This window comes from Frieseomelitta varia, unplaced genomic scaffold (assembly GCF_011392965.1).
Source record: "Frieseomelitta varia isolate USP_RPSP 00005682 unplaced genomic scaffold, Fvar_1.2 scaffold_340, whole genome shotgun sequence".
NCBI classification, from domain to species: domain Eukaryota; kingdom Metazoa; phylum Arthropoda; class Insecta; order Hymenoptera; family Apidae; genus Frieseomelitta; species Frieseomelitta varia.
The window spans coordinates 35,406-179,584 of NW_025110080.1; the positions used below are offsets into that span (position 1 = coordinate 35,406).

Genomic DNA, 144,179 nt, shown 5'->3' on the forward strand with positions numbered 1-144,179 from the left:
CCATTGAACAAAATCAGTCTCTTCTTCGTTTCTTCTTCGTGATAATTGCCACTCGTCAGTCAGGCTAGAATATCTCGCGAGCTGTCGAATCCCTGGTCGGTCGTTGCTATTGATTGGGGAGCGTTATATTTTGCTGAAATCGCTGTCTTTGAGAGCGCGTTTCGAGTTTTCGGCTGGCAACGGTGTCTCGGTTGCCAGTCCGATTTCGCCCTTCGTTTCGTCCATTCTCTCTCTGCATTTCGGGGAATGTTCGACTGCGGAACAGTTGAAAGCGACCGCCGCCGCTGCGATCTCCTCCCCCACCGCCGATCCAACCACCACCTTTCACCCCCTCGTAATTGTTTGATTACTCAGCACGGTGCTGAGCCACGGTTAAACTCAAACTAAAGCCTCCGCCAAGATTGTTCCGGCTGCACGAGCGATGGTTAACGTAAGGCTGGTGCGTCGAGCCGGCGTTATCGGGTATTACCGCCCTGAGGGAACGTTAATTAGCGATCATTAGTTAATTGATCGGCACCCGTCGGCGGTGCTCTTCCCGAACAGCTCAGCCGGAGTTACACCGGTCTCTCTCCTCTCTCTCTCTCTCTCTGCTCTCTTCCTATCTTCCTACCATCGAAGCTTCAACTGAATTCCCATGTGCGTTCATCCGTTAATTGTTAATTCTAGTAATGGACAGAGCTTGCTAATGATGTGTGCCGTGGACAACGACCGACTTGTTCGGACAATCTTCGAACAAATTGCTGATATTTCTGCGATGTATGGCAATGCAAATGATGTATGGCTGGATCAAAGGAGTTCATCGTGAGTTCGGTATCGGTGGAGTCTCTGGCTCGATCTCTTCAGAGTGAGGTTCGCCAAGAGTCGGGGCAGTGAGAGAGTCATTTTGCTACAGGAATTAAACGTTTGATCTACGATGGTTGATAATTTTTCTAAATTAATAGGTAGGTTTGATCCACGTGTCTGAAAAATACGACTATCGACCACAGGGGTGGGTGAAAATATTCGCACGCATTCGATGAAAAATTCAGTATGAAGACACTTTGAACAAGAGTAATTTTGTTCTCGAAAATTATGAAAATTCGAATGACTCTGAAAACATTAAAAAATTTTCTTCGCGACCAAGTTCACGATGATCTTGAAGCTCAAAGTCTTCTCTTTGCAACGACATCTCAAACCTTGCTGTACGATATTTTGTTGAATTTCGCCATTTCAATGAATTTTGAACATTAAAATTAAATGACAAAATGCTAGGATGTCTTTAAGTCTAATAAAGATTCTTTAAGATTCAATAAAAAAATCATACATACAAGTTTTAAAGGGAAGACTTCAATCTTCAAGATTATGCTACATCTAGTGGAAGAAAGTATTTCTTCATTGATCTTGTAGGCGTTTAAATTTTCGACAACCAAGGTATCCTTGCTTCTCTGTCGAAATATATTTGAAAACAATAACTGAACCAGAACGTTTCACATATTAAAATGACGTCAGTTGAATTTCGTTTGATTTCGTTTCATAAAGTTGAAACAATTTGTCGAAACATCGATAATTTTTCACCCAGTGTGCAAATACTTTTGTCCACTTCTATCGTGTCATTCCTTTGCATCTCACGTCGATTCGCTTCATTTTACAAAGTAAAAAGTTCCCATTCGAGTTCATTTTTCCAAATATATTTCACTCACGTTTCCGTGAAGCTTGGATCTCGAATACCAAAACGAAAAGGGAAAAGTGAAACGTATCGGACAGGTACTTCGACGCGAGTGAAGAAGTTCAATAACAGTCAGCGAAAGATTACGTTCCAAAAACACCAAACAAAACCCTGATATTTACTCGAAAGTTTCTCGAAGCGAGGTGAAAGAATATTCCCGATTACTCTGACATCTGAGTAAACGCACGAAATGGAACAAGGAGCAGAAATACCTGCGACAAAGGGGTCTTCAGAAAGTGTATCAATTCGAGATCGAATCCTCGAGAGTGGCTGATCTGCTCTTTCACGGGCGATTCAACCACAACCAAAGGATTGTTCTCCTCTCCTACGCATCGACGCATCGAGCTTGTTGCCTCGTCGAAACTCGTTGAACATTATTAAAATCAGCAGCCGATATCTCACGATCAGAAGGCGATTGCCCTCGTCGGATTTTCTTCTTCTCCGCTTCGTACGTTTGTACGTTTCAATTCTTACGGCGACGACAAACGGCTACTCATTGACAAACAGCTGCGATCAAACGCAACAATACGACCGAACGCGAGTATATGGCGAGTGGCCGGTAATTGTTAATGAATAAATATAAGTCCGGGACAATGGAGTCCGTAGAGAACCGGACGCGGCCGACAATGGCCCTCCGCCTCCTCGCGATCGTCATCGAGCGGCAGGTGATGTTTTGTTCCCTCGGGAGAGGGCCCGTTTCAAATGAACCAATTTCAAAGATTAACTCGTTTGCAGTTTGCCGTGTTCGAATTATCTTCCCTTCGTTTCGTCAACGCCTTTCGTCCGCCGTTGTCTGCAATTGAAAATAGACGTTCTACGTTTACGATCTCGCCAGTTTCTCAACTGAGAGTAACAGTTGTCGCGGAAACTGTTTTTGTAGACAAAAAAAAAAAAAAAAGATCTGAAGCTTCTTTAAATATTCAGCTTCAGAGTGTGAAGAATATCTTGTCAATCTCGTTGACGAAAGTATTTATCTTGGGGCAATGTTAATCTCTTCGTTTAACCTCTTGCGCTAGCAAACTGGTTCGCGGACCGTAACGAGTGGCCAAACCGTATACAACGGCTTCTTTTTTGAATTCGTCGACATATCACTGGATAGAAATTACTAAAGAGTAATAAATTTATTATTTGTTTTGCCTGGGTTGCATCTCGATATAGTTAAAACCGAGAAAATATTGCAATTTTGGGCCAAAATATTCTCGACGTGCGCAACGCAAGAGGTTAAGTCTCGTGCCCCTCAGAATTGTACATAAAATAATCTTCTATCTTCGAAGAAAGCATAGTAATCTATAAATTTCGAACAAAGGACATCCCCTCAGTCTTTCGTTCATTTCATTTCTCGATACGCGCACGAGTTACAAGCTCGCATCACCGTGGAAGATTACTCCACACAAGTTTCCACAAAGTCGTCCGTTTCACGCCACTGTGAAAAGTCGGTGAAGTGAATGCAGAGTGCAAGGCACTCGATGGAAAGATGCTTTCCGCTCGAAGGGGCCGAAATAAGTTTCGATTCTTTCTTTTCTTTTTTTTTTTTTTCTTTCTTTTTTCTTTTTCATCTCGGCACCTCATCTGGCCGAGATGGTGGAAGAAAACAGGTTCCATAGGTGTTACGCGTGGGAGACTCGGTTCCATCGGGGCGAATGCAGACCGATGAATGCCTCGACAAAATCATAACAAAGGAATCCATGCGTGCGACAAACGTTGGCTCGATAGGTCTCTCCTTTGATTTCGTAAGGGAAGACGTGCTCGCACACGCGTGGTTGGCCTGTCATTGTGACACGTTTCCAGATGGACTCTCAATACCTTCCAATTTGCAGTGCGAGCGTATAAATTTCCGAGTTGCGTTTCTTCTTGCAATCGTCGAACAACTAGTCCCGGCCAATCTGTAATTTTTCTCAGGATCTGGCCAATTTGTAATTTTTCAAAAACTGCTGCTGCTGCTTCGTAAATTTAAATTTTTTACTTGACTCGAACGAGGCAGAATCGAACGCGGGCTGATGGATTTGTTGACTTGGCGATCAACGGAACAGGATGCGCCGCGGTCACTGAACGCAACACCTCGAAAATCAGATTACCCAGAGACGATCGGATTGGTTGGCAATACGACTGCGTGCGGAAGTGACGTAACATCTGTTTAAAACCACTTACGCCGGCCCTGATGAAAAATACACAGTACTCGCGAACCGTAGAAAATGCAATTCACATTATTAATGATGAAAACGCCGGTGAACGATACGATTCTAGATATTTTACGGGACAATAATGAAAAAGAAATTAATTGCCCTTGCGAGCATTTTATTTCGTAGAATCGGAAATGAATAAGCGAGCGTAACTTCTTTTCTGAAACCCTTGCCAATTATCGTCGCGAACATCAACATTTCGAGATTTCTTACATTTCTATCATTATAAATTTCATCGTAAAAAAAGGTTCCTTAATACTAATTAAATCTCGTTTAACGTATGTAAAAAGAATTGGGCGGCTTGGAAGAAGTTTTTTCACAAATTTTCTTTTTATGAACATTTTTATCTTCCACATAACTGTCATACCTACTAAAAAAAAAAGAAGAACCTATGTTAAACACACGTAAGAAGAATTGAGTGCCTTAGAAAATTTGTAACGAGAAGGCTTCGATTTAATTAAATATAAATTAAAAAGTATATTAACTTAAAATTTATTTTTAAATACTAATATATTCAATATAAATATCCTGTCATTCATTCTAAAATTAACGTAAACAATATGATAAATATAAATAATAAAATTATACTAATTGTATAATAAAAATTTAAATATTTTAAATAAAAAAACTGCAAGAACCTTCGTTCAACCTGCGTCAACGTTTCTGATCATCATAGTTTTGCGCGCCAATCAACGAAACTCGAATTTTCACGACCTGATAGGAACCTTTCTAAAAAAAAACCGGCTACTCGATACGAGCGATTAATCGCACCGGTTGCAACAGAGGATAGACTAGACAGCCCGAAGCGGTGGGAGGATTTCTCAGACACGGATCGCAAGGACTAGAAGTAGGTCGTAATACTTTTGACGTGCCCTGATTAAACAATACTTCTTCGCCGCGCGAAACGACTTGTCCGGCGGACGGCGAAGAACGAATGGAAGAAGCGACGAAATTACGGACGAGTCGTGCCGATCTCCCCTGGAATTATTGCTTGTCCGCGCCCCGGCGGAAGCAGCTGCACCGTAAATCTGCATTTTCGACAGGTGTTGCGTTGATTGCGTTGCATCGACGATTTCAATGAAGGCGCGTCTCTTTCAGATCCCGACGTGGGAACGACAGAGCCTCTTTTTCTATCGAACACTTCCTACTCAACTGTCCTAAGAAACGATCAACCAACATCAATTTTCTAATAATTAACGCGTTAATCGCGGGGATTGACAGTGAACTTTCCGTTCAGGCGGCGTCAATCTCTAAGGATTGACAGTGAACTTTTCGTTCGATCGACGTCTGTCCGTGGGAATCCAGCAGAATCAAGATTAAAATAAAAATAATTTATTTTGGTGATCTTGTAATTTTAATGGAGTTTATTGAAACATTCTAAACAAAAATAAGGCTCGGCTTTACACATAACAGAAAGTAATATTTCGTGTTTTTATAGAACTGATTGTCTTTTGAAAATAGCCTTCTAACTTCACGTTTGGTCTATAATTTGTATACTTTTGCATTGGCTGCGCCATTCCTAAACAAACAGTGAAACAATGTCGCCGCCAGCGATATCTAGTCTGTTTACACCCTATATAATCTATCAAGAGGGACCAAGTTCCAAGTTAGTTCCTTTAAGATAGGAGAAATCAATCGAACCGAGGAACAGGTGTCGACAAGTAGAAAAAAAAAAAAAAAAAAAAAAATTGGAGATATAGAATAAATCCACGAGAGGAAATACAATCGCGACCACCGAGAGTTCTGGCCCGGTTTGAAGTTGAACGAATTTCGATCGGCCATCGAAGCGGCGGTGGCTCTTGGCACTGGCCGATGCATCCGTCCCGGAGCAAGCCTAATCGCAACATTTCTTTCTTGTTTCTCTCTTTCACGATTGCGATGGTCGATGGGTACGGGCGAGTGTAAGGGGTCGGTGATTGGTCGAGACGGGAGAAGGAGCCCCATACGGCCCTTGGGTCCCCATCCGAGATTGACCGTCCTACCGCCACGGGGATACCTTTGACGGGTCGGCAACAAGAACAAGTATGAAATCAGCCTACCCGACAGACAACGAACTCTATCAGATGGTAATTATGTGTACGGTTGATACAGCCAGATACGGCTCGATACACCTATATCCGAAATCTATACTGGGTGTTGGGCAAACGAATCAAATTCCAACAGTCCAAAATTCTGGGATTAATTGGTATAGTCAGTGGGACTGCTTGTGAATAGCCAGTCTGTTTTTGTCTATCTTTGAATGGTTCCTCATCTGTTGTTGTTCTGTCTGACCTCGAATAGTCTTAGAATTACTTGGAACTGCCTTGGAATAGTCAGTCTGTTCTTGTCTATCTTTGAATGGTTCCTCATCTCTTGTTGTTCTGTCTGACCTTGAATAGTCTTAGAATTACTTGGAACTGCCTTGGAATAGTCAGTCTGTTTTTGTCTATCTTTGAATGGTTCCTCATCTGTTGTTGTTCTGTCTGACCTCGAATAGTCTTAGAATTACTTGGAACTGCCTTGGAATAATCTATCTTTGATTCGTTGGTCCATCTTTCTCTATCTTCAACTCGTTGCAATGGTTCTTTATTTGTTGTTGTTTTGTCTGATTTCGAATAGTCTTGGAAATTACTTGGAACAGCTTGAAATAGTCAGTTGATCTTTGCCCATCTTTGGTTCTTTATTTGTTGTTATTCTGCCTGGCTTTGAATAATCTTAGAATTATTTGAAACAGTCCCGTCTTTGCTCATCTTTGATTCGTCGAATGGTTCTTTATTTATTGTTATTCTGTCTGAGCTGCTACTAGTCAAAAGGAAATTGCGTTTTGATCAGTTTTATTTGATGGATCGTTCAAGCTACAATTGTACCGCAATTGCTTTGTTTAAAAATTTTCATCCAAGAGAAAATTTCTTGTTGAATATTGATTATTTGACGCCTGACTCTGATAAACATTATTCAGTTCAATATATCCATCTTACAGAAAACTATTTAATTCTTCGAAAGAAAATTGCTTCTTAATCGTCGAGTGTTCATTAGTCGATTGTCTAAATGTACATATATATATATATCGATCGACAGTATGCAAATTTCACGACAGTATCCTCCTTCCGTATGCAAATTCCTCCGACCTTAACATTATCGTCACTTCCAAGTGACAGAAATGTTATTACGAGTAAACTTCGCTCCTTCTTGATCGACAAAATGATCGCGTCGAACGTGCAATTTGTTGAGAAATCGCTCACGCTGGCAATTATCTACACGCTCGTGTATTGTTTCTGTATGGTGGCGTCGTCGGTATGCTTTCATCAACAATGAACTATCGTATCTGTCTTTACGTTCGGTAACAATTTATTATTTATTATTATTGTTTTATTTAACAAATCGTGGTTGTTACGTTTTTTCAATAATCGCGCGAATACGTTAAGAACGTATGTGAGGAACGCGCATTATGTATCAAGAACACGTTGGCGGCGGACGGGCCATTCAAGGTTTTCGAGTTTCTATTTTCGGGACACCCGGTACGTGAAATACGTTCGAGACGGTACGTTAGCGACTGACATCGTGAGTGACGTACGATATGGAGGAAAGCATTGGGCAGTCTATAATATATAATAAAAATGCATCCGCACGCCTCGATGAGTTGATTGTCTGCTTGTCCGGATGCCAAAACGTCCGAACTCGTGCATTTCATATCGTGTTTCATGCATTTACGAAGCGATCTGCTGTTTGTACTCGGGTGGCCGAGTAATCGGCCCACGGCGCTTCTGCGTCATCCCAGCTTCCTCGGCCGCATCCTTCGTTCGATGACGATATGCTCGCCATTTTTCTCATAGGTTGCAGAACCGTATCTTAACCACGAGACCATCATTCATTTTCTTCCGAAGAAAATGTGTTTCTTTCGCGCGAGATGCGAAGACATGACGGACTGTGACGATTATGAAAAAAAAAGAAAAAAAAAATGGTTACTCACTTTGGAACGCACGTAGCTTCGATTCGAACTTTCAAAGATTCGTCGTTCATCGTGTTTCGTCGACGATTCCCCGAGGGGAGGGGGATCGTCGCGTTTAATATTCCGAAAAGTGAGAGAGAGAGAGAGAGAGAGAGAGAGAGAGAGAGAGAGCAAGACGCAAGCGGAGAGGATTGAGTGATTACAGTCGTCCTCTGATTTAACCGAAGAGTTTTGCTGAAACTCACGCTCCCGTAGCTTCGGTTGAAGTGCATGCTCAAGTGGATTTGCATACGAGTTCGTATCGCGGCGCGTTACCTGCTGTTGTAGGGAGTCCGGGCACATGTCACATTCCCATTGTCTGTGTTGTCGCAAACTAAGAGAGAGAGAGAGAGAGAGAGAGAGAGAGAGAGAGAGAGAGAGAGAGAGAGAGAGACGGGAGACTTCGAGAGAGGAGGGGGAGAGATGGATAGAGAGATAGAGAAAGGGTAAGTACTCGTACTAAGTGCTGTTTTATTTGTGTAAGAACAGCCACTTTACTACCGCCACCTTCTCTCTCTCTCTCTCTCTCTCTCTCACACACACACACTCTCTCTCTCTCTCACTCTCTCTATGCCCAGAAGATTGACTAGTCGCACACAAACAACTACGGTTTCCGGTAGTCACAATTCGCTCGCAAAATTCCGTAACTCGTTGACGGGAGAGAAAGAGAGAGAGAGTAAATATGGCTAAACGGTAAATCGGTAAATATGGCTAAACGAAGCCACTTCCGGTCGCATAATTCCGCGGGAAAACCGGGAACAACGAGCGAACTTTCCTCCCCCCTCCCCCCAGCGCGGGCTTTAGGCGGCACGCTTCGAAATCCTCGCGGCCGTTAATCCGATTTCACGCCTGTTGCGCCCGAGTCTCTTAGTTTTTATCGAATTACCCTTGGAAATTTCCACTGCGCTCCGCTGCGCCTCGCAAAGATTTCGTTATCGCGCTTCAGACGTGAGTTAGCCTTAGACTCTCCGTCCCGATCTGGACGCAGAGGGAGATCTCTCTCCCTCTCTCGCTTCGTCGTCTCTCTCGCAGATCTATGGAACAACTGGCCCTTCGCTTTGATCTTGATCAACAGAGAAATTTTAGTCCGAACGCCGAATCGTCGGTGCCGTCGAACGAACGATTATTTCGTTCCGACTTGCGAGACATCTCCGATGGTAAAAAGCCGGTTCGTCGTTTCGTGCGTTTCCGGAGGAGAGAGGTCGCGCGACGGCCCGTTGATCGACGCGGTATCTCCGCGACGGTGTCACGATTCGGGACAATAGAATCTCCAGGTGTAGTGGGCGAAGAGCAGCGGCGGTTGCTCACCGGTTGCAGACGCGGGCAAAAGGAAGAGCGACTAGACGAGCCCTGTGTGATATCCCCGGCGCTGTGATGTCCAAAGGTGCTGCCCTCACACTCGACGCGCTGGATCTGCCTTAGATGTAGCAAATTGTACAATAACAATCTTAGTAGCTGGCGCTGGTTGGCATCGTCGTTGGCCCCTGCCTCTTGCTCTCTGCCAAGTGTCTTCGTTACGGTGCCGGTGTTGTGTACATTAGCGGATGCTCTGAAGGCAAGACAAACGGAATATTACACAAATACCCATCTTCGTCGACCCTCCGCGGTTCCCTCCGCTACCCCTGGCCCGCTACACACTTTCCTCAACTACCGAACCTGCTAGAGGTTCTCTCTATCCTTTCTCGCTCTGCCGTCTCGTCTCTCATCCGTTCGTCTGTTTCTCTTTCGAAACCAGCCCTCCCCTCCCCCGCCGAAAGGACGCCATCTTAGCCCGCGGATGTTTCGTCTTCGGGAGAGACGGAAAGGGTACGGCTTTCGAGTCGAGGAGAGACAAACGCACCTTTAAGGGATTTCGCCTTTAAGGAGTTTCAAGAGATATTCCCGCCGGATATCAAGTGAGATTCGCCGCGCCACTCCAATTTCCATTCGACGATGAAACGTGTACCGAACATTTTCTGGATCGTCGTCGATGAGCGCGTGCATCGATCCAATCAGGAGAGGTGCAACGAAAAATACTGGAAGCGATAAAACGTCGAAGCGTTTCTCAAAAGCAAAGAGCAAAACAGAATCCGCCTGTCCCTGTATCAATTGAAGCCGCGTTAATTAATTAAAAGGCTGGGAAGAACACGTCGTGCATAACGTCGATATAAAACACGATACTGGGGAACACGGTGCTGGGAGCTCTGGCTCGCTGGCAGCGAGAGAAAACAGCAGTTGCAACGTTGAAGGTACATACGTGTATATATATGTGTGTGTATATATAAAAGAGAGATAGAGAGAGAGAGAGAGAGAGAGACAGTACATTCTACACACTTATACCGGCATTAACAACACGGCATCAGAGGAGTAGCAATGGCATACGCAACGAGCAACGGAAGAAGCAGGCAACATAGCAGGACAGCGAAGGCAGCTCCCGGCTGATTACGTATTAATACGTTTCTCTGAATCCCGCGCCGTCAGACAGACGAACGGACGAACGAACGGATGGACAGACGTACGGGGGGTGGCGGATGAGGAGGAGGAGGAGGGGGGGGGGGGTGACGAGCGTCCCACTGCCCAGGGCGTCCCGCGGGATACTCGAGCGCCCGTGCTCTGATGAGAAAAATTACCAGAAATAAAAGGAGGACCGGCAGTGCGATTATACAAAACGGATATTACAACGGACCGACGGCTCTGTCTCTTATTAAACCCTCCACCTACCGGGGGCTAGCCGGAGCTAGCCTTCAACGCGCTCGATTCAATGAGACACGCTCAGATATCTGAGGCAAAGTCTTTATGCCTCTCTCTTTCACTCTCTCTCTCTCTCTCTCTCTCTCTCTCTCTCTCTCTCTCTCTTTCTCTTTCTGGAATACCGATTCAATAGAAAACAAACGTCAAGCTTCTCTTTCTCCATCTCGATATTTTTACGCGCTCGTTCGGAACTCGCCCGAGGGACGCGAGCTCGTGAAGCACTTTTTTCTTTTTTTTTTTTTTTTTTTTTACTTTACTCTTTTCTACCCGTTGAATCGTTGTACACCACCCTCGCGCAACGTTCGAAAAATCTTCGGGCAGCACTTGTTTTATTTTCAACCCTCGAAACTGGGTCGTGGACCGGTCCTCGGTCCATAAAGAGATCTCGCTCGTGAATTTTTCTTTTTTTTTTTTTTTCTTTTTGAGGCAAATTTTCGTCCTTCCTCAGGAACGTTTCGAAGAAAAAAATTCTTTTTTTTTGTAGTTTAGACGAAATTAGTTTCTTTCCTTTATTGTGCCTCGGTGTTTATTGTGAATGATGAAGCTTTCATTCGTGCAAACGCGTCATTTCCAAACTAATAACGTTCGAAAATAATATTCAGGGTATCCCTGCTCAAAAATCTCAGCACGTTTCATATTTTAAATATTTGGTATTTACGATGGAATGCACGTAATGTAATTAACACTCGATTCTTTCTTGCGTATTATCTAATTATAGATAATCCTTCTTAAGTATCATCTAATTTAATAATTCTGACAAGTCTTCAATTTTGGAACAAATGGAGAATTCGTATTTTGCAAGAGCACAAGGAAACCTAATTTTAAAACAGTTTCCTTATTGTCAAATGCAACTTGTTTTTCCTTTGCTTCGCGAAATTTTTCACTAATTTAAGACTAAAGCTACCGGTGATTAAAACGTAAAACTTCCTTAACATCAGAAATGTTAAAGTAAAAAAAAAAAAAAAATAAAAAACTTTACGATACAACGAAGAACACAAGCTTTTATTCGGACATTTCACGAAAAGTCGTTTAAATCTCCAAAAATGCACTGTTTCATGTCTGTAAAATATCCAACAAAAATTACAAATTGGTCGTGTCGACCATCTTGGTAGCTCTAGCGTTAACAGTATCGATTTACACACGAATCGATATGTTAAAAAAGAAAAAAAGGAAAGAAACGCACCGTCCAACCTCCGAAGACCCAACAAAACAAAAACAGGACAAAGAGAGGGAAGACAAATGCGTATCGCTGTCACGATTCTCGATCTGCCGTGAACCTCCATTGGGTTACGCGATCGTTCGTATTATCTAACGATCGACCCATTTGAATACAGGAGGTCAGATCGGCAGGCCGATCTACGGTTCCACGGTGGTTCCACCTCCGTGGGCCGTGCATTATTTAAATATTAGCCTGCTACGAGAGAAGAAGGCCCCATTCACCGGTGGTCGCAGGTGCAGCCACGGCTTTTGCTTTCTCTGCAACCGGGAAACGTGCGTGTGCGGCGCGCACCCCATCCAGGCATCCCGATCCCACTGTTCCCCGGTACGTTGGGTGCCTCGGTCTCCCTCTGCCACCCCCTCGAGGAGCAACGGGGGCCTCGATAAACTCACGGACAATGCAATGCGCGCTGATCGAGCCGTCAAAGGGTTGCCTGCATGGGAATATCGCTCGAGACCCGCGGAGGGCCTTGAACCGCCACCGAATCTTCTTTCAAACGCCAAGACGAAGGTCGAGCCCTTCTCTTTCTTTCTCTCTCTCTCTCTCTCTCTCTCGATGATTATACCACAGCTGTATCGATTATTACGTTTCCCTGAATTTTTACTGCGCAGTATATACGCTTTTTTTTCTTAAATTGATTGTTGAATCTTCTTATTAGCTGTGACGAGTATATACTCGCGACGCGAGGAAAGTAATTACAGTTTGTTACTTATTAAAAATTAAATTTTTTCGTGCAAAGTAAAATGTGTTTGAGCAAATTTTAGACATTCCACATCATTTCTGAGTATCGATTATTGTCATTTAATATTAATTAATTGATATTAAGTTAAACGATGAGATTATTGATTTTTCAAAAAAAAAAGGCAGTGTTACTTCCTTGTAATTTAATTCAATTTTACAGCAGCTGCACATATCCTGTGTTTGACGCAATATAGATACACACTTTTTGAAGCTAAGGGGCACCACAGCCAAGAGGTTAGGGAATTTCCCGACACTTCAATGGTGGAAAATGGTCACGAACTCAGAGTGACGAAAAGAATTTCCAGTATTGTACACATTGCGAGAAATACTTTGCATTAAAATTTTTGACCATTTGATACGCTGGCGGTGAGGGGGAAGGAGGGGGGCGAGAAGTTAGTGAAATTGGAGTAACCGAGAAGCAATAATGCAATGAGCTAGGGGAAGTATTCATTTCACGTGAATTGCGGGATTGCATTGTGAATTTAATTAAACGGCGGGCAAGTCGAGGGAAAGAAGTGCAAGTTCATAAAATTGCAACCCTATATCAAAGACGAAACGGTATATTTTACGAAACGTTATCGACTACGTAAACGGTTGTTTCGTCGCTGTGCGTAATTTTATGCAACGGCGGAAGATGCAAGTAACGAATGAAACGCAGCCTTGACAAAGGATAGAGAGTTACGTGACACAGCCTTACGTTGTTGTTTAATCGATTGCAAACAATTACAGAAAAACGTATCCCTTTTTGCGAGGAATAGCGAGAAACGATGGCCAAGCTGTGTCGTTGACTCCTTGTCAACTCTCGAAATTTCTTGCGTCTGAAATCAGACAACTGATACGTTCAATGTATTAAGTTAATCAAAATTCGCCATTATTTTGCGATATTTATACATAAATCAATGAACGTCGAGAAAATTTCCTGCACGAAAGTTGTTGATATTTTTAATTATCGTAATTATCTTGCGATTTTCATACATGAATCAGCGAACATCGAGAAAGTTTTCAATCGTAACTAAATCTGCGCGAAAGTTGTTGTTATTTTTAATTATCGTAATTATTTTGCGATTTTTATACACGAATCAGCGAACGTTGAAAAAATTTCCAATCGTAACTAAATCTACGCGTGGAAGTTGTTGATATTTTTAATTGCCATCGGGCGACGTCTCGCCTCTTTTTTTATTTTTTTTGCGTGCGCGCGCGTTTCCGCAAATTTTCGTCCCGTTTCACGGGCCCTGTGTCCCTTCGCAAAGTTGGCGCCGCTTAAAATACACACAATCGCTTTAGCGAGCTTACCGCGCGGCGAGGTAACGAGCAGAGTGTCTTTCGAGTCAATCCACCGCCGCTCTGCCGCTTGAATATTGAAACGTCAATTTGTAAACTTTGATCGGATTTTAATTTGGTTGGGCGTCGTGTGTGCACGTCCTCGGTGTACTGTCACTCGTCGAGGGAACTTTCGCGAAATTGATGGCTGGATGCTGGTGAAACGGAAGTAGGATACGAAAAAAAAAAGAAAGAGAAAAACGGAGGGAATAAACGAAAAAAAGGAGAGAGAGAGAGAGAGAGGAAGAGTGAGGATACAGGTCGGAAAAGTGGATGCAGCTTCGATATGGAGCCCTAGACAGAAGCGAGTAATGAGATTTATCGAAGGTGGAGTTTAGAGGAGATAACTTTCGCAGCATCTGGCCAGAGTTAAATGAGCGCTCGCACGGACGCAACATCTATCGGAAATAACTCTGTTCGCCGGAGCGTGGAAAATGCGCGCCTTCAAAATTGAGAGTGAGGGAACGCCATTCTCGAATGTTATTATTCGGCATTTCCACACTTCGCTTGGGATTTCGCTGTTGCTTTCGCGAGAGTAACGTTAATAGACACGCAGACCTTCGATCGTTTCTCTCCCCATTTCGTCTTTCTTCTTTCTTCTTTCTGCTTTCTGGCATGTCGCGTATAGAACCGCGTGAAAGATAATATCGTGGCAACGTGGTCCGATATGCAGATGGAATTAGAGACTAATCTCTTGACTTGTCGTAGATGGAAGCAACGTTTCGAAATAAAGTACAGTAAAGAGTATAATTGTACCCATGATGATGAAAAATGGTCGATAATTTAATTTTGTGCAAAAGAAGATTGTTCGACCGTTCATTTTTTTTTTTAAATGACTTTACATTAGGTGATGAGAGTAAGGATATTTTTTCCTTGAAAGTTTTGAAACATTCAAAACGCGTGTCGGAGTATTAAAAAAATTTTTCACAATCAGAGCTATTTTATTTCAAAACTTGTACAATTTTTTTTTTTTTTTTGTTCGTCATTTTATTGAACGTTAAATATCAGGGTTAAACGACATTGAAAATCAACAAATTCTGACTGACTGGTTTCGTCATCCAACTCTAATGTTCAGTCTAATAAAATGGTGGAAATAAATCGTGCAGCGAATTTTGAGAGGTTGCTGTGAAGAAAATTCTCCTCACTTTCTCATCCTTTGCCACTTTGTGCTGTGTGATGTAAAATCAAAAAAAAAAAAAATTCCAAAAAGTCAACTCATGGCTGTCGAAGTTGGAATCTTTTCATGCCAAGCAGATCTTTTTCTCTTCTTCGCAAAATTATCGACAATCTTTCACTGTCATCGGCACAGTTACGTTTTTTTTCACCGTGCACGCTCCACTGAAAACTTTTCTCAAAAATATTCCATCCTGGCGAAGATAGAAATTGAAAGGCGTCTAATTTGTCGCCGAGTCGCCGGTGTAAATTTATTAACGTCTCATCAACGTTCAACCAGTTCGCTTCCCTCGTGGCAAATCGTTGCGGAGAGCGAGGTTTGAAATCGTCGTAGCACGCTCTCGAGACGAGCAACGCCGGGGAAAAATAAAAGTGAAAGGGAGAGAAAGAAAAGAAAGGAGAGCAACGAAGAACCGAGCAACGAGTTCTTATCGGTGATTATGGATACGTCAGAAGAGAGTGGAGTGTTTAACAAGGACCGTCCACCGACGGTCGAGTCACCGTCGCTAATGATTGTAAGCCATTTTCTTTCATTCCGGGTGACACATCGGAACTCGGTGTGGTCCTCGAATTGCCTTCCCCTCGAGCGACGCGTTGATCGGTGACAAAAAGATTGCGCCCATCTTTTCCAACTGCCATTCCGAGCCCACCCGTAACTCGTCTTCTTCTCCTCCGTTGCACGCTAGTTTTTAGCACTGTCGAACCATAAACCGTCGAAATATCCATTGAAAACACGAATATCGTTGGAGAAACAGAGGAGTGGAAGTTTTTTTTTTTCTTTTTCTCATTAACCTTCGACTGTTACTTTTACTGTTACTTTAGCTCCTTGACACTCTGAGTTATAATATCGAGCCTGTGGAACTGTAGTTGGAATTTTTAATTTTAATCCTTCGATAAATACAAATCGTGATAGAAACGGCCAGGGTATGAAGTCCACTGAAGTCGAAAAGAGGGAATAAAATTTTTTCATACGATGCTTTTTTTTCCTAGAAAATCGAGTTTTTAGGTATTTATCAAGGAAGCATAGTCGGTCTATTTTTTTTTTTTTTTTTAAATGAAACTGTAGATGAACAAATTTCATTCTACGTTTCTTACTTATTTTTGTTAATCATTAATTCCTGTCACGTCTGGAATTCAAGTATAACTCAGTATATAAATCTTTACAGCTGACCATGTAATATGTTATAACAACTAATATTAATTAGGAAGAAAATCGCAAGGCAAGTTAATAAGACATTAAAATACGTTTCTCAAAATTCGACTCCGAGCGGAATATACTTGCTCCAATCTCGATTGACAATCCAACGATAATCATCGATAAGAGACGCTGTTCGAATCGCTGAAATTCGAATTTGAAAAAAAGTTAAATCTTCCTGTAGCAGTGAGAAGAGCTAAAGAAGGAAAGGGTTGAGCAAAATCCAAGTGAAGCGCAAGCACGGGGAAAAAAAGAAGGAAGGGTCGCCTAATTCTCGTCTCGAGAAGCGAAGTGCTCCGGCGTAAAGAGAGAAAGAACAAAAAAAAAAAAAAAGAAAAAAAGAAAAGAAAAGGAGACCGTGTACGAATCTGCAGTACGAAAGGACATCGCGTTTTTATTTTAACGACCGAACACCGGGCGACATTGTAATTTCCAGCGTTGGGTGATTTTTCCCGCCTAACCGAGCATAACGGAATCGTAATGTAACGGTGCCGCGCGCGGGAGTCGCGAAAGCCGATGCACACGTTCTCCTGCCCCCTTTCCCCCCTCCCCCTCCTCTCCCCCTCCCCCTCCCCCGGGGCCCGATACCCGAAGAAGGAACCATTAAATTATCACGCTCAATTAACTGTATCCTTTAACCGCAAGAAATACAAGCACCGCGGCACGGTTACAGTTTCCGCGGCGATGATAATTCGCAACCTCGAACGCGGCAAAGAGGAATCGTAATTGTCGTCGCGAAATCGTTAAAACTCTTACATCCGAAAGGCAACCGGCGCGACGCAAAGGGTGCCCAGGTTCGGTCCTCTCTCTCTCTCACTCTCTCTCACTCTTGCATTCTTTCTCATTTTCTCTGTGTGTGTGTTTGGGCACATACGTGCTCTCAGCGACGAACGACAGCCGCTTGTCGAGCGCTCATTGTACGACATTTTTAATATCCAGGTGGATGCACCTCGAGTCTGTCGCGCTCGCCTACGCGACACTGCATGCGGGATTACGTCACGCGTGATAAATTCTTGTCGCGAGTTCGCAGCATGCACTTCGCCGGATGCACGCGTGCCGGGAAGTATGCACGTATCCGCGAGTAACACGTTGGCGAGATTGATCCCTACCGATTTCCGAAGTGTGTCATCTTGTACAGAGTGGAAAGATAGTCCGTGACTATCGTAGATGAATTCTTCGCCTTTAATTTGAATTTCAAGGTCAAATTTTTTTTTTCTGCGTGGTATTCTATTCATCATCCGTTTTCCACGGACCGTGAGGAACCTAACAGTTCGTTTGAAAAATGGCGAAAGATGTTTCTTAATCGGTTAACTTTGGGGGCGCGTTCTAACAGCGACTTTATGGTTACGTAGATGGATACGTAGATGTTTATTTTTAAGTAATTTTCGTACTAAGTGTCACTCATATTTGATTTATCATAGTTGTAGCATCAGTGTGAGTCTAAATAATGATAAAACTAACTGTTAACACTATTCGAAGTATAAATATTACAGCCACGCGTCGAGAATCATAAAGTCGCTGTTAGAACGCGTCCCCATTTTTTGCCACTTTTGTACTCTTGATGAAACATTTTTTGAATATTTAGAACCACATCCTGATAAAATTGCAAAACAATGCGAATAACAAATATGTAGTTTCTATAATATAATATACAATATAAACGCAGTGTCGTTAATAGAAGTAGAGCACTGATAAAATCATAATTAAATGTGTAATTATGATGAATGATTTTGATTATTTTCCTTAATCGGCGATTATTGACTATTTGATTCCACATTAATTACAATTGCAATTACAATCATTAATTAGATTACGCTTTGCTCAGCTCTCAATGAGAGCTAAAAACTTACGCTTAAATTTTCAATGTTCGGAAAATTGGCATTTAAATTATCGTTATAATTTCGCAACAAGAAATCAGACAGCGATGAATCTGAACACAGCTTTTAAAGCGTGGAGCTTTACTTTCATGATTCAGGATTCATTTTTTCACGAAAATGTTTTCATATCACGTGGTAAATGGGAAAATAAAAATACTGTTTTTACTCGAAAATTTTATAAATTCAAACACCTCTCTCGAAACACTGAAAAAATTTTTTTCGTTATTAAAACCATTGTTACATACCGCTGTATATTAATACTTTTCAGTTCCTTTTAACTAAGCTGGTGAAATGAAATTTTTCATAAACTTATGAGCAACTATGTTCAAATACCTTTCCAATTTATCAGTCTACATTTCTATATTGTATCTATATTTCCAATTTTTCAGTCTATATTTCTTTGACTGGCGGTCAAACATTTAAGGCCACTGTATGCCATATTAAGAAAGAAATTTTTATTTCTTGAACGTGACTTTGTTTAAGAAAATGTTTGCACAATATCCGCAGACATCGTTAACCACAAAAATTTAAAAAGGAGCGAGGACACGCAACAATCTTTAACGCATATTACTCATGAAACGTTAAATGTTTCTCATCAAAAAATTCAAAAAATACTGTTTTAGGCAATTTTTCAATTCCAGACTCGTCTGTCAAGCTCTTCTGTAACTCAAGTGACTTAAGACCAGGCAACTGGTCCAGTCAATTCGTGTTCATTAAAATTTTTTGATCTCAAATATCCTCTGCGCAACTTGAGGAAGAATGCTTATTGTTAGGATTATTGTCCCGTTGCACGATAAATTTAAACGAAGCAAAAGTAGTTGGCAGAAATATTCGCACAAATTCTGAATTAGCACAAGGCCGTGAACTTTCAATCAACAATCAAAGATCCTGAAACTGAAAAGTACTTCTAAAATGACGAAAGATCTTCATATCACAGAATGTATCACAAAGTATCCTTGGTATATCTTCGAGTTCTGTGGAAACCCTTCAGCGAATGAATAGGAACGCCTAGACGACGTGGCGACGTCGTCCGTTGCCTCGTTATCCTTTTTTTCCTTTTTTTCTTTCTTTTTTTTCGAGAGAGAGAGAGAGAGAGTTCGATTCTTCCAGTTCGCGGAGCATCGCTCGCGCGACCGACAAACAATAACCGATCGAAGAGAAGGGAATGAGCTACGAGTGTGTGTATGTATGTGTGTGTGTGTGGAAGGGCAGAAGACTGAGAAGATCCGGCAGCCCCGTATTTCACGGGGATTTGAACCGAAGACATTTTCACCCGATAAATAGATAGTAGGCCCGGCAGCGGCGTGTTATACACGACGGCCGATCCTTATTATAAACTCTAACTAGCTGGAGTCCCCCTTCCACCGCTGCCATCATACACTTTGCCACGGGGTAACGACGATACTTGATGGGATTCCTAGCCGATGGTGCGGACAATCCTATCTCGAATCCCCGCCGCTCTTCAAATCACGCGCCTTCCTTCGTCTTCCTTCGTCGTTTATTGTCCTCGACGTTCGCTCCTCGGCGTTCGTGTAACCAGCGTACGTGTCTTTCTCTTCTTGAGTCTTTCTCTCAACGTATTCTCGTTGGTGGATCATCAGGGCGAAGGGCGAGGTCGGAGAGCGGGTTCTACTCGGGGAACGTTCACATTTTTATTACTGTACTGTAGTCCCCAACAGAATCAATTCGAAACAGGTTCTAGAAAGTTTCCAACGAAAACGTATTTCTGGGGATTCATCCCAATTGAAGACTTTGATCGATTAATCCTTTGGTTGGTTACGCGGGTTATGGAAAAGTACGGGAGTTTCTGTAAATGAAAGTATTTCTGAGGCAAAACCGACAAAGTTGCGAGGTACTGACTAACAAGAACTTTGAAAATAAGGAACTTTTAATAATGCAAGAATTAAGATTCCATTTTATCTATAATTTGTGTTTGAGTATATAGTTTTCGTAAACAAATATCCAAGAAAATTCGCTAACATTTTTTAACTTGGAAAAACTTATAAAAAATACGGTTTTTTCAAACATATTGTTTAAACAAAAGATTTTTTACCAAATTAAATTCTTCGTTAAAACACTAATTTCATCGATGTACACAAAAATTGTATCTTTAATAATATCCGAAATATTCCGAGAAGTATGTTCCGCATCTCCAACTTTGAGGCTAGTTTTCACCCCGTCGACATCGACGATTGTTGATAAAAAGAAAAGATATTCTTTCGGGTCAAATATTTTTTTGAAAAATTACATTTATGTTAAATCGGTGATTCACGCTGTGTACCCTTCGAGAGGGTTAATTGCCGATTCCGGATGGACGAAACGAGACAACGAGGGCAACTGGATCAAAAATCCAGAACAGTTGGCGAAAGCTTCGCCGAGCAAAGTCGATCTGGCCACGAGAGTGACGTCCCTTTTCACTCTGTTTGATTCGTCCGCGGTCTGCCAGAGTCGAAGGACCATTTACCCGCGTGACACGTCGTTTCCTTCGCAAGTTGTCGCGCGACAACGGCGCACACGCTTCACCGGCGTGTCGGTGCTTCCCTCCTTCGTCGGGGTCAGGGCCACGCACGCACGCATACACACACATATAGACGCGCGAGCGCAACGATCTCGAAGACGATGGGCCCCACCGGCGAATATCTGCAGGAAGTTAAACAAAAAGAAATCCCCGGGGGCCCCTGAATATTCTGAATCGATTAAATAATCGAAGGCTGCCATCTAGTTTCCCTGCGCTCGCTCGCGCGCGTGCACGCATACACACGTTTATACGGTCACAGGAGCGCGCGAGTTCCTACCGGGAGAACCATTCACTCGGCTCCTTCTTTTCATATTCAAATGCCGCCATTGACGCTTCAATGAATAATACTCAATGATAAATTTGTGGGCGTATTCAGGATGGACCGCGGCGGGACCTTGAAATCCAACCGCGCCAAACGCGCGCGTATTTGAATACGTAACCGAAACGCGGAGGGACCCGGTGTGAGTGAAGGGTGAGGAGGAAGAGAGAGAGAGAGAGAGAGAGAGAGAGAAAGAGAGAGAGATAGGAAGGTGGTACGACGTACCAACGTCCTCTTTTCCTTTTTTCTATGAACCGAGCCGAGGTTCGTTCAACCTCGACATAATGTTCAGACTCCCTATTTCTATTGCCGCGACGCGTCCTCTTCGATTAATGGCAGTTGGTCGTGTTGCGCCCCCCCCCCGCCCCCCTCTTGTCTGAAAGGGATATCCGTGCAGCCTCTCTAATCCTTGCGAGATCTTTGTACGGGCTTCGACGACGATTTTTCGGGAAATACGCTCGTTCAAAAATTTGTCCGTATTTCGTATTTTATCACGTTGCAATTTGGTATAAAGAAAAAAGTTCAGTATAACAATCCAGTTAGTCTCGTTTCAAAGCGTTTCACAGCCTGTTTTCACGCGGTGCAGCAAGTGAGAAAGCAAGGATACTTCTGTTTCGTCGAAAATCGTCAAAATTTAAATGCCTCTGAGAAATTGTTAGATTAGTCACGATCTTGAAGGTCAGAGTCTCTTCTTTGCAACGGTCTCTTGAAACTTGCTCTACCATTTCCCTCCGCTGTTTCGTTGAATTTTGAACGTTAGGAAAAATGTTAGAATTTCTTGAATCACTGTCAAAGTTGAATAAAAAAACATTGTCCTCTAAGTAGTTCAAAGGATTAAATGAAAGACTTCAATCTTTAAAATCTAGCCTTTTGTCTTGTCTTTCAGTCGACAAAAGTCCTGTGCGATAAACACTTTTGGATAAAAAGGATTCAAGATTGATAAAGTAGAGCTTCGTATTTTAAAATAAGACTGCATTATCGTACGACTTTATACTACTTTGTTCCAAAGAAGTTCGACAACTTGTCGTCGAGCGTTTTTGTCCGTATTTTTGTTTTACTTACAGAGGTACTTTTGTCCATTTTGTCCATATTTTTGTTTTACTTCGACAACTTATCGTCGAGCATTTTTGTCCGTATTTTTGTTTTACATACAGAGATACTTTTGTCCATATTTGTCCATTTTGTCCATATTTTTGTTTTACTTACAGAGATACTTTTATCCATATTTGTCCATTTTGTCCATATTTTTGTTTTACCTACGTATCTTTACCTACAGACGTGAGACGTTGAAAGAAACATCTCAGTGAATTTTGTGACATTTTTGCGATCTGTTGGAGTTTAATTGAGAGTCGACAAACTACGAACGCACGTACATCTGTGGAAGAAAGAATACCGAGCGAGTTTCGATTATTGCCCGGCAAGCTGAAGGAATCGGTAATCGAGACGCGTAACGTACTTTTAACGAAGAAATATGTCTGCCTGATTTCCGTGCCTTTTTTGTTCGAGAGGTGGCATCAAACGTTCCTCTGTCAACGGGGCCGGGGCTTTTTTGTTTTCCACTTTGCATATCGAGTTTCTCGAAGCCAGATGCAGACGCTGACGGATTTCCTATTGTCGGGCCGCCGGAATTCACAGTTCAACCCCGCGTGTTGCCTCGTGACGTTTTCGTAACAGGCGTTCCGTGAATCGCGTGTCGACTCGGAAAATCTTTCGACTCGAGACCTCGCACGAGCAAACAGATCGTCTGTTACAATTAAACAACTTGTTATTTTCTTTTTTGTTTTTCAATTCGTCGAGAGAAAGAGTTGAGACAGAATTTTACAAATTTATGATAATTGTCATTTACATTTGTTCAGGATCGAAAATCGCGCGATTTATCAAAATAGGATTCATCGTCGGGATTACGAAGATCATTCGCAGGCTCGTTCTTCGTTCGACCAACAAACTAACAACTCGTTATCTCGGACAACGATTTCGAAATGATTAACTCCGGAGACGACGACGACGTCGCGTAAGTTTGTAATCTTCCCCTCGTCCGCTTCGCTTCTTCCTTTCTTTTTTTGCAAGTCAGTCGGCCGGCTGAATTTTAGAAAAGATATATGCGCACGCACTAAAAGGTAATTGGCCTTTGAACACTTTGCTAGGAGGAATAACACGTTTAACGAGCTGAAACATTGGTACCTCCTCATCGGTGCAATTATCTCCTCCTTGCTGGAAGAAAAATCGAGTTAATTATCCGAAGGTATAATGACTGTAGAGCACAGGGAGCGAGAGGCACTAAATTAACGGACGCCATATTTCTGTCCGGCCTTGTGTCCTTTTATTTCGCGTTCTCCCCGTTTAAAAATATGACAATTCCCGTCGCGATGCGGCGAGAGAGCCGATTTTATTTCTCGAGGCCCGCCAAGAATTTTCGTCAGCTCTCTGTGCGTAATAATTGCCGGCTTGTAGATCTGTCGAAAGTTTCAGAAAGATACGATTCGACGATTGATAATTAGACAATTTTCCGAGTGAAAGTCTTTAATTAATAACGTGTTGTTATTAGTGATAATTATCTACTCGCAGTGTAGTGTGGCGACCACAAATTTATTAAATCTTCAACGTTTGAATAATTTTTTAACGAACAATGAAACTTACTGGATCTTCAAAGTTTGAGAAATTTAATGATATTTAAATCGTTACAATTTTTTAACGAGCAATGAACCCGAGGTTTTTTTCAAGAAGCGTGAAGCTTCTATTTTTACAGTCATTATTGAATTCATGCTTCAGAAAAATATTTTCCACTTCGTTTTTCCTCGAAAATGCTATAAAATCAAACCCTCGCAACATTGAACAATTGTTCTCGATGATAAAATTCATCATGAACTTGAAGTCATTGTTATATAAGAAATTATTGAACTTTGAGTAATAGGCTTGAACGACAAAAGTTCAAGAAATTCTGAGACACTTTTAAAGTTCACTAACTCGAAGAAAAGAAATTATATAGCAAGTTTTAACGGGTTCGTTGAAAAGGAAAGTCTTTCGGTCTTCAAGAATTTGTCCTTTATTTTATAGCAACGTAAAATAAATATCCACGTATACGTGTGGAGCTTCCAAATATCCACATACATACATGTGTGCAGACTGAAGCTTTCTCTTTACGGTGACCATGAAACTTCCTATACAATTTCTTGTCTTCGAGTTATTGAACTTTGAAAGTGTCTCAGTTCAGAATTTCTTGAACTTTTGTCGTTCAAGCCTAATATTAACGCGAAAGAAATTGTGTGATACAACAATTTTTGTGATAAACGTATTGTGATAAACGGGAGGCTTCGAAATCGGAGGCAGATTTAATCGTGAATGAAATTTTTCAATATTTCCAAAGACATTTGAATGTCTCGAGGGAAACACCATCTTTCTCGATACGAAAACGAATTTTTGCAAAGGACAAATCCAGCGCTGCGAAAGTAAAAGTTTCACGCTCAAATTCACTGCTGTGTGACAGCAAATTGTAACAGTTTACACTAATGCTTCAACAGCTGTAGTAACGATAGTTATTAAAATGGAAAAGTTCTGGCTTGTCGATGTGCATAGTTGGAAATCTTGAATTATCGGGGAACAACGGGGACGAGGGGAGAGGATCAATTAGCGAATAGCGAGATTTGGCGAGGCGTGGCATGATTTAACTCTGAAAGTGAGAATTATGACGTCGCAGAGGCGGTCGATAGTAACTAATTGTTATTATAAACTTACAGTATAGGTTTAATCATAATAGCTTGAGGCTAATTGGATAGATAATTAAGGGTAAAGGTAATTACGGGCGTATACACTGCATATACCGAGCATATATTCGCGCTACATGCTGCTTAGTACTCGATATGGCTCTGGGCTACGTTGCGTTTATGAGCTACGTGATCTGCTAAAGGACATTCTGTTGGAAATTTCATCCGCCCTCCCCCTCGTATCGCTCCTACTTTCGTTCTTCTTCTTCTTCTTCGATCGATCGATTTCTTCAAAATGTCCATGATTAATTTTTAGTTTGGCGGTTATTCCTTCTTCACTGTCTACTATGACATAATTTCTTTTTTTTTTTTTTTTGTAAGAGTAACTGAGTTCTTCTTCGACTTGATTTCTTATTTCAAAATGAATTTCGGTATAATTCTTAAACAGCCAACACTGGGAAATTTACACCGCTAAACAAACAATTTTAAATACAATTATTTCAAAATTGCGATTATCATTAAATACAATGGTTTTTAAACATTAAAATTTTCTAATGTAAAAATCACCATCGTTATATCGGTGGTTTGTCTCTGTCAATTTTATCATTCGATCCAAAGATGATCCAGGATGAACGAGGCACGGTATCACCAAGTTGAAAACTAAAATTGAAACTGGAAGAAATTAATTTGTACATACGAACGTAGCACAAGTAGGATAATTTTATTCCGTAAGTGGAATAATTAAACACACGTATACATGGATATTGTATATATGAAACAAGACACAAATATTTATTTGACGTTACTGCGGTAAGTAAAGGACAAATTCTTTGCTCTACTTGATGCATCGAATCGCCAAACATTAATAACGTCACTTTTACAGAAGATAAAACAAGTAGAACAAATTGTACGAAGATGACAATGACTGCTTAAAGGCACAAGTGTAGATTGGCCAATTTGTTTCCTGGCGTTTCGATTTGCTTCCGAGTAGCCACCAGCGGGTAGGAACATTAATACGGATTTATATTCGCGATATTCGTGAGATCATCTTCGGAGCTGGGTCAATGTTAAATTCAAATTACACGTTCTGCCGAAACGGCGGGGGTCAATCTCCTCGATTTTGCGAGAGATCACACTTGCCTTCGGCTACTGTTTCCACTGTGGCGTATTGTACGCACGCTGCCAGTTTACAGCATCGATATGGACCACGGGTTTCGTCAAATTACCAATTAACGTAAACGCCAGTAACAATAGCTCAAAGCTGTGTTCCCTCTGGAACGATGTACCACGCGAACAAACAGACACCAACCGCATCGTGCACGGCTCATAAACTGCGGACAGGGTGATTCTGTCAATGGGAAAGAAATCCTTCGGTCATGCTTCTGCTAACATTCGTGTCCTCCTGCTCGTAAGTGGATCTGCACATTTAATATTGTAATAGCAATTAAAAGTATCTCGTTTCAAAGTTTCATCTTAAAATTCGTGATCATGAAATTTAACTTCATACAATGAAGTTCGAACGAGAATTTTGCGTAGCAAATTTTTCGTCTTTCAGTATCGTTGATCGTGCTTCTGGGAACGTGTTCTCGTTCAACGTGTTTGTTAGAATAGAAATTAAAAAGAAGTAACTTTTAGTAATTTGCATTATTAATACTTTGTATTTTGTATTATCTTTAGTACCTGATATCTCATGTTATTTTTAATATTTCGTTAATTTTTAATACTTCAAAAATTCGTGGCCGTATTGAGATGAAGTATGAACAAGAATTCCGCGTAGCAAAATTCAGCATCGTTGATCATCGCTTTTGGAAACGTGTCCTCGTTCGTAAATGTCTAATATTACAATAGAAATTAAAAGAAGTATCTTTTAGTAATTCGTATTTTTAATACCTCGTTATTTCGTATTATTTTTTACTACCTAACATTTATTATTTTGTTTCAAAAATTCATGGCCGTATTGAGATGAAATTCGAACGAGAATTCCTGCGTAGCAGATACTTTCTCGATCGTCTGTCAGCGCCTTCCGAAGGAACCGAGTGCTACGTACAAAACGATTTCACGAATAATAACAACAACAACAATGAAACACCGATTCGAGGGCGTCTAAAGATTAATCACCCTGTCGACGGGGCGATATCCGGCGAGGAAACGAAGTCGCTAATTAATACCCCTAAATTTCTGTTTACGAATTCTGCCGGTGTCATTGTGTCGTTCCCCGAACAGCCACGAGTGTTTGCAAAGCGCGGGGTTGCCCTCTCGAAACGCGATTGTCTCCTCCTTTCTTCGCGCCCCCCCGATCGAGACAACAAGGACGTTCCATTGAAGCGGGACACGCGGGGACCAGCGAGCTGGAGTCGTTATATCGCTGGGAAAAGAAAAAGAAAAAAAAAAAAAAAGAAAAAAAAAGAGACGAATCGAAACGACCAAAGGGGGCGGGGGATGGGGTGGTTCGGCGCCGAGTGCTGATGCTCGCAACTGGGGCTTGAAGAGGTGAAAGTGTCGACGGAAGAAGATGACTAGAACAGCGGAGACGGGTTGACGAAGGGGTTGACGGAGGGGGGGTGGGAGGGGGAGGGAGCGGTGCGCCGGTGACTCCTGATTATTTGTAATTTGCTCTCCGGGTTGGAGGCACTCGAGTGCGGCCGACGCTCAGTGACAATGCATCGTGCCGGCGCGCGGGCGCGGATAGTAACGAGCAACGCGCGAAAAAAATACAAACGAATATGCCACGAAGTGACACCTCTCAATGACACTCGTTTGTTTCCTGCGTGTTCACCGCGCGCTCTTGCGGCGTATTGATGCCAGGGCGCGAGCCGCAGCCCTTTGGCCCCGGTATCGCGCCCGCCCCAAAGGCGAACGCGCAACCGCCACTTCTACGATAATGACAAACGATGAATCCCTGTTGTTTTTAATGAGAAATAACGGTTCGTTCTCTATCATTATGCGGCTGGCGTTCTGCACCCTGCCCCCTGATCCCGGCCCCAGACGACGATGATTTTCGGTGCGCGATGAAAAAGAGCTACGCGCGGATATCTGATCCTCAGCCACTGGTGTAATTGGGAACCATTGAAACTGGTCTTTCAATTCCACTCGTCACTTTCACTGGGAAGTCTGCACCAACTTGTGTCGCAATTTCCCGGGACTTTTGCAGCTTTAGTTTATTCGAGTTGCCAAAATGTCCGGATTCCTCAGCTCGGTCGGCTTTGCGGGAACGGCGAAGAAGGGAGGACAATGGGCGGGATCGATTAATTCAAATCGAGGATGGGCCAGGTGACGGAGCGACGAGTGGAGGTCGGATTTGTTAACGAAGTTACAGATTCGCGTAATCAAGAGGTGGGGGAGGAGGTCCCGATGGTAGTCGCGGTCCTCGCAGATGTTCGATATATCTTGCGTATTAGCATCCGCAATATTATTCATGTATGCAGAAGCCCGATACATTTTCAGGTCGGTGTGTGTGTGTGTGTGTGTGTGTGTGTGTGTGTGTGTGTGTGTACCTTCCGATGTATACCTACGCGCGCGAGGGACGTGGAAGAAAACAGCGAACGGCGGAGTGTGAGAAAGAGGAACAAAGGGATGCGCTGGCGAGGAAATTTGAAAAGACCGGCAGCGGAGGGCGGTGAAGGCCGAATTATGCACGCCGTTCCCTCTACTCGTCGCAGTCGCTCGATTTCGAATTACGAATTTTTCCTCGTTCGGCCTCGAAAAAAAAAAAAAAAAAGAATTGGAAAATTGAGAAATCCAAGGAAATCCGTGTAACTTTTGACGTACATATAGATTTATTCGCGAACGCAAAGCAAAGCGTTCGCTTTTCTTACGAAAAATCGTTTCCAACGACTCTGACTCTCGACTGCAACAACGAAGCAGCAATCGCTTATCGCGATTCGACGTGCGTTCAAGGAGAGAGAGAGAGAGAGAGAGAGAGAGAGAGAGAGAGAGAGAGAGAGAGAGAGAGCATCGGTGAAATAAAAGAGAAGAAGAGTCCGGGAGAGAAATACGGTAACGGAGATTTGGCGAGCGAAAGGGAGGAAGGAGAAGGAGAGGGAAGACGAAGTTTCGAGATAATGGGTATTGGAAGAAATTCTCTGGGCAACCCCTGCAGGCAGACACTAAACACCGAACGGCGGGGGCGCAGTTTGTCTTGACCCATTAGGAGAAACGCTAGTTGGCTTGCTCCGCAGGGGTGGATAGAGCGATAGGGGGTGGAAAAGAGGAAGCGGTTGTTTTATGGCCCGGCATCTGTTCGACGATCGTCTCGTTCCGATACCACTTTATCCTCGGCGTTAGCTGTTTCCTAACTGTTTGCGAAACAAGCCCTGCCTTTCTTCCTTCGTCCCTTTTTCACTTGGCTGTTCTCGGAAACGCCGTGGCCAGAGAACGTGTCTACCCATTCGGCTCTCAACTCTTCTGTCTTTCTTCCTTTCTCTCTTCCTCGAGTCTCGGTGTCCTCGATTCGGAATTCCTCGCGTCGCTTCTCGTCTCCCCTTAGCCGAGAGTCCGTCGCATTCGTCGCGTAAATTTGAGATCGACGAGCCTTTGGAAACGTGTCGGGATGTGCGAAAGTTTTTCGAAAATTGTTTCTTTTTCGAAACGTTGTTACGAATTACGTGATACACGAGTCTTGAGGTGGCTTTAGCCAGGGACCAAGGCACGAATCGAGAAAAGGGTAATTCGTAACTTTTATTCTGGCGTAAATAGAGACTCACCGAAGCATGAGAAAAAGTTGTAATAAACATGGGTTTATTAGAAAATTTCATTTCATTTATTTAAAAGTTGATACTTGTTCATTTTTTTAATAATAACTCGTTAATTTATTTGATAGTTTTAATATATAATATAGTTTAATAATAAATACACTAAATGTCAATATATTTAACTAGAATGTAGGTTATGTTATAATAATAATAATAATTAAATTATTGTCAATAGATGGCAATGTTTCTTAAATTTGAAAAAAATTATTATATTAATTTTACATAAATATAAATATAAATATTTTATATTTTTTTTCATATTTTTATTTTACCTTAATATAAATATTTCGACCCATGTTTATTAGGACTTTTTTTCATGTTTCAGCGAATGTTATCTACCTCTAAAAGTTACGATTACCCCACTTCACCCTGCATAAGCGCGAAAGAAAGAATGTACAATTAATAACAGTATTACAGCCAATATCTCTACGTCAACAAGTCCCAAAATAAAAGTCTCGTCTTGTTCGAACAAATGTTCTGTAGCATAATTTTTTTAATTACACTGATTACGATCTCGCGTCGAACAGCGATCTTGCGAGAAGCTGGCGGACGTGGACGGGAAACGCGGAGGAATTGGGTGAGCTTCGGGAAAGATGGGAACATTAGCTCGGGCGGTGGAGAATAACCGGTGTTTTTCACCGCGAGATACCGGGTAGCAATAAATAAACGTACGGCGTAGAGGGAGTTGGCGATAATACGTGATCCCCTTGCGCTGAATACTTAATGCTAAGTACTCGGTGTATTTGCATGCACCCCTGCCCCGCCCCGTCCCTCGACTCCTCGGCGATTCCATCGTCGAGGGTATGATCCTCCCGCGCGTATGTGCAGCTCGTGTGCGCCATCATACGTTTCGGTATGTCCTCTTCCGCGCCAGAAGAGAACGAAAGAGAGGAACAGCGAGCGAGATGGCTGTCTCTCGTGTGCACGCGCGAGAGAAAAAGAGAGAGAGAGAGAGAGAGAAAGGAAAGCGTTACGTACAGCGGATAGGGCGGCAGGTGGGGCAGGAGGGAAGCTACTATTGAGTCGCAACACAATAAAATAACATGAAATACTTGGGATGGAGAAAAACCTGGGTGGAGGAAAAGGGAACGCGGCAAAACCCCGTTCTCCGCCAGGCCGCGGAGAATCCAGCCCCGCAGTAAATGGGGGAGGTTGCTTCTGCTGCCGGTGTGTATGCATTATGCACGAAGATAATGCTCTCGGATACTTCGTCTGTATGGGAATAACGCGGAAAGCTGCGAGCCCACCGGGCTTCGAAGCGCGAGAATAACTCTTTCCGCGAGGCGCCACCGGGGGGAATCGGGAGATCGCCGGATTCCCCGATTTATTCTCGGATCATAGTCAGAAATTTGTCAAATTCTGCACGCTGTGTGTGTGTGTGTGTGTGTGTGTGTGTGTGTGTGTGTGTGTGTGTGTGTGTGTGTGTGTGTGTGTGTGTGTGTGTGTACGGTGCGTGATAACTGGATATTTGCGCGTTTATATATGCCGTTTATATCTCGGTGTGCCGTAACTAACGTTCACGGTGAAGAAGAAAAAGAAAGGGAAAAAAATGCGGGGAAAATCTTGCGCGAGACGCATCGATCATACACGCTCACACGTGGACTGGTGGACATTTGTTGAAAATTCGAAATTTAGAGCGATTACGGAAGCATTTCGATTTCAACGGGACGCGGAAGCAGCTCTCCGGTTGGGACGTTATTACACTTTTCTCGTTAAAACTGCACGCGGACGCGGCAGCGGCAGCGAGTTGACAAGAAATCGGCAGAATTTCTTTGCACGCACCTGAATCCAATTGAAGTTGCCATCCAGGCAGCCAGCCAGAGACAAAGTAATTTGCAACGACAGTACCTTCGAGACACATCCCATATACTCGTGTCACCGCAACCGTGTGTGCGCGCGCGTGTTTGTTTTACAAGGGGCACACCCCCAAGGGTGAATCGGTACCGCGCGGTCGTGTGCGGAGAGGCCCACGTGTACGCTCGTACACGTGTACGAGCGACTCTCGATGTATCCCAGGACGGTCCTCGAAAAGAAGGTGGCGGTCCGTGGTGAAAGAAACCGCGAGGCAGGAGGGAAAGAGAAACGGAATAATAGAACGGCGAAAGAAAGAAAGAGAGAAAGAGAGAGAGAGAGAAAGAGGAGAACAGCCGGTTAGAAGGAAACCGAAAGACTCGTGGAGGTGAAACGAGTCGATACGTACCTTCTCTACACATGGATGGGCCAATGAACGGGAGCGTGAGCCTATGTGCGTATATATATATATATATACATATATATATATATATATATATATATATGTACATATCGGGCCAACCTAACCTAAATTCTGAATAAAACGGGGGTTGCATAAGAGATCAGGGGTGTGATGAAAAACAAACAGCGGTTTAGGTTGCTGTTTGATCTTCGGGCCGGGGCATTCACAGAACTCCCGGACTCCCGCGGTATTATCTATTGACTGCACGGGATCGCGTGTGTGCGCTTCCTCTGCACCCGTCCAGCCATCAGGCTGCATCGTCGTTCCGGTGCAGCGACGAGAAGTTGATGCTGATACGAGCGCTGACCGTGGTGTGGCTCCTCCGCGCCGGGCCAACGCCTGAGCGACCGAGCCTTTCAGCCTTGGCGCCGCCATCGCCGTCGCTGCTTGGCATTTGGGAATAGCTTTTATGCGCTTGCTACCTTTCATCTTTAGCGCTTGATGACGCTCTCACGGAGCCCGCGCAGCGGGGAAAGAAAGCCAGCTACCGGGTACCGGCGGCTGCCTTTTACTTTCTCTCTCTCTCTCTCTCTCTCTCTTTCTTTCTTGCGATAGTTCAATAACGACGACCTAACGGGGTCCTCTCTCGTCACTCTCGCGAGTTCTCCGATTTGTCGACTCGCCTGGCTCTCTAATTGCATCTCCTCTCTCTCTCTGACTCTGTCTTGAATCTCCCGATTCCAGAAGTGTTAACCTGTCGCCAGTATTAAACTTGTCAAGAACCTCAGCAAATACGAATTATTCTCGTCCCGAAAAGTCGACGTAATAATCGCAAAACCACATATCCCGGCCAGCTGCCACGTTCCACACCTTCCTTAAAAAATTGTGATAACGACTTTGACGTGTAAAATTTATATTTCTTATTGCCTCTGTTTATTAATTCAATTGTAAGAGTTTGCCAAAGTTTAGATGATAAAAGAGAAAGAAAAAAACTAACGATCGCAGGAACACAGACACCGTACGTATAACAAAATCACGTCGATTAGTGAAAGACGATCGTTGCTGCGTAAACTTCTTGAGCAGCCTGCCTTCGTCGGTACTCGAGGACGTACAAAGATACACGTGGTTAGTGTTGGTAGTCGATAGGGAGCGGACGGGGGTGATTTCTGGCTTTGCTCCCGCCACGCTTACACGCACGCTCCTTTCCTACGTACTCATCGGCTTATCTTCTCATCTTTTGCCTTCGACTGTTGCGTGTCTAACGCGCCCGTGCTCTCCCTCCGCCCTCCTTCGGGCTTTTCCTTTCACCGTTGCCTTATTGAATATCCCACGAGTGGAAAATCAGTTGAACCTCCCGTGAAAGGAGGTCCGCCAAACCCTTGGCTGTTTGCCTCGCTCGCCTCCTTCCTCTCGGATTTCCCACCCTCGTGTCTACCTCGAGCCGGCCTCGGCCTCCCAGTTATTCGCGTTCAATGCGATTTCCTGCCGATCGGAATCAAATCACGGAAGAAGTAACTCGGTTGCAAGAAACGAGCAGCGCTCCCGACCGAAGCAAATTGTCGCGTCGAAGTTTTCCACCACCGCGCGTCGCGTGCTCATGAATAAATCAATACTTCTTTTTTTCTCTTTTTTCTTTTTTCTTTTCATCGCGAGCACCAGTTTAAAAATGTGAAGGGTGTTCTTACTGTTTCCAGATTATGCGAGTGGAAATGAGAGAGAGAGAGCAAAAAAAGACTGCCGTATAAACGTAGGTTGGAAAATTCTACGGGGAAGCAAAAAACGAGGAAAATTCGAAATACAAGCGTGGTAAGTTTTCGCTTGGATCGGCGAAACATTTGTCTAATTTGTTTACACAAACATGTGAATGTGCTTGGTTGTTGAATTTTCGACAAAATGAACCCGAGCCAGAGATTTTTGGGGGTGTGTGCGCCACTTGTGTGTTCAAATCTTGAAATTTAGTGGGTATAGTTAGATGGTCGTTCTGCACATTTATAAAGACGGATAGGTCGAGGAGGATTAATTACTCAGACACTTCACACCATTGGATTTTTATTCGTTTTACATGTACATATATTTGACTTTGGTTGACAAAACAAAAGCATTAATATAAATAGATAAACGAATGAAAATATCTATGAACACCAAAACAACGCATTAAGATATTCTACGTAATAAGTCGTATTATTACAATTTAAATGGCAAATTAAGACAAATGAATTTATACATTTGCATTTCACTTCAAATAGAAATTAATATTAATTTTGACAACGTCCGTATCTTTTGAGCATTTGTAAATAAGTGAAAGTCTAAATGAAATCAGTCATACCGACAGGTCCGACTGTTGTAGCGTTGAAACAATACAATTGTACAGTTATTTATGCAAGCTTCTATAAATGTTTCAACATCCCTCCGGGAAAGTGTTAAAACAAACGATTATAATACTCGTGAGGAATCAGCGCGAAGAATTTATAATGGGATTTTTCGAACGAAAGTAAATCAACTAGAAATTTTCTAGAAATGTAGTAAATTCAATTTTCGACGAATAGTCAAGACCTGTATTCATAAAACCGGGCAACGACTTTGAAATCGTCAACTCTTGTTTCGAATTTTCCTTGGCAGTTCCTTTCGCGAAGAATTTCTGCAAGCATATATTGTTTTCACTCGTAGAATCGATTGGCGGGGAAAATTAGGAATGTTTGGGAATGTTATATTGGAGAACATCGAATATGGGATGCGTACGGTGTGCCTATGTTATTATATGCTTGTGTTAGAGCAATGTGTTTTTTTTTTCAGTCGTAGAACAGTCATCACGTGTATCCATATTTTATATTCATCGTTTTCACTGCACACGCGAGTACCCGTTGCACCCTCTTATCGTTTTAACAAATATATCATTTATTATAAAGAAGCAATTCCAAAGATAGGTGCCTCCGTGTGATTAAAAAAATTCGAACGGTATCGCGGGCGACGATAAATCATACCGTACCGAAACTCAACAGCGAGATACCTAAACTTGACTTGGAGTTATCATTTCGTTTACGTCGCCCTCGTCCTCCCCGAATCGTTTCTTTTTTTTTTTTTTTTTTTTTTTACGACGATCGTATTAGGACGAGACTTGAAAAGGCCACACTCGAAAGGCGAAACGTCGCGTTTGACGTCTTCATGTATCATCTGTCGGTTTCCGTTCCGCGCGCCATTATAATATCCCGTAGGATGCGAGATGACGCGAAGCGAACACGTCGTTGTGTATAAATGTATTCGCGACGGTGGAAAAGTATCGCGAACGCTTTCGAGTCGAAGGAGAGGCCGGATGAAAGAGGGAGGGAGAGAGAGAGAGAGAGAGAGAGAGAGAGAACGAATATCCCTCGTAGATTTCTTTGCATAGAGAATTTGATCGTTTGTCAAGTAGACGGCGTCTCGCGCAAATTGATGCAGCGGACCGGTGCTCGGGAAATTGCTTCCACGCGGATTGAATTTCCTCTCCCCGTGCAAAACGCATTCGTGCAGCGGCTGATTCGATTCCGCACGAGACAATTCGGCATAAAGAGTTGCATCCACGAACGTAATAGATATTTCGAAGCAGTTTTTATTCGTTTTCAAACTGGGCAACTGCGCGCCCGCGGTGCGTTACCCGGTCATTGTTTCACGGCTGCTGTGTTGCGGTTCCCTGTATCGCGGGCTGATTGGTTTCCGGCATTGTCGCGCCGCCCGTTTTATTTCCTTCGGGATTGACCTATAATACAATACGTCGATCATTCCGTCCGCCATCGGACGGTTCAATTTGCCGTTTCGATGTTTCACGAAGCACAACGGGGGATGGCTGTATCCCCCGATTCGTTCGAAATTCGAAAGCTTCACTCGAATGGTCTTTGGGATTCGTTTTTATTTGGAAAATAAGTAGATGGTAATCCAAGAAGGAAAAGAAAAAAGAAATTACGAGAGAAAGTATATAAGTACAAGTTACCAGTAATTCATTTAACAGGTTTCAAACGGACGACTGTGAAGTGGGATCGACTGCGACTGGGATAGAGCGCCACACACCTTGAGAATGGAGCGAGGCGCGGAAAGCGGTGAAAAGGATCTCGAGTAAGTAAAAAACAAAGCGATATCCTTGTTTCAACTGAAAGAAGAAGAAGCTACTTGAAAATCGGCGTCAAAGGGCACATTCGTGCGCGCACCACACGGGTTCATATAGGTGTGTATACTGTACGAGAGACTAAGAAGATTCACAGAAGCTCTTTACTTAACCGTTTCCATCGGAGAGCTTTAGCATCCGGTACACTCTCTTTTGATCGTTAGTTAAGAAGTGAATAATATTAATTAAAACGTTCTTTTGCGGTGTGGCTCTTTCTTCTCCCTGGCCCCGAGCCATCGTCGTCGTCGTCATCATCGTTGTCGTTGTCGTCGTCGTCGTCGTCGTCGTCGTCGTCGTTGTCGTCGTCGTCGTCGTCGTCGAGCCCTTTCCCACTGGGTAAGAGGAGAAGGGAGAGAAGGTCGAAACGAGGCGGGAACCGCCGCCACTCGACTTGTCGCTCCTTGTTGGATATTTATTCGTTCGTTCGTTTTTTATTTATACTCGAGGTCTGAAGACCCGCCTTATTTGCACCCACCCCCTGAAGCTGGCAGCTCTTCCAACCCACTTCCACCTTTAAACGACGTGACTACCGCTCGACTCGACTCGACTTGACTCGCGAAACCCTTTCGCTCCCTTCGCCTTTGGTTTCGTTCCTCCTTTCTCTCTCCTTCTCTCTTTCTCTCTCTCTCTCTCTCTCTCGGTTCTACGAAGAAGGAAGAAAAAGAAATTAATGGACGCATTCGAATGAATTTTATTAATTGAATCGCGCGCAGGGCGCCGCTCGCGTTTCGACGCGACTCGTACACCCCTTTGTAAACGCGGGGGTGACTTGTTGCAATCGCCTTTTTAAATCATCCCTCTGCCCGCTGGAAAAAAAGAGACAAGCCTGCTGCCGATTGCCTTTTGCCCGTTATCACCCTTGCTTCTGAACGGTTATTGCCGCAGACGGACACGGGGGAAAAGTAATTGCTGTCAATATGGAGATTCTATTGGCGCATACTGTGTTTCTTCGTGCATGAAGACACGTTATTGAAGTCAGCTACATATAACGGGTGATTCAACAGCTTTCGATAGCCTGGAAACGTGTGTGTGTGTATGTGTCTTCCTCCCTCGCTCGAATCATTCTTCTTTTTCTTCATCTTTTCTCGCGTCGTCAGGAATGTTGGATAATTTTTATCAATCGAGTAATCAAGTAACCGATTTTGTTAGACCAGATGGTCTAAAATTTTCCACTGACACGTAAAAGCGAGCGAGTCCAAATTGGCGGAAAGTTGGTTTCTCCGAAGGAACGGGCAAAGGAAACGAGCGGTTTTAGAAGCGGGGACGCGAGAACGAAAGGCAGCCCCTCGGCGGCTGCGGGGCGAAACCGCCGTTGGAGCTTTTGTATTATCGAGTGCGCGAATTCGTTATTACCGTGGAACGATGCCGTGAAAACGGACCATCGAATGAGAAGCCGGGGGGCGAACGTCTGCAAAACCCGCGGTAGCTCGCCAGCGTCCAAAGAGACAACGATACGCGGCGTCGAGCACCAGCAAAAGAGAAGGGAAGACACACGCTCTCTGTGAAAGAGATACACAGACAGAGAGAGAGAGAGAAAGAGAGAGAGAGAGAGAGAGAGAGAGAGAGAGAGTACGTATCTACGTGCGAGGGATGTGGCTATGGCGGGTGCTCGGTGGAAAAGAGCGATAGGGGTTGGGAGTGGGGTAGACAGAGCATAAAAGGAACACTAGTAGGTATTAATATTTAGCATCTCTGAAGCCACCCGCATTCAAGCAACTCTGCTGGATTCCCATCTAACTCCTCCCAGTATCCACCGGCGCGGCCACCACCGCTATCGCCGCCACCGCCACCCACACCCACACTTCTCCACGCGTCTTCCGCCAAACACCGATCCTCCTTTACTTCGCCCCGGGTACTTCCCTTTACGGTAAAATATGTAAATCTAACCAATATTTCTAAAGATACACCGATGCGCAGAGACGGCGGGGGCTCTTTTATGACGGGGCAGAGCGCGAAACCCGCGGATACCCGCGTTAACGTGACTCCCACCTACTCTTCCACCTTCCGCTCCTTCTGCACACTTCCCCCCCCCCCCTTTTTGCTCTTACCCTTACCCCTTCCCTACCGGTTCCGGTCTTTCTCTCCCTCTTTTTCTGTCTATCTGAACGTACGCCAACCTAAATACACCCTCGCCTCGGTCGAGTCTCGTGGGCGTAGGGGTGGTTACGCGCGAACCGTACGTTTATATATATATATATTATATATATATACATATATATATATATATATATATACTATATGCTATATACGCGAGTGTCTACGTGTCTGTAAGTATGGTCGAACGTGCGTACATGGCAGACACGGGCCTGGTGTGCGGGACGAGTATTTGAATGGGGCTTGAATATCGTCCATGAATATTTCGCAAGTTCCTATTTAAAAGAACGCGAGGCACGCGCGGTAAGATACGACACCGGACTGGCTCGAACGGTTTCACCGGGGAGGATAAGGGTGCGTCACCGTGTACGCGTAGCCACTCCGCTGGTGTACATCGGAGATCGATAGTTAAAATGCCCGTGTGCGACGTCCGGCGAAAATTGCGGCGAAGGGCTTCTGCCCAACCTTCCCCCCCCCCCCCCCGCCCTTTCTGCTAGAAAGAGAGTCGCCGAAATTTATTTTTAATTACGGCAATTTAGAGGCGGATGACGCTTTTATCACGTCAAACGGCGCGGGCTCGATGCGAGTGCTCATTCACGAATTGAAACTTTTTTAATCTGTCCCGGGTGAAGCAGGATCTCCATGGAGATGCGGCATCGTCGTCGCGCGTCGCGCGTCGTGCGTTCGTACACATTTTTCTTGCGCGCAGCCGACCGCCAAACGAAATCACCGACGGTAATTATCTGATACTTTACCCTCTGCGCCGTCGAATCGTATCGGTTCGACGAGTGGGATTCGGGCATAGGGCGCTGAGGGGGCGAGCGCACCGGAGTCAACGTGAAAAATATATATATTTTTTTTCTTTTTTTTTTCCCCCGGTTACGTTTCGCGGCATGGCACGGCGCACTTGAATTAAGCACACGCGATATCCGTACGCACGCGATGTGTAATCGAAAGAACCGGAGTATCTTTTACCATTTTTCTACCCTCGACTTGCAGCCGAGGCCCGATGCTGCGTTTCGCTCGCTGTTCTTTCCCCCTTTTTCACGCAAGGGTAGCCGGATCCGAGTGTTCGGGGCTCAAGTGGCCTCCAGACCCACGTCTGATTATGTTTATTCGTGCACGTCAACTAAGTATATTCTCAGTTCTTCTGATGTCTTGCGAATGATCCCAAATTGCTGGATAATGGCAGCCACCCCCCCACCCCTCCCTTTCCCCGACGTTTGGCGAGGTGGTTGCCGGCCGCCTCCGCGCGCAGCTTATCCACCAGTTCGAGGGTTTATAATTTGTGCTCAGTGACGCGGCCCAGCCCGTAATACCTTTGATATCTACCGGATAATAATCTCGTATTAATTCCACCTTCGTTCTCGTTCAGCTTTTCGTTCGTACGATCCGCCTGGTTGCGAGATCAACGTCTGAATTAAAGTCTCACGGCGGGATATTTATTCACATATTTACCAGCTGTTTGGTTGTCTATAAAATTTCATTGCAAATTTTCTTTCACTCACCGATTGGTTCGACCAGTACCGTGCTAAGCTGAGATTCGAGATTGTTTTACAAGCGTGTGTCGTTTTACGCGCGTATCGCGAAACAAAACCGGGTAGCGATATATATCTAGTTTTGTTGGTTCATTGAAGGATATCTCGCCCGGTGAGAATCGGAAGTGGCAAAAGAGAAAAAAAAAAAAGAAAAGAAAAGAAACGAAACGGAACGCAGAGGGACGCGAGCGAGTAGGACGGAAGGATTGTGTATATACGCGGAAATTGAATATAAACGCGGCGTAATTCGAATGCCTGCTGCAGCGGCACCGACACAATAATGATGACGGCTGTGTAGAAACCGGGCGGCCCCGTGGCTGAAGGGAGCGGAGCCAGCACCAAGACGACGGGAGACGTAGCCATGCGCGAAACAGCAATCTTTCGAGGCAATCTCTTTAATAAATGAAGCATACGTTCCCGCTTTTGAATTACGTCTACGTAATAGCCTCCCCCGCTCTTTCTCCTACCTACCTCCCCTCCCCTCCACCCGTCTCGTCCTCGCTCGTGAACCCCCTCCCCCCCCCTCGCCCCCTTCGTTTCTCCTTTTCTTGCCCGTCGTGCCAGTTCCGAAACGAGACAAAGGCCAGCCTCGAGTGTGCCGCCGCGCCGCAACCCGCGGAACCTGATTTCCGCGGGTCTGAAAGCTAGATCATTTCCCGAAAAGTAAAAGGGGGAAACGTTATCGATTCTTTTGTGGTACGCGCGCCGCTGCCACCGCACGTCCGTTTCGTCGTCGTACGCCTGCCTGCCGCTCGTTGATAATCGTCGCGTTACGATGCAATATATGCATCATAAATTTCAAAGAGTCTTTCTTTCTCACGATGCCGAACAATTCGGTTTCTCAGGGAATGAAAAGACGAGAAAAGAAAAGAAAAACAAACAAAAAAAAAAAAAAAATAGAAGAAGAAGAAAAGTGAATTTTTTCCGGGAAACCGTCGCGGCCACGCCAAGGTCGAACGAAACGCATCGACGGTGAAACCGCAGCAACTTCCCCCGCCGTCGGCGGTAATCTGCGAAGATTATAGGCGGCAGGGTTGCCGAAATAACTGCGCAAGTAAGTAGCGTCTGCCTCCCATTGTTTCCCTTCAAATCAAAAGCAGCGAAATTCTCCATTGTGATCGCGCCACGTGCTGTGCTTACGCGTGGTGCGGCGGTGGAGAAGTTGGAGACGCACGATATAACGTTACCAATGTGTGCACGCGTCCTCGAGAGTTAGCCGTGTACGTACGTGCGAGATTTGGGGTTCGCGGGCGCGCGCAACCGCGCCTCCGCGTGTATACTAACACCGGGGACCGGGGAATTGGTATTCCGTCGACTGACAGAGCTAGGCAAACAATGGACGTTTGATTGTTCAAGATTTAGTACTGGTTTACTACTGTCGAATCCGAATTCCTAGTATCCGCGATACCTCCTGCCTGTGTTCAGTTTCTGTTATCCTGGCTGCAGCTGCTCTTCTCGATCTTCTCGGTCTGATATACGACGATATATCGTCTGCCAGCAACGTGAATCATCTCGAACGATTTTATCGACTTTCGCCGCTGCTACGTCGTTTTCTCTCTCTCTCTCTTTTTTTCATTTTTATCAACAGAGAGCTTCCATTCGACTCAGCGTGTCTGATTTTCGAAGTGGATAGTCTAGCACGGCAGATTTCTCCGTAAGACGATCGATCGTTTCGATAGCGTTATGCTAGATCACAGATTACAATGTTCGTTTCATCTCATTGTTAGTCGAGTCAATATCTAATCTGTACGGGTCAGCAAAGCCTTGCGTCCATTTGAGAGTTTCTCGCGAGAGTAGTCTCAAGCGTTGTGTCCATTTGAGAGCAGCTTCGAGAATTTTCACTGTCCGAGAGAGACCGAAATACTCTCCGAGAGCTTGCCATCCGATAAAACTCTCAAAACCGTGTTCATTTGAGAGTTCATTGCCTCTGGTCCTACTCACTGTGGTGTTCCGTTCGAAACACGACTGTGAACAGTGACCTCGCCATCATGGAGGTGGAAAAAATGTGTGCCCTCATAGTTGCCCATAATATTTTAAAAAAACAGAAAATAATAAAGAAGATATAAAAAGAATAGTTCAATAATTTAAATTATTATATAATATTTTATGATATTTATATTTATATTTACATATAACATTTAACTTATTATATAATAATAATCATATTATATTTTATTTATATTTATATATAATATTTAAATTGAAAGAAATTAGTTCAATAATTTCACTTTTCGACCACAACTGTTTTTTATCATTCGTTATTCTGCTCGCGCGAGAGTACTCTCGGAATTTCGAAACCGTTTCGAATTCTGAGAGCAACTCGCCGAGAGCAGTATGATATCGTGTCCATTTGCGAGCAGGTCGCGACACATTGACTCTCGGACAGTAACGCTCGGAACAGTATCCTTTTGCGAGAAATACTCTCGAGAGCAACTCGCGACAGTTTTACTCTCCAGTGGGCACCCAGCTTAATTTCCGAGCGAGAATCGAAACTAGGTACTAGGTGTCCGGACATTCGTGCTATTCGCTTGAAATGCCGGAGAAAGAAGCGCCCCGGTGGTCGGCCCGCCGATATTGTGCTCGAATGTCCAGCCGCGTGTCAAAGTGGTATTTTCAATAGACCGTGGAATTTGTATGGCGCCCGGGAGAGGGCAGGGAATTAGAATTTCTCTCGCCGGGAATTGCCCGAGAGGTGGTCAGCTCGATTTAAATAAACATCCAAACGCGTTACGTTGTTAAGATTTGCGTTGAATCTCGGAGAGTTTCGCGAGAGATTCTTGCTCGTCGAGGACGACGATCGGTGGCAGTTTCGCCGGGAATTTCAGAGAAGAAAGGTCGGAAGAATTCGCAGTTCTTCGATAGACGAGGGGTTTGCGACTGGCAAATATCGGGGGCGTGCGCTCCGCGTCTTTGGAATTCGACTGGTTCCGCAGCGGAGAAAACGGAAGCTCGATTGGAAACGACAGGAAGAGCGCGATCGGTCCCGACGGTAATCGAGGAATGCGGAGCATCCGTGGTTTTCTAAATATTAAGGCGAGTGTCACCCCCTTCGTGAATTGATGACGATTTTCAGGAGGGATTCGCTTGAAATATTCGAACGTTTCCGTGCTTTCGAGAAATCTGAACCACGCTGCGAATATATTCGTCATTCGTGGATACAAAGAGAATATAGCGGATTCTTGGAGATGTTACGATCGAACAAATGGTCTTGCCATTTGTAAAACTTTTATAAAACTTGGCACGTTGATTGCTGCGATGGTTACTGGTGACCGTCGTTTCTATTTCTATATAAATGTTTTAGAATGATTGGAGTGATATGGGGTGAATATCATTAACGAAAGATTTGAAACAACATAAACGACTGGATGATATTGTGGAAATGAAAAGCACGCTTTTTTGTAGAAATTAAGTATTTTGTCTCGTGGACAGAACGTGTAAGTTTCGCGTGTCGCCGGTCAAAAGTGTCTTTTAATGGTACATTGAAAAAATATTTGTGTATTTCATCTTCAAATTCTTGCTGATAAATATCGAGTTAAAAACGTGAACTAAATCCTTCTGAATAAGTTCAGAACGAGATAATAAATTGTTCTTTGCATATCTATAGTACAACTAACTTTAAACTAACGTTATTTTTATAACAATTCAGCCCAGGAAGCGTCACGTGACTGAAATCCAAAAAGTGTATGAAGTTTGAAAATTCATTCCATTATTTTATTGTATCAGGATTTTAACGCATTTTTATTTTCGAACACTTTCGTCGTTTTGTATAAGACTGTAGGAAAGGATGACTTGATACAGTGATTCATTCTGCATTTTTATAAAAAGTAAAAAAAGGCCAATTTGAACATTTTTCTTCACCTGTGAAATTATGTATTTTTGATCAGTATACAGCGTGGTCCATTTAAGTGTGGTCACCTAAATATCTTTTCGATCTGTGACGATGCAGAAAATATCTTTCGCTTAACACCAATGGCCATTAAAAGACCAATAATTGGTAAGAATATATTTTTTAATGTTCATTTTTTTCAAAGTCTTTTTTTTCGCATATAATATGATATATAATATATATTTTTTATTGTAGCTGATAAAAAAACGAAATATTAAAAAATTCAGACGTGTACAGAACATAACTTTGAAATGACACTGACGCCCGAAAATTTATTTCTGCCAAAGCGAGTGTTACGGTCGCTTTAGGACGAAAGATTTCCACGGAAAAGGTCAGACCGAACCGCGTCGCATCGCGTCATCGCTTCGTGTCCAGGGAATCCGGCGTCTGCAAAGAGAAGCGGTCCCACGAATGATCGCGAACGTTCACCACCGCGCGATAAGTCGTAAATCCACGGCGGAGGAGGTCGTAAAAGCGGAACGGAAGTGCGTCCTTATCCCGTACCTTCGCGTAATCACGAACCCTTTACCACGAGCCAGCCATCGATCCGCTTCGTAATTTCACCAGTGAGTATCCCCGTTATCTATCGTAAAGGTAAGCCTCGAAATCGCCTTTCGAGACGGCGAACCGTTGGTGAGGAGGGTAAGGGGGTTGTTTTAAGAGGTTCTAAATGTATTCGGATTAGAGAATTTAAGGGTGGATTAGCACGGACCTGCGGGTATTCTTCACGCAAACGATCCTGGCCTAGGTCAGAACCTGTAGGCAGAACGTGTAGTCTCGTCGTCGTGGTTTCTTAATAATTTTCAAAGTTGTTTCAAACTTGTTCAAAATCTTTCAATGTTTGTCCTGCGTCCCGGTGAATCTGTCAAACGCAGCGCTAGGTGGCGGGGAGAGAGGATCTCGTGAAATCTATAATCGACCCGGCATAGAGTGGCACGGAGTCACTTGTCAGCCGTTCAGGCAGAGCCAGAGGCACGAAGAGATGTACGTCGGTGTATGTTCCCCCCGCCCGCCCCCCCCCTCCGACCATCGTCGGTGGCGTTGAAGAGGGCGGTAAGACACTCTCTTCGGGCGCGACGGAACGGTAGGAGGATATCTCATTCAATACGGGTGTATTGTTCAGGTCTTATCGTAATATCTCATAATTAATATCTCCGCATTGTGGTATGGATGGATAGGCTTCGCTGCCAGAGCCAACTGATAGCGAAAGCGTTTGTGCCAAGCAGCGCTCTCCCATTCTCGTTCCCCGTTTCGTCCCCCTTCTCCCCGCGCGCCTGGCCCAACTGCCATCGTCTTTCCACTTCGAACCGGGGAATCGCGCGCGTCTCAAGAAACTGCTTCGTTTTCCGAAACTGCGAAGTTTAGCTCTGGCTCCGGAGTATAAGGTCTACGTTGGTCGTCGAACGTGCGTAAACACGTACGTACGTATATTTGTACGTTGTTCCGCGTATTTCCCGCGAAGCACACGGATTTCCATCGACTCGAAGACGCGTTATGTATATCGCTGGATTCGGTCGATGTCAGCTTATCGACTCGCGTGACGAGAACGAAGGGTTTCTGACGGACCTCGTCAGTTTCCAACTGTCGCTGTCAAACGCAGATCCTTCCCTCCCTGGGATGTTTGCACGCTCCTCCTCGCAGTATCGGAGAGCGGGACGACGGAGAGGATCTTTGCGCGGTGACAATGCGCAGCGAGGTGTTCCATTCCATTCGATATAATTTTATCTGTCACCGGGAATACCCCCGGTCTGTCCATTGAGCGTAATTACATTTCTAGGCAAGATTGAGATCCGGCTGGATCCAACCGGCAAAACGCGTTTATACGGACGAGTACCGGATCGTCTCGTGTACGTGCATGCGCGTGTATACGTGTCTGTGTGTGTGTCTGTGTGTGTGTGTGTGTGTGTGTGTGGGGCGTCAGTGTGCGGACAAGCGAGCGGTGTGTATGCATTCAATTACACAGTGAGTATACACGAATATATCTGCTGAAGGCCAGAAGGACTCTCGGCGTCTTAGAAACCCTATTGAGCTTACGGCTAGATACGAGAAGCTTCCCTCTGATGTTCTCCTATTCCGAGGCTGTTTATCGTTTATTCCCGACATTTGGACAACCGTCTTGGGTTCGCGGGATACAGAGCTGCGAGTCCTCCGCTCTGATCCTCAAAGCCACCGTGTTAACGCCGCCGTGTTTCGCCCTATGGACACACCGGTGTCCGTCGTGGATGGCCAGTTGAATCGTCCTTTTCGGGTGGAGGAGGGGATCGGTGAAAGATCAACGTCTCAATAGACCGGATAAATCGCGCGAAACGTCCGTTCAACGTTCACCAGCTACAACCACGCTCTGATTAACTCTACGGACGTTGCCGCTTTGATGTATTATCCAGATCTACTTACTACGACTAGACCTGTGTCGGCCCTCTGTTTCCACTGTTGTGTAAACTATTGGTTGGAACGTGTGCTGCTTCGAATGTCAACTTGCCGCCGAGAATCATACAGAAAGGCAATATTTTATACATGAAATACAATTTTATCGTTCTTTAGGGCTCGAGATATGGATGCTTTGTGACGTTGGTCTAAGGGGTTGATGGGATCTCTCTGTCGAAGTGTCACATTCACAAACCAATCGAAATTTACCGTTCGAAAACGAAAAATGGCAAGACTCGGAAAGTCTCGGGCAACGTTTCGGCGATCTTCCTTCCTTCGAGTATTTCGAGGCGTACGAAAGTCGTGGAGTGGAGCGAGAGGGGGTGGAGAGGGTGGAGGCGGACGGAGGGGTGGGAGTTGGTACAGGAGATAAGGCGAATCAAACCGTAAATAACTGTGAAATGGAACGGCGAAAAGGAAAGGGGTGAACGGCGCGATGGGAGGAGAGGTGGGCGCGTAGAGGGCGGTGGGTACGACGCCTCGCCAGCTGCAAAACTCGCCGAGTTTTATAGTTGAATCGCATGACTCCAAATCTCCATACATTCCCCTGGTGTGTTCCCGCTCCCCTCCTCGCCTCACCTCACCTCACCTCGCCACACCGTTCCACTCCTGTTACTCGTGTCTTTTTGCACGAACCTTCGTCTCACTTCTTTCCACCAGCCATTCCACCACCATCGGCTCATATCTATTTTTATATCGCCATTTCTTCCTATGAGCTCGGCCGCGGCTTTCACTCCGCGTAACGCCCTAAGCCTCTTTGCGCGTTACGTCCAAACACGCGAGAGAAAGAGAGAAAGAGTGGATTGGAGGAGAAAGAGGTGATTAATTCCGTATTCCTAGATACTTTCTAACGTTCGCACGCCAGCCTCGTACTTCACGGTTCCGCCGAGGCTCGGCTGTTTACGAGCCACGGTCCTCCGAGAACGAAGAATTGGACGTACGTTCAATATATCTGGCCGAAACCTGGAATTACGAGGCGAGCCGACCTCTCCGCGGATATATCTACGGTTGGCGATCGAGCCGCCAGGCCATTTTTACTTTTGAAATACTCCCGCCGCGATCGGTTCGGTTAACACTCACTCGTGAGTCAGGTTCAGAGGTTGTTCTAGCCAATTTTTCGTATTTTTCGCAGTGACTTGATGCGTATTCGTATTTTTCAAGACTCCGTTTCAGTCCATCCATTGACTGAAGTTAATCACGATCTGTGGAAATCGTGCAAAAAGGGGAGATGGTGGTAATCGAGATGGAAGATGGAGATCGTTGAAACAAAATAGCGGAAGCTCGTCGACCACGCGGTTTCAGGGGGAGAGGTAGCCAGTTTCTATTTGCGAAATCGCGAGTCTTGCGAGGAAGCAAGTTTCCATTCGTTGGCTGATCAGGTGTGTGTATGTGGGGCGTGCGTGGCCGATAGAGCCGAGTCGGTAGCCGAGGGTGGCGGCGCGGCGAAGCGAGCTGAAAGTGCACGAAAAGGAGGGTGGAATGCAGGCTGAAGTCGGTACTAATGCCGAAAGTTTTAACGAGTTTGAGTGATCGTGGTCGATGTAACCGCAACAATAATAGCAATAGTAATAATCATGCCACTCCTCCGGGGCGGTACGAACTTATCGCGTTGTTTGAAACGGCGTGGCCTCTCTCGTGTTTCCTTCTCTCTCTCTCTCTCCACTTTTCTCGCTGTTTTATAAACGGCCTAAGACGTGTTCGCGCGTTCCTGAAACTGCAACATTGATAATAACTTACTATCTGCGATGAGCCGACTGCCTGCGAATCAACGCGTACGAATGCCAACTTTGTCCGAAATTAGGTATTACGATACGTAGCATATTCGGCGAGAGAAAAGAATTTATTGATTCGCTCTTAGAGGGGGTGATTTTGGTCGAGAAGAAAAATTTACTCATTCGCTCTTAAGGGGGTGGTTTCGGAAGATTTTTCGAAAACGAGAAATGAATCGTTTGAGCGTCTTCTAATTAAATATTACTATATATACAGTACGTTAGACGAGAAGAAAAATTTATCGATTCGCTCCTAAAGGGGGTGGTTTTGGACGATTCTTCGAAAACGAGAAATGAATCGTTTGAGCGTCTTCTAATTAAATAATACTATATATACAGTACGTTAGACGAGAAGAAAAATTTACTTATTCGCTCTTAAGGGGGTGGTTTCGGACGATTCTTTGAAAACGAGAAACGAATCGTTTGAGCGTCTTCTAAATAGTACTATCGTATAATAGAACGTCACTAAATAGTACTATATATGCAGTACGTTCTACGAGGAGAAAAATTTATTGATTTTCGCTCTTATTGTTAGGGGGTAGTTTTGGACGAGGAATAAATCGTTTAGGCGTCTACTTGCCACTCCGAAACAGCTCGGGAGACCGTGCGAAGCTAGCAAAGTCCAAAACCAGATCTTAGAACGGACACGGTCGAGGAGCTTGGTGATTTATCAACTCTGAGGATCTTTCGAAGGACGAGGACGATATCGTCGTCTTTCGTGCTCGTTCGCGAAACTGATCGATCCGCCGTTTCGCCACCCTCGCCGGTGCAATGATCCTACTCTATTTAATACGTTGTTGGGCAAATGGACGGTCGCGAGAGAGAGACAGAGAAAGCGACGAGGAGAAATAGAAAGTCGGAGAAAGGAAGTGTGGAGGGTGCAAGTGCGCGGGGGGGGGAGGGGGAGGAGGAGGGGAAGGAGGAGGAGGAAGGAACGAGCGCCGAGCCAATACATCACTCGGCGTTGGCTGTTCGGCGCGGCAGACCCGCCAAAATAGCAATTACCTCCACGGAATCAAATGAAATAAAATTGCATTATCTGGCATGCCACGCCGCGATCAATCATACACCCTTTAGTCGATTCGCGTACACTCGACTACGTTCTTTCTGGATACCTGTACCCTATACTCGACTGTGTATGTGTACGCGTGTGCCTGTGTGTTCCCGGGATATGGATTCCAATATCCCGGAGGAAGATTGAACGGATTTCGTTTCGCGTACGAAAGCTTTTGGCTGGTTTGATCCGAAAAAGGGAACACTTGCCGCTTGGTGTGATGCACTCGCGGCCGGCAAGATGATTCTCGCGCGTTTAATTGAATTGAAAATTTTTTCGTTTTCTTCATCCTTCGCGGTTGAAGGAGCGAGGTAGGTAGTCCCCGTTTGACAGACACGCGTTCGCAGGAGAGACGCTCGAGCACGCGACGACACTCGCGGAGTGGATTTCTCGCGTTCCTAGTTTCCAAGGCACTCGTTGTCCGAACGTTCTCTCGTACTCTCGCAATTGATTTAGCGGCGTAATTCGTAATTTCGCGTAACGACGAATCCATTTGAACATCCTGATCCTCGGCCGTGCTGCGAGACGACGACGACGGCGACGAGGAGAGAGAGAAAGAGAGAGAGAGAGAGGGGGGGGGGGGAGAAAAGCTTGGTCTCCGTTGACGTTAACCCCGCGGCACATTTCCATTTGACGTCGCGGTGCCGCCGCGGGTAAACGGCGTCGCCGCGGAGTTGGTTAGCGTTAATTGTAATGCTTTTTGGCCCATACGCGATTACACGATGAAATAATCCCTCATTTATGAGTTAAGTGGTCTGTGGAACTACACGGCGCTTCTGATGAAATGCTTGTGGCAAGTACGCCGCCGGTCCTGAGGAGGGTCGTTGACGGCGCAGGAGAAAGAGGGACGGCGAAAAGAGAGAACGTTTGAGTGCAAGCTAGAGAGCACGGAGCAAGGGGGCTAGGAACACGGAGGGGGGATGGGTGGGAGGCTGGGGGTTGGCTGGCGAACGGGTTAGGGGAAAGGGGACAGCAAATGAGTCAGGGTCGGGATGGGGGCGGAGGAGGAGGAAGAGGTGGCAGGTAACTACGGTGCAAATCCTGCGACCCTTAGGCGACACGAGCCTTTGCTCGTATTATAATTATATTCTCCGTCCGTAAAATTGCAAATAATTAAGATTCGGTCAATGAGAGCGAGAACCGAGCGCTTTTCAACCTCTGTGTACCCGTTTGTTGCGACAAACAGCCGCCGCGTTCTCTCCCTGCTGCCGCTGCGCGAACCACAGTCTAATTTACCCGTTTGGCGCCGCGAGATTCGCGATCGACTGCGCTCTGGATTGCCGTTACGCACCTGTTTCGATTCCTCCCTCGTATCCAAACGACAGAAATCCGGTTTCGAGTTTGTTTGTTCGAGTTTGGAGAAAGAGAGATGTTACTTGTTTGTTCGATTCCATAGTTCGACTCTCGATCGATTTTAATATATATATATATATACAATAATTTATTAACTCGTTAAACATTCCCTTCGTTAATTAATCGGTCAGTATTCTGAGAACAGTTTCTTGTTTTCTTTGTTCTTGTCGATCGTCACAGATCTCGAACGAACTAAAATCGTTTTCTCGCACCGGGGTGAGCAGAGACGAAGAAACGTCTCGGGACGTTTAACGACGCACGGAAGAAAGTCACCGACGTTTCTCCCCCGGTGAAATGCATCCCGAGTTCTTTCCTCGCGGAGACACTTTCTCCCCGCAATAATACGAGGTATCATCCACTTATATCCTCGACTAAGTCTGACACACTCCGCAGGAAGGTGGCGCAGAGTGTGTGGTTCGAGGACACGTCGAAGAAGCCTTGAATGATATATGGAGACAATATGGTTCCATATTTCTATCGCTGTCGCAGCGGGATTAAGCTTATACTTTTCCACGGCCGAATATCTTCGGCTATTGTCACGTACCTCGTGCTTGCACCCCACGAGGAATAGAACGCTCCCCTGATGCTCTGTCTCTGTCTGCCAAGACTCTCCCTTCGATGCTCTTCTTTCTCCATGCGCCACAGTCGGATGAGTAATACGGCTAAATGATAGATAATCACGTACCGCGTTATTCCGATTATTTCCGCATGCGCCACCGTCTGAAGATTTCGAATTACTGATTTTCTCCTGAACAAACGTTTATTGCATATATAAGCGAGGTATCTCTGTGTGCAACAAACAAATTGTTGCTGCACGCGCAGAATGACGCGGATTTTTCGTTTCTAAATTTTTTTTCTCACCGTTGGGGAGATTAACAGTTAGGGGATTAACAATTTCTTTTTTTTTTTTTTTCAATAACACGAGGATTTTGAAGCGGTATTTTGTAATATATCAGGCCAATTGCCTTTCTGCTCGCGCACACTTTGATTTCTTTCACGGGATTGGGACACCAGCCTCACAATACGGTCACGAATACAAAGAAATGTTCATGCAACAAAGACTTATAGCATTATCCTTCTGTCTGCTCTGATCTCTTCGAGGCAGCTGATAGAAAGAAGAGACGAGAGAAAGAGAATCCCTTTGTATCTCGTGCGTGCACCTACCCTTGTTTATTATTCCTCTCTCTCTCTCTCTCTCGCTCTCTCCCTCTCATCTTTTGATTCATACTCCCAGTCTTTCCGCGTCTCTTGCCAACCTATCAGCTCGCCGACGACCATTAGTAGCTGCGTGAAAGCTATTGGAAGCCAGTCTATCTTCCAAGTGGACAACGATTTCGAAGGTGTTGCGTTCCAGCTTTTCCCATTTTCCAAACGCAAATGAATATCTTACAAATTTTTGAGAAACTTCATTTCACTTCACCCCCGTTTTATTTAATTATTTTTATTTTTCTTGTATATTTCTGAAGTTCGTTCGTCGAAGTCAAAAAGTAAACTAATCTCTACTCTTTTTGTTTTTATTGGTTATTCGATGATTACTGTCAGTTTCGTGCGAGCAGAAGCTCGTCGTGCCGCGCGAGTAGTCGAACAACCCCTGTTCTCGCAGCGTCAGTTGCCTCAAACGTCAGTTGCCATTGATACGTGCAACGCGCGACGTGATTGTACCAATCATGCGATATTATAATCAATAACGCTCGTTACTGAAGCTTAACTATGCACGACCGTTGCTAATACAGGCGATGCATCGCGGCGCCATTAAGGGTGGCAGCAGCTCTCATTTCGCCCTTGATAAATCTGACGCCCGAATTCAGCAGTTGTCTGTCTCGACGCTCGTCGAGGCCTTCGTCAATTTCTCAGCTGAGATTTTTCGAATAGAAATCACACCGATGGGATTTACGTGGATCGCCGTAGGAGTGACCGACCAGACACCGGATGTACGGATGCAACGCGAATGAGGACCTCTGCGCGAAAGCAAGTAAATAGAAACAGGCAGTGCCAGTCAGTGCACGGAGCAACGCGGTTTCGAACGCTCGCGCTATCTTTCCGCGTTTCTGCGAAAATTTCGAAATGTCGTGCGACGTTGTTAGCTCCTTCTGCCAATGTGGATAACACACCGGTGGTTAAAGAGACCCACTTTTTTTCTTTCACGGCGTAATTTGTCAAGGACGCGACTTGTAATTTCCCGAGGGGAGAAATCCGAACGTCAGCTTCGGATAGTGATTTTTACTTCTACTCTAGTTGCAAAGTCCGTTGAAGCTCGAATGTTTCGCGACGATTCGTTCGAAATTTTCCAGCAGACAGCGTGGTAAAAGATGAGCAAAAACAAAGAAAGAAGAAAAAGAACGATTGTCCCATTTTGGCTCGTATGCGTTTCGTAAACGAGAGGGAAACGGGAGAACTCGGCTGAGCGCACTCGACAATGCGAGCAATCAGCATCGGTAATGGTTCAATCTTACACTCTGTCGTTTTCGATTGATTCCATGGAAGGACAACCGAGGCCGTAGATTGGCCGTGTTTTCGTGAAACGATCCTTGAGAATAAAATCACGGGTGACTCGATAGAAATTACCCGGGGACACTTGTCCCAACGGGGACGCTGGGTATCAGAGGTGTGGGAGGGTAGTCCGTGAAGCGTCGTCATTAACTGCCAATCACTGCCATTCACCGGCCGAGAGAAGACGAAGACCGGGAAAGCAGGGCGGAAAAAAAAAAAAGGAAGAAAGAAAGAAAAGGAGGGAAAAAAAGGAGAAAGAAAGAAAGAAAGGCACCGCTTGATGCTGAAGGGAGATTCTAATTATTTATTTACGAAATGCAAAGAGCACCGCGTCGCTTCGTCGATTTTCCTCCTCCGCTTCGCCATTACTGTATCTCTGGCGGAGTTCTCGAAGATTCTCTGCGGCAGAATGTTTCGAGATAAATGATTAACGATTATTTACGTACTTCGTTGTTACTTCTACTTAATTGAAAATTATGTTTGAACTTGGATATTACTCTACAAGTTAGTTAGATCTCACTCTTGTCATTTCTGCAATTGAAAGTTAGATTTGGATCCACGTGTACATATGTTTAACGAGAGAAAATCGATCTAGAGATTAATTCTAGATTCTTATCCAATGGACTAGCTACACTTAATTGTCGTTTCCACAATTGAAAATTAAACTTGAGTCTACGTGTATCGAAGAATTTAGCGAACGAGATCCCAGAAATCGACCTGAATCCCTTAGTCCAATGGACTAATTACACTTTATTGTCATTTCTACAATTAAAAATTAGGTCTGGATCCACGTGTGCGCACATTAAAGGGCTTGACGAACGAAAATTTTACAAGTTCGACCTGGATATTACTCCTTATGCAGTGGATGGATAATTATTTGCAAAGGGTGTGATTACGGCGACCGATCGATCTGACGTTCAATGTGACCGCGAGTAAGAAGAAAATTCCGGGGGAAAAGGACGGTGGCGCGGATCCCGGAACAACGATTTCCTCGGAGCGTCGAGGGGAAGTCGCAAGCTTTCAACCGCGGAATTATCAATTCCGGTTCCTCGGAGGATTTAAGGTAGTTTCTCGTTCTGTCGTCGGTGACGCGGAGATTGAGGCAGGTTACCGGTTGCAGAGGATTGTAGACATTCGTACTTCGTCCTCGTAGCGGTCCTCGACCACTCGGGGAATAAAGTACAACAATACGAATCGTGGATTGTGTTCGGAGGCCGTCGGGGGCCGTCGACGACAGTGGCAGCCTATTTACTCGGATAACGATGCTCTGGTTGACGTCGAATCGGTCCTCTCTCTCTCTCCGTCGAACCATCTGTTCTCTCTCTCTCTCTCTCTCTCTCTCTCTCTCGCTCACTGTTTTTCCACTTTGTCTTTATCTATGCTATCATCTCCCCTTTCCTTCCCGTCTCCCGGCAGAGCCAGAGTTTCGCTCCTTCTCGCTCGTTCCCGGCGTTCCTCCACTTTTCCTCCTTGTCGCCGGCATTAGCCTCGCCCCCATTGTTCCACCATAAAAATGTCAGTCCGCGAATCTATAGTTCGGCGCGACAAAGAACACAATGAAAGATGTATGGAAATAGCCAGATAGGCAGCTAACAGCCTCCCGGCGACGGTGTACCGGCCGCGCCGCCAGGCTCAACCACTCGAATGCACTTGTCGTGCACATTTAAACGACGGTAATGAACCATTGTTGAAAATTATCAGTCCTGCCTTCAGCCTGCTTGCTAATTATCAACCGAGGACCGGAGCTTCGACGCCACACGCAACGCCAACCTCCCAACACGTCGCCGTCTCCTCTCTCTCTCTCTCTCTCTCTCTCTCTCTCTCTCTTTCCGTGTTCCAAGGTTTTTCTCCTTGCTACTGTTCTCTTTATAGATCTTCCGATTACGAGGATCCATCGTCTCTCTAAAATTCTCACCAATCGTTTGTAAACGTGTGAAAACTCCCTTCCGGAAGCTCTGAAAATTTTCGACGAGCGTGCGCCGCAAATCGATCGAGCTCGATCGAAGTCGTCGATTGTTCTCTTTGCACATCTTTCGATGCAAGGATCCATCGTTTCTCCGAAATTTTCACGAATCATCACATAGAAACGCGTGAAAATATCCCACTTTCTTTGAAAACTTGTCACTCGACAAGCGTGTTCCTTGCAAATCTGATTGCTAAGGGATCGATCGAGCGAGTTTCTCGTAAAGTTTCCGTCCGATTGTTCGCGGCTTTTTTCTTATCCGACGGCTGCGAGAGAAAACCGGTTGCACGGCCGTTGCGGGCGTTGCCGCTGGAGAAACTTTGATTCCACTTTAATTTAACTTCATCGAGAGTTGGTCAATAGCAATATCTTTAATTGCTCGTCGGCAAATCTTACCGGTCGGTAATGGCACCCTTTATTGAAATTCGCGCGAGACTTTCTTACTTGAACACTTCACCGCCCACCACACCTCCCTTCCAACCTCTTCCTTCCTTTACGTGCAGGTCCGATATTTTAATCATGCCATTTCCGCCCCCTGTAGGCACTGTTATATTATTTCTCAACTTCTTCCTCTCCTGGCTGCTCTTTTTCTCGCTCCCGATTTATCTGGAAATATCTCAACATTGACACAGAGACGATATTATCAAGCTTAAGTGTCTTATTTCCCACCGAGACATCCAGTTTTTGGATGATTCTCGTTCTTCAGAGTCTCGAATTAATATTCTGGCGGAATAAATTAAGAAAAGAAGATGAAGAAAAGCCAAACGTAATATTAAAAAAAACAGAACGAGTTTTCGAAAAATTTTACTCTTGTAATTTCTCTTTTTCAAACAAGCTGGTAGCTTGTCGAGAAGCTTCGCCAAAAGAAGAATACATTGAAAAAAATCGCGCATCGATCGTGCAAAGGAACTACCCTCATCGCGCGACGGATTAAAACGGTGGGTACGCGAGTGGATATCTCCTTGAATCGCTGAATCCTTCCACGAGAGAGAGAAAGGAGGAAGGCCCCCCGTCAGAGACTGAGGATGTCTAATATCGTTAAACGGTTCTTCTTTAGGATTTCTCGTTTCAGCGCGATCTCATCGAACTGAAACGAGTCGTTGGTTCTTATGCAAACGATTTAATCGACCGATCGTCACTCGTGGACGTGAGATCGGTCGATCCGCACTCTTCTCACTCTCTCTCTCTCTCTCTCTCTCTCTTTTTCTCTGGGAAGCTATCCTCGCGCGAGAGGCGAACAAAGAGAGCGAAAGAGCAGCGAGAGAGCGTGCGAGTAAGAGAGAAGAAAAAAGAGAGAAAGAGAGAGAGAGAGAGAAGCGAGCTTTCCGCCGAATTCTCCAACGGTCTTATCTTAATTATTCCGAAAAGTTAATTAGTTTTTTCCTGCCGCTCCGCGGAAAACCCTTTGAACGTTTTCGCGTCTGACGTGGACCTCGCGTTCAAGGAGAATCTCGGAATGAGAATAACCGTCCAATCGCGGTGGTGGCTGGGCGGTGCACCGGCCGAGTAATTCGCTAGGCGTACTCTTTTGTGCCTTTAATTATTCTCCCCGGTCAAAAGGTGGAAAAAAACCTGCTCACACATGTTCCGTGCTGCGCTATCGCTGCGAGTCATACGTACCTACGTATGTATGTACGTGCGCGGGGAATGGTTGGGGAAGAGAGGGGGTGGGGGAGGGGGAGGGGGAGGGGAGGCGAATGTTAAAATTTCCTCGTATCGTTCCTCCTAGATAGTATCCAACGGAGCTCGTTATTCGTTTTAATACCGCGCGTCAGACGAAACAGATCCGCGGAAACAAAGGCGGCCGTGCGGATATCGCGCATGTTCATAATTAGACCTCCTCGATCGATGACGGAGCTCGAAATTTCGTTCGAAAGGGCTCGCGAACGTTTTCATTCGCCACGCCACGGGTGAATGAGAAGGAAACGATCGGAGCCGATCTCGTGCCGATCAAATCGAATTGTTGCGCAAACGACAGTAGAATTGGTCTCCTTCTCTTTCTGCAGAGGGAAATTTTCCTTTCTCTTTTTATTGAATTATTCGTTCGAAGAGTAGTCGTTGCAACTACTTTATTTATAATTAAATGTTTAGAGAGTCCACCTTCTCGGGTTAGTTCACGACAGGTTTTACGACTACAATAAATGGTACAATCCTACGTCCTTCAAAATTTCTATGGTTTTTTCCCCGAAATTTTCCTTCTGCAACATTTTGAGTGAGCATTGGACACGTTCATTTTTTACAATTCTTTTCTAAATATCATCTAATTCCTTTACAATTGTCATCGTTCGAAGAATAATCGTTGCAACCATGAAGAAGACTGGATACTTTCGTTAAATTCTTTTCGCACAATTTCTCTCCAAATGTTGATTATTATCAGTCAAAGATTGTTGCGATTTGTCTCGGCCCAAGTCCCCGATTTCGTTCAACGTCGATCGAATTTATTTACAACGCACGTCGAAACAATCTCTCTCGCATCTGTGCAACGTCTTTCAGTATGCGAGCGTACGATTGTCCGTAGGGAGTAAACAGGTGTCGGTGGAACGGCTGTACACGTGGTTTACACGAGCGTCACCCCTTGTTGGCGAAGGTGTAACATCGGAGGGTAGACGCGAGAACTGAAGAGAGAAATTCGCAGCACCGAGAACACACCAGCAAACGTGTAACATCGCGCGTTCCTTCCTCCGTCTTCTTCATTCATTTTCTGAAAAATCTTGTTTGAAATCACGCTTCATTGCACAGTAAAGATCCTACGTTCGCGCGATTAATGGACTAATGGAAATCGTTTGAGAGAAAAGAAGAAGAAGAAGAAGAAAAAAGAAAAGAAAGAAACACACACGGTTACGAGTCGCTGCGAGGAACGATTTTGGGAAAAACAGCGTATGCCCCCCGGGGATCGAATCTGCTTTATACACGAATGCTTGATAACAGAGTACCTGTTGGATGGCGTTAAGGTTGAACTGACAAACTGCAAACGATCCCGCAGCATCCGCGCGAGCACGCATTACCTTGGTGCGGCGATGCCTTTTTTTGCACCGGTACGCGACAAAGGGTGTTTTTAGAATATTGATATCGAAGCCGTTGAGCTTTCCTGAGGGGTGGAGAGGAGCGGTGGGGGGAGGGGAGGAACGAAGGAGCGGGGCAGGGATGGAAACTTTGAACGCACGTACGTGAGACGACGCAAGCTTTCGTTTTCATTTCTTTTTTATCTTTTATTCGCGATGGACCAACCCCTTTCTCCATTCCATTTGCATTCGTGCACGCTGGCTCTTTTTTTCCTTTTTTCTTCTCTTCTTCGTTTTTTTTTCCTTTCTTTTTTTTTTTTTTCTTCTTGGGACGACGCGTTTCCAAAGGTTCGACACGTTGGTTCGTGTGATCTGACAATCTCTGCTCGCTTTCATGCAGCCTCTACCTTTATATTTTTTTTCCTCTCCCCTACCCCCTTTTCTTTCTCCTCCTTTTTGTTTTTTAATCAACTGAAAGGCGCTCAAAGTATCAGCCGTGTCTCTCCCCGTTCCCCGCCGCCGCCGCCGCCACCGGGAAAGTAGGTCCCGTCGAAATTACCGACAATAATAGGCGCGTCGGTGTAATTGGAATTTCACCATTTGGAGAAACGAACGTAACGAGTGTATAAATTTCGAGAGACCTCAGTGTTTGACGATACTTCATGTATCTCGATTTTCTGTCGATTTATTTCTTTTCTTGAGAAGATCGTGTCTCTTAAATCCTCTCTCGGATTCCTTGGAATTGGCGTACGAGTCACGAAGCGCGATCAAAGATATTGTATTTGTGAAAGCGAACATTCAGGCGAACGTTTCAAATTACCCCTCGGAGCGCGACTGTGATGCACCACGTTGTTCGATACATCGACAATGCCCATTTACGAAATTGCGAAACCGCCGCCGAATCCGAGGGTCCTTCGACGGAGGGGTTCGTCTCCCGGCGCTAACATCTTTTACTGTCAGGCCGCACGTTCGATGTTTCCGCAGTTTACATTCCTCTTCGACAAAGGCGCGCCTGCTGTCGCGATACTCTCGATGAGAAGACACGGGAAAAATCCAGCGGGTAAGATGGAAATGATGGAACGAGGAGGGCACGAGAAGGGAGAAACGGGGTGCCATAATGGTCGACGTGGCGACGGCTGACTAACATCCGCGATACAAAAGAAAAATTCCCCCCCCCCCCCCTCCTCCACTCGGGCGTATATCGAATATTTTCCGACAAGGTTTTCGCATAAGAAAAAAATGAGGGATATCGGAAGATTATTTCAGAGAGCCAGAACGATCGATCAACCCTTTCTTTCAGTGAAGGGGAGAGAGGAAGCGATAAAATTTCCTTCTCGATTCTTTCGATCGAACGAAGGTGATGAAATGTAAAAATAGTTTCGTACAAATTATGTACGCAATATTTCCAATGATTCTCAACGAAAAGAGGTAGTGAACGATCCAAAGATATTTTTAGAAGAGAAATGTCACTTGGATTAACGATGGAAAAGAGAATCAATTTTTGTGTACGATGCTGAAACTGGAAAAAGAAATTCATATGTTAATTCTCCCCAAATTTATGTACATTTCAACGAAGACAGCTCTTTACCATAAAACAAAAAATATCGCAGAATTTTGTGAATTCGAGTCGATATAATTTCCTTGGAAGGGAAAAATATTTCTTTTCTCCCTGTTACGAAGACTTTGTACTAAATATTACAAAAAGTATCAGAAAACATTTTTTTAAATAACTCGAAGAAGAAAGTCCAAGAAGATGGCAGTCGAAAGATGAAGAAAATGATGTTACTTATCAATTATTGTGGGAAATAATCACCGTGACAAGTGGACGAAACAACGAATGATCGAAATTCGTTCGAGAGGGTCGAAATCGAATGCCGGTCGCGAGTTGGAGGTGGAGATGGCGTACGGGAGCGAGGAATGAAAGGCAATGACAAATTCACGTCGTGCAGATAATTGGAATAAATAAAGGAATAATAGAGGAAGGTTAAGAAAGGGAAAAAGCGAGCGGAACAGGCGGCGTGGAGGAGCTGGAAGGACGGACGGCTATAACCCCTTGACATCGGTAATTAAATGAAAACAAAAAGGAAGTAATCGTACGGTCTCGAGGGGGCGAGTCAAGACGAAGAAGAAAGGAGGGAATCTGATAGGGAAGCAAGACAATGCCCTCTTGCTCGTGCAAGAATGAAATGTCACCCGCCGGACACGGACCAGCGATTCGTTTGAATCGTTCTTCTTCCGGCCCATCTTTATATTCCCGAAGCCCTTTCCACTTCTGCCCACGTCCGACCAATCTTCTACGCTTCGGCGGGAAACGTCACGGATCGATCTTACTTCCTTCTCTCGATCCGTCTCTTTTAGCACTGTCTTCGATATTTTTACTAATTTGTTTGAAAAATACAAGTGTCTTATAACCTTTGTATCTAAGAAGTGTATCGAATGTGTAGAAAGAGTTGACCGATTCATTTTCACTTTTGAAACTGAATGCGACGAGATACGAAAACTCGAACTATTTCATTCCCACTTGTCTTCTTTTTCGTGTATATATTATGTATGTTGTTCAAGTAAGTGTTTTTTTTTTTCTCTCTTTTGTACACAAAGGCAAATTTTTCACGAGAAACAAAAACTTTATTAGGCTATATACGTATTATCCGCCATGTTTCGAACAACTTTCATGCATCAGCAATCTTTTTCGACAAAAGATATCCTCGTCAACAGTGAAATTTAGCAAACCAATTCTCACACTATCGTAAACATCAGACAATATTCTACCATATTAGCTACATTGATTTATATAATTTTTTTGATTTTCCATTTTGAAGTCGACAATTACCGAAACGAACAATTACCAACAAGATCGTGCATTTTTTTTTCTGAAACGAGCGTGTCTTTTTCTAAAACAGTCAGAATGAATCTGCTGTTCAAGGCATGCATATGTAAGAAAAAAGAAATTTGAAACACTCGTTGCAGGATTCTTGCCCCAAAGCCACCGATACAATCACGACAGTCGAGTTTCATTGCGATCGAGTGAAATCCAAAGATATTTCGTGCAACGCGCGGGGGATATATCGCTGACAGATTGTTCGTGACTGTGGTGAGCCGCGGGTACACGGTCGGTGTCGATATCACGTTCCCAGCGAACAGCATTCGATACACGGCGATTCAATTGTCCGCCGTTGGGAAACGGGGATTCGCAGGGACGAGGGCGCAAATCGACGCGGCTCTCGCTGTTTCTGACAGTGACGCATTACTTTGAAATCGTCTTGGCCGCCCCTCTCCGCCTCTTGATACGCGGGGCAGACAGAGAGAGAGAGAGAGAGAGAGAGAGGGCCCCGCGTCGCCGACATCGGAAAGCGTTACCAAAGACATCACAGAGCGATCCGGAGCCGAGCAATATGCCATCAAATCCCCGTAACCATCAATATCTTCTCGGTTCCCTTCTCGTGGCCGTGGAAATCGCCCGCGAGAGGATCTCTCCTCTCCTCGCACCCTTCCCGCCGCGCTGAAATGTTTTACATTGCAAAATCAATGCCGCCATTCGAGGCCACCCTTCGTCGCGGTACAAACCTCCCCCTTCCTCTCTCCATCCCGGACGCAGCAGCCCTTCTTTCGTAGCCGCGCGCCTACCACGGCTGTTCCTACGATCTCTTTCCGGTAAATCGCACAATTATTGAAAACGCGTTTCTGATCTCTCCACTCCCTCCCCTCCGCCTTCCGTTTCCGTATCCATCGGATATCCATCGCGAAGGAACGCGGTGAAACGGTCTGCTATTAATTGCTTGTGATTTTTCTTCCCCTCCGCCCTTTGCATTCCGTGCATGTGCATCCGATTCGAAAGATCTCGTGCTTTGAAACGGAGGCGAAACGTTCGTTTGGAATTTCCTCGTGGAAATTTCCTCTTTCATCTGGATGTCTATTGGGAATTCAGATGTGCGTATTTATTCGATCAGCGTAACCAACTGGATTGCAGTTGGCTTCGTTTCGAACTAGCCAAATGGTCGAGGCGATTTTTAATTTTTGTAGATCGTAAGGTTATATATAGGTGTAGTTATGGCTCGTGTATTCGGTTGTGTTGCAATGTTTCTCTTGAGATTCCGTGGTTCAGTCGCCGGTAGTCTTCCAGTATTAACAAATGGGGTTGCATCGATTTTGAATCTTTCATTGGATTTAACCCTTTGCGCTGGCAATTGGTCCGCGGACCATAACGAGTGACCGAGCCGTAAACAACAATAATTTGTCGCTTTCTTTTTCTTTTGAACTCGTCGGTATGACATCACTGGATAGAAATGATTAAGAAGTAATAAACTTGTCATTTGTGTTTTGCCTGTACATTTAAATATACTTAAAACTGAGAAAATGTTGGCAATTTGGGACAGAAAGTTCTCGACGTGTGTGGCTCGTCATTCCAGCGCAAGAAGATAAAGCAGGACCTGTCACGACAGATGAATTTCGATGAAATCCGAAGAATCAAAATCTGACGAGTTCGAGCAATTCGCCAAAGCTTCGAAAGATTCTGAAACGCGCCAAACGTCGTAATATTCACGGCGGTGAATCTTTACATATATTCAATTCGACGCGATAACGACTCGAACTCGTGTTTCGACGACGTCATCGCGTTTTAGAATTACTCCAGCAATTGAAATGATATTCCAGTTTCTGCACGAACGTGGGGAACACGCTCGGCGGAGTCGTTGCGCGTTCGATCGCGGCGATTCGCACACGAGGTGGCAAATACACGTCAGCTTTCGATGAAGCGCCGAGAAATTGGGATACGTGCCGGATGATACATTATGCAGCGTCCAATCTCGCAGGTGATTTCCCCTCGAATCGAGAGTGGCAATCACCCTTTTTAAATACTCAGCTCGGCCCGGCTCGAGAGGACCAATAAAAGCTCACTTCGCGGATTGGGTAATAAAGCTCCAATCAACGGCTTAATTATTCGATTACCAGTCGGCCTGGCAAGAAGGAGCGAGAGACGAGCCCCTGGAAATCCCCGGCTTGTTCCCGGCCGGTGGATTATACGGAATCGAAGATAATTAGAAATAAATAGTAACGAAACCCTCGAGTCGTTCGTCTCCCTCTTTGCTTCTTCTTGCTTCGATTTAAACGACAGCGTGACCATTTTCGGCTCCTTTGCCCTTGAAGGGAAAGGTAAGAAAGATTAAAGTACCATTGGATTTCTAAAATAAGAGCCTCGATACGCAATCATACGACATTTTGTGACAAATTTTAGAACAAACGACATCGTCGTGTTCCGTGCAAACAGAAAGTTAAAAATTTCGGCTTGAAAAGTTTCAGTGTTTTGTGAGCAAAGTGATTGTTTTCTTAGAGTTTTCAGACTTAGGAATCCATTCAGATAAGTATTATTTGTACTTTATGGTCCTTGTAGAATATTTTGATGCTTTCCTCACCTTCCTATCTCATACTGAAGTACAAATATTTAATATTTAATAAATTAACGCGTTTGGGACAAAATCCAGTACCTCGATGTCTATATACCACGATAAAATTTATTTTCCCGAGATACGGGAAACAATTATTTTCCAAAAAATTTGGTCATTTTCTTATTGTATCAAGTCAGTTAATATTAAGAGATTTAATCTTTCTTTTTTGTCATCCGATTTTTTATTGCGAAACTGAATACATACCAGGTTCTACCCTGCCTTTCCCCTACTTGCGATCAATCGGAGAGAAAGTCGCGAAATTTACAACGCGAAAAGTGCAACGGTGGATTCAATCGAAGAACGAGAGCGATCGAAGAAGAAGAAAAGAAAATTCAAACGACAGTGAACGACGTGTAGAAATGTACGGAGGACGGAGAAAAGTGGGAAATTATATGGCGATATGTATATTTCTGATCGCTCTCGACTCGACTCGAAACTTCAATATTCGATTCCGCGAAAATCGTTCAAAAACGAAGGAAGCGAAGAGAGAAAGAGAGTGTGTGTGTGTGTGTGTGAAATTGCACGATAAATCCTCCCATCCCGGCAGCCGTAAAATCGTCGAACTATTCGTTAATACCGGTATATCGATATATTTATGGCTGTTCCTAAGGAATTTATAATCATCGCCGCCGTCTCTCGATGAACGATAGAAGGGAGGAAAGATTGTAGAAGCGAAAAAAAGGGGGTAGGGGGAGGGAAGCAATTCGATCTGCCGGCATTAATGCAGGCCTGGTTTTAATGATCGCCGATATATCGAGGAGAGCTTTCGAATATCGTCGCGTACCTACCGGAAGACGAATCGTTCCTTCGCCGGGGCTTTATTAAATCCATGTTCCCGGAAGGCGAGAGAGAGAGAGAGAGAGAGAGAGAGAGAGAGAGAGAGAGAGAGAGAGCACAACGTTCGTGGATCGTTCGGCAACGGGGCGTTAATACGTTCGACAATTTTTATGCTCACGCTCCGGAGACATATTGGCGGCTTTAATGCGACATAAAATTTCACAGCCGTGTCGGGCTACCGACATATATATGTGTGTGTATATATATATATATATATATATATATACATATCGGCGCCACCTATATTGAAATACATATTTCATGCGGACGCGATCATCGCCGCGTTTACCTTTTTACACGAACCCCATCCGAGCTTCCTTCGGATATTCGAATCACTGAATCACTCGGCCGCTTTCGGGGCTGTTAACGGCGCGCCTGGGGGTGTATCAAAAGTCATATTAAATTCATGCATCCCGACGCGGCCATCGTTATTCCATTCGGCCCAACTTTTCTAATTTTTCCCCCTCTTCTTTCCTTCTTTCTTCTTTTTCCCCCCCTCCTCTTTCAAGGAGTTCCTTTCTTCCGTTTGTAAACTGTGCGAAGTATCGTTGCTCATCTTCTTTCGCGGGTATTGAATATTGGTGTGTTCAATATGAAGAAAAATGTCAAAAAGAACGATCAAATCTCACGACAGAGTGATCTAGTCGGGAGTCCAAGTTCCTTTCAAGGTACCCGTCTTCTTTCATCCTTCGACAAAATGAAAAGTTTGAAAGAACGGAATCGAATCTCGACAGAGTGGCAGTCGAATCGTTCCAAGACTGGTTCCGAGTCTAAATAAACTCGTGCCCGTGCATTCATATTCATCTGTCTATGAAATTTGCACGAGACGACAACTTCGGTTGCTGGGAAATTAAGGCCGGCCGAGATCGAGACCGACGGCCGTGGCTGCTCGCTAAATAATTACAGACGCCGCGATCACGTTCGTCGAGCGAAACGCCTCGTGAAGAAGAGGAAGAAGAAGAAGAAGAAGAAGAAGAAGAGGAAGCTGCAACTACGATCGTCCCCTAAAACTAACAGCCGTCCATCGAGATGTTCGAACTTCCGCGGAGCACACAGTTCGACCGGTGGAACGCGACTTGAAAGTATGAATTTCTGACGGCCGCGGCTCGCTGAGGCGGAGTTGCGGGGTTGGGCGAGTATTCTTCTTCGTGGCGGCGGCGTTTCCCCCGCGCGAACTTTATTAGATATTTTCTTCAATAGGATAGAAATGCAAATAACAGTTGTCAAGTAACTTCCTGCCGTTGGGTGGAAGGAATGGAGACGGTTCGAAGACGAAGGACCGACGAAGATCGACTGAAAATGGAAGATGTCGGAGGACCAATATTGAGTCGTGGTAAAAGTCTGACTTTCTTCCTCCCTCTCTCTCGTTCTTTCTCTCTTTCTCTCTCTCTCTCTCTGTGGCGCGCGTTTTCTCCTTTCGCAGACACCATCGTTCCCCTCGTCAGGGAATATTGTAGAATATTGCATTTCAAGATTTCCTTTCAAGGCACAATCGGACGCATTAACCCTTTGCCAGACGAGGAGAAACTCACCAAGGCGAGGCTGGCCTCGAGGAATCTGGGCAGTGAGGATAGAATGTGTCGAAAAACGCATGCGTGTATTTATAACATGTTTTATAAAAATTATTTAACTCATTGCGCTGGCAACTGATTCGCGGACCATAACGAGTGACCGAATCGTATACAATAAGTCGTTGCTTTCCTTACCTTTTGAACTCGTCGGTATGACATCACTGGATAGAAATGATTAAGAAGTAAACTTATAAACTTATCATTTGTGTTTTGTCTGGGTTACATTTAAATATATTTGAAAATGTTGCAATTCGGGATTAAAAGTTCTCGACGTACGTGGCACGTCATTCCAACGCAAGAGGTTAATACTAACCGTATACACGTCCGGTTTCGAAATTTAGTTTAAGATTATACGATATCCATCGTTACTTCTTTCGTTCATTCGACTTTGATTCAATGTTTCGTTTTCGCTTCTCTTTCTATTGATAAAAATTTATCATCTGACTTGTTTACCGCGACTGGTCAATTGTCAACAAATTTTCATCTCTTTATAAAGTTCTTTGCCTAGGATCTTGATTCTGAACTCAACTAAGATAAAAATGACACCAATTGGAACTATACGAAGTAACAAAAAAGAATTACCAAAATTTGTGAAAGCAAGAAAGATATGGCACGTTTTCCGACGGTAGTTTACAAATCAAATGATTCTACTCTGACAATTTACAAGAAAAAGGGAAAACGTTATGATACAAATCAAGGAAAAATGTATGATACGTAATATGTCGGATTCGCAAAAAACATGCCAAATAAGATTTTGCAAAGATAGCAAAATAACTAAATCTCGTGTGATTTGTCAAAAATGTATCTGCGGAAAGTGTATGAAAAAATGCAATTAACAAAATTAAAACATCCTTCGTTTATCTTTAAATGAAATAAACTATGCTCCTATCAATTTCTGTTTATGTTGAATATAAGAATAAAAATATGTGACTATTTTGTTATTATTTAAAAGTTGCACGTTGTATACTATTTCCTTGCAATAAATTGAAAATCTGTATTTAAAAAGACAAAACAACGTTTATTTCGTAACCGGTCATTCGATCGATTACGGTAGGAATAAGTATTGTAAAGTATAATTAGTGTTAATCTAGATAGGTAAATCCGAAACGATTGATATCTGAAAGAACGATGCGAGAAATCTTCGGAAATTTCAGTTCTCCGTTCGGCAGTAACGTCGTGCGATGTAGAAGCGGCCAATTAAAATTGCCACGATCACGCTTCGGGCGGATGGATTAATTAAGTTCAGCGACAGCTGTGGAGCTGTGAAGTTATTAGCACGAACAAGTTGGCCGCTATGCGCTCCGAATTAAATGACGATTCACCGATACAATTGGTAATGCTGCGATCACAGCTATTCTTGTCTTCTGATTCACGCTCCTAAATGGAAGAATCGCGAAACGACTGGAATTCTTTCGCAAACAATTAACTCGGGTCGTATTCGCGTAGTATGTACGTACAGCTACACTTTAAAAATAAACGTAGATCCGTATCCTCGATATTTTCTTTCCACTGGAAAGAAGTGAATTTCCACGATATCGGTCGCTCCTTCCCTTCCTCAGTTTGCACGTTTTCGCAACGAAGAGTAAAAAAAAATCGGAAACGACGACGTACGAACGCGAACGAGCGAAAGGTCGACGGAATTTTCCCAGATCTCGGCAAATTTCACTTTCCTGCGCGGTGGTAATTCGCAAGAAACATACTTCAACCGTTACTCAGCCGCGAAAATATTTTTCTGAATCTACATTTTAATTCCGATGTACGTCTTCGGTCGGCTGAGTAAACGGAGAGGAGAGAACAAACGTAGACGGCGACTTTATTCGATTTGCCTCCATATTTTTGTAGGCCGCGGCTCCGTCCACCTTTCCTCCCCGGTTTCTCATTCCTCGCCTTCCTCGTGAATTTTATAATTAATTGTCTTAATGCATTTGATTCGGCGTTCCTTCCATTTTCTCTGGCTTCCACCCGGCGGAACCGCGTGATTTCCGCCTCCGTACACCGGCTCATCGATTATTTTCGAAAAATAGTTCGCGAGAAACTAACTTTGTTAGTCTGTTTTTTTTTTTTTCACACAACATATTCTAACTATTCGAAGTAAAACCGTGTCCAATAATCGAGATCGACTGTTTCGGATAAATTTTCATTTTGGACAAACTTGGACGAAATTTTGAATAACTTTGCTCGGTGTTATAGATTTCTTAGCTTGATACTAACACTGATTTTACAATATTTTTATAATTGAAGTCAACTGCATTTCCGGGGATGTGAATGAATATTTAAGAAAGAAATCTCCCGAAAAGAAGGTAGAACTTGTTCATTCACTGATGCACGTTGCTCTTAATTTGTCATTGGCTCGTTTCGACTATATTCGCGTCCGCAACATCCTTGCCAATAACAATGCCGACTAAAAATAAAACGCTTTATAATCGGTCGCGCGTTCTCGATGATTGAGGCCGATTCGATGATGACGTAACCGGGCCTGACTGTTCGCGAGTCGATCACGAACGGCGTGAATCGTTGGCGCGTGCCGCAATTGACACGGAGACCGTGCAAGTACATCCGATACGATCATCTGGGGTCAATTGACCGCGATGACTAATCGCCGTGTAAGTCAGTGACACACGAAACAGCTCCTACGATTCACCTACGCTTCGGACGATCACCATCGATCAACGCGACACCGACTGACCTCTGATCGATCGATACCTCCTGGTCTCTTTAATCTTCAGTTAATCATGTTTTTGGAGGATTCTTTAATAATTTTCTAAACAGATAAAAATGTTCACAGCAGAATTAAAGCGGCATGTAACTTTTGTATCGATTGATCTCTGATCGATCGATACCTCCTGGTCCCTTCAATCTTCAGTTAATCGTATTTTTGGAGTTTTGCAGGATTCTTTAATAATTTTCTAAACAGATAAAAATGTTAAAAATGTTCACAGTAAGATTAAAGCGGCATGTAACTTTTCTATCGATTGATTTGGTCCCTTCAATCTTCAGTTAATCGTGTTTTTGGAGTTTTGCAGGATTCTTTAATAATTTTTTAAACAGATAAAAATGTTAGAAATGTTCACAGCAGAATTAAAACGGCATGTAACTTTTGTATCGATTGATCTCTGATCGATCGATACCTCCTGGTCCCTTCAATCTTCAGTTAATTGTGTTTTTGGAGTTTTGCAGGATTCTTTAATAATTTTTTAAACAGATAAAAATGTTCACAGCAGGATTAAAGCGGCATGTAACTTTTTTATCGATTGATCTCTGACCTCCTGGTCTCTTCAATCTTCAGTTAATCGTGTTTTTGGAGTTTTTTAACAGATTTCTTTAACAATCTTTTAGGAAGATAAGAATGTTAGAAACGATGAAATAACTTTTTCTATATAACTTTGTTTAGTCACATACATAGATTCGAAAAGAATTGTTTAATTCGTCCTCAATGATATTTAGATCAGAAAATGCCGAGATCTCGTTAAAGTCATTATTTTACTGTCTTAGGAAGATTCTTACGAAACAAGTTCCACGAAATTCTCTGTCTGATTAATTGTTTCAGCATTAATTGGGTCGCATTCCGTGAGAAATCAGTAATACTCGTGAACAGGAGATAGGGGAGAGGGTGTACGTTGAAAAGATCAGCAAACAGGGGAATATCTGGTAATTCCTCGTAATCAAGAATGCATCTGTCGCGAGGCAACGATAAAATATTGATTATGGTTTTGTTGGCAAACATGCAAACTACAAGAGAAAGGTGAAGCTGGCTGGCTAATGGAGGGGGCGGTGAACGAAGGGCGGGTGGGTATGGGGCGCGGTGCCTTTGTAGGAAGTTTGAAAACTCGACGAGTGGATTAATATCGCGGAGTTCTCGTTACTCGTTGTTGATTTTGTCTGTTTCCACCCAGCCACCCCAGCGAGACCACCCCTGGAACCCCATCCCACCAGCGGGCACGCCACCCGTTTCTCTCTTGCATCCTGAACCACCCCCGGTCCAACCCGTTCCAGGCTGCCATCCTCGCGAGGAGCTCAAATGTCTCTAATGAACCAGCTTGTGTGCTTATATCCGAGTCTCCTCCGACCGCTTTATACTGCCGTTCGTTCGCAGGATGCACGGTAAGTAAATAATGCGGTGTAAATAAAAACACCGACTGAAGTTCCAGGCCACAGGGCGACCGCCCTTTTGCTCCGCTCGCGCTTCGATCTCCCGGCTGCGCCGCGATTCTCCCCGTGCATTTTTTTACCCCGAGCGCCCGGATCTCGATGGAAATTTTTACAGAAAAAGGAAGAAGACACCCACGACAGGAGAGTAGAGAGTTAGAAATTTTCCCTTCTCCCCAGGGAAAATGTGATCCCTAAATTGACGAAATTAAAATTAGAAATGTGTAGACAAATTAATATTTTCACTCATCTGTTACTCTGTTAACATTCGAAATCTTAACAACCACCGTAAATTCACGTTCCATCGAAGGGCAGAGCCGACAGCTCTCGCGCATTCGATGGCCTCCGTCGGCGTTGCGTTTCGCGCATCCTGCACGCTCGGCGAAGCGTCTGCCGACAGTATTACTATTAAAAGTTGCAGCCGACGTGAATTTTTCACAAAGGGAAAAGTATTCGGCGCCGCCGCTCGTATCTTCTATATTAAAACCTAATATGCGAGCAGGTTGACACGTAATATCTATTACAGAGTAATATCACCCTCGAAAACCTTCAGCGAGTACTTTGTCACACATTTATTGTTCATATTCGAGGGGGTTTCCACCTCGTGTTAAAGAGTCGACGGACGACAGCTCGATAGAACAATTTTTCTTGGTATACATCGTAACTACAATTTTCTTTTTTTTCTTTTTTTTTTTTTTTAGACCATCGACGAGGAAGAAAATCTTTGGATCAGCGTGATTTTTTACTTTCAATTTCCAATTCTACGATACTCGAGAACGTTAATTGACAAGGGACGTGCAAGAATTTTTGACAAATGGAGCGAGCTCCGAATAATTCTTAATCGTTGAGTTCGTCTCGTAAATCTAACTGGGCCAACTACGAGAAGCTTTATATGTGATGTTACGTACGTCTCGTATTTCGAGGATCGTACTCATAGGCGAACGGGGATAAGAATTATGAACGTCGACGCCGAAGCGAAAGAGTGTCGTAAAGCAAGAACAGGAAGTGCAGCGAGCGGAACCCCGCGGCGTGCGATAAAAATTTATATCGGGGGGTGTTCGCCTCGGTCGGATAGTGAATTCAAACAGGCGTGTAATTGGCAGTATCGTAAAGAGGTACCGGAAAGTTCGGGGTGGGGAGGGGAGGTGAGTCGACGAAGACGAAGGAAAAACACAGGCGTGGACCGATGAAACGGAAAGGAAGACGGAAGAAAGGCTCGAGGGTCCCGTCTCTCTGTCCTCATAATTTTTTATCCCGAAACCGCTCCATCGCTTCGGAGAGCAATATTGTTAATATGCAAAGGAGCTTCGGAAAAATGGGGTGGCAAGGAATAAGGAGATAACAGGGACGCCCTGCGTCTCGAAATTAACGTAGCGCCTCTCTCTCTCTCTCTCTCTCTCTCTCTCTCTCTCTCTGTCGGAGATTATTTTGTTCCGAGGGGGGTTATTACTTGCTTGCTTTCGGAACGTCGAATGGCCAAATACAATCTGCAGTGTCGATTCTTCGAGACACTGTCTAATTTTGCGATAAAATAATTTTTATACTGTTCCGTGATTTGAAAAACTTCCAGATATCCAGAATCGAAAGAAAGTTCAGTCAAAGTTCAGTTGCAATAGTCCTCGAGAGAGAGAGAGAGAGAGAGAGAGAGAGAGAGAGAGAGAGAGAGAGAAATCATTCACACGTTCTTTTTTGACAGAACGATATAATTCACGCATTATATACGTTGTGAAATAAGAGTGAGAGAGAGAGAGAGAGAGGGAGGGAGGAAAAAGAAATTGCCAATGAAAACTCACGGCGACAACGACGCAGAGTCGTCGGATCTTACCGTGGGGGTGGTTTAATCAGTGACAGATGAAACAACGTTCCGGCGACGTAGGGCATGAAATAGTAGTTGAACGAATTGTTTTGATAAGTCGCGGAGACAATACGTCGTTAAGGTGGCGAGGATTTCTCCTCGAGAGGGGGAAGGAGAGAGTCGACGCGGCCCGGCGGATGGAGAAAGATGACTGACACCCCTCGGAAAGGGGGTGGCGCGAGGACGATGGCGGCTGCGGCGGCGGGGGGAAGGGAGGGGAAGACGAGGAGGACTCTCCAAGTTTAGATTAAACTCACCGCGGATAAATATTCGTAATGGAGCGCCAGGGTGCTATAAATTAGCATGCTGCCCCCTGTTGTCCTTTCCCGATTCGACAATCTGTACACCGGGGCCCGTTACCTCCTGCCATAAACTTCGACTTTTCCGCGAGCGCGCTCGCGCGTGCACCGTCGTCCGTCGATAATAAAAAGAACTTGAGCCAAACTTTATCCTCCTCCCTCCCTCGTAAAACTTCGCGTTAAAAGTGATAACAGCCACTCTAGCGAAGCATCTTTATTAGAAGAGTGTGACAAGAGTGTTTCACGTTTTGCGCTTTATATTCTATCGTCTGGTTGCTTGTTGCCTCTGTTGAAACGGAGATGCGCTGAAAGGAAGTCACGGATCGCGATGCTGTGTCGGGAGTTTATTTATCTACCTACGTGGTTCATGGTTCAATTAGTTACAGCAGACATTACAGAAGAAGGGAACGAATTGTGCACTTTGCACAGTCCGTGACCCAAATCGAAACCACCATTTCAATTGGTGCTAACATTTGTTTTAAAACATTTGTTGCCACGATTTTTTCAGCGATGATCGATCGGTGAAGAGATCTTCGAAGTCGATTATATTGCAAAAAGAATGTCGCGTTTTAACACACGTGTCTCATACTTGATCTTTCAGAGACACTTGAAATTAAATAAAAGATCCACAGAAATAAACTCTAGATTTTATTTACCGAAACGAACGTAAAATTCATTTATTTAGTTACACAAGCGTCGATTTAATAACAGCGACAAACAGTACAACTTCTTTCTTTCTTCCGTCTTTCGGAAAATTGACCGAGAATCGACTACATGTACTACACCGACACAAATTTATTTAACATACATTTAGTCGCAATAAAGGGATAATAAAAGTTCGGGACTCGGAACGTGGATCATAGATCGTGTGGAAGACGCTCTCCGCCGCGCCCGGTGGTTGGTGGGAGGGAGGTAAACCGCTATTAATCCAGAGCAAAATTGAGTATTATTAGGGGATACATCCAGGATTTGCGGTGGGCCGGGTTAAAATCTCTTTCCGCCGTATCTCAGGAATATCTGGTAATCGTTACTTTACGTGCTGGCGAGAAAACTCTTTCCCCAATTCCCCCCTCCCCCCCCCCCCTCCTCCGCCGTGCCTCTCTATCTACAAGATTAGACCAGACGCGCGGATTTACTTTGTTTTATTGGCCCGGCCCATCCCCACGATCCGCCCTGAAAGGGACTTAATTGGTGTTGCGGGATCACTTTGATACCGCAACGTTTCCAGACGCGGCCGCCCGTCGAATTCCTACTTCAGATTTCCAATCTGGGACCGCTGCTTGCTGTCTAGCCATGCGTGCCCACGCAGCTGAGGGCAATATCCCACCCTTAATTGCGACGTGTCTTTGCTCGTTACGATCCGCCGTGGAATCGATTCTTTGATTCGTTCTCCTCTCGTCTCGTCATTCCCCGTGTCGATACGCGAAACTGCAGTCTGCAGTTCTTTGCTTCAGTTCCAAGTTCTAGGAACGAAGTCAAGGGTATCAAAGTTTTTTTCCCGACAGGCTGAAACTTCGCTCGAAATGTAAATGACTGAGAATCGAAAAGTCGAGCCGCTGTAACGTGTTTTAGAGTCACGCCGCCCGAAATGTCTGACAAACGAGACACAGACAGGCGAACGAAGGGAAAGCAGCGACAAAGATATTTCCACTCCCAACGGTGTCTCTTTCGATCTCAATACATCTTGGCGCGTCTGCGGTGGTAATACAGAGAGAGAGAGAGAGAGAGAGAGAGAAAGAGAGAGGAAAAAAAGGTTCCTCGATGCTCACAGGGCTGCTTTCTGGATTGAAGTGGATTAATTGGTTGAACACTCACGGGGGTTGGAGCGAGACCACCCCCCCTCACCCCCATTCAATTACTTGTGATCTTTGCCGCCAACCCTTCGGTACTCCGAGACCTCCGGATATATCTCGCCGCTGTGAAAATTGGTCGCCCTGCCGGTGCCACCCCTTGCGCCAAGGGAAACTGCGCTCTATCGCAGGTATCCCTTCGAATAAGAAAGCCTCGCTGGGGAATCTTTCGACGCATTCTCCACGTGACTGCCATATCGATTGCACGCTCCAATATCAAGATTCTGCCGGCAGAATCTTTGAATGAAAATCTTTCCGCCTCGCTCTCGAGAGAGGTAACGCTCTCTCCCTCTCTTTCTCAATCTCTCGTTGCAATTCTCGTGAAATATGTATGGAATTCGCGGTAATATATCGACTTCGTTGTTCAGCGCATTATTCTTGACGATAATCCGCGCTGGTTCTATCGATCGAACCTTTCGTTTCTCCCTCGCAGCGTTGATGATTCACGGTGATTATCAAATCACGTTGCTTTATCTTTATTGCTTTCTGTTGATGTAACAGAGTTTGATCTGAAAAATATTTAATTGGTATATCCATTTATATTATTAACTGATATATTTGTTTTTCTCAAGTCTTCAATCCCGGTTTATTTGCCAAATCCAGACTCTTATCCGCAGAGTATCACCGAACCGAGTAAGCGAGCTTATCTGTATCACGTTTCAATTCGATTTTTTTTAACGCTTCTCTTCTTGAAACAAATTCAGACGTATGTACGTTGTTATCAGAATGTAACTTGGTATTCAAGATCACGGCTGCCGTATTTCCCCCCGGAGATCTTACAGTCCTCCTAAACGAATTAGGCGTTAAGTTTTTTAATTCACAGTTCGGCCGAAACGCCGGCCGTTTCATCGTGACAATCGTAGGGGGAAGGGTGCGGCGCAGTTTGAGTTAACCAGGCTCGTCCGGCAGCTAGGTGTATGTATATATATATATAAGCGAGTTTCGTGATATTTCTTAATTAAATATAGCCTCAAGTTAAAAATGAAATTAAATAGAGGCCAGTATTTTTCGCGGCCGTCTACCGGGGCGGCGCTCTGTTCCCCGGCACTGCCAACCCTTTCGGCCAGCTCCTCGGTGGTCGACAATGGCGGGAGTAAGGTTGCACGGCCGTCGTACGCCCGTTTCTACTCTCTCCCTCTCTCTCTCTCTCTCTCTTTCTCTCTTTCGCCCTTCTCGCTTTCCACGGGCATACCCACCATACATATTTCACGTCGAAATAATTAAACGCCGCTGGACCGCGAGTCGACTCGACTTCGAGACCTGGCCTCGCTGATTATTAATTAGATCGTGCGTGCCTTGCCGGGCCGGGCCTCTCGATTTCCCGATAAGCTGCTGACCATCGGTGGCCGTGCGACAAAACGAGCACGCGTATATATTAATGGAAATTAGATAGACCCGAGCGATTATCTTTGCGTGTGAAATACTAGGATGTTTCAGCTGTGCACGTGTTCGCGAGAAAAGGGATATCTCTCTTCTTTTCTCGTCAAATCCGTTTACGGCAATTTACGGAGCATTCCATATATAATACGAGAGTAAAATATTGAGAAAATATTATTCAGAATTTTCTGGAATGGGGAGGATGCTTGTGATTCGTTGAACAAAACATTTGTTAATCGCCGTTAATGATCCGCAAGCCGTTCAATTTGCCGAGAAGCTTGCCATGTTTCGCGTGGCAGTAATTCTTGGAGATACTGTCATCTCTAAAGGCGATTATCAATTGCCTTGTCAATTACACCCCCGTCCAGGGATGACACGCACATGTTACTAAACCCTCATGTAACTAAACCCCTTCCCACCTCGCCGGTGTTGCCGCGACCGAATCTCGAGGCTCTGGCATGATCGCAACGAGTTATTTAATTACCACGATCTATCACCGGCTGTCAGCTTCCAGTCTATAATGCATGATCGATCGAGCCCCGACTTTCCTACGGCAACCCTTTGCGTCCACACCTCCTACGGCCCCGAATGCGCACGTGTGCTCACCTAACCGAGACGCAAGCGAAATCTCTCCTCTTCCGTCAGATTTTCTCCCGTTTCGAACTCTTACCTTCTTGTTCAATAAAGTAGCTAGTACCAAAATATACCAACTTTATTTATTTATTTATTTAGAGTTCCGAAAATTCGCTTTTTCTTTCTCTCATTTCCATTTTTTTCGGTACTTTATGGTATATTATTATTTGTAATTGTACACTCCTTTCTTTTTCTGTGAAATATTATAATATTACAGTATTATTATAATTTACAGTATCATTATAATTATTATAATTTAATTATTATAACGTACAGCGCTAGAAATATTACAATATTTTTAACATCTCTTTTCCTTGAGAATTTTTTACTTTAACTTATTGTAAATGTCTGTGAACATTAGCCTCGTTCTACGAATGGCTGACTTAATAGCTCTCGATCTACTCGCGTCCTTGCTACTTAAAAATATCTCCTAGCTTGAAAAAGGAAATCTATCGACTTACTGGATCCAAATCTCGCCAATCAGGATCCAAAGCGTAGTCTGCGTTCGACGTCGAGATTAAATCCGACGTCGTTGAAGCGAAATTCCTTTGTTGTGCCGAGAGAAGCCGATGCAAGGCGTCTTCAAAGGGGGCCGCGTGCGTATTTAAACATGAAATTTCCTCGGTTTTTTCCTTTTCACGGTGGAAGGGAATCAGGAATCGATTAAGGTATAAGTTTTATGAGAGGAGAGGGAGATCAGTCGGGAGCGTCGTGGCTCGCTCGCCGCTTTTCCATCGTCATTTTTATCGGCGCGGATAAGACAGCCCGGCTAATTCGCATTCCCCTTGATGTCTGCCGGAGTTAACAGTTTTAAGGGATGAAACGAGTGTAGATCGAAGGCGTAGCGAGGCGATGTTTCCGAGGGGCGTGGAGAGGAGGCACGCGGGGTTTAGGGGGCGACGTGGCGAGGAAAGGAGGCGAACCAAGAAATTGATATAGCATACGAAAATGAATTGCCCCTTTGCCCCGAAGAATGTTCCACGGCAATCTGCCTTGCGCCTCTCGCTGTCTTCCACCTTCTTTTTTCTTTTTATGCTCATTTTCAATTTTCCCCACACCCGAGCCACCGCTCTCTCTCTTTCTCTCTCTCTCTCTCTCTCTTTCTCTCTCTTTCTCTCGCGGGCTCTCTCCCGTGAAACCCTTGCGGTTACGTGTCGTCTGCGTCCTCCCACTTGCACTTTTATTCTTCCCAACGGTGACAGGATGAATACAAACTGACTCATTATTTTCGCCGCCTTGTTTCGCGTTACGATTGAAAACGGATTATGTATATGATTCCGCGTGTTCAATTACCGCGTTCATTTATTCTGGAAGGGAAGTTTATTGTTTCACGGAGAGACGATACCTTTTCTTTTTCCTGTCGATCAAATTTTTTTATGTATACGGTCAATCAGGGGATGAAAAACGATTATGCATGATTCTTGCAAAATAATTTATCAATTTTTTGCAATTTTATGTCGAGTTGTTCCTTAAAATAATTTCATAATTGGTAAACTGTTTTCCCTTACCACCCCATACATTAATTGACGCACGTTGCATATATATATATATATATATATATATATATATATATATATATATATATATATATTGTTGGTAGTCAACGATTGCTGACCTTTAGGAACAAGCTCAGGGATGTCGCTACTTAATTTTAACTGTTTCTGATTTTTTCTGTTGTTCCGCTGTGGTGGGGTGTCTTCCCTGTTGCTATGCCACTCCACGTGGTCACTCGCATTTCTTCTTCTGAAAGCAAACAACGTGTAAAAGACGTTCCACATAAAGTCTCTTAATAAATATATATTTTCTCACTGTTTACTGAATACGCGTGTTTTTCCACTAAAACCTAATTCCATCATATATATATATACACGCACAGCGCGCAGCAAGTACAATTAAAACATGTCAGACAGACAGACAAAGATAAGGATCCGAATCGAATTTAAAACGATGTCGTGGCAGGAGGGAGGGCGGGGCCGAAGAAGATAAATTTCAGTCGGTGGATGGCGGAATCAAGGCTCGAGAATCTAAAGTGCTTCCAAGACGAGTCGTTGCTGGCGCGAGATAGGGCCGTGTTCGTTCTGTTGCTTATTTGTCGCCGGAGAGACGAAACGAGTCGGGGAGATGGTGACTCGGTTCAAGGGGGTGGGGTTGAAATCGGGGTTCCTCGATACGGTACAAATAACACTTGCAGACGCCGATTCTCCTCCCCTCCCATCCTCTCTCTCTCTCTCTCTCTCTCTCTCTCTTTCTCTATTCGATCTAGAGAAAACAACCCCCGATTCTACCATCCACCTCGAGACTCCTCCATTCGAGGTTCGATGGCTTTGCAGATGCTATCGCTAAGAAGGAATCCGATGGCCCAGGAATACCAGATTGCGAAGCTGTTTTCTGCTTGTTGCACTTGTTCTTTGTAAGGATAGGTTCAATCTTTAATTCGATGGCTCGCGATGAGACGAGATTAAACTTCCGCTCGTGGAACAGAAATATTGTACGTTATGCGATAAGTTCGTTCGCACCAACAATGAGGAAATTAATGTGTGCTACATGGTTGATTATTTCTTTTTATAAACGAATTAAAGAATTTTGAAAGTCTCTTTGTCGAAACAATTGCATGTATGTAATACGTGTATTTCTACGTGCTTTGAATCATATAATTATACCTGTAATAATTAAGAATGTCTTTCTTGTATTGAAACGATTAACATCCCAATGTCAATAGCACAGTGGACGTTTCAATACATTTAAAACGTTTATCAGTCACAAGATTAACATCTTTCAAAACGACAAACGATTTTTTTAGTATTTTTAATATTGTGCGTTGTATTTTCAATTTCACGTTATATTTTGAATATTTTTTTGCGTTCCTTTCTATTTCTATTGGATTTTCTCTAAAAACGTAAAACACCAACGGGCAAACGAAATTGTTACGCAACCTAATATTATTCGGAAAAAGAAAAGTTTGGATCGTCGTGGCATCATTGGATTTTAAAAAAATATATTCGTTGCCAGAGAATCGCAAGTACGTGACTATTTTTAAATATATAATAAACTGAAAGGGAAACGACAAGACATCTAAAATACGTCTGTGTCCAACTGTGTTCCTTTTCTACTCGAATTTAGAATTCCACGAGAGCGCTTACTCCTTTTTTTTTTGCTCCTTGTTCCTTCTTTTCTTTTCTCTTTTCTCTTTTTTAAGCCTGCAGCTCGGACATTGACACAGTAATTCAATTACTAGCGGAGCGTGACAGTATCGAAGGGTTTCGTTAGCCATTATAATCAGCTTTAACGAAGCAGAAGAGATTAAGCGGTTGTGAAAATTTTCGGTAAAGCGAGGACTGAATAATTTAGCAGCGCGGAAGAACGTATCGGCGGTAAGCGGCAAGTACTTCCTATTTCCGTTCCGTAAGCCTCCCTGCCTTTTTTGTTCCGTTCCGGCAACAATGGACCGACTCGATTCCGCAGCGTGGAAAACGCGTTTCGTGCAGTCGTTGCGGTCGATTCTGCCGTCAGCAAGAAGGGAAGGCGAAGAAAAAGCATCGATCTTGCGAGGAGGAAAAAAAAAAAGGCGACGCGAATGCCGCTGGTACGTTCTAATTGATATTTTAATGGATTGGCCGAGGATGGAGAAAGAGAGAGAAAGAGAAAGAGAAAGAGAAGGAAAAAAGGTCCTTGAAAATCACTTCTCTCTACCCACAAACGGGAGACAAAGGAATTAATGGAAGCCACGGAAATCCAACCCCCCCTCCCTCCCCTCCCACTCCGTTGTTCCGTTTTCACGGCTATCAATAGCGCTGTCGAGAGAATTCGGACCCGGTCAAACGCCGCCTGTTATAATTTATTCAAATTAGCAGCGGGATTATTCATGAAAAAGTTACGACGGAGGTGAACTGACGTTCGCCGAGGACGACGTCGCCCGATAATATCGCTTCTCTCCTATCTTCCATCCCTCCCAGCGAGATTAATATGGCTTTATTAATGCATATTTGACCGAAGTGCCGGTATCGCATTTATACGACTAAGAAGTTTGCCGGCTACGTGACGTCGAATCTTTATACCTGCCGTTTCGGTGTGCCGGCTAATTTCTCGGGTTGCGCGCTCACGAAAATTCACCATCTCTTGACCTCGAGGATCCAGAACTTTTCAAATTTTGCGCGACGCGCGTAGATGTTTTGGAACTTGATGTTGAGGTGGAATTAAAAATCAAACATTTCTTACGTCTGTGTCCTAATTGGTAATAAATTTATGAATATATTTTTAATCTTCTTCCAAGAATATGAATGTATATCATTATCCTATATATAGAAACATATATACATCGTTACATATATTTTTCAAACGTAAAATATATTTAACACGTTCTCGGGAATTTTTCAGTAACGAGCAACGTAACAGAAACCTTTCCTCAATAATTAATGTTACATTCGGCGCGAGCATAAAGATTCATAATAAAAGCGAAAAGGTATTACGTGTAGTAGATTTGATAATCCGATGCGCGAGTGCCGTGCACGGTAGATTTTTCTACTTACCGTGGAACGATGCTCAGAATCACGTCCGTAACGAACAAACGTTTCTAGAATACCTGGTACCTACGGCGCTGGAAAAAATATGGGAAACCCCATCCTTGGGAAAGAAGTGGGGGGTGGCCGTGAAGGATGGGGTGGTTACCGTGCGATACGTGGGTAAGTACGTCGATGCACGGTCGCGCGCGCGCGCGCACACACACACGCACACGGAGACGGACACAGGCACGAACGATACGCGATGTGTCTCTCTCTCTTTCTCTCTCTCTATCTCTCTCTCTCTTTCTCTGTGTGTTCGTATGCGAGCCAAGCAAGCAAGCGCAAGGGTTGAATTTTAATTATTTTCTCTTTGGTAGGTATAATATTTCAATGCTCGCCGGAGCCTGTCCGGCAAGGCTCGTCTCTCGCTGCCATCTCTGTCAAGTAATGTTATTATAATTATACGCGTGTGTGCTTGGTCGGTCATTTCTTGTGCCCGTCCATCCCCACTTCCACGCGCCACCCCTTTGTCTGTCTTTCTCTTCTTTCACCTTTTCCGCCACCAGCGCCTGCCGGGGCGCTTGCCTGCCTGCCTGCCTGCCTGCCTCTTCTGTCGCCTCTCTTCTCCTTTTTACCTCGCCTTTCTCTCCTCTCTCTGCCTCTCTGTTCGACGTCCTCTATGCCCGGGTATTGTGCAATTAAAATGTCGTAATTGTCCTTTGGAATTTATCTTGAAATTCGTCGCTCGCCAGCCTTTCATCTACCACGTCCCCACGGTGTTTCGATGATACATTTCGTTTCGACAGAGATATCGAACCTCCCCCCCCCCCCCTCCGTCGAATCGTCGATATGAAATGTTACGCGCGTTTAAAGCGATTACCGAATATCAGAGTACGATGAAATTCTTCCCTTGGCTACCGTACGAGCGAGATGTAACTCGCTCGCTTCCTGCAGTTGGCGATTACTTCGAAAGAAAGAAAGAAAGAAAAAAAAAAAATACTCGAAAGACCGGGTGATAGCCCAGGAGGATGGAGAAAGAGAGAGAGAGAGAGAGAGAGAGCGAGAGAGAGGCAGTGGGTGGTTCTCGGACGAAAAAACGGAAGTCGGTTCGGATCGGCACTCTCGGGCGGAAGCGAGCGGGTCCGGGCCTCGGTCGATACTTAGCTCGCGACGAAAGGGCCGCGCGCCGAGGAGATAAAACCGGACGGTGTGTATGTATGCGATCACCTGAATTTCAGAATTGCAAATTCTTTAATTCACGGGGACGCGAATGGCGGCGACGGGGCGGCAGCCGCCGCGGTTTGCGACGACAGCGGCGCTCGCCAGGAAAATACCTTCGCCTGACCTATACAAACATCGCGGGAGACGAGGGATGTGTATTCAAAAATTTACATAGGTACATTTTGATTAAAGTGTCCTAGAAAGCAAATCTAATACAGCAGCCAGGCCGTACGTACGCGCGGCCGCGGCCACCGTCGCGTTTCTTCCCTCTTTCCCCCCTTCTTACCCTCCTTCCCTCTTTCTCGTCCAGCCTCTCGCTCTTTCGCGCGCCTCTCCCGTCTCTTTTCTCGCCGCGGCCCCTTCTCTCGCGCAGAGGGAAAGAGGGAGCGAGCGGAGCGCGCGCGGAATTGCGGAGAGGATTATTACGTATCCTTCGGAAACTTTCCGCTGGACACGGAGAATTGGACCCGGACGAGGTACGAAAGGACTGAATGTTTCACGGACGCGTCTATTATATCATGATAATCTCGGGATTTATTACTCGCTACCGGGCTTATTTTGACGGCGGCGTGACGCATTAAGCGACTCGCAAGTGGAAAATGATACGCGCGAATGTTAAATCTCCGAGGGACGTAATTAAAGGAGCGCCTCGGGGTGATCAACGGGCGCGATCCTACGTTTCCTACGTTTCACTTCCCCCCCTATCATTTTCCCCTCCCCCCAAGTTTTCGCTCACGAATCGTTTGACGTCGTACAAATTGTTATTTCCGAAGAATGTGATAACGCCTTTGCGCGTAACGAGTAACACAAATTCTGTCCGTAACGCGAACGAAAGAATGTCCTCTTGTAGCGAATGTAGCGAGACTCGAACGTCGATTTGCAACGAATGATCTCGCGTTTTAACTGTTACGTACAATTTCTTTCAATCGTGGCGTGAAAACTCCCCACGGAGGAAAGCCGCGGAGACGTGGTTTTCAGATGTACGCGCGTCTGGAATCTATCCCGAACACGAGAGAGAAAACTTAACGTCGCGACCGCGTAGGTATGTAGGTACGAAAGGCGTCTGGGTCCTTTGCATCGTGGCGCGCCGATTGGATTTGCCAATTAATTGCCGACGAGGGATAAAGCCGGCGGACCGTGGATGAAAGAATAACGACGCGGAAACGAAACGAAATTTAAATATTCTCGCGGTATTGCCGACATTCCTCTGAGCGTGGGCCCCGGCGCTCACCAGGATGAAGGGAGGAGCGCCAGAGCTCGGTGTAATTGCAAAATTGCATTAGCTTTGTGTTCTTCTGCCGTTCGCCCAGACGTAAGAGATACGCATGTAGAGCGCGTTGCATCAGATGATTCATATGGATTTCCACCGGCCACCCCTCCCCTTGGCGGCCTCGTCCGCGCGATAAGTATCGTTCTTTCAGGCCGGCGCCCGCGGACGGCCCGGCCGAGATAAATCTTTTCGTAGATTTTGGTGAACGCCAAGAGAATCATTATTGCGAGTGCTGATCGCCTAGCCTTTTAATTATGGAAATGTATGCGAAGTGCTTTCTCGACGTTGCCGAGATAAAAACAGCGCCGGGATCTCGATAGAGCATAGACGCGAGATATTCGAGATATCGAATCTACGCGAGGCGTCTCGTTGATACGGCGTGTGATCGATTAGGTGAACGAAATCGAGGTGGTTCTCGAAAAGAATTTAATTGATGCGGATAGCCAAGTCATTGCTGAAATTTTTCTTTGCGTCGAAAAGCGTATTCTAATTCCTCGCGAGTCTCCTTTTCAGAGAAACTTCCCAATTTAGGGGGAAAAAAAAGAAAAAAAACAAAAAGAAAAGAAAAATAGCCCGTCTCGGGTAATCGTTCGCTCGTTCCTTCGATCTTCCGGAGCGAACTTAAGTTAAGACAGAAAAGAACAGAAAGAAAAGAAAAGAAATCTGTTGCTCGTGGAAATTAGCAAATGGCTGAAAAAGAAGGCGATAAATCTGGGGAGAAGGATCCCCGTTGTCAGATGAAACGCGCGTAAGGACGAATCGCGGTGGTTCGCAGCGAGTCGTACATTATGATTTAATGCTAACACTGTGGTAATGTCGTCAGAGGACTTCTACGTATAAATAATTCGCGTGTCCGGACACCCAACCCCCGAGGATCTCGAGTCAGGATGGACAAGGGTGGAGAAAGCGGAGGCGGAGAAAGAGAGGTCGCCGAGAGCAGGGATGGGCAGGTTTTTAATGCGGCATCTCTGGGGGCGACGAGGATTACCAAGGCTAAAAAGGAAGTTTTTAATAATTTTTCATTTTCTCTATATTTATTATCGCGCGCTTCCTAACCGGAGTTGAGGTGGCGGGAGGGGGGGAGGAGGAGGGGGAGAGGGTGAGGGGAATCCGTTGAAGACAATGGAGGGTTGCTACACTGGCCCGTCGTCCAGGGCTCTATAGGAAACAGCAAGGGGGCGAAATTCACGATTGTCAGTCGTCGTTGTAAAATTTTCATTCGTTTCGCCCTGGCCCTCTGGCCCTTTCACGCCCGCGTCCTGGTTTTTTTCTCTTTTCGATCTTGCAAAGTCGGTCGCGACTTCTCGATCTCGTTTTTCTTTTTTTATTTTTTATTTTTTGTTTTTTTTTTTTTGCAGTCGAGTCGAACGAAAAATCACTCGGCCGAGCGAAAATGAACACATACACGTCGTCGAAGTATATCGACAGAGGCAGAGGGAATTCCGTTTCCGCAATCACTGCGGCACGCCGAGATAAAGGAAAGGAAAAAGCACAACACCCGGGGGTCGGGTTTGGTGCTTTCGTTAAGGCGAGCGACGGGACGTGAGCGAGGAAATTTCAGCGAAATACGCGCAGCGAGGAAGAAACGACAGAGGCAAGGGAGAAATTTGTCTGTGCTAATTCGTTGCAGAGATCGCGGAATTGAAGGAGGCGCGGTGTCTCTTCCGTTGGCCCCGAAGCACATTCCGTTGCACGCCTCTTTCTTCCGGCCTTCACCCCTCTGACTTTCTTCTCCACCCTCGTGAGTGCCCCGGCACTCCTATCGCATTTTCTACGAGTTCCATTTCGAATTAGGAACGACTCTTTGTCGATAAGGAAGAACGACAGCGGCAAAGGGCGGAGGCAGAGGAGAGTGGAAATTAGCAGAACATCTGTTAATTAATTGATAGATAGTAGCTAATTCTCGTTGCGTTCGTACGACGAACTCAAATTTTCCAGCAACGATAAATCACCGAATTCATTTATTTAGTTTCACTTTCTTCTTCGTAGTTTCTTTGGCGATTCGTCGAAGCAGAGATTGATCGAGATTTGTTAATATTTTGTTTAAACGTTTGACATCTAAGACGTCCAAAACGTGTTTGTCGAATCGGTAATTGAGGAGAGAAAAATTGCTCGAATCTGAGCTTCCCTCTTAATCCAATAAAATACACTCCCGACGTATTAATCAGGGCGAGGCGACGGCGCTTCATAAGACTCGAAGTATCGTAAGAAGCCGGACGAAAACATCAATGTCAATAATAATTCATTGATTACTTAATTCATAGTTACCATGACGACCGCCTCTCGCTTTTCCCTCGCCTTCAAGCTGTTCTGTTTTTCTCGCTTCGACGAAGGAGAGTTACGTGTTCCTTAAGCTCGTCTCACACGAAATCCCGCCGTCGATCTTTCGTCTTGTGTCTTTCGATTTGTTCTGATCGGAACTTGAACCTCTCTCTTTCTCTCTTTCTCTTTCTCTCTCGAACGTTGATTCCGAACGTGAATTCTTCCTTTTTCTTTTTCTTTTTAAATCTCCAGCCAAAATACCGCGAGCACGACGAATTTCGCACTGGTACACCGGAATTTTTAAAAGCGTACGACTCCCACTGTTTCAGCAAGCTTTGCGCCAGATTAACCAACACGGCGGATCGCAAATCTTCTCGTTAGATACGAAAACAAACGGATACACAAGCAGCGTGAAACTAAAGGGATATTTTAATTACACGTCGTACTTTGAAGTTACATTTTCTTTCATCAGGTAATACTTTTCTATATGCTCGTTCAGCGTGCTTCTATCATTCGTTAAAATTCGTGGAAAGCAGAACTCGCCGGTGGAACTGATGCAAACTCTCCAGTCTGACAGTTTCAACGTTTGACTGATGCGGAAAAGAAAGGAAAAGAAGAAAAAACAAAGAAAAAAAAGAAGAGGAAAATTCGCGATACTCTTCCGTCGTCGTTCGCTCATTGAAATTCAAATTCTCGTGGAAACAATGATTTCTTTCGCCAAAGAGAAAGACGAAGTGGCAACGTACGCGAACGGGACGTGTATCGGCTGCTCTGGCCGATAAAATCTGGCGCGTCGTTGTGAGCGTCGCATTAGCCTTGCTTACGGGTACGCAAGCAGGCAAGGAGAAACACGAAATGAATATTCAGAAGTTATTAGTCTGTAGTGAAATGTGACGGGGCTCACCCTTCTCGAAAACCACCCTGGCCTCCGCCACATCGCCCACTCTTCCGTCTCATCCTCTGACTCTCGGCTGCTCTCCCCTCCCACCCCCCTGCCCAACCTCCCTTTCGCCGGTGCCTTCGTCTCACCTCCTCGCGCCCTCAACGGTATAGATTTTGCGATACATCCTGGCGGAAACACTCTCGCGAGCGAGCGAGCGAGCGAGCGAGACGCAGCGTGCTGCTCCGCTGGCTGCTACCAGTCGAAGAAGGGGTTGAAGCCTCGATGAAATAGGGTGGCGGAGGGGGGAGGGAAGGTGGGTGGGGTTGGGCGAGAGGGCTGAAATCGTGAGAGACGAGAAGCTGGCAGAGAAGGGGACAGGGAACACGGAGGAGCAGGCCCGACAGCAGGAACGACGGGGAACCAGCGGCGGAGCCAGCGAAAGAGCTTTATGCATAAGCTAAGAAAACGCCATTGACGGGCACTGAGCGCATACTATGTACATACTTCGAGTCGAACCGGTGCGCTTTTGATAAACAACAACGGCGTAGATAGCGCCTACGTGATGCCACCTCGTCACGTAGCGCGTCGTGACGCTCTTCACCCTCTTCCTCCTCCTCCTCCTCCTCCTCCTCCTCCTCCTCCTGCTGCAAAGCGCATGCATCGTTTCACGCGCTTCCATCGACTTCTCTAATTGTCGTAATTATATTAACGTTCGCCCGCGTTAAGTGGAATTAAGCAGCGATGCTCCGGCCCCGAAGTGAGAGAAGAAGAAGATGAAGAAACACTCGCGAGACGAACGAGAGACTTTAAGGAGTCGAGGGGAAGGGAAAGAGGGAATAACGGGTGGAGGAGAGGCAGTGTGAAATATCGCTGCGTTATCTGTTGTTGATTTTCCAAAGAGCCAACGAGTCGACGATTCTGTGCCGCGATGTGTTCTTCGCAAACAGATGGAATATCGGGAGGAAGCGATACAAACGCGGCGGGATCATCCCGGAGGCGAGCGTCGCAGGCGAGCGATATTCAAATGGCATCAATTTCTGCCGAATTGCTCCCTCTATATCTGGCCGCAACCTGGATGCACAGCCTTCCCTTCGACGGAAGCAAAGGGAGCAAATCGTATTGGCAGATAGCTACAACGTTTTACAACCCCTTATCGGGATAAGTTACGGATATCTATTCACCACCCCCCCCCCTTCCCCCTTCTCCTTTTGAAACTGTCTTCGATGGTGTCATCGATTTCCATGGAAATTCCTCCCGGATCGTGCCGTTCCGAAGGGGGAAATATCTGGAACATATTCGACGCCCATTGCCTGATTTTATCGCGCTGCGCTTCCAGATTTGACGAAGATACATCGTGTATCGTTCGTGTCATCTTTCTCATAGAACGAACAGCTCCGTTGACACGAATGGGACTGATTCTATATTGAATTGATTCTCGAACCAATTCTGAATTCATAATGTAAACAGTCTTTCTATTGCCGGCGTGTAAGTGAAGTAAGAAACAAATTTTAACTGCACTTACGGCGATACGAGAAAGATTTAATACCGTTCAGAGGCAGCGCGGTCGAACTTGTAGCTCGAAATAATATCTCAACACCCAGTAGATCGCGGCAATTCCCTTCATCTGCTTATATTACACATACAATATCTGGGTATCGAAGTCGGTTGATCCCGGTAAGTTCTCTCCCTTGGCAGCCGGCTATACATCATACTTTCTTCTTTATTAAACTCATATTTTTCAAAAAGTCTCACCTCCGCTATCCGACGGTGCCGGGCCTCCTCTCGCTCGCAGCACGGAAATCAGCTCCGGGGAGAACGAAAAAAATTCATTTGACTCTCGAGGATAAGATGAATATGAAAATTGCCTGGCTAGAAAATGATTTACATTCGAACGTCACGCTGATGATATAACCGGAGGTGACCGTCTTGTCATGAATAATTTATCTCGCCGGGAAAATGATAGAAAAACACACACACACACACACACACACATGTGTATATATATCTACGCGCGCCAGCGATGAAAATCACTTTCCGTTTTCACCACTCAAAAAATTCTAATAACCGCGAGCATTATTCGCAGAATGTATCCGTGTCGCCAGAGAACGAAGGGAGGGTTGTGATTTTACGCGTTTCAACTGTAATAATTGTTACACTACGAACAATTTTTATTCCGTGTCTAGCATCGATCATCGATACGATGCGTTCGAGCAGCAAGTAAGTCTCTTCGCGAGGTGAAAGTATAATTTCCTCGTAGTTGTCACTGACGATAGGATTGAAAAAGAAACGAGGGGAAGGGGGAGTTGTGCAACGAGGGACGCTTTCGTCGCGCGGCGATTTGTCTGTCGGCGGGTGGAGAAGTTGGGCCACTTTCGTTCGACGCGTCCTGGAGAGATTGGCCGTTCCGCGAGCATAAAGAAGAAAGCCACCTCCTTTAGCCGGCTTTCAGCAAACTCTCTCTCTCTCTCGTTTCCTCTCTGCCACCCTCTCCTCCTCGTGACCCGAAACCGCGGCCGGTTATAAAGCATTCTTCCAGTTTATTAGACGGAGACTCGCCGGCTTCTTTTTATATTAAGCATGTGCATTATTAATGCGCGAGTATAACCGTAAAATGCTGATGAAAAAAAGTTGCGCGGCCCCACGGGCCGTATCTTCGCGGCCAGGCGGAAAGGAGGGCTCCTGCGCGAGATTGCTGCTTGACCGACTATCCCTACCTTCGTTCCGCTTCATAACGCACCGCGAATCTTCGCAAACAAATCCCCTTTCCCCTTTCGTTTAACCGATATATTTCGTTATCCGGACAAAATGTCCCGCGAAATCCACGTTTTTCTCTTTTCTCTCACGCGAATCGTCCTCGATCCAACGAACAAAGTCGCAATCGTTGATAAACGAATCGATCGTCGTCGTCGTCGTCGTCGCAACGACACAGAAACTCAAGTAACGAGCCAACATTCGGGTCCGTTTAATTTGCAATTCTCCCTCATTTTAGCGCGCGATAGCGGGCGTAATTTGCGCGAACGAATTTCTCCGAGAAATTATTCAGTCACCTCGAATATTTTGATCGACCGATGGACCAGGTGGTAAATGGTTGCTCGCGTTCTCGCCCGTTCCACCAGCGCGCCAGCGGTGCGGCCGCTGAATATTTCATCCGAAAGATCTGTATTTTTCTTCGGGTGATTGTCATTCGACGAGAGAAGTAGCAGAAGCGACAGGAGGGGCGGTGGAGGGAGAGGGCACGCCGAGGGGGCAGGCCGAAGCAAAATCAATTATTCATCCGAATTGGTCGGGAAAAAGTCCTAATTATCCGGGGCAAATACAAGCTTAATACGCGGAGAGAGAAGTGTACCAGGCTTCCTCGTCCTCTTCTTACCCTCTCTTCCTCCCCCTAACCCCCCCCCCCTCTCTCTCTCTCTCTTTTTCGTTCGCGGGAGCCCTCCGTCGCATCGGTTAGTACTTGGGCTCTCTGGCAGCCCGGTCTTCAGGCTTCCTTCTTACCGTGAATAACCATTTGTATTTCCAATTAGCTTTGCTAATAAGAAGACGGAGGCATTGCCGTAGTTAAAAAAAATGTATAACCTCATCCAGCCACTGGGGAAATAAAGAAAAGCGCCGCCCCGGTATGACAATACCGGCGGGTCGAGCGGGGTTATACCGACTGAACTACAATTAAAAATCCTCGCTTCACCCTCGCTTAACCCTGCCTTCCTCCTTATGCTGTATTAACGACCGGGACGTGCGGGCAGGGGACACGAAACATCCTACCAAACATCCAGCCTTCTCTCTTCCTCTTTTTTTTCCCCTCCCCCTCCCCCCTCCCAATTTTATGCTTGACCCCCATCTCCACCCTCTTGCCCTTGTCCGTTCTCCACCCTCCGACTGTCTGACTTTCTGACTGACTGTCGGTCCGTCTGTCTGTCTGTCTGTCTGTCTATCTATCTGTCTCTTTACCGGTTGCTTCGTTCGCATTCTCTATTCCTCTCTTTTATCTTCCTCTATTCGTTTCTTCGGTTTCTTGGCACGATTCGTTCTCTCGCGACTAATTGTATCTCGAAATTACAAAGAACAACGATCGAGAACGGGCGAGATGAATATTTATATAAACGGACGTCGACGAGTGAAAGTACGATTGAGAAAATCTCGTCGAAGCTCCGTTGTATTCTTATAGAGAGGAGAACTACTGTTCCCCGAAAGGATTCCAGCGCGTTGACACGGCCGACGTACGTAATCCTAACGTCGAACAGAGAGTCGCGAGCAAACACCGATACAGGAAAAGTACGAGCTGTTAATGGCAATCGGCACGGATAAGCAGCTCGGATTCCCGGTGTTTGCAAACTTGGATTTCCGTGCGGCGACTCCGCCAGGCGCCCTTTGTTGTGTCAACCATCAAAGTCAGCGCGAGGTCAACTAAACACAGTGTCTTCGCAGTCAGTCACCGTCGTCGACTGTGTCGTGAAATGTGTGCCGCGCGTTGAGCCGTCTCTTCCAATCTCGAGTGAATGAATCCGAATCAATCGAATCCGCGAGAAAGGGAAAATCCTGGTGTTTCGGTGTTTTGCGCGGATGCCTTCTCTCGACACGTAAGTACACGCCTCTTCTCTGTTTCTAAACGTTTATAAAACCGATTGAACCTTGGTCCGAGCGACTTGCGCGGACTCACCGAGGCGAGTAATGTTTTCTGTTGTTGTACAAAGTATCGCTCGATATTCGATATGTCGAAGCATTCCCGTACGTAAGTATGTAGTAACTTCGCGTAGATCGTATCGTATTCTGTAGTGAATGAGAGAGTTACATCAATCTCTTTCTTCCTCCTTTTTTTTTTTTTTTATTTATTCAACGTCGACGTACGAATGTACGTATGTTCAACCAGTGTTCGAGTTCGCAGTGAACGACAATGAGAGTGAAAACCGTGCCGAGGCAGCGAGTAATTCAAAGCAACGTTGAGTGGGCTCCTGGCGTAAAAACTCATGGTGCAACGCGATCTTCGAACGAAGAGGAATCGTCGGGCGGCGACAAGGATGAATCGCAAGGAGCGAGCGTTTTGAATGGGAATCAACCGGAAGATCGATCGAACGAAGCCGTGAACGAGAAGGAGAAGGAGAAGGAGAAGGAGAAGGAGACTTCGAAGTATTCGGAGAAAGTATTGGATATGTCGATTAAACTGAAGGTACGACGCGTGACATTCGTGTGTGTACGGTCGCGTGTGTGGAAATTCGTCGACGATAACACGGCGATAACACGTTGTTCGGGAGCCACGGTGCATAACAAATGGATCAGAGTGTCATTCCCTCGAGTCGTTGTACGTTGATTACATTTTAGAAAGAGGAGCAGATAATTCTATGAATCTAAGATCTACTTCTGTAAATAAAATTCCAACGACAATTTTATATGTTTGCTTCAATCTTTTTCGAGCAATTTCTTTACGTACGAAGCGTTTCGAAACGTTTGACTTCGCCTCTGAAGATGGTATAAATTTGTTTTTGCAGATCGAGGCTTCGAAAAGGGACTCGGTCCTCTTTAACTTGATGGCTGGACCAAGTTGCAGATCGAAAGAAAAGGCAAAAAAGTCCGTCAGCGACGACGACAATAACAACGTATAACACGCTTCTATTACACGTTATAGATCGTGGATGTGAAAATGTAAAAAAAATTTTTTTCGAAATATCTCGACTATTTTCTGAAAGGAAAAAGAAAATCTCGTCGATGACAAAAACATCCACGATCTCTTTTCGCGTTATTGCACTGTGTTAAATGAACATCAATATATATTCCAGGTACTGCTGCTAAAGACAGATGCAGAAAATCCTCCCGCGGCTGGCTCGTCGAGCGAGGAGGTTCCGAAAGAGTCGACCGACGAGTCGGACAAACCGATAGAGGCTTTAAATTTGTGCAAGCGGGATTGCAAAGAGGAAGAGGAGTCGCACATGAACCCGGGCGCCGACGAGAGGTTAAAGGACACGTTTCTTTACAAAATCATGACAGACCCGACGTTCCTGGAAAGCATACAGAAGCACAAGCAGACGAAGCGGTACGCGTGCCCGTACTGCAAGCAAGAGTTCAACAACAGCGACGAGCTGGCCGATCACTCGGACGCGAAGAAGGACGAGTCGAATCAGGTGGTATGCTGCGCGTGCAAAAAGACGTTCGCGCAGAAACGGTACCTGAGGTATCACCAGAGATGCCATTCCGAGAGGACCATGTTCACCTGCGACATTTGCACGAAGAAGTACACGAGAATCGACAATCTGTCGAGGCACAACGCGTTCCACGTGAATCCGGACAAATTCTCGTGCACCTACTGCGAGAAGACGTTCGCCAGGAAGGATCTGTTGAACAAGCATCTCAAGTGCCACGACAACAAGTTCCGTTTCTTCTGCGAGATATGCCAGAGATACTTCAAGGGACCGCTCTCATTGGACAATCACAGAAAGAACTTTCACTCGGCGACCGTATAAGTACGTAGCTTTTAATTACATTTACGTACCGTTCATGTATCTTGCGTTGCTGTATCGATCGAGAGGAAAGCGGTCCCAACTAATCGAGGAATTTTAGTTTGGCTCGTTCGTACATGAAATGTATACGAAATATATTAACTCGAATCGATATATTATATTATTGGATGGAAAGTCCAATGACAAATCAAAATATGTTAAAATATGATAATGGACATTGAGTGGTAAATACATTGAAAGATGATTATTGCGAAAGATCCTTGTGCCATTGATCCCTGATTTTATTTCCAGACAGCTATGCGATAAATCTTTAATTCTCTCCGCACGCTGCAAGGCAGTCTGGCCTTTTTTGTGAAAGCTGGGTCGAATCACATACAGGGTCGAAACAAACTGCAAAATTTATCGATCCCGTTGTTTAAACAATGGGAGAAGGTATTGCGCCCGCATTCGGCAAAAAACCGGGAGAACACACTTTTACAAGAAAATTCTTTTACCCCGAATACCTCGCGTGGTCTCGAGAATCATCTCTCTCTTTCTCTCTCTTTCGACTCTCTTCCTTTTCTTTTTTCCCCCTTTTCCTCGTTTGTCCGTTTCCTCTCCTCCCGTTTCGTTCTCTTCCCCTCCTCCCCACCTCCTCTCCCCCGTATAGCGCCATGGCGTTTTCTCTCACCCCTTGTACCTCGGTCTTCCAGTTGGAATCTAAAACATAATCCGTTTCTTCCGTTCTGCCTCTCGCCCCGGCCACTTCGCGAAAAAAGCAAGCACTCTGTTTGTTTCGGCTCAAAGGGTACAGCGGCGCCGCGATAAGCAGCACTTTGAAAATCCGACGTATTACCGGGCGAGAGCACACCCAATCGCGGACTAGAACAACGTTCCAACGAATGTTGGATCCCTTTCCCCTTCCTCCCCCTCATTTTCACCTCCTCCACCCCCCGTCCAACCAGCAGGCTTTTCTTATTTTTTTCTTGACAGCCTTCTTTCAACCTCTCCCATCCCTCCACTCAGTTCTTCCATTTTCTTCACCCCTTTCACTTTCTCTGTCTTTTCCTGTGTACTCGCCTACTACTCGGGTCCCGCCTCCCCCCTCCCCCCGGTTTTAATGCAATTAAGTCGAGCGTTAAAATATCGTTCTTAATTCGCCGGCGGCACCTTTTGTTTCCTCTGTGGTTCAGCGCCACGGCAGCTTGCCCTCCCCGCTCGTTTCTGCTGCTCGTTTCTCTCCGTTTCTCTCCCATTTCTCTCACGTTTTTCGACTCTTCTTCTCCACCTTCCAGCCCGTTTCCTCTCGTTTCCTTCACCTTCCTCCCCCCACACTCCACAACGAGGGAACGTACACGCTTCGACCAACACGACGGATGAAATTTCTTTTTTGAACGTTTGGAGTTGTAGGTTTTCTTTTTATTTCTCACCGGCCAAACTGTTCGTTGTTCTCGTCGAGCACGATTGCGACTTTCGCATCCGGCCTAATCGAAGTTGCGAGAAGTATTTTCCTCCGTCGCGAAGCTTTTCGGAACGAGTTTAGTTCCTGTCGAGGACTGGAGTATTAATTATACCCGCTCGAAGGGGAAGAAAATCTTGAAAAATTCATCTGGAGGCGAAAGACTCGAAGCGGGGACAATTACCGCCGGTCTATTTCTGGTAAATAGTTCGCGCTCATCGTAAATTTATCCGGACATCCGCGACAGTTTTTGAGACGCGACAGTCACTCATTCACGCGGAATTGACGCGTGTTGAGTTCGTGCACACCGTTCGAAACACACCGGGTAAAAGTAAAGACAGCTTGTCACTTGTCCAAATGATGGGTGCAGTGGAAATTTCGCGTGTCTCTTCGTAGTTTCGAGATCGTGGTTCCACACGTACGTATATTTTCCAAACGTACAGCGAAATTTTTTTTTTTTTAACCGAAAGCTGTTACCAAACGATCGTGGATCGACAATCCACGTTCAACGAACGTTTCTCGCCTCTCTAATAATATCACAACGACGCCGCGCGCCGGTTTTATTTCCTCCGACGTTACACACTCGAGCCGAGCCAAAGGGGTTTTTCCCGACGCTGCGCGAATTTTTACAGAAGAGCGCGGAAGGAATGCGACGCTGCTTCTCTTTCGTTTGCCTCTTTTTCAACCTCTTGTTACGTTCAAGCTTGTCCCTTTGATCCGGCTTATTCGGGCAGCGTATGTCGTCGAGCTGACCAAAAATGTAACAAAGTTTTCGCGAACGTCCTGGCACGAATGCCAGCAGAGATTTTGCGGTCCCTTTGCCGCGCGCGTCGAACTCTGTTCTTCCCTTTGCGCGTTTGACCATCCCCTCCCCCCTCCCCGTCCTTTTGACAATTACACGTCCGACGCAAGAATATTCTTGAATATTCATCAGGAATTCCGCTTGAAGTATTCTTTGGCTGTCCGATTTGCCCCAGTCTCGAGGACGATTCCTCCGAAATACGATTCCTTCGAAACGTACGCGATTGAAAATTAGAAATTTGTAATAATGAAATTGTAACACGGCTGTGCGCACAAATACATTTGTTGTTGTCGTTTTGCGATTTTAATTGGAGCAGCTCAGTGATGGTTAGAGAGTGTGGACGTCTTTTCCTCTTCTCTCTCTCTCTCTCTCTCTCTCTCTCTCTCTCTCTCTCTCTCTCTCGAAAAAATGGACATTTCCACGTTACACGCGTCCGTAATATCCTCGCCCCCCTGTTGTTCCTTAATCTCTCCTTCGCGAAGCGAAATTTAAGGCATTATACTACGGAAGAATCCCTTTGATGTCGCGCTTTACATACAATATTTACATACTATCGAGGGAAGACTTTAAACTTCTTGAAGATATTTTGAAGGCACCGGAGTACTTTCCGCCGGGCTTGCTGCATTAAGAATTTAAGGAGGGGATAGAACACGGTGGCATTTATTCGTTCGGGCATTAATGAAAAGTTCCCGGTGGCATTTAGTACAGAAGTAAACACCGTCGAAAGCTCATAAACGATGCCGGGGGAATTTATCGATAACTTAACGACCTTATTTCCTACCTGGCGTTCCTGTCGTTATTGGGATTTCTAAATCTTTCCAAGCTCGATCTTCTTTCGCTGCGAAATCGTTCGCCCACGATCCTTGCGCCGATTCGCATTTTTCTAGGGTTCTAATTAAAAAAATTGAAGTTTTCTGCGTAGCAATTTTCTCGTAAATCTGTTTATGATCGCTCGGTAGTATCCTGTCGCGAGCCTTTAAATTTCACGCAGTGGAGAGACAATACGATATTTAATTTGTATTTTCGCAGACGTCAACGTTGATTTTTTACAGAGAACGTATCGGGAAAGGAAATAACTCGGCCGGATAAAGTAGAATTGGCCGACGTTTCGGAAAGCAACGAATCATCTCGCCTTTTCCCCGGTTCATAATTAACGTGCCCAATTACGAACAATCAAAGCGGCGCTAGAAGCAAATAACTCGACGCGGCGACAATGCGAAGAAAAATCTCAGCCCCTGTTTCTCGTGCAACCCCTTCACAACGTGGGCGTGGGGAGGGGGGTGGGTGGTGGTGGTGGTTTTCGACGCTGCCGTCCCGGCAGCCACTTTCCGATGTTTTTTCAACGCGGTAAAGTAAGCATAAAAACAAACGTCACGACTCGAGCCGAGACGAGAGTGCACGCATGCAGACTCACGTGGCAGAGCCGGGAAAACCAGCGACAAAATGCCGTGGGGGAGGGAGGGGGGTGGAAAAACCGTGGCGCGCAGATTACTTTGCACGCTCGTTCGTTTTCTCCGACTCGGGCGGAACTCGAAGCCAAGCTGTTCGACGAACACCGTGCTACCTGTCAGTGATTAACGGCAGACAGATTGAAAGATAATATTACTAAAGTTCGATCACTTTATCTGGTCGATTATTATTCTATTAGTCTGTATTATTATTCATTCGAGTCAATCGGTTGATACCCGACAGATTGACCTCTTGAATTTTCTCTCATTGTCAGTTAAATCCTACATTGAAAGCATTGCGTATAATTTGTATTTATGAATCTTTCGTTGGAAGAGTTAAAATTGAAAATTCCATAGGAATTGATGCTTTGCCTTTTCCTTCGAATCGACACCGCGATTCTTACCATCGAGTGTAACTTAATGAAGAAGAGCATTGTCGTTCGATTAAAGCGCAGCGATAAAAATCAAATTCAAACGAGAGAAGATGATTGAATGGATTGAAAATGGTACCTCTCCAAAGTGTTAATTTTAAATATTCACGGGCAGTGAAAATCGAGTTAATTATTCGTCTTCGATGTAGATTTTCCATCTCTGGATATTTCATTTTTCGTTCGAAAGCAATGACATCGATAATTCACGTCTGTCATCACCTGATATTTTCGATATCAGGCGTTGCACCATCCTTTCATCGGCGTCTAATCGCAGACGAGCGAGCGAGCGAACAAGCGTGCGGTATTCGTTTTGTTTTCGCAGCCGCGCGCGTATTCTCTTTTGTGATACGCGGCTTTCTGCATTACCATGAATTCGTACGCCAGGGAACAAGGACTCGTTACGAGACAGACGGTTGTCCTTTGAGTTTTGCTCGCTTAGATTAATATTATATCAATGCTGTGTCAAAGAGAACACCTCTTCCCACCCCTCTTTTTCACCCTTCCTATAACGAACGTGGACCCTTTCGCACGTTCGAGGCGCGCTCGAGTGGTCGAGCAACGAGTACCTCGTGAATAATTGACGCGTCAAGCGCGGACCACGAATACCGTTGAAAACACTTCGGATTTACTTCGACGGCGGTACTCGACGGTCGAGTTTGACAACTTGAAAAATTCCATCGTTTCCAGTCTAAGAAACAGTCTTTCCGACTCTACTCGTTCTAATAGGGATTCGAAGGAACATTTGCAACAAATGTTTTTTTCCAAAGTTTACAAGTTTCGTCGTGCAAAGAGTATTTCGTACACACGCCAATGTGTGTATGTATGTATGTATGTCGCGGAAGGAAATTTTCTTCAACGATTACATCACTGCTTGTTCGAACGAGAGAGAGAGAGAGAGAGACAGAGAGAGACCAAGTTAGGGGTTTCTTTTTTTTTTCTTCGCGGCAGCCCAACAGACTGGAACGTTCTGCGGAGGGTTGGAAGATCGTTTTACATCGGACTCGATATTCCAGGCTCGTCGGCTTGGTTTTCCCGGCGCGGAATTATCGAGGGGTGGCGCGGCGAGAATTAAGGCTTCTTGCGGCATAAAAAATCTGTGTAATCAATTATCGAACCTTTTACCCCATATTTCACGGCCAATGAGTCGCCACCCCCTCTCCTTGAAGCCCTCACCGCGCGTCGGCTGTGCGAGACTCTCGATCCACCCTCGACACTTTTTAGCCGCGGTGGCTGCTTCTCTTTCCTCGGGTTTTCATCCCCCTCCCACCTCCCACCTCCCTAAGGGCTCCGGGTCTCTTCTTCTCTATCCGTTTCCTGCCTCAGAGACGCCGTAGACGAGCCTTTGTTTGGGATATCAAATATTTATTTTCTTAAATAACGCAGATGCCTGGTGGAAGGCCGGATCGCGAGCATTTCCCCCTTAATAAATTATCAGCGATTATTGGCCGCGTTTGCCTAGCTACCTCCGGAACCGGAGCGTTTTCTTCGTTTTTTCTTTTCTTTCTTCTCTCTCTTTCTCTCTCTCTCTCTCTCTCTCTCTCTCTTATTTCTTTATTCTCTTCTTAGGAAACCGAACAAGTCGAGCAGAATCGATCCGGTCTTCCGCTTCCTTACGTTTGTTAACCGAGTATTTCTCGGAAAGTTTCCCTCCCTTCTTTCTCTTCTCTTGCTCGCTCAAATGACCGGGGCGAAAGGAATTATGTATTTGCCACGAGAAACGGAGGAAGGATACAAGGCTTCTCGCGAGCGATTTTTCATCGATTATCTTACGTTGGAACATCAGTGATTAATGTTGCCTTCTTCATCGTCGTCCATGATAATCGTTTCAATGAGAAACCCGACGCGTCGCAATTCGTCGTTGCAACTTTTACTTTCCCCAATGTACGATTGAATCGACGTAGCAGCGCGTCCTGTCGCCGTTCGAGAGCAACGAGCGGGATGGTGTATCCGGTCATCGTGTTCTAATATCAATTTCTATTAATCGGGACTCAAAGCTCGCGGGGTGGCGGCTCGACAGGGGGCAGCGCGCGCTCGACACGCCTGACGTATTGATTAAAATGCGAGGGCGAGGAACGCTTTGTTTCTCTCGCGTTGTGGAAGGGGAAGGGGACCCCAAAAAAAAAAAAAAAAAAAAAAAACGGGAAGAAAATCATCACCGCGCTAATTTGAAAATATCGGAGCCACGTCGTGAAGCGCGCGGATCAAGGGACGAAGAAAGGAGAGAGGGGGCGAAAAAGCAAGGGGGGGAATGGGGCGACGGTCGATTTATGTACTCCGACGTTCTACGTGCGAGGCGTTCGATGGGAAACGTCGCGTCACCGATACCGATAGGCCTCCTCGGTCTCCTTTGTTTTTCTACTAATTAAATTGGCCCGCGACCCTTTCGCCACCGCCGCCTCCGCCCCCTCCCCCCTCCCCCTCCCCACCGACCTTTAACCCTTCGCCGCAGCGACCATCGTTTGAACTTTTTCTCCTCGCCGACGATTCCGAAGGGTCTCGCCATCGCTTTCGCGAGATGGACTAATTAATTACCGGTGGAAGTGGCCCTGTTCATCCTACTACCCTCTCTCTCTCTCTTTATCTCTCTCTTCGCTCTCTTTCTGCACCGCCCTTTCCCCGCCACAAGGAGATTTAACTCTGCGGCTTGGCAGTTGATTTGGCCGTTGTACGATTCTTGTTTCTATCCCGTTGATCGGGGCCGTGTGGATTTCCACCGTGTGTCGTTGTACCGGAAATCAAAGGAAGAATTCGATGGCAATCTCGGTGGAGTGTTCGGTCGCGATGGAAACGTTCGGCCCCCGATTACCCGCTTGTTAATCCGCGAAGCGAGCTATCCGGGAAGCGGTTTCCGACGATTTAATAACGTGATTTAATAACGGTGGATTTCATTTTACGAATTATTGGTAAATTTATTTATTTTTCGTGGAAATAACGGCCTCGCCCGGTTCTACTCGCGTGTTAGAGTCCGAGAAAATTTTTACGAGCGAAACCATCAAAATTCCATTGTTGAGAAAATTGTAACGTTGTCTCGTCTGAAATTTTTTTTTTCAAATCGTCGTCAAGTTTTCTCAACAGTTAACAGGTTCTCACGCGACCTGCAATTGTAAAAATCGTAAATTAACGTTTGTCAAATCGGCCGGAGGCTGCGCTCCGCAGAGAATAGATCGCCGGCTATGAATAGAAGGCAAGAGGGAATTGAAGGAACGGGGAATAAACTACAGCCTTCGCGCAGCCCGTCCGTCAATCGGCCCGATGTTGTTCAGTTAGTTGTGTTACAAGCAGCGCGAAACACAGAGAGACGAAAATTGATTCGATCGTCGTGATCGCGCACGGTCTATAAATAGTGGCACCGATGATGGAAGGCTTTAAACGAGATGATATGGCCTGTGATCGACCCAATCAATGCATCCACTAAATCATCGTCTAAACTGACGGCTGCGACACAGCCAGTTAATAATATAGTGGCAGTGGGCGACCGGAAGGGGCCACTCATCCAACGATTGTCGATGCGTGTCATCTTTATAGGATCACGAATTGTCACTGTAGTGCCTCTCGTTTCCGTGTATCATCAGATCTCGCTGTCGAGGCCGTTTCCTTCCCTTCAGGCCGAACAAAAGAGTTAATTGAATTGAAATTTTTTTCTTTCCTATTTTTTTTTTAAATTCCTGCAGGATAACTGTCTCAGTATGAACAATGAAAAATTGATGTAACTTCGTAAAAAGAGATTGTAGAAATTTTCTAGGGGAATGAGTTTGAGTAGATTTTTTTTATTAATTACATTAGCTTTTTATCAGATTGCTCTGCTTAACACTGATTCATCTCTTCCGCGAAATCCTACTGAAAATTTATTTCTTTTCCTTCTCCGACTTTTATGTACAGCGAAGAGCACCAATCAATAATTACCGACGGTTCAAACTGTGCGAAGTAAAATCGTACGACAATTCATTTGGTTTCGTCTTGGAGTGTGAAGCCTCTACTTTGCCGATAGTGAGTGAGTTTGTTTCTTTCAGAGATGACTTTACATCGGGTGGAAAAGTGAGTATACGTAAAAATTGTAAAAAGTCGTACACGTATAAGAACATTAAAAAATTTTTCTCATAACTGGATCCACAGTTTCGAATTTTCTCTTTACAACGATCCTTTAAAACTCGCTGTACGATTTTCTTTTTTTTTTTTTTTTTTACTATTTTGTCGAACTTGAAACATTAGGATTAAGTGATGAACTGTTACAACTTCTTGAACTCTGATGTTCAACATTCAATAAAGTGGTGAAAAAGAATCGTATAATAAGTTTTAAGAGGTCGTAGAGAGAATAGATATTTCAATCTTCAAATGATCTAGTTACAAAAAAATTGTCTTATGTTTCTACAAATATTTAAATTTTGACAATTTTCAAATATCCTCACTTTTTTACTTTCTGCATGATGTAAAACAACAAACTCACGATAACTAAAGTAAGTTGACGCTATAAAATGAGACCAAGTGGATCGTTACATCAATTGACAATTATCGACAATTTCTCATTGTCATTTGCACAGTTGTGCTCTTCGCTATATTGATCATACATCATAACTATTACATGTTCTAGGACTTATTTATTTTGTTCGTATCTGGAATATTTAAACTCACGTAGGTGATCGTGACGATGCCAGATAGATTGAATATTAATTCCCGATGGACGATTCGAAGTACAATGATCTTTTCATAGTCGAGTGATCGTTTATTATTTAGCATCGAAAGGAAATGCGATAAAGCGAGACGGGAAAGGGTGCCACGCGTGACTGCAACGTCACGCCGACTGGATGCTTTGATACAAAAAGAAAAAAGAAAAAAAGAACGAAGCAGTAATTGGTGTCGCGTTTCCTGTGATTATTGCACATGTTGTCCGATACCGAAACGAGCGTTCAATCGTCTAAATTAGCAGGTGTCCCCTCCAAAAAAGAATCGGATATTATTTTGCTTGAAACGAAAACTAGTTCTTTTCTAAACTTGATCAACTCTCACTTGGTTCTCATGAAATTCACGGTTTCACACTCGAGAGCAACGATCTGGGAGAATCTCAGGAAGGATGAAATGGTAAATAGAAAGAAACAGAGTCCGAGCAATCGTAAAACGCGGAACAAGCGCCTAAAAGGATCGGGAGGCAACGATAGGGACACGGGATGGCTTAATGCCACGGTATATCGAGTAATCGGGTATCGACTTTTCCATTAGCCAGAAAAGTTGTGGTCACCGCAACGACGAAATTGCCCGCACCAAAAGGGACGTTTGCGCCAAGGTGACACGGCCATCGTCGGCCAGCGTCGCCGGAGGAAAACGTTCGAACGACGAGGGTGAAACCGTCACCGCACGGCCAAAGACACACCGCGTCCACGGACGTCCAAGGGTGACATTAATTCTCATAACATTTTACGAGGCGGTATCTGAGCTGTGTGAAGTCTTCCCGTCGGCCAGAACCACGGTTTACGAGTCATAACTTCCAATCACCTTAAGACATGCAGTCGCGGCCAATTCGCGTGACCTCCGGATTCACCGGTTTCAACTTCGTTCGACAACGTTCGGAGACCTACGACGATCCGTCAAAGTCTCTCTCGCTGTGTCTCGAGCAGTGGCTAATTTTCTTGAAGTTTTGATACTTTTTTAATCTCTTGCGCCACGTCGAGTGCTTTTTGTCCCAAAATATTTTCTCAGTTTTAAGTATATTTAAGTATAACCGGGCAAAACAAATGAACAATAAACAAATTCATTACTTCTCAATAATTTCTGTCCGGTGATAGAAAGTATAGTACCGACCAGTTCAAAAAGAAAGCGACGAATTGTTGTGTACGGTTTGGTTACTCGTTATGGTCCGCAATCAATTGCCAGCGCAAGTGATTAAGGATACCTACAAGTAATGTCGTTTTCTCACACGGTGGAAAATTTTATTTTATTTAAAAGTTAATACAGCTTTAATCTGTAATATAATTTAACAATAAACACACTAAGTGTCAATGTATTTAACTAGAATGTAGGTTATATTAGGCATAACATAGGTTATGTTATAACATATTATATATCATATATTACAGCATAACATGTTATAATAAGTAAAATTATATATTTAAGTAAAACAAAATAGGCAAAACAAACAAATAATAAATTTATTACTTTTCAATAATTTCTATCCAGACGAATTCAAAAAGAAAGCAACGAATTATTGTTTGGTCACTCGTTATGGTCCGCAATAAATTGCTAGCGCAAGTAATGTCGTTTCCTGACACTGTAGAAAAGTTTATTTAAAAGTTAATACAGTTTTAATCTGTATAATATAATTTAACAATAAACACACTAAGTGTCAATGTATTTAACTAGAATATAGGTTATATTAGGCATAACATAGGTTATGTTATAACATATTATATATTATATATTACAGCATAACATGTTATAATAAGTAAAATTATATATTTAAGTAAAACAAATAATAAATTTATTACTTCTCAATAATTTCCATCCAGACGAATTCAAAAAGAAAGCAACGAATTATTGTTTGGTCACTCGTTATGGTTCGCAATCAGTTGCCAGCGCAAGTGATTAAAATCCCGGTGTCCGTAAGTTTGAGCACTCGGTGTCTGTCCGAGTCAACGATTGCACCAAGTAGCCTACGACGCGTGAACATTTTATTTTTCATACATTCTCTTTGAAAACACAAACGGCGGATATACCGTGTATGGTGCAACGAGTTGGAATATTTGAAGAAAAAGATTTCGGTGAAATCGAGTTGCGAGCGCGTGTAACACGTATGTATGTATAATATCGGGAGGATCCGCGTCGAGGCGGAATCAGAGAGATGCCGAGTCTAGACACGGAATAATGGGCGACGCCGACGTCCGGTGCAACACGTTCCCGTGAATTCCCGTGGCGCGTGATATTTCATTTCTATCATCCTCTAAACGTGAAATTCCCCCGACGCCGGCGGCGGCGGCGGCGGCGGCGGTGCCTCGTCGTTTAACCGCCGCCACGCGCGCGCGCTCGCCTCGGCGAAATATCGACCTCATTATCGGGACGTATCACCGGCAATGAAACGTAAGTCGCCAAACGCGCAGCGGATCCCGATGAAAAGACAGCCCACGGTAGACTGGGTGTTCATTACGGCCGGGCCGCTATAGGAATCCATTAATGCGTGAGACGTTGCTGGCGATGAAACCGAGCATAATGCGCCGGCACCTCGTATCTGCGAACGGCCACGAGGAGGAGAACGTGGGAGAGGGTGGAAAGAGAGAGTGAGAGAGAGAAAGATAGAGGAGGAACGAGGGTTCGGTGGAACGTGCCTCGTTAAGGGAAACACAGGACACAGGGTGTAAGGGTGGCCCGAGGCAGGGGGTGTTCGTCGTCGTTAAACCGTACCAGGAATATCGCCGTTCAATTTCGCTCCTCGCGCTACAAAAAGGAAGAGAAAATAAAAAGAGCAGAAAGAGAGAGGTAGAGAGAGAGAGAGAAAGAGAGAGAGAGAGAGAGAGAGAGAGAGAGAGAGAGAGAGAGAGAGAGAGAGAGAGAGAGAGAGAGAGAGAGAAGGAAACTCGTTCCCATGCCGGTTGCCGTATCGGCCGACCGGAGTTCTTTTTGATCTCGCTAAAGAATTCATTAAGTTTTGCGGCCACGGTTAGGTATTAATACGCGGGAGAAACGCGGAGGGCGGAGGGGGGGGGGGCTGGAAGGAGACGCGCGTGGGGCTGGTGGAGGAGGTAGCAGTGGAAAATGCGCGGCGCGTTTTACGCTCGCCGAAGCACGAGCCTTCTGCTAGCATGCTGGAGAGGCAGGTGGATCTCTTTCCTCCGCCTCCGTCTCCCTTTGTCTGCCGCATTCTCCTTTGTCCTCCTGTTGCACGACATTGTCTATCGATGGCTCTTTGATATTTCCTGGTTTGCCACTTCACGCGACGCGTCGATTTTTGCCTCGCGCCCTCGCCGCGTTTGCCTCTCCCCTCCTCCGCCCCTTTCACACATCGATACATGCTCGTTTGTTTTATGGACTTCACGAATAACTTAGTCGGATAGTTTCAAACCCTCTGAAACCAGTGTTTCCTTCGAAACTAAATTCAACTGACTGATTTAATTAACCGATTGCTCGAATCGAATCGCTGTTCTCTACGGACGATGCGATTCCTGGCAGGTGACCCGAGGAGGGAAAATGTGTAAAAGGAGAGGAAGATCTTCTTAAAAACTTGATACAGCGAGTTTTCCGGTTGACGGTGATGGGCGAAGGATGAAGGTGGCCCGGGGAAAATGCTGGCCGGACGATAGAGATCGGACGGAGGAGGAGGAGTAAGTTTGGGTTGCTTCACGCTGTTGGAGTGCATTTGGCCATCAAATAACATCGGCAGCGCCTATAACCGGCTTACGCCCCCGACATAAAGTCGGCTTGGGCTTCTCTTACTTCCACGGTCTTTCCTCCGCCATCTCTCGCGCCACTAACTCGTGATCAGGCCGTCACCCACCCGCCGAACTACCCCGCCGTATCAGGAGTTGCGGTTCTTGGAGGGCTTAAGCTCGCGATATCAGTTGATTGGGTCTGGAAAGTATCGCCGGCAAAGAGGATTCGTTTCTTCGTGTCGCTCTCGCGATTGCTTCGCTCCGTTTTCGCACCCGGCGGGGAGGAAGTGTCCTTGCGCGAGATTGCTTTTTAAAGAACTGCTAACGAGAACCTGAATGCTTGAATATCTTTTCCAACGTACTAAGTCTGACTGATGGTACTTTAATTTTATAATTGTTGACAAATTTTGTGATTATTTCTTTCTTGTCTTTATAATTTATTACCTACCGGTGGTTTAAGAGTAATCGTGTTGAGCAATTTTTTTTGAATATACGTGCTGTCGTGCAAAATCTACGAACATCTTTCCCAACGTTTTATTTTTATAGTTATCAACAAATTTTATACTCGTTTGAAACAAATTTTCTCTGTCAGGCGAATTTAGGAACATTCTCACGCGTATGTTTGCTTTTTATAATTTTATGTCGGGTTCAAGGATCGTACATTTTAACAATATTTTTGAACAAGCATAATACTGCGATGCATAATGTATTTGTAAATATCTTTTGTTACCCTCTTCCCCGAATCTCCGCACGTACGAGCATTCGTTGATCTGCTTCACTTTACACGCTTGATTTCGCGTCTTTTCGATGAAAAGACGATTGATCAAAAGGTATCTCAGCGATTAATCTACCTGTTCGGAACATCTAGTTTGGCTTTCCTTGACGTTTCCAATTAAAGTTTTCGGGCAACGATATTTTTCCAGATTACCGGAGATACGAGTACGGTTTTGGCTTGCGGCTACTATGGTGGTCGGTGGGTGGATTCGGTGCGAATGCGAGGAAGGGGCCAATAACTTGCCAATATCGGCATTACTGGCGCACTGAGCGCAATATAAACGTTTATGACCCAATGTGCGCCTATCCGAACCCCTGTCCATTGCTATACCCTGTTCAATCTACTGTTTTTCCAACAGCGGTTCTCACATTTTCATCTCGCATCTCACCGTTCTACCATGTGTAATGATACATTTCACCTAAGAAAAACTTCATCGAAAAAAAAAAAATTTCCTTGCAGGTAAAAAAATTGTCACGCTCTTTGATCCATAGCACGTTTTTCGATTTTTATCTCTTAATAAATTCCAGCTTTTTAACGAGTGAAAACAATTACGAGAAATTATTATTCCGTTCTCCCCCTGATTCGACAAGATTGCCTGATTTTAATCAACAAATCAAACCGTATGCTCTCTTGGATTACACGAGCAGTAGTTTGCTTTCGCGTTCGTATGAGAGCTACTGGACGGAGAAGAGGTCGAGAAGACAGAGGAAAGGAAAGAAGGGCGAACATCGGTAGCCAATGTGGCTGCGATACAAACCGCCTCTGACCCGTTCCTACGACATCACCCCAGTAGTTGTCGACGATACGTACGTTGCTTCGTATCCCGTTGCCCTTTTCGTGATGGCTGTGTGTTGGGGCCGCGTGCTTGTGCCCGGGACACTTAATGTTTCTCTATCTATGGTGGTCAGGGCCGAGACAGTCTGCTATATTGTTATATACGACATTGCGCAGAGGGCCGCGACGGGGCAAGGGAAGAAGGAAGAGTGGAGCCACGAGAGATATCACCAGCCACCAATTACCAGGACCGACCAAGAGTTATTGAAAAGATCTCCCCATAGGAGAAACCCCGTGCAATCGCGCTTTCCTGCCAGCTAATGAACACTGATTATTGTTCAACGAACGCTTGTCGATGATTTGCCGCCCTCTCGCGATGACCTGGCAACTGACGAAACTGCAAAGTTTTCTTACATTCGTTAGATGTAATATCGAGACTGTAGCTTTTAATCCATTTTATTAAACTGTGAAAGTTGAACTGACTTTACAGTTTTGGTAAGGGATTGATAGTACGAGCTGTTGAAAAAGATCTCCCTGTGCAATCGCAAACAACTAATGAGCACTGATTATAGCTCTCGTCGATGATTTGTCACTCTGTTACGGTGCTAACATAAATAATAACGAATACAAACTTCTTGTTTTAGAATTAAGGTTGTGGTTTTTAATTCATTTTAATGTAATATTTAGAATTGTTTGCCATCTTGGATCGAAACTGAGTTATCGAAAAGATTCTCCACATGGAAGAAATTTCATGCAATCACAATTTCCTAGAAACTTAATGAACATTAGCTGTAGTTCAACGAACTAATTTGTCGATGATTTGTCGATACGTGAATTATAAATATTATTATTATTATTATCATTATTATTATTTATTATTATTATTATGTATAAATTAATATAGTCAACATAGATATCTAGTAATATCATAAATAAGAATAATAAATTTATATATTTCAGATATGAAATCATTGGAATTAATAATTGCCACATCAATACCGGAAATCAAAAGTAATAATCTAATTGTAATAATCTAAAGAAATTGGTGTTATAAATTTAAATATAAAATATTAAATATAAGATATTAAATTTAAATTTAAATAAAAAATTTATATTAAAATGAAATTAATTCTAATAAATTTACTTGAAAGATTTGATTCATCAATTTATTTTATTTATAAATTTCAATTTAATTGAATTTTTATTATTCTACCTTTAATTATTTTTTTTTAATAATTACTGATTAATTCCTTAATTCCTTAATTCGATTAAATATAATATTAAATAAATTTATTTTTATATTATTTAAAGAATTTTCTATATCAATAAATAAAAAATTAATTTCTAATATAATAATTTTTTTGAGATTAATATTTTTTATATTATATTTATATTATTATACTTATAATAATATTTATATTATTATACTTATAAATTTAATTAATTTTTTAAAACATTTAGTTCCATTAAATTCTCCTAAACTCCTTATACATTTTATAGTAATTATTAAATTAATTAGATTAATTATTCGACCTTGAACTTTATCAATTCGATTGTCATCAAATTTAATTTCTGGACATTTAATTTTAATTTTATTAAGAAATTTTATGATAAATTGAATTTTTAGTTTACCATTTTCTATAATTATTCAGAATATATTATTAATTTTAGAAATTTCTATATTAATTATTCAAGCATATGTTTTTTCAATTTTATGAACATTATGTTTGAATGAATCAAATTAATTTATATTAATTTAAATAATAAATGAAAAAAAATTTCCATTTTTTTTAGTTAAAATTAAACCATGACCAATTATTATATCAATAAATTTAATATGGTAATCGAGAATGGTAATATTGATTTTGAAATTGGATTAAATCTACAATCTTATTACAATATCAAGACCATGGTTACAAATGGATCTTAATAAACCGTCGAACTAAGATAATTTTCCATCGTTTCGATCGCTGTGGAAAATAATTTTTTGCCAAAATTAACCGAGAACGGTTACACTTTCGCAGATTTTCGAGGTTGCGTTAACGGAGAAATTTCCCGCGGTTGAGTTTCCCCGAGTGATCGTATTTTTAAGGTAACGAGCGAATCAGTCACAAATCGGGGCCGAGCATCACGGACCCGGTTCGATAAGCTCACGGGACCGGGGGCATTAATTATTCCCTTTAGATTGCGCCTGGCGCGATCCGTAAAATTTCCACCCCAGCGCCGAGCGTCGCCATCAATTTCGTCGCTTTTGCCGCGCAATAAGGCTCTCCCGGCTCGCGTCACGGCGACGGAGAAACCACCCAGTAAAGAGAGACTTCTTCTCGTCTCATCGAATGGTAATGCCTGCTTTTACGATCATCATATTTATAAATGTAAGCTCTCCCGATGTGGATCCCTGCCCCGGGTGTGTAGCCGACCCCGATGAAAGCAGCCTGTTAATTGGGAATACTGATGGCAACGCGCGGGGAAAACCGTAGCCTCGGATCGATGCCTCCTCCGTTTCCTTTTCCCTCTTTTCCCTCTGCCCGCGCGCCTTTCGTTTCATCTCTCCTCTCTCCCTCTCTCTCTCTCTCTTTCTCGGCCACCCACGCAAGATCATGGCGCCGGATAAGACCCGTGGGACGCTGTCAAAGGGAGCTTATATTTATGAGACTTTCGGCAAACAAATGGATAAATCTAATATCTCGGAAGCGGGACGTCGAAGCTCCTTGAGAACGCGGCCAACGTCTTTCCCGCGGATACAGACTCCCGGATGCTGGTTTCAACATTATCGGGCTTCGAGATTAAGACCTTGGATGGATGAAGAAAGATCGATGGAGGTTGACGGATCGATAAATTTGGTATAAGGACGTTGGTCTCTAAGTGTTCAACTAGAGATTTTTTCGAGTCTTTTTTTTTTTTTTTTTTTTAGAAAAAAGACGTGAGGAAATTCGTCGGTTCGTAAATCTCAGACAAATTGCAATGATATGACACTAAAATTACAATAGCACATCACATCTTTAATATTAAATATTTCGTTTGAAACTAAACACAACATTATTACAAATATCACTGAAACTTTTGTTTGACTTTCGGCGAACATTGCCACTGCCGCGACGCGAATGTACCGCCCCGAAAGATATTTGCAATAACCAAGTAAAAATCTGCGATGGAAATCGATTTGAAAGTGAAAGTGGTACAGACAATTTGTTTCTCTGCGTTACGTCTACATCGGGCGAAACAGCGAGCGAAGAGAAATCCAAGAGTATAACGTAGAAAGGGGAGAGTTTCGAATCACGAACGCTGGCTCCCGTTTCGTTCACCAGCGCCATTAAAGACGCCATAAAAGAAGTGGCCTGGCGGCGGTGAACGAGTCCCGATGGCGAGAGTGCCAGGCGAAATTTGTCAGTATTAAATAAATAACCCATAAAGGTGGAACATCAATTCACCGTAGAAACATTAACGCCCGATACAAGGGGGCGAGGCTGTTATTTTTCATACACAGCGTCTTTTACACGTAGGTAAAGAATCGTTGTTCCCTCACCCCCGTCGACACCTGTTTTCGTTTTCTTTGGTGTTTTTTTACGACGTATCGTAAGTCACATCGAAGGTGGAAACATGATGTATCTATTAAGATGAAAGTGTTTAAAGAGTTATTGTACGACAAAGTTGGGCGTCGATTTGATGTAATGGAAAATTAATTGTCAGTTTCGATGTCATTAATCGATGATTGATTTCATCGATTAATAGAGCTACCGTCGATCGTTCGTTAAAGGAAATTAATCGGCAGTTGATTGAATTGTCAATTATCAACTGTTGGTTGTTACATCGAAATGATTATAATTTGATTGTGACACAAACCCGATTTACTTATTAAATAAACGAGCAATAATAAAGGACTTGATTTCTTTTCACTGTTCGCGATATTTATTGTCTCTCTGCGCATTATCGCAACCTCTTCCAATCTCAACCTCTAATTGCGAACTCAACAATTTCACTATGAATAGAATTTCAGCGGTTAATCGTTAATCGAGGCATTCGACGATTACAATTGAAAGGAACTTGACAACGATTAACGATAGACGTAAGAATTTAATTACTTAATCGTGAAATTAACGACTAAAGTAGAAATTTAACGTAAGAAATCGTTAATTGTTAGCCGCGATCAAAGATTATATGGAAAAGTTTCGATCGTTGACTAAACGTTTAATTTCTACTCTAAATTCACAGTTTTACAAATTACCAAATAAAACCTAGATCAGAGGATCCTTCGAACAGACACGACAGAGTGAAGAAAGAACCAAACTCGCCATCCAGCGAGTACATTCACAAAGAGCCATCAGATTCCCGTATCAATTATTCTTTCCATGGAGAAACAGTTTACCCAGCCGCGTTGAATAATCCGGGCGTCAAAAACTTGTGCACCTTGGAATTCAACTTGTTGCTCGTCGTCGGGCGACGAGCATTCGAATTCTCGGGAAGGTGGCGGATTCTTCCGAGAAGCTGCCACCTCGACCCTTCATCGTGGTCGAGAAAACTGCAGAGGCGGCGTTTCTCCACCGAAAAGTTGGGACGGCCGTGACGTGGCGCCGTCGAAAGTTTCCGAAACGGTTGAAAAGAAAAGACCACCAATGGCGGCGAGCTTTCGGCTTCGGCTGCAAACGAACGGCTGGAGGGAAGAGGAGCGTGTGCGATGAGGCGATATACAGCGGATGGAGGGCTCGGCGGCGAAGACGAAAGGGCGAAACGCGGATTCGGCGCGAGTGCAGGGAAAGAGGAAGGCATCATCCTCGTCGATACAAGGAGTCGATTGTGACTTGAAAGACACCGCCGCGCGAGGCCCCCACGAACGCGCGGACAGTGGCCGACTTGTGCTCGCGATACGTATGATTCCGATGCCGAGATCACCGCGAGGGATTATTTCGTGGATCATGCGCGCGGTCTCTCTCGGATCATGCTCCGGCGGACCACGGCCTATTAGCTTCCTCTTTGATTGGCTGCGGTTAATGAGCCGAGCGACGCGCGTATAAATTGCCGCTTACCCGCCGCGACTTTGAAGATATTTCCAGGCACGCGGTCCTCAGTCTCTCCTCGGATTCCATCCGGCGACGTCTCTCTCTCGCCTCCCCTCCGCTCCGGGAACTATGTTCGTGCGACCGTCATTCGGAATAATTGCCAGACAAATCGGACCCGTAGATTTGTTGGAGTCGACCGAAGCCGAGTCTGGAAGCAGATCGATTCGATAAAGGCGACGCAGAGTTTGGAAATGAGTAAATTATCCCGTCTTTCGTATATATAGGGTGGTTCGTTTAAGTCAGGCAGAACCGAAAATATCTTTTCGAATTAGGAGAAAACTATTTTTTTACCTTGTTGAGAAATTCATTTGTACAATGATGTGAGCGTGGCCAGCTATTAATATGCAGCGAAATAAGCGTTTGTAGGAGTGGATGTCGTGATCGATGATCGCGGACAATGATCTTTTGTTTTAACGGAAGAATAACGTATGTGTAACATAGACGGACGCTCCACGTGTATTATATTGCTAATATATTGTCTGTAGTTTAACATAAATATATTTTGTGAATAATTATTCTTCATGCCTGGTAAATGGTATGAAATGGCTTTCCTGGTGGAACGTGAATGGTATCGAAAGGCCAATAACTGGTAGAAATTTGATTTTCAAGGTCATTCTTTTTCAAGGACTTTTCAATCATTGATGCTTTTTTTCATATAACTGTGTATTATTTATTTATTTTTTTTTTATTGGATCGTGAAGCTGGGAGAAGAATAGTTCAGATACGTGAAGAACATGGTCTTGAACCAATAATTTTGGCCGAAACGTGACAATTGAAAGCCTAACAAATGTAAATAAAGATGTTTACCATTTGTTACATCATCAATGATAATCTCTTCTAGCAGCTTGAAATCCTGATCAATGTGTCGAAATTTGTCAGTAATTCATAATGGATTATTCAACGCAAGAAAAGATCGATACGACACTCATTTATGGTAAACGTTTGTGATAAATAGACCACCCTGTATATACACATATCTCGCGATACATTTCTGTTGTATCAGACTGTCCCAAAAGTTTCTTCTGTTTCATTTATAAACGTTGTATGGATAATATTCCTCGTTGACTGAATTACGAGTGATCCATTCTGATTCCTTCGTCTCTCAATCTTTTCAAAACTTTTGCGATTGGCTGAGGGGACATTATTTCAGATGCGTTTTCATGCGATTTATTATTTGACGTGTGCATTTTTCATTACAACGACCCTGTTGTGTATTTTTAATTGTTAGAGCCAAATTGTAAATTGTCCTTTCATTAAAAAATTCCTCCGCCGGCAGAAGATTTGGCTTAAAATTTTATTTTAGAATAAAAAAGAAATGACATAAAAATGCGAAATATTTTCAACGATATTTAAAGAGATATGGCAGAGACAGTGGAATGAATCAGAATACATAGTATGTCACTCAGTAACATGAAACATAAAATACTGGGCGTTATTCGTTAATAAAATTATTCAATTTCGTCAATAAAACGAAAGCAACTTGTGGATATCACAAACGAATAGACAAAAAACAATATACTGCAACGACTTACGTAGCTATATTCACGGTTGCTGGTTTAGCAAGAGTGACGCGTTGCGTAACCTAGCGAGAAGCGAAAAAAAATTTCTCCAAGATGGACGAGATCGGTGCGAAGCGCCTCAACTTGACGACGGTCAAGCATCCAGGGATCGTTTAAGGAAATTAAAATCAAAATCAAAGTTCGAAGAATCGGAGAGCCCGCCACACGGTGGAAATATTCACTCTGCACACTGTGGAAGTTTCCATAGTTTCCAAGACACACGTGTAACCCCTGTAAGTTCGTTTCTTATCGCTCGAATATCGACGGAACATGCCCACTGACGACTCGAATCCCACGTCGAAACCTCGCGTGGAAAGCGACGAGAGCGCTATGTCTCGCTGCGCGTCGTCCACCTGTTTGTCTGCTTGCGCGAGCAACGTCTATCTGAGGATAAAGCCGAATGCCGAAGCGAACGAAAGAGTTTACACGGTGCTCGGCTCGACAACGCTCCGCGTGAAAAGAGGAAAGGCCATAGACAAAAGATACTCATTCGCGAGGATCTTCGACTCGGACGCCACCCAGGCTGATCTGTTCCGTGAAAGCGTACGGCGTCGAGTGATTCGCTTCCTCCTCGGCGAGAGTTCGACCATCATAACCTACGGTGCGTCCAACACCGGGAAGACGTACACTCTGTACGGAACGCCGGACTCGCCCGGTGTGATCGCTCACGCCATCGAGTTCCTGTTCTCCACGGTCAACTGTACGCTGACTCCCTGGTACAAGGTCACCGACGACGACAGCATTGTCCCTCTGGACGAGCGCCAGCGAGCAACGGAGATACGCGGCAGAGCGAGTTTGATAAACGCGAAGACGACCGCCGGGGAAGAGTTGGCGCAGACTCGACTGTCCTTGAGCAATTCGAAGCCTCGAGTCGCGGAGTCGGAGGAGGAGGAGGAGGAGGAGGAGGAGGATGAGCGGGAGCTCTGGAGCGACGAGTGCATGACCTCCGTGTGGATGTCCGCGGTGGAAGTTCGCAACGACAGCGTGTACGATCTTCTGGCGGGCGACGACGAGGAAAAACGAGCGCCGTTGAAGGTGACCGCTCGGAAGGACGGCTTCGCCCGCGTGAACGGTTTGAAACTCGTTCACGTTATCACGGCTCTCGAGGCATGCCAATTGCTGATGCTCGCTCGGTCGAGGATGACCGTGGCAGCTACGAGCTCGCAGTCCCACACGTTCCTCGCCTTGAAGCTGTTGAAGTACGAGAAAGAGAACGCTCCGGAGGACGTTCGCGTCAGCACGCTGACGTTCTGCGACGTGGCCGGCTCCAGGAGGCTGAAGAGATCGGAGAAAAGTGGGATCGGGTTAACGGAATCGAGGAACATAAACAACAGCCTGCTGGTGCTCGGAAGGTGTTTGAAATCTCTACGCGACAGTCGCTCGACGACAACGATCGGCGACAACGTGGCAACCTTCGGTCCTTTCCGAGAGTCGAAGTTGACCAGGATGCTTCGGAAGGTTCTAGCCGGCCGAGAAAACGCCAGCTTCATCGTCACCATCGACGTCGGGGTTGACTCGCTGCTGGAAACGTTGAACGTTCTGAATTTCTCGGCGATGCTGAGGAAATTAAGCCGCGAGTCGAAGATGTCGAGACGAAACACATTCACCGTGGCGATACCAAGCAGTCAGTGGTCGATGTCTGTCGTTCGAAGCCCGCGAAAGGCGATCACGATCGATCTCGAGGTGTACGAAACTCTGAAGCAACGGAACAAGGAACTAACGGAGGAACTGGAAACTGCGAAAGCTGCCACGGTCTCGACTGAGAAGATCTCGATAGAAACACAGTCGGAGCACTCGTTCGCCGATTACGAACGATTGGAGGAGAGGCACGCGGAACTGGCGGCGCGTCTGAAAGCTATGGAATGTGAGAGCTTGAATCGCGAGTGCGAGATAAGGCAAGAGCTGGTGGACCAGTACTCGGCAGCTATCGCCGAGTTGGAATCCGCTTGGAAAAAACGGGCGCAGGACATCGAGGACGAGGGACGAGATTTGCTGAGGTGGTCGGTGAACCAGGTGGAAACGTTCTACAAGGAGCGGATCGACAGCATAACGCGCGGCAAGAAGAGGAAACGGGACGAGAACGACGACGGTGACGGTGTTCGATCGATGTACAGAGAACTCGAGACGGAGAACGCGATGGTCACGTCGAAGGTGGTCGTTCTACGAGAGATGGTCCAGAGTTTGCGAGTAGAGAACGAGCTGCTCTGCACGGACAGGAACAAGTGTAACTTCGAACTGGCACTGGCCAGGGAGAAGCTGAAAGGTTTCCGCGACTTGATCCTGATACACTTTCCCGAGTTGTCTTCGAGGGCGACGCTGAACGACGCGAACGACGTCGACTGGCTGGTGCACGAGTTGAAACGCGCGTTCGACGAGAAGGCGGAGAGCGTGCGATCTCTGGAGAAGAGCTTGAGCCGGATAAACGACGATTACGTGCAGATGGCGGCGAGATCCGTTGAGATGGAGAAGGAGCTGCGGGACGCGAAAGTCAGAGCGAGGAATTTCGAGGACGAAACGCGAGATGAGAGTGTCGTTCGGCACTTGCTCAGGAAAGAGTTGACCGAGTCACGGGATTGTGACTCGACTCGAAAACGCGATTTGACTCGTTCGCTCAGCAACGAGGACCTTTTCGACAACGCCGCAGAACTGACGACTCTGCAGGCTCGCGTGGACACGAGAGTGGAACGGTATTTGAATCGCGTGGGTAGAAGCTCGTCGAAGAAAGTCTCCGTGGACTCGGATTCGTTTCGATCGTCCATCGACAGCGGCAACGCGAAAGAGGACTCTGGCATTGACTTTAGTTGCAGAAGCCAGAGATCGACTAGCATCAACGGCAGTTCGATCATGGAAGAAGAAACGAAGGAGAGCTGCACGCAAACGACGTGCGACGACGCGATGGATCGACACGAGGACGCTGGACAGCGAGAGGAACTGTCTCGTCAAGCTAGCGACTTGAGATCGGCGATGGACGCTTTGAGAAAAATCGCGCACGGCAGCAAGTCGGAGGTGGCGGATTGCAAGAGTAAATTGTCAGTGTGCGAAGAGAGAATGAAGGAGCTCGAGGAGGAGAACGAAAAACTGACGAGAATGGTGGAAGTAGACGCGCGGAAGTACAACGAGCGTGTCGGCGAGTTGACTCGAGAACTTCTGGTCAAGGAAGAGGACGATAGCCGGTGCCAGAGGCGACTGGAGAATTGCTTGAAGAAGTGTGCCTCTCTCGAGAATCAATTGTCCGTGCTCCATCTCGTTCACGAGCAGACGCTGAAATCGCTCGTCGAGCAGAGTCGGGCGCGGATCGAAAAATCGGGCGAGGCGAAAGGTTCGGTGACGAGCGCAGAGGCGCCAGGCGATCCGCTCGAGGTGCAGCAGCTGCGCGAGAAGGTTAACGGGCTCGAGACTGTTCTCGAAGAGCGCCGGGAGGAGGGGAACAGTTATCGCGAGCGATTGCAGGAACACTCGGAGACGCAGTCGTTGCTGGAAACGAAACTGAAGTGGCTGTCGTCGGAAATTCGGCGCAGAGATGACGAGCTGGTCTCGTTGAGGGCGGAGGTGAACGACGCGGCGCTGGCGAACGATTCGAACGACGAGACGCTGAAGAGTTTGGGAGAGGAGATCGGTCGATCGAACGAGACCGTGCGCCGCGTGAAAGAGGAACTGGCGTATTTCGAGGAGACGAGGAGAAGTCTGGAGGAAAGGTTGGAAAACGCGATCGTCGATCCTTCGACGAAAATTCGCGAGGAGATGAGAGAAGACGAGGGAGAAGAATTTCGTAAGTTGAAGCTGCGGATATGCGAGAACGAGAGGGAGATGGATTTGCTCAAGAAGCACAGGAACAGCATGATAAGGAAATACGAATGTATGGTGCAACGTTTGAGGATAGAGGTTGAGAAGAAGAAGGAACAGCTGACCAAATTGCAGAAATCGATATTGTCGAATTTCACGTGGAGCTATCGAAGGTTGCGCAACAACAACAGTCGCGAGAGGTCCATTGCTTATCAATTGCAGAAGTTGAGGAACTGCAACAATAATCAACACTGGAAGCAGACTTTTATTGACAGGGAAGCTAGATACGAAGAATTACCTCCGTCAATTGCTAATTCGTCCAGCGTCCATTCGTCAAGTTCGCAACTGTCGATGAAAAACGAGGACTTTGACACAGAGGAATCTTGCCCAGTACGTTCATAATCAGCGACAGTTTGTCGTCTTACGTTTTGAAGTAATTTTCGAACGTTGTTATCCACATTTGTAAATTTGACGTTCTTTGCGGTGTCTGTAGATGAAATTTTCGCAAAAAAAAAGAAAAAAAAAAAAGAAAATATAACGATTCGGGGCATCGAAGATTAATTTGAATAAAGATGAGGCTTCTGTACTTCGTTCTTTGCCCTTTTTTCAAACTTCGATATATCAAGGATGTCGAATTAGCCGTCTTTTTATCCGTTTCGATGTATTAATAAGCGTATTAACTGTTACTTCCTGTCTTATACTCTCTATAGTTTTAAACGCTTCAGACAGAGAGCAGTTTCGGGTTGAACGACTCGAACGTAGACGCACGTCAGATCCAGAGAGACGCCTCCGACTGTTCTGAAGTGCACTGCGGCTGCGGTATCGGTTTTAAAAATGCTGCGAGGCACGGAAGAATGTCAGGTTGGATGAAAGTTCGAAGAAGCAGCAACAGCAGCAGCAGCAGCAGCAGCAGCAGCAGCGTGAATGCCTGTCTCCTGCGTCAACCTGACGGCAAATACACCACTGTTCGCAACGATGTTCTCAAGACTGACAAGTTGCAAAGCGTTACACGTAATTAACAGAGAATCACTCCCACTTTCGATTGAAGTCAATCGAAACGTCTATAAACACTCGCAGCGTACTTGTTACTCGTTCCATTTTTACTTTACGACTGTCTTATGCATCGCGCGTCAACTCGAATAAAAAACACCAGAAAAGGAAACAGAAAAAAGAGAAAGAGGGACAGAGCAGACGCACGTTAGGAGCAGTTCGTTTCCCTTAGTTTCGCGACTTGAATTAGGAGGCGAAGGAAGGAAAGGAGCGTCAAACTGTAAGCGAGTTATCGACTAGCGGTATTATCGGTGTATCGGTCGTTCCCCCGGGACGAGATCTTGTGTAATGGCAAAACGTGGTTCCAACGTTCGTTACAATAAGCCCGCCGCCCCCGAAGAGCAGGAGAAACCTGTTTAGTTGGCTCGTACAAGGGCGGACGTCCCCCGGCCCTGGGATTTTATTGGCAATATGCTATAATTTCCGACATTAGATGCCGCTGACGCTTTCTGGCTCTCATTATATCCCGGGCTGCCTGTCTCCCTACATGTGATGTCTTTTCGCGAGAACCTCCCCTTTCACCGCTCGCTCACCCGTCCGTGCCGACCTTCTGCGGATTCTGATATATGAAATTATGACGAGGGACATCGGAATGGAACTATAAGTCCTCTTTCGCGCGATCGCTCAGCCTCTGATGGTATTACCGGAATACCTCGTAATGGGAGAGATCAGATAAATGAAACGAAACGCGGGAATACATTACGGTCAACGTTACTACGTCGCTATGGGGAAATTAGCGGCTTGATTTTTACGGCTGTTCGATCGATTCGGGACGGTCTGATATAGGAGCAAAAGGGCCATCAGTTTATTCAGAAAGAAACGTGCAATATCCCTCTCGATTGTCGAAATTCATTCGTTCATTGTGCAAAATACTCGGGCGAACATTTTTAATTCGTTACGATTCTGACAAAGATATACTTCCAAGGTGAGTGATATGTAACTTTGGTGCACAGTTCAGTCGTGCACATTCACGGAAATGATTTTTTCTGTTTAAGAGGTGATGCACATGTTGAGATATCAGATATCTTTTTTTTATAATTTACTGCGAGCGATAGATAGGCCCGAGTAATCGTTACCCTTTGCAACAGCGGATCGCAACGGCCGGGCCATTTTCTGGTTCACCGTGCCACCGCTGATTTCCCCGGTAAATGTACTGCGAACTTTCCTCTTTCAATTGGCAATAAGGTTTGATCGTCACGGGAAATATCATCCAATTTCCTTTCTCCGCCGACCGTTCTACATTGCCACGGTCCGTCTAGCCCCCTAACCGTAGCGACCCCCAGTCACGTCGCTACTTTTGCTATGTCTGTTTTTCGTTATAAAGAAAAAAAAGCCGCATGCTTGCTTTCACGTATACAGGTTCTTTAATTTTCTCCTTTTTTTTTTTCATACGTAAAACTAGTTGATGCTTGAAACGTTCGAGAGTGTATTCTGACAGCTACAGTTCTCTCGTTGAACTTTGTTTCCTCTTAACTGAGAACGTGTTATCATTATTATTATTGTCGTTGTTATTATTGTTATTGCAATTGTCGTTAGTCTATAGAATAATAAATTTGCAATTCATTTTCACAATTCCACCGTATCCGTATAAAGCTTGTAATTGTCAACATCGCATTCTCCGAAAGGTCGAGCGCATTTCTCGAAAAGGAGGATTTCAATGAGCGAAAAAGGGGGCAAAAGAGGGACGAAGCAGGGACGGCTGGTTCGATTGCTGGGAAGGCGCAATCAGGTCTTGTAATTGAGAAGAAGGGGAGAAACCCATTCGGGGCAAAGTTTCCTCAAGACATTAGTTTATAATTCGGCAATCCGGGATCAGTATTTGTCACGATTAGCCGATCCCTCCCTCCCCCTCCTCGCGTCTCCGTTTGAAATATCAGGATCCCCGGGGCCGAGGATTTCGTCCCTTTCTTCACCCCTTCTTCCCAAAGTGGCGGGCGCGAGTTTTCATTAATTTCGCCGATCCTCGCCGTAACTATTGTCGTAGTTACGCACAATTTCGACGCGCACAATGCCCCGGCCTTTCCCGTCGATTGACACCGAGAGGGAGTGAAACTACGAAACGCGAATGAGAAACCGAGACGCGAGTTCGAGAAGGAGTTCGAACGACTCCCGTGAGCGAGAAGCGGCACGATATTTCTAGAGTTCGAGAGCAGATCCTGCCATCGGCGCGGCCGATTATACACTTCTCGTGTCATTTACCTCTTGAATTAGATTAATGGCATTTCGTCTCGGATCTCGCTTGTCTCGCGACGCGAGCGAGGACGAATCGGGACGATACAAGATCTCGTTGGAAACGAAAGCTATTTCTTTGCGATTTAAAAGATGAGAGGTGAATTTTTTTTTACCCTTTGCATTACTATTTCTGCAACAGACTGCTGAAAATAATGAAGAGAGACCGTATTGCATATCGAGACATTGATTTACAATGTGGTGGAAATTTTCTCCATCAAGAATAATTGCTCATAAAAAATTGAAAAAGTATATACTTGACTATTTTACAAGTTCTTTTTTAATATACCGACCAATCTTGTATTCTTGCTTCGGCCGCTTCGATCCGAGCAACGATGTTTTTACAGGTTCTGCAGTTCAAATTAAATCCACCTTGTAGATGATTCAAAAGTGGAGTGACGTACATTACTAATTTCGACCATCTTACTCTTCATCGGAAAAAATTTCTTCAGAAATTGACCGACCCTTCAAACTATAAATAATTTAATTGATGTCATTAATCAGTCTGTTACAACTATTATTTCTACAGATTATCATGATTATTATATGAATACTATCCTGTTCGGCGGCAAGTCGAATACTTTTGTTAAATATGTCTTCAACTATTATTACACACATGCAATAAAAGAATTTCGAAACAATAATAATTATTCTCCTGAATTATTCGAAATAATAAATTTACATTGGATTCTATTTTTGTCAGAACGGCTCGAGGAAGCAAATTTGCAGAAAAACTCGATTTGCAAAAGGGTGAATTCGATTTGGAAAAAAGAGGTGAATACGACTTGCAGAAAGGGTTGATTTATAGTGCAAAAAGAGTGAACGCGATCTGGCGAAGGGATTAATTTGGAGTGCAAAAGCTATGTACGAAATTCGCGGAGAAGTAGGAGCGGAAGAAACAAGCGGAGGATTGAAAAAAGAGGAGGGGTTGATCAAAAAGACGAGACACAGTCTAGTGTGTGTGTGTGAGAGAGAGAAAGAGAAAGAGAGAGAGAGAGACGGGAAGCTTGGCGAACGAAGCTAGCGGCGAACAATAAGCAATAATAGGTAATGCAATTCAAACGTTGAGGCTGGCAATACTCCGAAGCGAACGGGGTGGTTACAATGCCGGGAAATGCAAGGCAGGCATTTCCTGCGAAACGCCGGCGAGAGGAGAAACGGAGACAATCGTACAATACAGGACGTTCAGGTAGTCTATTGCATATTTGCTTTTACGCAATTTTACTCGCGCGCGCCGCTTGCGCGATATTACGCAATCACGATATATCCGCCCGCGCGCCCGTGGTCCTTGTTGATGAGCTCCGCTGTATTTAATCCGCTCGATTCCGCCGTGTATCATTTGCACCGATGAGAACCAGTGGGAAACTTGAGCGCGAAAAAAAAAAAAAAGAAAGAAAGAAAGAACTCGTCGATGCTGCTGTTTTCACCGGTTGGAGCAAAGTCGCTCTCCGGTCGGATCGAGCGATGGAAAGATGAAATGCAATGAGGAGGGAGTGTGATGAGCATGGGGTTAGTCGGCTAGAAACACGTGGCGCGAGTGTTTGCCGCAGGTGTTAAGCCGGAAGCGTGAAACGCGTTTCCCTCTCGCTCGGTAAGATTCCTCTGGGGAAAGAAAATCGTTTCTCGAACGGATTTTACGGAGGATGAAGTTTGAAAATTCAAGTCCTCTCGAGCGTAGGTGAAACGGAATTTGTTAAAACGGAGTGACCTTGATATACGTGGCGATGTATCCAGCCGGATTTCAATGCACGAAGGAGGGAAACTCAGTCAAAAGCCACCGGTTCCTTAGGCGAGGCTTCTACGATTTATGTCTAAATTTATTCACCAAAAACAGAACGCATCAGATTCGGTCTGCTGGCCCGGAGCGACCCGGCCAGCGCGTTCCCTCGACGCAACTTACCGCAATTTTATTCGTTTTTACATACGGGCCGGGGCCAGCGATAAGAAAATGCCCCATGATATTTCACGTTTTTATACGCGGCCGCTTTTGCCTTGAGGTGTTGGCTGGCCTTGTTCGCCCCCTCGCCCCATAGAAACGTTACGTGGTCTGGCTAGCGCCTGATATGCGAAATAAGTAGCCCCGGGCCATTAGAAACCCGTAGCCTCGTTAACTCGATACACCGTAATCCTGAAACTCGTCCACCAAGATGGCCTTTTGCCATCCACAACCTACAGACTACCAACCGTACTCTCCCTCCCTCCCTCCCCTATTCTCGATCCCGCTGTTTCTTCCAGAGAAGTTGTCCCTTGGAGAGAGATGTCCGTTTATCGAAGGACCGGTCCGTGTATACGCTACATCAATTTCCACGGAGGAGGAATAGGATTCGCTTTTCCTACCTCCGAGCGTTTCGTGATCTTCGAACGTGACGCGCATTCAGCCGGTTGTTTCGCGTTCGACGTCCCGATGTTAATGGATCTTAACCCTCGAACAGTATCGTCCGCTTGTTGGATGACTGTTGCTAGATTTGAAACTCGCGATGTCATACATTTCGTGTCTTTCGCGTTTTTCGTGACGTAGATTGGCGATTCTCGCATCAATCGAATTGAATTGACAATTTGAAATAAAATTGTACGACGACAAACCGGAGTTTGATTTAAAGCTCGAAGACTCCTGCTTTTGAGACGGGCCAATTTTATTTTATGCCGAGATTAAAAGCTCGTTGCTTTCAAGTCGATTGACCTTTTTAAATACCCCTTTTTCTCTTTTTCTTTTTTTAAGAGAAAGCTCTTGTTAAAATTAATTGTTTTGAATATCTTCTTTAACCACAGGAAATAATACTCTTATTGATACTCGGACACAGAATATTGAAGCTATTATAATTTCGTGAGAAGGAATTGTACGGTAATAAACTTGGACTCGTTTTAAAATCTCTACTGTCAAGATACATTGTTTGTTTCATTCCAAGATGTTTTTACAATATGCAAAGTAAAAACACTCCCCTTCTCGAAAAGCGCTACGAACTGTCACGGCATGTAAAATTCGAAAGTTCTAAAACTTGTACAATCTTTTCCCGTTCAATTTCATTAAACTTCAAATATTGTTTATTGTTTTTCACAAAGTTGCAACAGTCTGAGTATTTAGTGTCCGAGTATTTGGGACGCGTGTCCCAAAAGTCAAAAGCCGCAGAATTACAACAGTAATAAACCATCCTAAAAGTTTCAATAGACGTAAGTTTATTTCAAGCGCGCAAATCGATCTCTGTACAATTCAAAATCGCGGAGCTGGCCTCGATTCTGTCTGCACAGTGCCTGAAAAGGTTACAGGCCCGGCGCAGAGATCGGCGAATTCGGCGAATTCGTACACGTGCGCGTGTAACAAGACGGGATGGTAGGAGGTTCGAGTGGCTATTGAGATGCTCGATTCTCGAGCTACCCTGACAGAAGAGCAGTACCTACCAGATATTGGAGGCAATGAGGCGGGCTACTTTTAACAAGACGACTTCTCCCATCGTTCTCGTCTCCACTTCACCGATCCCCCTTCCGTTCGATACCAAACGATGCGCTCGTTGTTATGGAATCCCATAAAAATTACGAGCACCCGCGACGAACCCATTGATCCTGACCCTCTAACGAGCCGCGCGGCTCACGGGATCAGCCACGAGAGACTCGCATCCCGCGAATCGTCTTTTTTGCGGATGAATCTTTTCTCAATCTCGGCCTCTCCCCTCCCACTCTCCTCTCGTCGATACGCGGATCGAGCCCCGGCACCAGGCAGCCCACGGTTCTCTGTCGAATTGCTCGTTAATTCCCCGGCCCCGTTTTATCATCTGAGAAGCACCGCAGCACCGATTAAACGTGTCATTTGCAGCCGTTGATGTTTTTGTTCGATTCCAATTAACACGCTCGCTGCTAACGTAGCCGGGTACAGTGGCCGCTAAAAGTTTCCCGAATTTTAAAATAGCAACTTTGACTCCTGTCTTTTTTCTCTTTTTTTTTTTTTTTTGGTCTGATTAACGACGACTAAGTTCCCGTCAGAAATATTAAAAACCTTCGTGACGCAACAAATCACGCAAGCTTTTATTTATATGCTTTACAAATCTCTAAAATACACCCTGTAAAATTTCTAACAGAAATTCTATATTGGTCATTTCGACCAGCTGTAGCGAAGTTAAATATTTAACATTCAGGGTAACAGTAATACTTATCCTTAATACGTATTAAAAGCAAAGTATGCAGCTGCCAATTGCACTGGGATATTTCAAGTTCATAGAGCTTCTCAGGCCCAAGTGTCTCGTGTCTTGTCGAATAAACGATCGAGTCGATAGAGCAGAGAATACAGGCGCGGTGTGTAAAAAGAAGCGAAAATTCACGTTACAACGCGACGATTTGTCGAAATTTATCGGGTGTGCCACGCAATTAGGCAAATAAGCAGTCTAACTGGGAATAGGAGTGGTACGGGACGAATGGAAGGGTGTAACGACAAACAATCTCTCTCTCTCTCCTCTCTCTTCTCTCTTCTTCATTCTGCGTTCGTTCGCTCGTCGAGAGTAGCGACATTTCATTTCATTTGTTCGTCCCCCCGTTCCGCCGCGTTCCTCCACCCCCGTCCTCCGCATCGAACAGCCCTCACCGCTTCAATTCCAAACACCCTCTAATTTGCTTCTACGAATGTGTCTCGCTTTTGATCCCGCTCTTCCGTATTGCCCGCGATACCCTGACTTCTATTAATCGCTGATTCGCGAGTGAAGAAGCATTACTCTTTCGGAAAAACGGACGCGAGTGCGCGCCAATCTTTGCCCCTCGTAACGTAATATAATAAATATAACAAAAAAGTATTAACCTACTTGTGTCAAAAAAAAAAAAAAAAAAAATCATTAGTTTAGGAGATATTTTAATTTGAATTTTAAATATCAAAATAAAATAAAATCTATGCGTGAAAAACAGATATCCTTCTTCCATGTCTTTCATACGATAATTTTACAAAATTAAAATTAAAATCAATTTTTTTAACATAAAATATTTTTTTGTAAAGAATATCAACTGATAAGATGAAAAAATATATGATTCCATTTAAAAAACGTTAATGACCTTCATATGTCCTTTACACGTCCACCTAAGACAAGAAAACTAGTATCATCAAAATGTGCCCCTATCGAAACCATTCAACTTCATCGGAAATATTTTTCGCTACGCGTAATAATAATGACGTAAATCTAAGGTGGCAATATGTGGTGACTCACCCTGTACATATATATAAAGAATCGCTAGTACTAATCCAGGCAAATCAAGCTTACGTAACTGTGAGATTCAGCGATCGAGGCGTGCACGCCGCGATTTTCAAAGATCAAGGCCCGACGAGCCTCAGCATCCGGTCTTGGCTCCGTTTATGGTTCATAATGCGCTTTTTACGTCGAGCCGCGCGAGCTGCATCAAACTCGTCTCATCGCGGTGAGAGAAAGAAACGCCCGCGAAGGGTCAAATCGACGAGCAGAAGGGAGACGATCGTCGCCGCGAGTGAAAGAGAAAGGCTGGCGGCGGAGAGGAGGAGACAGAGAAAGAAAAGGAAAGAACAAGAAGATAGGGGAGGAGAAGCAGTCGCAGAAAAGTACAGGGCAAATGAATCCAGACGCGTTTTCAGCGGCGCGGCGTCGGCGCTTTTGTAAGCGGGCACAATCGTGAGATCATGCATCGCCTCCTTTTTTCTTTCCTTTTTCTTTTTTTTCTCTCTTTTGGTTCTTCTCGCTGGCCATGAGAAAAACTTCAATTGACGCGAGAGTAAGACGAATGGTGCCGGGATCGACGGGCGATTGGCAAAGACAGACGAAAGGAGAACAGCCGGTAATTAGTCACGCGGATTCGCTGGGTTTTGCGCCACGCTCTACATCGATAATGCAACTCGGCAACGTTTGCACGAACTGTCCCCCTGTCTTTTAACTTCCTCCTCAATGATACCTTCGCATCGATTCGATTTTTGCCGTATTGCACGCCAAAGAAAAACATTACCCGTCGAGCGGCAACGCTAATAACGAGTGTGAGAAATTATCCGACTATTAGGCTATATCCGTGACTTGTGTTGGCCGTCTTTCTTTCGCCATTTCTCTCTTTGAAATTTTCAATTCGTCGAATCTATCCTTCGATCGCGTTGATACATTTCGACTATCATTTTAGATTATCTTACAATTCGAGCGCTCTTGAAATCAGAAATTATGTATGTAGTAAGTACGCAAGTGATGCGTGTGACTCTTGAGAAAAAAAGCGTCAGATCACGAGCTGAGAAGTTAAGGGGGAAAAAAAAAAAAAAGAAGAAATTACGGTGGGTGATAAATTACGAGGGTTAAACTCCTGTTCACAGCGTTCCATGAAAATCTATTATTCCCCGCACGGGATGCCTCCTAACGAGGCAAAAACAGTTGCGGAATCATGCGCGCGACTATGCGTAATTTGTTTGAGCGACTTGGTTTATTAAATGAACCACGGTAAAACGGCGTTGTTCGACTTGCTTTTGAAAAGCCATAGGCTGCTCGGCAGAGAGTTTCCAAGCGTTTAATTTCTCTTCTTGTTTCTCGTAATAAACGATCGACTGGAAGAACGTTTTCTAGATCAGACGGCGCAACTTGCCGGCCATTTCTTCCGCATCGATACCTGAGAAATTTTACACAGCGCAAACGAAATTGCGCGACAAACGATTCCGGCAAATGACCGCCAGTCGGCGTGCATAAATTCCCAGGCAGTGAAAATCAAGGATTTACGATGGCATCGTAACGGTTTTGGTTTCTGTTCGGCGGCCCACCCCTCCCGATAAACTCTGACGATGAAGCGAGCTACAGCCGAGCACAGGGTGGTACGTATCGGTAGATTTGTTTCATGTCACTTGCCAGGTGTATGGACCCGGGGAGTCGAGAGGTTCCCCCTGTCCCCTATCATCGGCAGTTTCACGTGCACGCGTGCCCCCCCCCCCCGCACGCCGAAAAAGAATCTACGCCGAAATCGGGGACAAGGGTGGTGGCGGCGATGAGATGGGCGGAGGAAACCACGGTGAAAAAAAAGAGAGAAAAAAATAAAACGAGACAGAGAGAGAGAGAGAGAGAGAGAGAGAGAGAGAGAGAAAGAGAGACGTCGGATCGGTCAAAAATCGAGGGGGCAGATTTGCGCGGCGATCCGGATTCCTCTCTCGCTGCTCGACGTGTATGTATAATATAAAGTTGACGCGGCGGTTGTTTACACGTTGTCGTGGCGCGGCTCCCGGACGTGGCTGCTATCGACAGCTTCACGCTGGCGCGCGTTCTCGAAATGAGTTATTTCGCGAGCCTCGGCGCTCGGCGACGAACGGGAAAAAAGGATGGGGGGAGGAGGGTCGGACGCGGCGAAATATCGGTACGGTTCTCTCTCGTCGAAGGAAAATATTGTCGGTGACACCACCCCCTCTTACAGAAGCGGCGGAACGAGGGTCGAAATGCCAGCGTTATTACGCCGACTGAAACGAAACTGCGAATCGTATGGTCGACAATCGCGCTGACTGGATAATGTATCGCGCGAATTGCCACTCTGAAATGGATCCGCATTGTACCGCGCGGCCGGTGTACATAATAATTGTGCCGCGTTCCCGCGCGCCGACGAGCGGGATGGGGCTGCCGTTACGAGCGGGCGGAGGGAGGCGCGGTACCAGCTGATTACATTTTCAAGTGCCCTCTCGCCAATTCGCGCGCGTCCTTTTCTATCGTATCCGCCGATCGCTCGGAATAATTCTCGGAAGAATCGAAAAGAATCCTTCCTTTTTACGGTTCCTCTGGAGAAGAACGTTGATAAATAGCAGCGATCATCTTCCTCTTCCTCTTCTTCTTCTTCTTCTTCGGTTCGAAGCGATTCGATCCGAAAACGGTGTCGCGTTGTACGTAAATTATCTTCGCGCGGATGCTCATTTTCGCTCATTAATTACAAGTTACACGAATCATGGTTGCCAGGCAAGCCACGCGTGACTTGAAACGAGGTCTCGTCGTGTCTCTGCTACACTTTCACAATTACGCCGATATTACATTTGGGTAACATTCGAGTACCTGCACCGATCTTGTTGGAAGGATCGACGAGAATGTCGATGGGGCTGGCGTAGTTAGCCGGCGGGCACATTTTTCGATGCTCGGCGCGGCGGATCCACCGGCACCGGGAAATGCGGGAATTCTGAAAAAAAGGCAGGGATGAAACGCAGAGGGGTTACCACCCGCGGGGGGGATTTTGCTGAAAATCGACGGACTGATTCGGTACGAACGGGCGTACGAAACGCGTACGGCCGGTGCTCATTAATAAATTTCTACGTGCTCGTGTAACCCGCGCAAAAATGACTTTAATAAAAAATATAGGCGAGCGAGGGAATTTTGGTCGGGATAACATTGAAAAGGAAAGGAACACGAGGAGCGGCAGAGCCCGACTCGTCCCGGTCCGTTTTCAAATCACGTTGGCTACGTTTTTCTATCAAGGGGGAGGAGGAGGGGGAGGAGGGCGGAATGAGAAGCGATTTTTCTGAATGCCGTGGAACGCGGCCTAAAAGAAAAGTCCCGGTCCCTGTATTCACGTTCATTACCTATATTTTTCTGTCTTATGCCGGCTCGTTGAACGCGACGTGCTCAATACGAAAACGCCCGGCGTCAGGCCAGCGACCGGCGTTGCGCTGCCCGGATTTTCATATTTCACTTCAATCTCCACTTCAGCTGCTCGACGTACATACACCCGGGGAAAGGTCGGACACTCGTGCGGAATTCATTGGGCCGGGCGACGACCACGTGGACCAGGGGGAATTTACATCTGCCGCCGGACCGGTGGATGGCTCTTCTCCATGTGAAAATTATTTAGTGGTAATCATTACCGATGTTGTCCGACGATTTGTCCACCGCTGCCCGGTGGCACCACCCTTCGAGCCTTTTTGCCTCTCGTGGCTCTTGTCTCGCCTGGAAAACGTCGTCGACCACCGATAACCTTTGAAAATCTCCCCTGGAAAATGGATTATTAGTGTTAGCTCTGATATTACATCTCTGCAATTTTTAGTATCGTTAAATAGTGAAAGATCTTCTGTTGAGATTGAATCTGAATTGTTCTCCTACGACATTCAGTAGTGGAGAGACTTTAACTTGAATTTACTTTAACTTTCTACTCGAATGTTAAATTCGACTTGTCGTTTCCCACCATGAATAACCCTGTGTTATAACCCTTTCAACGTTGTAAAACGCTGGTGAAAGAATAGGTATCGACTGACGGAACGGGGAGAGTGTTGGCGTAATTATCAGCGGGGGGTAAACGAACCGCGATTACCGGTTCGTTCCGAATGACGCGGCGGTGCACACACACACACACACACACACACACACACACACACACACACACACACACACACAGACTTTTCGCGCGCGCATACACACACGCCCATACGCATACAGACAAACACATAGGAAGGGGGGAGTAACACGCGAACAGCGGGTTAGACAGCGGCGCGCTGATGATCCGTCAGCGACGCCATAACGTATAAGCGAAGCGATGATAACATCAGCGGCACTTATAATGCAAATTAGCTGGTGACACTCGACTCGGTAACAGAGTAATGTAATGCGCGAATAAATAGCAACAACTGGCCGGGCGCATCGCGCTGTCAAATGCGTCCTGAACTCTCATAAAGCACCGTTGGCTGCACCAATTCGTCGGCGTGGGCGTGAGTTGTAGGTATGCTTCTGATGGAAATATTGACTATTACGCGCGACCGGGAATGTGTATCATTGAATTGCCACCGCCATAAATATGCCGAAATTCTGCCGGCAGCGTTTCATACTTTTGATTTATCCGCACGCGACCAGACCACGATTACACGTGACCCGGGGCTCGTCCCGGCCCCCGTCACTGTCCATCCAGATCCTTAGGCCTCTTCTCCTCTCCCAGCGTTTCCAAGAGCAGCCGCTGCCGTTTGTTTCCCGTGAACGAGCCCGTCCGTCCGTGTTTCGCGCGCCGGTTGTACACACGCGTCATTGATATCTACGATACTGGCAAAATGATCGATGTGCTTCCAGGTGTTTTCGCTTCCCTTGCCGCTCAGAAGCAACCAAAAAATAATTCGTCGAACGCTCGACGTCAAAGTGAGGTACTTTCCAATTACGACAGGGGGAACGCTGATAAGCTGATCGCCGAAAGAATTAATTCGCTTTCAATTAGGCAGTTCTTTTCAAGCGACGCGTCCTTCAGACGCGCGTTCAATAGCCCTGAATGAGTATTCCCGAAACGTTGAGCCCGCGATTTGCAAACGTGCGCGTACGTGTATGCTCTCTGTTGAGAGCGAAGCGAGTCCCTCGTCGCGAAAAGCCACGAAAGTCTTCGTAGCAAGTATCCCGTAACCGTTTGCGCATTAGTAATTCAGCGACTGGCATAAATGATACGTTCAATCCCATGGTTGAATTAATAAACACAAATAAAGAGCGCTGAGCTCCCGCGCTGACTAATGACGTATTTACCGCTTCGAGTCCCGGGTCCTTCGAGTCAGAAGCCGAAGCACGTCGAGTGTGCACGTATGCCAGTTCATTAAAATTTACCTTATAAACCGGGCGCCGGTTGACACATTCAACTCTCGGACGTAATAAAGCAATGTTTTAACGCCCGTATCGCGAACACCCTCTGTGAATTACCTCCTCGCGCCGAGAATGGCGATGATGATTCTGCTTCGTGCCCTTTCTTGCCCTTTAACCCCTTCTAGTATCCAACACATCCGATATATCGGCTCCGCGATTTTAATTCCCTGAAAAAAAAGTTTGCAAAAGTACTTTCCTTTCGAGAAAAGAGAGTTTTTTGTATATAATTTCCGCTCTGTAGTTATAAATGACACAAAAAGATATTGCAACTAAAGTATTAAATGATAATTGATCGCGTACGTTTCTCTGTTATCAAAATCTGACTGGGCGGTCAGTCAACGACTGCTATAAAAATTTTCAACTAACTCTACACTTTGCGTGTTAAAAATTCCATTGATTTGTAGTTTTTATTAGTTTTTGTATTCTTCATTTTTTTTTTTTTAATTATTTTCGTTACTTAGGGAGATTTGCAAAGTTTCTCCTTTAATTTCATTTCGAACAATGCTCTCTTATCGATTTTTTTCGTCTGACAAATATCAATAATCGTCCTGTTCCTTTTTAACGAAAAATAATTACGCTTGGGCCAGTCGTTTCATTTTAGAAGTTTAGAAGCAAACAACTTAGTCTAGTTGGTAAATTAATATTTCGCGTTTAACATTATGACACAGGTTTAATGCTAAAATGTATAGAATTAAGGGAAAAAGTCTTTCAGAGATTGCAAGAAAAAGGGGGAACGAAAAGAATTTTAATTTTCTCAGTCATTCAGTAAGTTCATTCCCTATCAATCAACTGAAGAGAATAACGGAGAAATCAAATCGTAACTGCAGTGCAACGTCATCATCATTAATAATATCTAGATTCGATCTAATGTTTGTATCGCTGCAAGCGGCCAATCGTTTGAACAGCATTTTCATTAAGTGGATGATGTAAATTACATTGAATTGTATTGACGAAAGTGTAAATAAATCAGCGGAACGAAACGAAAAAACTGTTTTGTTTTTCTCAATTTTCACCAAAATTGGGCAAAAGCGAGCAAATCTCTGAATGACTTTCTTTTTTCCTGAAGTTCTGACATTTGATTTTCGGACACCCTGTATACGGTTACGGTTGATCTAAGCCCTTGGAGCTTAATGATCAGTCATCAACTCAATTAATTAGCAACGTGGCTGCACCTTATCGTGGGTTGTATATCAAGCGTAAAACGATCACTGGACAGTTAACACTTACGTACGTGTTGCCCGATGCAACTGCGACGGACTTGCAAATCGGCTTTTCGATGAATTAGCGAGGTATCGATAGCACCGGGCACGGGTGTTATTAATAGAGCGACATGTGTTGCAGATCGCTCGCGTTGTATCGATACTCGCGTCCAATTGCGCGTTAATTATTGGTGCCCTGTGCCTGACAATAACGCGAATATTGATGAGATTATCAATAATTTCCCCGGTGGTTATTCCCCGATGCGGTTCGCGGCACGGTCGCGTTTCACCTCAATTTCCATGCACCGACGAACAATAATCGACAACACCGCCTAAACTCTCCTTTTCTTCAAGCACGTTTATCGGCACTTCATCGTGAGTCAGATTCGTTCAAATAAACGAAAAAAATACATGAAACTCTCTTTCTCTCGTCTGGAAGTTTTATAATAAAAAAAAAAAATTTGAAAAAAAAGAAAGACGAGAAAGAAGGGAAGAAAAATCATTGCTTAATATTGTACGACCTTTTAAACACCGTGTCGTTCAAAGCGTATTTATTCGCAAACAACAAAGTGTCAATGGCAAGGCGGAACGAAAGCTGGTTCCTTTGATGTACGAACAAATATATTGTAATATTAAAGAGTATTCTTTGAATCAACGCGTGCCAGTCAAAGAAAGGACAACGCTTTAATCCCTGGTTTTTCTTCTTTTTTTGTTGCTTTGCGCGAAACGTTCAAAAAGTAATCGTAATGACCTCGCGATCGCCTCAATCGGCGTGATTCCTTTTCCCCGCGTTTACTTTTCAACCTCTGGCAGTCTGCTTTTCAACGTTGTCGCCGTTTCTCTAAAAGACCTAAACGTAACATTGTGAACAACAAGAACGGGATAATTCGATTCAATTTTCTCCAACAAGAAACAAACAAATAATCTGAAAACTTGCGGAAAAAGGGATAATTGGCAAAAGCAAAATTCGCAGTAACAAAACTGATTTTATCGACAAAATCCTTCGTTCCATGTAATGACTAACGGTATCTCGATTGTATGGAGCATGGATGTCCAACTTTTTGGATCTTCTGAGCCTCATTGGCCGACAAAAATAAAAATTTGTTGCACATAGTTTACATATTTTTCTATCAGTTCAATGCAACCTATATTATTTATAAGGATGTTAAAACAATTTTTTATATACATTACATAGGTTAGATAGCTATACATTGGTTAGAAAAATATATTTATATTAATTAAAAAAATATGAAAATTTTTAAAGAAGAACACTGATCTTTTATATTTTTTTTTATAATAGATACCAGTTCATCAGTATCTGGTTTGATACAGATAATAGTACAAATAAACAAGAGTATTTATTTTCATCTGAAATTTTTGTTCTTATTTTACTTTTTGTGTTTTATTTTCTGTGTGAAGGGAAAAAATCTGTTCCCAAATATAATTACTCCCCGAAAGAGACATAATGAACAGCGCATGTTCGTGCAGAATTTTTCTTTAGGCAGGTGTAGTTTATAAAAGTCTAACAAAGACGCTTGGCTAAATTTTTCCTTGAGTTGTACGTCTGATTGCAAATTACAATACGTTCCATTTACACGTTCATCGGCAACACGTTTATATCAACTGAGATTAAAGAGTAACAAATATGCTAACCGTCTAAAGTAAAAAATATTGGAAATTATTCGTAATTAGTCACTTAATATTAAATTGAAAAGAAATGGAATATGATTATTCATGATTAAAATTGGTCAAATAATAAAATTCTTAATATTCAATCAAAGGTCCAAGGATGGGATACGCTTGATATAGAGTATGTCGAGTGTTTCGATCGATTACACAGTGTGAAAGAAACTGGAAGTTACGTTTGAGTGATAATGGAGGTATGCAGAAGGTCAACTCTAACTCCGACGAGCTAGGCGATCAACGTCTAACAAGTTTTCACGAGGAAGTTGGCGTAATACAGAAAATCGCCGTAATAATCAAACCGCGTGGAGAGAGGAATATGCATGTATGTGCGTACACGCAATCAGTACCTATCGTCATGTCGTAACTTCTCTATCGAATACCGACCGCTGGTGCAACGTTATTACGCAGTGAGATGAAAGGGCAGGAATGAAAAGTGAAGCGAGAAGTTGCCAATGGCCTGGCACCCGTGGTGGAAAGCGTGGAAAAGCTATTGCTAGTTAAAGTAGTAATTTCATTTATTTAGGCTTGAACGAGGACGTTCAGATGCGATGAATCGACGTCTATTCTGGCAGGAGGGCCGGGGGGGGGGGGACTTTAAACAAACATCATCTAGTTTAGCGAGGGGTTGTATCGGGTATACACGATCTCGTGTAAACATGACAGATCGAGCTGAGCCACTTGAAACATCCACGAAGGGCTGGTAGTTTTCTTAAGTCGGCTTGGAAGCCCCTGTCTCGTTTGATACAGGTTAGGGCAGCTCTTGTCTTCGATTTATACTAGCTTGTAATTTCTCTGTATCACTTGGAGCATCGATCGAGTCCTGTCTGGCAGGTATCGATGAATTTACACGTCAACGAAAATAAATATTCAATTGACGAGTCGACCGACCGGTAACTTCTAGATACATAATTAGATTTCTCTGTTTGTTTTTAAAATTTTAATCTCGCGGAAATATCTGAGATACATAATACAGAATTATTAGGTACTATTGTTATGTTTTTATATGAAAAAAAAATATTAAATTTACTTCGGAATACAAAGGACTTAATTTTTAATAAATTTCAATTATACAATTGTTATTTTTAATTATACAATTTCCACAAGATCGCAAAATAACGGCCAACGATCAGGAATTTTTAATATAAATATGCCTTTTAGATTTTTCTCTCCTCAGATTCGAGATCTATGAAAGAATCTCGAACAATTCGACCCTGTATCCAAAGTTTCTCGTATACATACATATGTAGCTCGCTATTAACTTTGATCTCGATCATTTTAATAATTCTAAATCTCAGATTAAACACAAAATGCAGTTATGACTCAATATTGTTCCTTCTACATTTACATTTTCATTACTTTACTATTTTACTTTATTGTTATTATTTTTCTTTATCTGTTCTTTCTTTAGTGGGCTTTCTCCGATAAATAAATAAATAAATAAATAAATAGACGAAACGTTCTTCGTCATCTCTGACTCTTGCCTTGATTTCTCGAAGGGAATTAACATGCGCTGCAGAGGATTCAAGGTGGCCAGTGAAAGTGGTCGCTTACGTGTCCCCAGTGGCCTGAACTAGAGGAATCTCGACTAGAAACCTCGGTTCCCAAGAACTGGCGCCAGACTTGTCTGCGTCTGTTTGGAAGATGAAGTGTATCTGGCTGGCTTTTCCTGCCTAAATCCGTTGAGAAGCGAGCACGACCTCGAAAACAGCTTCCGTTCGACCCTTCAGAGACTCCGAAGGGTACTCGATCCATCGACGAATCGCCCGAGTTGCAAGTCACACACAGAGACAGACAGACAGACAGACAGACACAGCCCTGGCCGTGTTTTCTTTCGAACCGAGATCCTCGGTAGGAGGAAGGAAGTTTATTTACACGTATCAAGCCTCCTGCCGTCTTTACGATCACGCCACGATATGCCTCGTGTTAACCGGATCTCTGTTAATGGTTCGGCGTGTTTTCGCAGAGCAAACGGAAGCCTGCAGCCGGCTCTCTGCCGTTTGACATTTAGAAACTGGGTATCACTATTGATGTGCTTTCATTGCAAACGATCGACTGCGAATAAAGTCGGCTATCTCCCGCTATTCGAACTCCTTTGGTATTTATATACCATTGTTTGGACTTCAAGACGCAATAATTATCGGACCAACGCGTAACTGTATTCTCGTTTCATTTATGTTGAAGCTCCCTGTCTTAATAACCACTTTTCATTTGGAAAATTATTTCCTAGCACAAGAAAAGTTCGTTTTTTCTTTTTTAATTGAAATTTCCAATCGTATCGATGTTTCCATTATTTCAAGCTCTCTGTCTTCTCACTTGGAAAGTTATTTTCTAGCACGAAAGAAAGAAGCCTTTGTTCATTTTTCTTTTCGTTAATTGAAATTTCCAATGGCGATCGTATGGGCACGTTTTAACGGATTTGTATTTCGTGGCGAATTGAAATAGTTGCAGGGCGATTTCGGGCGCGTGAAGCAGATTCTGTAGGTTTATTTGCGGTACTTGGAGAAGGAAGCGCTGCACGCGATAATGGACAATGGCAGGTCCCGCGGGCGCGTCGGTCGGAGAAATACAAAGGTAGTCAATAATGCGTGTGATTTGTGCAATAGGCGCCTACTGCACGTGCACCCGGTGCCGCGCAATTCGACGCTCCGAAATCGTTCTACCTCGAAACATCACCGATGCACATGTGCGCCCACTGCGATATCCGGGCCGAGTTGTATCGCAGAGCATCCATGTTGCGTGCATTCGTGCTCGTCATTACGTGCAGCGCTTGCCCGATACGTATCTGGGCATTATCTCCCTTACGTTGACACCAGTCGCCATCATTGGTCGCGATTTTTGCGGTCAATCGAGTATTCCATTCTCGATGGAAACTCGCCCCTTTCCTATCCGTGTTTCCATCTTTTGTTTTATTTTCCCTCCTGGTATCGAAAGTAGTTGTTCTTTAAAAGACAACAGGAAAAAAGAAAAAAAGAAAAAAGTTGCAGCTTCAAAGATACGCGAGTATATTAGTTATAGAAATACACGAGTATCTAATTCGTGAGTTGAGTCATACCAATGACAGTGAAAAATTAACTGATACAACTTTGTAAAAATGAGAACACGTAACGATCCACTTGGTGTTATTTCAAAGCGTGAAGGTTCTACTTTGACAGTCGCGAGTTCCTTTTTTTTTTCTCTGCGCTATTTTCTCGAAAATTGTAAAAATTTAAACGCGAGTAGAGACCAAGTTTACCACTAGTCTTGAGGATTGAAATATTCTCTTTGCAACGACCTGTTAAAACACGCTGTACGATTTCTTCTCATCGTTTTATTGAATTTTGAACATTATGGAGTCTCTTGAACTTTTGTCGTTCTACCCTGGTATTCAACGTCCACTTTCAGAAAAAGAATTCTACGACAGGTAGAAGCGATTGCAAAAGGAAGATTTCAGTCTTTGAAACGATGGTGGACCTAGTTACCGAAAAAAAAAAAAAAATTTATCAACATTTTTACATGCGTTTGAATTTTCACAATTTTCAAGAGTAGAGGGTTCAAGCTTTAAAATGATAAATTGTACATCTAGAAACGTGTAAACACATTCCATTGACATAATCTCTCCGAAGATTTCAAATTTCCCGATTCAACTTTCTGTATTTCCCGATCGAAGAAACCTCCTGTTCTTTCGAGCGAATTCCCCCATGTCCCCTCGCCGCCTCGTCTTTCCCGTTTCGGAGCAAAGTCTGACTCTCTGAATTTCAAGAGCCCAACAATCAACGCGATCGCGTTAGCGTTATACCGTCGCGTAAAACAATTTTCTACGAAATCAACGTTTGATTAAAAAATCAAAACAGCCGCGTTCGCGGGCTTCGAAAGTTTGCCATCGGTTCTGGCCGAGGGATTTTTGCGGGGAAAATGAAGCGGCCCGGTCGTACGTTTTCGGCGGATGGCAATAATTAACTGAAAGCGCCGGCCACTAATTTCAGCGAGTCGCCGAGCGGTAGTACACGGGAATGCGACGCAATGATCTCGATTGTCCCCCCTGCCGGTCGAAACGATGGACCAGTCATCCGTGCGGGATCGGCTGGAGGCTGAAGGGTGGCGGCGGTGTGGAGGGAGGGGAACGATCCATACGATCCGATGGGTGGACGATGCACATGCACGCTGCGCACCGGAGGCGCCGCTGCATCAATGCACTCTGCACGTTTTGCGCCCGTGCCGGTTTGCGCGCCGGTTGATCGTGCTCCGGCATCGAAGGATAGGGGGACAGGACACATATAATTATGGAGGGGCCGTGCTCCATTTCACACGTCACACACTGTGTGACCGCGTCGCACGGCCAACGCCTCGGCATCCTGCGCCCGATGCGCCCGATGCGCTCCGCGCGCGCGATTCCACCGCGCCACGAGGATTTCACGCAACGGCGGCCTTCGTTGCAATTTGGAAAATTGCTTGTTTTCCTTGGGAATTGCTCGGCACGCGATTCACGAAATTCCACCCGTCTCTGTATGCTTTGCTTCGCGGTGTAAAAAGCAGGTGCGCAGCCGATAACGAATAATTACGAATTGGGACGAGAATAGAATTGTGGAGTTACGATTCGTCTTATATTTTAATTGATGCAACTTTCGAACCACGTAGAACGGGAACGTTCTCGTGTATGCGCGTAGATTTCTTTTATCCGGGCGAGTCAGTACCTGTAAGCTGAAATATTTTCGAAACGATTAATTATTAAATTTCCTTTAGACAAATGTTAGGTAAATTGATATGATTGTTACCTCTTAATATTTCTGATGCATAGAAAGTCTCTTGGACTAAGGATTTCTCGATACAAATGGTTTAATATTTACTTCTTTCTACGGAGAATGGCGAGTTGAATCGACCAGTGTATTAAAAAATGTAAATGATTTTGCTTAAAAAAAAAAACAAATTTTGACTTTCAAACGCTTGCTATGCATCCACATTAGCACTTCTACGGCGGACATCACACACACACACACACACATATATATATACTTGACTTTGGTTAGTTAAAGAAATATTAATATAAATAAATAACCGTATCAAAGTATTCTACGTTACAATTTGAATTGTAATTAATATAAATAGATTCGTACGATTATGTTTCTGTCCAAACAGAAAGTAATACCAATTCTGACAAGAATATTCATATCTTTTAAACGTTTGTAAGAAACGAAAGTCTGAAATCAATCATATCAATGGATTCGATTATTTTGTAGCGTTAAAATAATAAAACTGTACAATTATTTATAAAACTTCTATAATGATAGTTCTAACAAACAACGCGCAACTTGCCGCCGAGTAAATGTCAAAAAATGATATAAGCGATTAATATCTCTCAATTTTCGAAACTGTTCAATTTTCGTCTAAAATATATTCACGGATACAATTAATTATTTAAAAACTGTTTCACCTTCTTAGCTCTTAGATATATTTTCAATTACTCGCATTCGATTAAAAATATGCAAATATACGTAGCATGTAATTAAATCGACGACGACACTTGTAATTTTGATTTTTACTCTCGTCGTTCTACCAGGCGAGATCCGTACTGTGAGGCGCTACTGTTTGATCGGTTAACAGATCGTGTTAACAGAGATTTGCATGAAACTTACGGTGATTGGGGGAACGGAAGACGCAGCGAGGATAGATGTATCGACGGGGTTGCAGCAAATTGCAGAGCTGCGGGGAACAACGAACGCGACAGACGTTCGACGATCATACATACACGTGCATGTAAAGCGATTGAACAGCGAATGATTCAATTTGTCAGACCAATGAGTTTGTCAGGTGGTACTCCATGCCACGGTGTGCAACGCGCAAGAGCTCAAATTGGATTTGATTTAACGCCGCGCGTATTGCCGCGCATTACACACTAGAAATATCGCAATTTCTCGCGCCCCATCCAATCGCTGCTCCATCGCGGCTCACAATAGATAAAACGTCAAATTTGCTACACCGCCGCTGGTGTTACTTTCGTTTCGTTAATCGTCGACGTAGCTCCCTCTCAGATTTAAGAAAACTACCGTTGAATGTTGAAGTTGAACTTTAAAATTAGAAAATCCTGTCGTTTTTGTCATCTAACCCTGATATTCCAAATTCAGTAAAACAGCCTTGAGAAAAATTGTACAGCGAGTTTTAAGAGATTGTTGTGAAGAAAAAATTTCAATCTTCAAGACTGAATTATGCTAAATCTAGTCGTAGTCGTTGTGAAGAAAAAATTTTTTGATGTTTCTACACGCGTTTGAATTTTTACAACTATCGAGAAGAAACGTGTCCTTTGTTTCCTCTGATGTAAAATCATTTTCAAAAGATTCACGCTTTAAAAGGAGATCAAAAAGTGGATCGTTGTATGACCTCTTTTTTACGAAGTTTTACATCAGTCTAAATCGTCGACAATTTTTCCAAAATCGTCGTTGGTACAGTTATGCACTTTGCTGTATATTCTTTGCCATTTACTTTCTCTGGTTACGCAATATGGGGTTTCTCGCGCGATAGGTTAGCACGGTGTTGTTTCCATGGTGGAACGACATTGCCGACCAGTAGGCCCGACTTAATTAAATGGCTTAAGTCCTGACAAAAATCCGGGCGAGGGAGGAGGGAGGGAGGGTCGATACACGGCTGCGTAGGAAAAATATTTCAACTGGATTAAGGACATAAGCTTTAGAAAAAGGTTACGGAGGAGGAAGGCCCGGCTGCCGGGGAAATGGTATAAATTCTAATGTGGCGGGCATTATAATTGCGCGGTTTACGTTCGCCGGCGACCAAGGGCTGCGGGCCGGGTCCAAATTAGCGACGATCATTATTTATGTCTCGCGAGGAAAAGGGGTTAAAATGGCCACTCGTTGCCCGTGCCCGGTTCCTCCTAGACCCGGGAAGACAAAGGGTACACACTCGAGGAAAGGGAACTGCCAGTCTCCGGGACATTATTTATGCGAACGAAACCAGTGCCGAATTACAACCACCGATATGGCACCGCCGTCTTTCGCTGGAAAGCGAAACAAGCGAAATGGGCAAAGGGTTCACTCGCTCCGTTGTACTCTTAATTTCGCGAGGATCAAGATTTATCTCGCATCTCGAGTGAATTCTCGGATCAAGATTAGCTATCTTAAAAAGTTACTAATCTGAAATTAGCAAAACCTTTCAACGTCGCTGCAAATAATTCTTGCGGTCGTTTACAGAACACGCGAATTCTTTTCCACGGATGTTTGAGATTATTTTGATTATTTTTATACATTGAATATCGCATTGTTCTGTCCTAAATCTATACTACTTTCGTCATGCTCGAAACAAAAAAGCGTCAAATTACATACTTGTAGTAACATAGCTACTACTATTAAATCAATCAACCGTACGATTCCAATGCAAAGATCGTTCCAAAGATCGCACGGGCTGAGACTCAAATTCCTGTACTATCTGCGCAATGAAATTCCTCGGACGTTCACTTCGTCAGATGACTTCCTCCGCCGTAACATCCGCCGTGTAAACACGAAATCAGGTTTCGGCCGCCAGCGAGGTTTGTCGCTTCGATAACGCGAGCAGCGCGCGTTTTTCAAACAAACGGCGCTGGTAATTTATAGGACACCCGGTGACACCCCATGTCTGGACTTTATAACGGGGCTTTATGGCGCTGGGGCAAACAAGACGCCAACTGATAAGTAGCTATCTACTATGTTAAACATGTTATCCTAACGCGTGTACAGACATGTCTACGCCGAGGCAGAGATAAGCAACAAGTGTGCAGTTCACATCGAGCCGTTTGGGAAAAGGTATTGTGTACCCGCTGCACGTTAATTGTCCCCTGTTCGTTGCCACCCCCCTCCCCGTTCCAGCCAGCCGACATCCCTGTGGGCCAGCTCTCTTTTTTTCGGTCGAACCACCGTTGAATAACACCGCGACTGCCGATATGGAACGACATTTTAATCATCGAACCGCCCGGCACAGCCCACCTTCGCCTCTCGCTGCTTTCACGTTTCGCCACGTGAATATCTGCCCCGGCACACTGAGGGGGGCAAACGATCGGGAAAAGAACCGCCCGATTGTTTCAGCCGACTCTTTTGTGCGTGCACGGCGAAGGCTTTTTTCGCCTGCGATTGAAACTGCATGTTTTAAGCGACGATCGTTGATTAGTTTCCACGTTTTCGTATGTTGTACGTATGTAAAAGAATTCTATTCTTGAGAGAGTCGACAGCGAGCGGATAGCTTCTGTAGTTTCTGTAATTTATTCGAAACTTTAAAAGTTCGCAGCTTATCGGTGGAAAACGCGTACTTTGAATTCATTTTCGGATTATACACAGTGACTGAATGTTGAAACTGTTGTAATTTTGTAAAAAAAAAAAGATCGTGCAACGATAGAGGAGAAAGTTCTCAAGATGTATCCATTTTATTCTAAGATTTTACATTGAATGGTAAATGTCAAGGTGAAGGAGGCATTTTTCTTCTCGAAAATGCTATAGATTGTCATAGTAGGTACGTAGAAACATTGAAAAATTTTTTTCATGTTTGAAACTGAAGTCTTTCCTTTACAATGACTTCCGACAACTTTATGTAGAACTTTTCCTTTTGCCATTTTATTGAACTTTTAGATTTAGATGATCCGAAATTTTTTAATGTTTTTACATACTATTTAACAATTCACAGAGTTTTCGAGAAGAGGAATCTTCGCTTTGCTGCATCTGTTACATAGCGCAAAAGCAACTTGCCTGCTAGGTAATATTTTGAGAGTAGAGGCTTCAAGCTTCAAAATGATTTATTATTTATCGTTGTACGATTCTTCTTTTTTCTTTTCCCTTTTTTTTTTTTTTTACAAAACTTACAACAGTTTCGATATTTAATGTCCGAGTATCAATGGGTTTAACCACTGTGTAGACGTATGATTTCGCGAAGAGTATTCGGTTAGGTAATTAATTATGTTAGGAGGGAAGCTCTTGCGTGCGCCTTGGGTAACTCTCGGAGGAACGAAAGGATATACGAAGACAATGGAACGGGAGAACGATCGCGGAAACCCTCAAAAAGCCGTATTTCACGGGAATAGCCGATGAAGCCTCCTTATGGTCAGCAAATATAATAAAGTCGGGGGTCCATATATACGTGCTTATGGTCTCGGCGTGGCAGACCCCAAGAAAATGCAACGGCGTACCCAGCCCCGAACGACGAAGGACGAAGAAAAGAGGGAGACGCGACCTCCTCATATTTTCTGATTTTCCGCCAATAAACCCCATTACTATTTATCAGGCTAATGCGTCCTTATAACTCCCATTAACAACAATCTATACAGCCTGAGGCATTAGTAGCCCTGTGTACACGCGTACCGTGGATAAATCTTCTTTCCCGAACAAGAACGCTTCCTCTTAATCGTGTAGATTTTTATTCCTTCGACAGAGAAATCGTATCTGCGCATTCTTAAAATTTGCAACAACCTTGACGATATCGAATTCCGTTTGAAATCGGCAATTGGAAAAGAATTATTGGAATCAACAATAACCTGGAAGCTTGCAAGATGTGTCCAGTTTTCTTAAATATTACGTACAATGGTTATGTGCATAATAGCAATTTATTGTATACTGTATCTTCATTTAAAAAAAAAAAAAAAAAAAGAGATCAAAGCTCTTTCGAGAATGAAATGACGAAACTATGTACGAGAAGGATAGCTAAGTTTCACTCGTTTGATTTGATCAAACCAGCCTTCAGCTTGGTTTACACAGTCTGTCAACTTTTGAATTATTATCCAAGAAAGTATGTACATACATTAGCTTCTTTCACACTGATTTTATTTGAAAAGGCTTCAGAAAGAATAAGAAGTGCAGCTTGAGGGGTCGTTCTCTTCGTCAAGTGTTTCCAGAAATTCTCAGCAAACAGCCTCCCTTTGGAATAAGCAGGAACGTATTCGTGAGTCATTGGCAGGTCGATACCGCTGAGCATCTGTCGCGACAGGTCTACAAAAATAGGTATAGGATTATAAGCCTGTTTGCCGGCGACCATGAACTAGACTAAACAGTGTCATAGGTCGTGAAGTCAGCCTGTATACACAAACACACGACGAAGGGTCTTCGACCAGTAGCTGCCACTCGTCTTTTTCAAGGGTTTTTTAGAACATAAATAATTCTCTGGAGGAGTTTGGGAGACCCGAATTGATTATTTTTACTTCCATGAAATACCGGTGCAACATTCTTGAGATAAAGCTAATTGATTTAATGCGCTTCGAGTCCTCGAGTCGGGGTACCTACGTGTCTTTTCAGTTTTCCGAAAAGATACGTTATCTTACACAGGAGACATGTACTAGTGAAGATAATATACATAATTAAAGCTCGTGTAATATCGTAAAAGAAAGATCGTATAACGATTTTGAAACGCAAAGCTTCTCCCTTGTCAGTACCGAGTTTGTTCTTTTCGATGATGATTTCATCTTTTCATCGAAAATTGTATAAATTCGAACAACAACGTGTAGAAACATTAAAAAGTTTTTTTCACAACTAGATCCACCACCATTTCGAAGACTAAGATATCTCCTCTTAAAACTGTAAAGCTGTACGTTTTCCTCTTCCATCGTTTTATTGAATTTTGAACATTAAGATTAGATGACGAAATGAATTTTTGTCTTTTGTTTGAGCTTAATAATCAAAGTTTAATAAAATGGTGGAAAATAATCGTACAGAATTCGAACTGTACAAGTTTTAAGAGCTTGTCGCAAAGAGAAGATTTCAATCTTCAAGACACAAAAGATGATGATTCTAGTCATGAAAAAGATTCTTAATGTGTTTACGTGCGTTTGAGTTTTTACAATTTTCGGGGAAAAAGTATCCTTACTTTCCCATTTCTTTTACGAAGTTATACGAGTTTAAATTATCGACAATTTTTCACTGTCGTTAGTCATGCTCTTTGCTGTAGCAATTAGTTTTTTTGCTTCAGACACTGTTAAGAAATTACGCAACAGATAGAGCGAAAGCTTCGAAGTTGATCAAGAGTCAAGAGTCGAAAGAATCAAGAGTTAAATATATTAGTTTTGCACAATATCCAAACTTTTCTACGTTATCTATCTCTCTTTAAGAATTACAAAACTCTCTCTAATCTACGGATCAGCTACTACCCTGAATTCGTAATCAAGTGACCTACTAAGAAACAAAAAGAAAAAAAAAAAAACAATAGTGCCAGCGTCTTCTAAATAAATGACCACT

At 44.5% G+C, this 144,179-nt stretch overlaps 2 protein-coding genes across 5 annotated transcripts; both read left to right on the plus strand.

Annotated features, from left to right (window-relative positions):
- Positions 1 to 35,573: 35,573 nt before the first annotated feature.
- LOC122530381 (oocyte zinc finger protein XlCOF6-like) lies at positions 35,574 to 92,092 on the plus strand. Of its 4 annotated transcripts, none has more exons than XM_043657268.1 (4): positions 35,574 to 35,676; positions 90,310 to 90,606; positions 90,926 to 91,033; positions 91,214 to 92,092. In XM_043657268.1, the coding sequence occupies exons 2-4, from the start codon at positions 90,334 to 90,336 to the stop codon at positions 91,892 to 91,894; spliced, it is 1,062 nt and encodes a 353-aa protein (XP_043513203.1). In that variant the 5' UTR covers positions 35,574 to 35,676; positions 90,310 to 90,333; the 3' UTR covers positions 91,895 to 92,092. The 4 variants fall into 4 exon arrangements, with proteins under 4 accessions (XP_043513203.1, XP_043513200.1, XP_043513202.1 ...); XM_043657265.1 differs by lacking the exon at positions 35,574 to 35,676 and adding an exon at positions 73,863 to 73,930; XM_043657267.1 differs by lacking the exon at positions 35,574 to 35,676 and adding an exon at positions 84,890 to 85,031.
- A 20,704-nt stretch (positions 92,093 to 112,796) lies between these two features.
- On the plus strand, positions 112,797 to 117,258 carry LOC122530380 (kinesin-like protein KIF20B). The gene is made up of 2 exons (XM_043657263.1): positions 112,797 to 116,699; positions 117,163 to 117,258. Exons 1-2 carry the CDS (start codon positions 112,797 to 112,799, stop codon positions 117,256 to 117,258), a joined length of 3,999 nt encoding a protein of 1,332 aa, XP_043513198.1.
- The last annotated feature ends 26,921 nt before the right edge of the window (positions 117,259 to 144,179 follow it).

What these genes read in the sequence shown, in the direction of transcription:
- LOC122530381 (XM_043657268.1), top strand. Translation starts at nt 90,334, where the DNA reads ATGAGAGTGAAAACCGTGCCGAGGCAGCGAGTAATTCAAAGCAACGTT. An exon ending in ATATGTCGATTAAACTGAAG is followed by an intron (nt 90,607 to 90,925) that starts GTACGACGCGTG and finishes TTGTTTTTGCAG; the next exon opens with ATCGAGGCTTCGAAAAGGGA. An exon ending in GCGACGACGACAATAACAAC is followed by an intron (nt 91,034 to 91,213) that starts GTATAACACGCT and finishes TATATATTCCAG; the next exon opens with GTACTGCTGCTAAAGACAGA.
- LOC122530380 (XM_043657263.1), top strand. Translation starts at nt 112,797, where the DNA reads ATGCCCACTGACGACTCGAATCCCACGTCGAAACCTCGCGTGGAAAGC. An exon ending in ACACAGAGGAATCTTGCCCA is followed by an intron (nt 116,700 to 117,162) that starts GTACGTTCATAA and finishes GAGGCACGGAAG; the next exon opens with AATGTCAGGTTGGATGAAAG.